This window comes from Ptychodera flava, chromosome 18, assembly GCF_041260155.1.
Source record: "Ptychodera flava strain L36383 chromosome 18, AS_Pfla_20210202, whole genome shotgun sequence".
Lineage (NCBI taxonomy): Eukaryota > Metazoa > Hemichordata > Enteropneusta > Ptychoderidae > Ptychodera > Ptychodera flava.
The window spans coordinates 19401678-19523573 of record NC_091945.1 but is presented as its reverse complement, the minus strand read 5'-3'; the positions used below and the strand labels follow the sequence as shown (position 1 = coordinate 19523573).

General features: G+C 36.9%; 4 protein-coding genes and 1 long non-coding RNA gene across 6 annotated transcripts; 4 read left to right on the top strand and 1 right to left on the bottom strand.

Annotated features, from left to right (window-relative positions):
- The first annotated feature begins 260 nt into the window (after nt 1-260).
- On the top strand, nt 261-17927 carry LOC139117088 (sodium-dependent multivitamin transporter-like). The gene is made up of 14 exons (XM_070679922.1): nt 261-794; nt 2086-2151; nt 4703-4754; nt 5168-5235; nt 6251-6405; nt 7190-7330; nt 7863-7992; nt 9025-9113; nt 9767-9879; nt 10323-10476; nt 11077-11294; nt 11696-11796; nt 12289-12389; nt 12897-17927. The coding sequence occupies exons 1-10, from the start codon at nt 462-464 to the stop codon at nt 10397-10399; spliced, it is 1224 nt and encodes a 407-aa protein (XP_070536023.1). The 5' UTR covers nt 261-461; the 3' UTR covers nt 10400-10476; nt 11077-11294; nt 11696-11796; nt 12289-12389; nt 12897-17927.
- A 432-nt stretch (nt 17928-18359) lies between these two features.
- On the top strand, nt 18360-23161 carry LOC139117087 (deoxyuridine 5'-triphosphate nucleotidohydrolase, mitochondrial-like). The gene is made up of 5 exons (XM_070679921.1): nt 18360-18584; nt 20148-20284; nt 20717-20791; nt 20951-21021; nt 22000-23161. The coding sequence occupies exons 1-5, from the start codon at nt 18448-18450 to the stop codon at nt 22054-22056; spliced, it is 477 nt and encodes a 158-aa protein (XP_070536022.1). The 5' UTR covers nt 18360-18447; the 3' UTR covers nt 22057-23161.
- Nucleotides 23162-26432: 3271 nt separating this feature from the next.
- LOC139117085 (unconventional myosin-Va-like) lies at nt 26433-107151 on the top strand. 2 transcript variants are annotated; one of them, XM_070679918.1, is made up of 38 exons: nt 26433-26607; nt 61181-61288; nt 61829-61997; nt 62686-62830; nt 68221-68383; nt 69175-69400; nt 69811-69918; nt 70537-70643; nt 70928-71059; nt 71726-71859; nt 74301-74523; nt 74985-75194; nt 76178-76345; nt 76825-76922; nt 77453-77539; nt 77749-77860; nt 78952-79163; nt 80004-80310; nt 80748-80837; nt 82177-82401; nt 82894-82975; nt 84082-84359; nt 85465-85656; nt 86950-87284; nt 88731-88851; nt 89798-89875; nt 90908-91010; nt 92702-92713; nt 94600-94752; nt 95758-95909; nt 96252-96341; nt 96804-96954; nt 98172-98276; nt 100075-100283; nt 100757-100842; nt 101472-101646; nt 103702-106332; nt 106481-107151. In XM_070679918.1, exons 1-37 carry the CDS (start codon nt 26581-26583, stop codon nt 103942-103944), a joined length of 5616 nt encoding a protein of 1871 aa, XP_070536019.1. In that variant the 5' UTR covers nt 26433-26580; the 3' UTR covers nt 103945-106332; nt 106481-107151. The 2 variants fall into 2 exon arrangements, with proteins under 2 accessions (XP_070536019.1, XP_070536020.1); XM_070679919.1 differs by lacking the exons at nt 85465-85656; nt 92702-92713; nt 98172-98276.
- Nucleotides 63633-66647, bottom strand: LOC139117084 (uncharacterized). The gene is made up of 2 exons (XR_011548453.1): nt 66562-66647; nt 63633-64895 (listed from the first exon to the last, which is right to left on the bottom strand). It is a non-coding gene; the product is annotated as an uncharacterized lncRNA (long non-coding RNA).
- A 4357-nt stretch (nt 107152-111508) lies between the features above and the next one.
- On the top strand, nt 111509-115078 carry LOC139117083 (zinc finger protein OZF-like). The gene is made up of 2 exons (XM_070679917.1): nt 111509-114275; nt 114630-115078. The coding sequence occupies exon 1, from the start codon at nt 112523-112525 to the stop codon at nt 113669-113671; it is 1149 nt and encodes a 382-aa protein (XP_070536018.1). The 5' UTR covers nt 111509-112522; the 3' UTR covers nt 113672-114275; nt 114630-115078.
- Nucleotides 115079-121896: the final 6818 nt, after the last annotated feature.

Sequence of the window (121896 nt, the reverse complement as noted above, 5' to 3'; positions counted from 1 at the left end):
AAAGTTGAAACAGATAAATACTCAAATCACCATAACTTTGCATCTGCATTTTACTCATGTGGCCGGTTAGGAAAATTGTCGCTTTGCTTGATGACAATTTACTGCATAACTGATTTTGAACGGTCGCGACGTTAAGGTGAGTTGTGATACCAAAAGGCGAGGAGTGTATGAACTACAACGCACAGTCACGTGGTTGAACTTCGTTTATCACGAGACCGCGCGACCGGCAGCGCGCTCTCGTTGGATCACTTTCTACGGGCATGCGCATTAGGCGTTCACCCCGCCGGCAGCATGTTGGGACTCAAGCCATGTCATTATCATAGTCCTCATTTTACGTAACCACCACTTTCACGTGTTCAGTAAGCCCATGCCACAGCACAGACGTAGTGGAGGAAGTTGACCGTCGTAGTCATTCGCTTCTAGCTGCGGTAAATCCATCAGGTTTCGAGGGTACATCGAACATGGCCACTTTTTCCATCGTGGACTATGTCATCTTCTCGCTGGTGCTGGCGTTTTCAGCCTTCATTGGTCTCTTCCACGCCTGCACCGGTGGTCGCCAAAAAACCACCAAGGAATTTCTCGTTGCTGACAAGAAAATGCGGTTCATCCCTGTAGGGTTATCGCTGCTAGCCAGCTTCATGTCGGCCATCGCTCTGCTCGGGACCTCCGCCGAAATCTACAGCTTCGGTACCATGTTTTGGATGATCGGTATATCGTATTTCATTATGACCCCGATATCAGCACACTTGTTTTTGCCGGTGTTTTACCGACTGAGTGTTACTAGTGTTTACGAGGTAAGGGTCGATGCATTTTTTCCTCTCCATTATCAAATAATCTTTATTGACAGCGTGACGATAGCAGCACTTTTTCTCTGTGTGCGTCTTTGTGATCGTAAATGTGTACTGTATATTATATTTGAATGAGATTATTCCTGGCCAGTGACGTCAAGCTTTGAAAACCCATGTTACTATAACTGTAAACGTGTGTATTTAAAATGCATTGAATAATAACACTTGTTACGTAATCGCCCAGAACGCTTACAGTTTGGGCTGTGCATAGACCTGTACCTAGGGTTTGTGACATTCAAACTATTACAGTGCCAAAATAATGCATCCGGAATTTTGAAAAAGACACATGGTCTCTCCCGTTGGTAGAGGAATATTGTATCAAATGATCAAATGTATGTATATTTGATACACATGACATGAGTATGTATGTTCATAGGTAGGAAACCAATGTTTAACCATAGACCCTCGAGAAAAACTCGAGGGTCTATGGTTTAATGGAGATAGCGTTTCTATTTTGTTCAAAAATATTCGAAAAGTGGTCCTTTTGAAAACATCTATGCAAAGTTTGACAACAACAATTACTATTGTTGAGGAAAAAAATTGGTCAAGGGCAGCCTTAAGAAAGTAGTTCAGAGTAACCTTGTAATTTTTGCAAGGTTCATGGGTCACTTTCAGGTCAAGTTGGTCATCAATAACCGGCCTTAAGATAATGTTCTATATCTTAAGACAGGACATTTGAGAAATGTGAAGAAACCGTAGGTAGTCAAGATTTTTCATTCATTTGTCTTGCTGAGACATATTTCCGAATTGTGAGTGTTTACCGAATATATAGTGGTAGTGCGCATCAGGATATGTCATGTTTCTGTTTACTGTGATTTTTATTACGCATATTTTGAGTGATTTGACTTGGAAACAGTTAATATTCATAACCTGCCCTCAAGCATTAATGCAGTAATAACTCAGGACGAGTACCTGCATGTCCAACTGTTTATGTAATTTCATGTTTCTTTATAGGCGGATGTGTAAAGTCTGAATGTTATCCTACATATTGTGTGTACATGGTTTGTCTTTGAACCATCAGATCTCCAGCATCACCAATGATATTATATCATCATCATTCTGATTAACCATCAGCATTATTATTTTCATCAGTCATCATCATTATTATTATTTTTATCATCATCATCATCATCATCATCACTACCACCATCATAATCATCATCATTACAGCCATATAACAATAAAAACCCCAATCTCATGGCCAATCTTATTTTCTCCTTTCTCAACAACATCTCAGTATCTCCAGTTAAGATTCTCATTGGCCGCAAGACTGATTGGCTGCTTGGCATACATTGCTTACATGGTAAGTATATTCCCTTTGTACACAATAACCAAAATCTTGTACATGCAACTTACTGTAAGGCTTTGCAGAGTATAGATCCCTCTGTCATTAGGCAAAGTCAAACTTATGCACACAGTTTCATTTTTCTGTTCCCACCCACCCCAAAAATATATTTGAAATTGATTTTTTGTGTACATCGTCAAATCCATGTTGACTGATTTTTGTGAAAAAATAAATCGAGAATCATGCTTCACCTCTGCATCTCTAAACTAAGGAATCAAGTTTTAATGTACCAATTTTTTATTACCGAACTCCACATGAATGATAAAACTTCATTCCCTTGTATTCCTTGATCTGGTGCTTGATCTGTCAGCTTAACTTGTCAACATGTACTCATATTTCCTCTACCTGGTGGCATATTTGTTTTGTGTTCTGAAAAACAGCTTATCTTTTAAGCCTTATGTAGTTTTGCCTTCGTAGAGGATTACCTAATCAGTTGTGTGATATGATATGGGTCAAATTTTCCTTGCTGTTTTTATAATTGGTCAGATTAACCCTTTCACCCCCATTTCCCTGTCTAGAGGTCCAACTTTACCATAGAAAACAATGGGATTGGTTCAAACCACACTGGTGAAAGGGTTAAAACGTATGTTGCTACCAAAATTTCTATCAAATATGGCATATTCCAAGCCAGGGTTTGCTTTTAAATCTGCAAATTTGTTTAAAAATAATTTGCATCAACTTCTTTTATATCTCCGTTGACATTATGCAAATGTCCTAAGGTCTAGACATACTTTATCATAATACCTGATGTCATTTTACTCATTTATCATATTCAATAATGCTATTATCAAAACTAGGCATATTCTAGAGATTAAATTAGATTTTGTTCATCGCAAACTTTGTATACTGGGATTGACAAAGGACAATTTTTTCTCATTTCGCCTTCTGAGTACCTTCTGTGGTAAAGCCGTAGATCCAGGTAAATTGTTTGATCAAATTTACCAGGGTGTTATCAATGGTCACATGTTCAATATCTGTATCGAAATCTGTGGTCCAAATATCTTATCAAAATCAGTGAAATAGAAATATCAATCAAATAGCTAATCTGCTAGCACATTTTAAGCAAACAAACTAGAAATGTTTACAATGTGATAACTAAAATGTCTGGCCTTGTGAACACATTCAGCTGATAAAGAGTAGTGTAGATACATTGCTCTATCTTTTTGCATTTTGTCTAATCTTTAAAGAGATGTTTTTGCTTCCCATTGAAATCTATATCATCTTCGAAAATATCACTATTTCAATCCTTGGCGATGGATTGAGTCAAATGTTCAGTGTTTTTGTGTGCTTGCTGGTGGAGGACACATAAGACTTGCCAATCGAATATTATTTGGTTGTTAAAATCCTAGGTGTACATTCAATACCAATGTTTGAAAATCATTCTGTGGTTACATTTCAGTAAGCATTTATGCATAACTAAGTTGCTTTTAATTTCAAACCATTTTATCGAAAAAAATGCCTGAAGATGACAGTAGATGTAGCTAATAGAATGGGGCTTTAAAATGACAAAGTAGACCATTTAGTTGTCATACATCACCGCTCACTTCAGTGGGCAGTTTTACCTTTCATCGGCCTATTATGGTGAATAAGGAAGAAAGAGACCTTGATGACAGGAATCGCATGAGTCTTGTGTTCTCTTCCTCTGACCTTGGAGTAAACAAGAATCTTGCATAATGAAGTCATTTCATCCCTAAAACTATCAACTGTATATTTTTCAATACCAGCTTCAGTGAACAAAGTGTTTAAAGTGGCAGTGCCGGTTTGTGACAATTTTAGACATCTTATCTGGATGCTCAAAATCAATATTTCACCTTGAAATTGTAGAGGGAACATCTGCAATATTGAAGGAGGATAAAAGGCTTGTTTTAGGACATGACCCTAAGGGTCAACATTTCATGATCATTTTCTGATTTTAAGCAAACATCACGCTCCAAAAAGCTTGTTGTTGTACTACCAGTAGAAGAAGCCAGGCATTTACCATCACACTGTTGCCATGGTAAATGCTCGCTAGTTCTAGAATTTGTCAGTTTTCCCCTACTTTGATTACTATAGCAATGATGAAAGATGTTTGATATTTGAAAACTAAGATTTACTGTGTTATGGAAATTTATGCAAACTTCTCCTAACCTGTGGATATATCATTGACATATTGGCGAGCATCAGCATTATCTCTGTGTTCAAACATAACCGTTTAATTGTTTTCATTCCAATATTTGGATCTTGGTATCTAAAAAAAAAATTGGTATAACTAAAAAGGACCATCATTTTTGTTAGAGACTTACTGGATGATAAACAAACATACCAGTATGATTTTGTTTGTTCACGACGTGCTTGTCATAGTGACTAGTTTCAGGACATGGGTAAAAAAATGTGCCAATTTTGGCCGCATAATGCATTACCAAAGATACAGAACAGTAGAAACCAATGTGCAGTTATATCAGTCGATACAACCTCACCATCTTTTCTGAATCAATTATGGTAATTCTCATGAACTTGCTCTTGTTTGCAGATAATGTACATGGCTGTGGTGATGTATGCTCCAGCTTTAGCCTTGAATGCTGGTAAGCTCTCCCTATCATGTCGTTCTGATAACGTGTATTGCTCAGATTTTGTATCTAAAAGCAATTTCAAAGTACCATTCAGTTACCGTCATGTATGAATTCCCGCACTGATAGAAATGTTCCTGGACACTGGCAAACATGAGTTCAGATGTTTTCCTCTGTTGGCATGTCTGTCCGAGTGATATCTGGGCGGATGAGAGTTTTGATTTTGAAATCCTTAAAACTGCCACTGTAGCAAGTTCACTGCTTCAGATTGAATTTACAAATGTTGTCCAACATCTGTTTTTCAATGGATATTGACTATTGACTGGTTTTGCCTCCAGCAATATCTTCTTCAAATACAACTAACATAAACAGCTTTTGTCTGTCAATGTATTAATTGAAATATTTATGTCATTTATTCCCTTTGACAGTGACTGGCTTGAATATTTGGGCATCTGTGTTGTCCGTTGGTGTTATTTGTACCTTCTATACCTCTCTGGTAAGTCACTTTAACCTTCTCATCCCCAAATCCCTGTAAACAGGTCCACTACCACCATTGATAACAATGGGATCGGGCCAAACCACGGTGGTGAAAGGGTTAAGTCCAAACTTAAAGCGACATCAGCAGCAACTTTCAGTGTGTTTTTCGTTATTTTTTAATAAAATTTTGTGTCGAAAGCACAGTATCTGTTTATAAAATACGTTTTCTTGTCCAACTTGCAAAACTGTATTGAGCTACTCGGTATTCAGCTTGTCAACATGGCCTGTATGTATATTATATTGAACGCCATCATTTCTCATTGAATTTTTATTGGTCAAGACCAGAATTCATTTGTCAATGATATCATAACTTAGTACAACACTTGTTATTGAGCAAGGCTAATAATTTATATGTCAACATCCTAGTAGTCTTGGTAGAGTAAGAAGGAAAGGTGCCTGTTTCATAGAAGAATAATGATGAAAATATTATCAAAAGTTGAAGCTCCCCCTAAAAAGAGAAATATGAAACATGTTTGATGGATTGCTGTTACAGGGACAATAGCTATAACTTTGATGACATTTTCATAATTTTTGTTTTGAATGTCAATCGCAAGGTCTAAGTTACAATTGATTTCTTGTCCAGACCAGAATGTACTTTTCAACAATAGCAATGGAGTTTTCACATATACAGGCCGAGTTGACAAGCTGAGAGCTGTCACAACAGGCTTTAGGGAGTAGAATTAGAAACTGTAGTTTACATATCAAAAACAAAAATAATGAGAAAATCCTCAAAAGTTTCAACTACTGGACCTTTGAGTGTAGCTGTGTGACTGGTTATTGCATGCAGATATGTACACTTGTAGATGCAACTTTTGCTTAGGAGAGGGCATGAAATGATACAATTTTAAATGAGACTGTTACTTTATGTCGTTCAGTTTGATAAGGGTTGTCTATGGTATTTATTATATAAACTTGATCATGCTTAAAATCCTTGTTATTTGTCCATTTAGGAATCATTTTCATTTTCTCCACAGGGTGGCATGAAAGCGGTGATCTGGACGGACGTCTTCCAGACTTTCATCATGTTTGCCGGACTTCTTGCCATCATCATCCAGGGCAGCATCGCTATGGGTGGTTTTGGTGAAATATGGAGAATAAACGAAGAAGGCGGCAGAGTACAGTTCTTCAAGTAGGGTTTGACTGTCAATTTATATAGTGCATTTTGCTATGAGTATAATTCTTCAAATATTTCCTTGAAAAACTAATCCTTTGCTCCGTTCTGTTGACAGCTTTTGATCATAATATGGCCGGAGAAAGTAAATTCTTAGTTTTGTGTCGGCGTGTATGTTTCAGAGTTTTAAAGAAAAAAACCAAAACTCTTCTTGCAGAATTTTCCATTGTTAATGATATTCTGTTGCAAAACCAATCCATGACTTGTACGTTGTGATGAAATACTTCCTTGCAGTAGTCATTTTACAACCATTGAACCATGTTGTGAAGTAAAATTGTGTTCTCTAGAAGCATATTATCACAGAAATGAGCAAACTGTATGAGAAATCTATCAAATAACGGCATATTCATTTTGTGTTATATTTTTAGTGCATTTTGTTAACCACTTACTGACCAACCTATTGCAATATTGAGTGGATGCAAAAAAAAAAAAGAATTTACTCACAACTTTTAAGCATTAGATACAATCAGGACAGCCTCAGATTCATCTTGTGTGTCTTGTTCTTGCATTATGAACTCTTTTTGTAGGTTGTATGATATGAACAATTACCCTAGCCTCATCAAATCCAGTTCTGATAGAACATCCTCTTGAGGAGCTCATCATGTGACATTGACTTTGATATTGACTTTGATATTGTCATGCATACTTTAAATGTGCTGAAGACATTCTAGGCTATCAAGATAATCGGTATTTCAAAGACAATATGGGTAATAAATAATTGATATTGTATTTTGTTTTGCAGTTTTGATCCAGATCCCACTGTCCGCCATACATTCTGGTCACTGAGCATAGGTGGTGCCATCACGTGGCTTGGTAACTATGGCTGCAATCAGCTGTCGGTTCAGCGCTACCTCAGTTGTCCAACAGAAAGAGATGCCAAATTGTGAGTACGCTCTATATTAATATATTTGAAATTAAAAACATGATTTGTTTTCTCACAAAAAATGCCATTTGTATGATGAATAAGATTGTACGATCGTGTTTCATCATGTTTATTCCAGAAGAAGATAACAAATTATATTTGCTTGAGCAGTTTTTATCACCAAAATAATTCATCATATGACAAATATCGATGGTACACGTTGAATCATGTCTAATGGACTATGAAACCTTGAACTTGCTATAAATATGGATATGTAAATATAACCAAAATATGCATGTATGGACACAAGTTCCCATATACTGTACATTGTATGCATGAGCAAATTAAGCTGTCGATCATGGCCTTGAAGCAAACAATTCATTGCGTTTATCACCTCTATTCCTGATTGAATATTTATCGTGATTCTTGTTTATCTAGAATAAAATAAAAGTGAATTTTATCACTCCACAGAAATGAGAATGTAGTATGTTTTCCTTGTACTTAGCAACTTACTTTCCGTATGTTTGAATTTCTGTTTATTTTCTCATTGCAGGGCCTTGTACTTGAACATGCCACTTTTGCTTTGCATTGTTAGTTTGATTATCTTATGCGGTATGGTGATATTTGCAGCCTTTGCCGGCTGTGACCCAATCAAGTTGGGTTTGGTCGCCAGAGCTGACCAGGTAAGCACTTCTCCTTGAGATGATGCAATTGAAATCTTTACAATACACATTTTCCCCTTTGTCCCTGCACAGGAAATCACATGTTTTATTCAACCTTACTTCTCTCTCAGTTGGAATATGAAAGGTTTTGACTCATTGTATAATTGTAAAAAGTAGCTTTTTCATCAGAATTCCAGACTTTCATTAATCGTTCAGACAATATATACTAGAGTCATACAATTGTGTATATTTCAAACAAGCTTACTCTGTACAATTACCTTGATAATGGCAAAATAATCTTTTTCGAAGCATCCAAGGTTATTTCAATATCTTTGTACTTTAATGCTGTTTAACAACGTAAGTGGCTTAAATTTATTAATTCATCAAAATCTGCTTATTGTAATGTTTATTATGCTTAATATCATGTACAAAAAACTGCTGATAGCTCGTTAGCTAAAATAATATGCAAAATGTCAAATTTCTTGTCTAACAACTCATATTCAATTACACGTACTAAAGATTTTCATGAAATTTGAAGGCCAATCAAAGTCGAAGAAGACTGTATTGACAAATTTGTGCTTTGTGCGGTAGCAATGTGTTCACTAGCTTTGTGGAGATTTCAATGACCATAGCACCAAAAGAAGTCCCTCCATGCATGGCTGCCATTGAGATCTTTTGTGTCATATTTTTAGTTGCTGTGCTATGAATAGCTCATTAAATGTACGGCATAATACATTGACTTGCCAGTGTGGTTTCATGGACTTACTGCGTCTGATAGGTGTATACAAAGTGGAACTTAGAGTGAATGAAACTGGCAAAGCTTGAGAGCAGCTTGTGTTAGATTCTTTCAAATTTCAATTTTATTCATGCTAAAGAGAAAATTTAAAATGACGCAAATGTTTTTAACATCTCCTTTGATTACAACAAAGGTAAAATTTATGCATTGTGGGTGCAGAATTCTGACATTGTTGAGCTGAAGAGTTGACCAGGATTTCATGAAAACCTGAATTATTCTCAGATCAAATAATGACGTGCTGATGTATTTCCTCACAGCTCCTTGCATATTATGTCATTGAAGAATTCGCCTTCCTACCAGGAGTAGCAGGATTGTTTGTGGCCGCCATCTTTAGTGGGTCGCTCAGGTACGATAAATTTCTTTCTAAAACTCCTTCAAAATGAGAACAGTCCAAATTCAGGAACTTGCACCGACTTATGTTTTACTGGCTTGACTCTTACATGCATAACTGCTATCTAACTAGAAGAATTTGAAGACAGCATTAAATTATATTTTATTTATCTTCAGGCAAATAAATCTGTGATAACAAGACTAGAATCAGCGAACTCTTATTTGCCAGTTGCTTTGAGGGGAATAAGGAATGTTCACCGCAGTGCATGTGTGTCTTTTTACTGAGAAACAGAATTCTCTCCAGTTTTTCTGCAAAAAGTATGATAATGCTAAGTCTGAGTTCATTGCAAAGTGTTTTCTTGCCAGTATTGATACTGTTGTGTTAATCTCTGTTTTGATGCTCGCCTTCCTTTGAGGCTGAGAAAAAGAATGTCATGATATTTTTCATCACTAGGGTGCAATCGAAAGCATTATGAATGAGATCTGAGCTGCGACTTAGAATGTGTAAAATGTGACTGATCAATGGTTGTAATATATATTGCACTATTCTGTGAACAAATTTTTTTTTGTGAAAACAGGTTTTCACAATATTGTCAAGTAAGGCTATGTCAAGATTAATTTCCATTGAGCAATATTCTACACTTTTTTGAATTTTTATATTTTGATCAGCACCTTGTCATCTGGACTCAACTGCTTAGCAGCAGTCACACTTGCAGACATTGTCCGTCCAGTTATCAAGGATTTGAGTGATCATCGCGCTGCCATGGTTGTAAAAATTATCGGTAAGCTGTGAAATGCTATTTACTTTTCCAACAGGCTTGTGATTTTCATTTATATATTTAGCTGGAATATTTGCTTTCAGATAAATATTTGCTTTCAACTGTTTTTCCATCCATGTAAAATCACATAAAGTTGCCATTTGATGCTGAGCTCTATATTATCAATGTTGAATGTTTAACTCTTTGATCACAGTAATTTTCCCCCAAAATATCAGGGCAACATTTTACCAATTTTTATGAATTTTCTGTATTTTTTTTCAAGATTTTGGACCAAATGGACATAAATTTTCATGGGCTACACTTTTTGACCAAAATTTTGGCAAAAATCAGAAAAAAATTGTCTAGATCTGAAAGAAATTGTTTGCGTTTTATTGTATAAAGGCAACAAATATCGACTTTGGCACTCAAAGGGTTAAGAACATTTGGAATTTATTTTCTTTACCCAGCATGTTCCTATGGTGGCATTACTATCGGCATGGCGTTTGCTGCCTCTGGTATGGCCCAATTTTACCCCTGGCCATAGGATTGATGGGTATGATAGGGGGTCCATTGCTGGGACTCTTCAGTATGGGTATTTTCCTACCCTGGACTAATAACAAGGTGAGTGTCAAAAAATTTGTTTTCTTGTAAAAAGAAATAACTAAGACTGTAAACGCCTTAAAAATGCATAACATGCCATTCATCAAGAACTATCTACAGTTGAACCAGAAAGAAACCCTTGTGTGGACCACCTGTGTTGGTAACATTTTGGCCACTTCCATCTCCCACAGTTCTCTATACTGAATGCAAGAAATGCAGCTATTTTATTCAGGTCCATTTGACAGGACATTGTGGCAGATTGCATTGAAGGAATCTGATTGGTTGAAAGTAACTGTAGCCAAACAGTCATTTCGTAAGATTAAATACAAAAAGTCTGGCCAAGTGAAGAGTTTGGTACATGTACATGGAAAGTCTTGCATGAAGTACAGAGATTCAGATAGAATTTAGACAAAAAGTATTAAGAACAGCATTTTTAGGGTATATGTTGTTATGAGGTACCCTAAGAAAAATATGTAAAGGATCACAAAGAAGATAAATTTTATAATCTTTAGTTAAACCACATCATTATAACCAACGTAATTTCTCAGATTAATAATAAGATGTCCCAGCTGTGTGGTTGAAGTGATAAACATTCGTGTTTGTATGATTTTCCGTTCCCAGGGTGCCCTGGTTGGTGTGTTGTCCGGCTTCTTAATCACCATCTGGATAGGCGTTGGCAAGTACTTCTATCCTCCGCCGATCGTTCCCTTGCCGACCAATACAGACAGTTGCTTAGTTGAAGCCACCATGGCCAATGTGACGTTGGCGTACTCGGGGATAATGACAACAGATATAAGTAACATTACAATGACAGTTAATGCGGCCGCAGCAGCGACAAGGTATTAAAATGCGTCATTGAATTCCTCTCTATTCCATGCCAGCATGGGAATATATTAAAATCTGACAGGTCATACCTTTTACATATAGTGTCAACTGGGGTAAGATCTTTCCCTTCTACCCTTGCTAAGTCAATTGCAACAGTTAATCCATTGTGAATACCGTGCCAGGGCAGTTTCGATTGCATTCTTAATTTATTGTCTTTATTACAATGTTCGTGCTTATAAATGCTTAATAACTGCTAAGTCCTGAAAACTTTCTATCAAGTTATCAAAGATTCAAAATTTTTATGCCCCCCCCCCAAAAAAAAAAATTACTCGTGGGTTGTACTGTTTCTTGTGTTATTTTTGGGGTTTTTACCCATATATGCATACTCCATTGCACCATTTTATTTTCGTTCCAGGCCAGCCTTTGCAAAATTTCACAGCATATCATATCTATGGTACAGCGCCACCACAGCCTCAATCACGATAGTGGTTGGTGTCATTGTTAGTCTCATCACAGGTGAGGGGCATTATTAAACACCAATAATTTTCCTGAGCATTACAAACCATTTCACCCCGTAAGATACCCATTCAACCACCTCCAGAACCCAATAATTTCATTGTGTACACTAAAATTCTGATATCCATGTTAAACTAAGTACTTTCAGTCAGGAATGCACTCATGAAATATATTTTGCGTGGTCCAAAAGAACAGAATATTACCAAGGCCTGTTTTATTATATTTTTACTTTCCTAATATAAAGACATTTCTTCTAAAATTGAGGCAACTTATAATTTAAAAAAATATCATGGGAAATATTTCTGTCTGTGATCTTGTTAAATTATTTTAGATTACGTGTTTATCTGTATGTTAATCAGAAAAGAAACGTAGCTATGAAATACATCTACTCATGGATACATATGTCACACGTTTTCACCAGCTCAGAGTAGAATCTTTAGATGTTTTAATTACAGTCTTTGACATTTTATTCTTTGTTTTTTTCCTTTCAAGGATTTAATCGTCTTGAAGACATGGATCCGAAACTCTTGTGTCCAATCTATCAGAAGGGATTCTTCAGAAAAATATGTGGAAGTCTGGGCAGCAATGTTACGGTATGTGTTTTAGGGCACATTGAATTCTGGATAAAAGAGCATGTATGACACTAGCTGAGTTCTGTATGGTTTAAATGGGATAGAGCAGACAAGTGTCAAGTTTATCTCCTATAAATTACCAGTCCTACTTAAATGGGGTAGACAAAACAAGTGTCAAGTTAATCTCCCTAAAATTACTAGTTCTGCAGTGGAGATATGCCCTCCAAATGAAAATGTCTTCACATATTTGATTGTCTTCAGATAGATACGTGGATTGCAGACTATTCTTAATGCATTACTAAAAAGTTTGTCTCCAAAGACTGTTGATGAAACTTCTGAAGAAAACAAAGTCAAGAGGAAAAGTAGTAAATGAGAGTAGAAAAGTATCATCTTGTGACAAAATGATTTCGAAATTACAGACTTACAAGGCATTTATTTTGAAATTTGAACACCACAAAAGTGTTGCACAGATATGAAATCTTCAAATCTGTGTTGTTTTGACATTGTGCAACTTTACTCTCTCCCTAGGATGACAACGAGTACAGTGACTATTGTCGGAAAAATCTGAATGGAGACTTGCCGGATCAGGAAAGCTTCCTGCCAAACTCAAGTAATGGAGTTGAAAGAAAAAGAGTTTTAATGAAACTTCAGTCTGACACACAGCAATGACCAGTGTTTGAATTTCTCTACAAACTTGCCATGGACTCTGAACTTTTGATATTTTGTATGATGGTGGTTGTCACCATGTCAAAAAATGACCTCTACATTGTATCCTCTAGCATGGAATATCCGGCATGGGTTGTGGATATCTTATGGATCCCTGAATGTCTTGTCTCTGCACTCATCCGGAGTTCAGAACTCCCTGTTTCATGTGTGTCATGAGTCCTTGACGAAATCAATGCAAATAAATCAAAAGGTGCAACAAAATGATATTTATAAGTTTGGAAAACTTAGTACTAGTCTGAGTGCATGACGTGGTGATTCGCAAAACTTTATAATACGCTGATAGTTTTATTCAAATGTCTGGCTCGCATTTATACAGGAGTGTTTACAAGGACAGCTACCAGGTGTCTAAGGAGGGTGACCTTTGACCTGGCCCCAATCTCTTATTCATTGCTCCAATGAAAACACAAGTTTCAAGACTGTTTGAGATGAACATTTATGTTTGTGGAACATGTTGTAGATGTGACGTAACTGTCTTTTCTTTTCTCTCAATGCCCTCAGGGGATACCAGCCCAATTTCTATTTACCTCTTTTAGTGCTATGGTTTGGCCCAACATTGTTATCAGTGGTATTTTGGACCTGTTTACAGGGCATTAGGGGTGGACAGGTTAATCCAGGTACTCTTCAAATGATGCGCACCGTAGATATGAATATTCATATCAGCTTCCATTGTGCAGTTAGTTACGGTCACTTGTGTCAAGTGCAACACAGGATGATCCCATGCTGGCGCAAGGCTAGAGATCCACCGTTGCTAGGCATAGGGACTGAGGAAAGCATGATAGGTTATTTACATCAGTGTCATAATCTCAAATCAACCATTCAGTCAAGTGTTTTGAACAGCAATGAACTACCACGTGTTGAGTTCAGCAAAAGTGTAAAGCAGTTTGGAAATCTCTGATAAGAGGAATTGAAACCTCACATATTGCATCATGAAATAACTGGTGAGGAACAAGATCATGAAGCTATCTTGCAAATTTGTATCCTGTATTGTGGTCAGTTTTTCAGTTCAACTGTTGCCAATAGAAGTTGGCAGATATTCGAGGTATTTTGTGAGAGAAATTAATGATAAAAAACAGAGAAAAGGAGGAAAAAATGTGCCAGTAAAAATTTTCAAAGCTGAGTGACACCTACAGCAAGATTTCACCAAGTTTGCAAAGATCATGATTCTGCCATCAAAATTTATTGAACCGACAGCATCTTCAAAGAGAAATCTCCATCTAATGCTGGAAGCATGACAGATTACGGTAGCATGAATTTGTGCAGATACTATGATGTGTACGACGAGTAACATAATGCCTTAGTGTGCATAGCTGGAGATAATGAATCCTTGTTATTGGAGACTATTTGTATGTACCTTGGTTTGCTAGCTGCATGGTTTTTCCTATGTATTAGAAAGCAATAGAATTCCAAAATTCCTGACTCAGCATGCTCAGGTTGACCTCTGGCACCAAAGGTCATCTGCAGTGTCATTCGAATTCTTGGCATCACCAACCTTACCATTCAAATTTTGGACATAAAGGTTCTCTTGCCTTCTTCTGTGCAAGAACCATAAATATTAGCTTTAGTCAAATGCAAATGTGCTACGTGTATGAAGTATGTATATGAATGCATCATACACATAGGTACTACTCTGTGCTATTTATTGGACATGATAATACCGGTATTTCCCCCAGTTTATAGATGTCAGGAGGTCAGAGCATCATGGACATACACAATAAATGAGTTATCTTTCTCATTATCATGTTAACAAATACAGTTCCCACTGACTTAGTAATTTTATGGAAAATTATAATGGAAGCAATACATTGAAAAAGCAATATAACAACACTGAATGTTGTCTTCGATTATGCATTGTATCATGAACATAAGTCTGCCTGTGAAAAAAGTACTGGAAAATTTCTCTAAAAATATCCACATTTAGGCAGACTGTGCTCACAGATTATACAATGCAAGATCGAGGCTCACAGATAGTTAAAAGTACCTGCCATACAGTTCGTGTATAACGATTCTACCTTTGAGTGTGTCAGAATTTCTGCCTGAATTTGTGTAAAAATTGCTTCTTATATTTTGTTTTGAAGGTGGCAAAGTTTTGATGATGCCACTAACTTTTATCACCTTGTATTTTAATATTTATTTTTGAAATTTTTATTCAACTGTCTCCACATTATGTTTTAAGAAAAGAGCACAGGGAATCTTTTCATTATATTGTGTACAGTAGTGTGACAAAACTTCAAACTTTACTTCATAACAAGTGTTTTTTTATGTTTTTTTGTTAAACAGGACACCTCGTCTTTCACCTTTCCAACGAGCGTGTTCACATAAGCTGACAAAATCTGAAATTGGTGAATTAAGTCATAAACGTGTTTACTCAATAGTTCCAAGTTTGTTTAAATTCACAGGAAAATGAATGGGCACATACCGATATGGGGTGACCTAGCGGACAAGGAAACATATATACTCTGAAAGAGTGGAGGATATCTTTGATATATGACAGTATTCACCTACCTCAGAATTCTGACTGAAATTTAAATTATCAAACAGCAGGCTTAAGGTTTACATAGAAACTGAAATCTGGTTTTTATATTGAAAAGCAAATGTTGTGTTAGTGACTTATTAATACAAGAAATGTTATAGTAAAAAACAAAAACCAAGATTTGGCAAACATCTGAGAAATGTTCACTCTCATCCTGCCTTTATTTCTGACAGAAAAAAATTGTCACAAGTAAAATAGTTATTTTGTCATACAGTTACATTAATAACAGGGTAATTTCAGCAGTATGGATATGACTGATAATGGTTGTCCTAATTTATGTACATTTTTCCAATCTTTGCATGAAACACAAGCCAAGGGAGCATCAATGAAAGAAACTCAGGAAAATAACAGTTATTAACCCTTTGAGTGCCAAAGTCAATTTCTCACCTTATGAAAATATAATCAACTTAATTTTTTTTCAAAATTTTGATAACAAACTGTAGCCAATGAAATGTGATGTTCATTTGGTCCAAAATTGTCAAAAAATTACAGAAAAATTCATAAAAGTTGGTAAAAGTGTTGCACTAAAATTTTGACGGGAAAAAATTACAGTGCTCAAAGGGTTAACAGATATAAACATTTTCAAAGACCATTAATTCTGTTGTAAATAAACATTACAAATTGTGTTACATGCAATAAATAGAAACTATTTATGTCATACATAGATATTTTCTCCACAAACAACCATATCATGAACTATTTGTTTTCAGCTGTTATGCACTCTGAATGTATACAAGTCATCTTCTCTGTGAGTTAAAAGAAAATTTTTGAGCAAATTTTAACATTCATTGTCTAACAGAGTTATATCAAAGCAATTACATTAAGGATATGACTCTGAAATTATTCTGGGTGCTATGAGCATGTCACAGGTAACATGAATTTGCTCATACTCTGTACAGGGTTTATTTAAAACGACACAGTTTTCCTGCATGAATTTACCTCCGTATGTCTGTAGGAAACTTGATACACTTTTTTCCAGAAAAAATACAGGAGCAGAATTACATTTCCCACAGTTGGTATGAATAACATTTTGAGTATATTTGTGTATTTCTGAAGGAATTGTTTTGTTTAGATCAAACCTGCTTTTGTGTTTGTAAAGTAGAATCTTATATACTTTTCAAAGCCAGTTTCAGCTTTGCCCTAAAAAAGTTGTAAGACATAGTCCAACTTGGGTCAAGATGTACTTTCTGTATGACAAAATATTTGTCATGCAAATTTTATATTGAGGGTTTATTAGTTTTTGAGAGTTTATGTATCATTTTACATTTGATGCTTCACTTTAAAACATTACCACATTCAATTGGGATGAGATTCTTGGGTAGTCAGAGCATTATTCTGCATTGTGTGCTTTTTAACCCTTTCACCATCATAGTTTAGCCCAAACCCATTGTTATCAATGGTGATTGTGGACCTGTTTACAGGGAATGGGGGTGAACAGCTTTATCTGCACTTGTGTCCTTTGATAACAAAAATTGTTGTGAAAGCGGGAAGATTTTGCAGATGCTCCCCTATGTACCAGTACATCGATCAACAACACATTACAGCTGGGGATAACAGCATTCTTACCTCACCAAATAAACTCAAGTACATGCCGGTGCTATGACAGTGACACCCCCTGAATGTGAACCCCACACATAGTTAAGCAATAATGTTTATTTTACACACTCCAAGCACATAATGGATGAAAGCAAACTTTGCACAACATAATGTACGAGGTGAAGCCAAGAACATAATGGAGTGCCAAGTTTGCTTGAGTCAATTATGGCTTGGGAGGCCCTGTACATGATTGCTATTATTTTACAGTTTTGGCATTGAATTTGTAGATGCGGGAAGTACACAGGGCCATAATACTGGATACGGTAACGTGATAACTTGGGCAGATGATGTCACAAAATTCACTTGTAAAATTCACTGATGTTAGTATTTTACTGTCAATCATGGGTAACACTTTGCATGAGTGACATTGGGCATCAAATAGTAAGGAATCTATTCCTAGAACTATGTGGCTTCCGAGATGTAAACTTCAGTGCTTGCAAAATGACCACAGTAGTGTTTGTGGTGCAAAGCAGACGTTATTTATAGGATTCAAAGCAGGAGAAAAATTTGGTCAACTTTAATGAGAAATAGAAGCAGATTCTGTCGCAAACTTTTGTCAGATGGATGTGAGTGGAGATTATCACTGCTATGAATACATCGGCTTCTGTTTTAAACTTCAAGTACAATATAAATGTAAAAAAGGTGTCCTTGGTTTATATTATTAGTGTATGTGGTGAAATAAAGTATATATTATAATAGAATCAAAAGTTTTCTCCATTTTTGTAAAAGCACTGTAATTGGGCAATAATTTCTACACTTTTAACTTACTGTTAATGTAGTCAATCCTTTTGTTATAGATATTCACATGGCATATGGTTTCGTAATTTCGAAAAGTACCCTTTGCATTAGATGTCACATGATAGACTTGCCGAGGATGCGCTCCGGGTACGGTATGTACCACAGACATTGTCCATATTGAGGCAAAGTGGCATGGCATGGGTTCAGTTAAATGATCATGGAAGATGTGAAAGGATATGTCACATTTTGTGTCTACCATTTTTGTGATTTTAAGTGTTTTCTGCTGTTTATACTAAGTTTTGCCCTTCGCCTGGTGTGTTCTTTGGAGCAAGATTGCACCCACCGGGCCGCTTGATAAAGCGCCACCTACGACAAGAACTTGTATCACCTTTATCAAACTTTGACCTCCATTGGGCAATCAAAATACTACACTCCCGCCAAGTACTGCTGTACTATCCCGCCAAATTTGAAGTGGCAGCATTGTTTCCGATGCCGTGTTCGTCTCCCAAGCGTCAAAAACTTGAAATGCCGAAGTCAACCAAAATCCTTAAGTTCGCTAAATTGACAGAAAATGCATTTACACCAACTCGAGGATCGAAGCTGGCAGCTGGCTACGATTTACGAAGGTGAGAGGCATGCGTATTTTTTCTCGGAGCACGGTGAAGGGACCGTGCGCGCTCGGAGTCGAAAGAGAGATCCACGTTGCTTTGGTAGCTCCATGGTAAGGTTGTACTAGACCACAGTCGTTTGGAGAGCTATTCAGCGCTGGGACTATTCGCCCCATAGACGAGTATACAGAAGCGAGAAATACCCCGGAGAGCTATTCAGCGCTGGGACTATTCGCCCCATAGACGAGTATACAGAAGCGAGAAATACCCCGGAGAGCTATTCAGCGCTGGGACTATTCGCCCCATAGACGAGTATACAGAAGCGAGGGGTATTTCTCGCTTCTGTATACTCGTCTATGGGGCTAGTCCCAGCGCTGAATAGCTCTCCAAACGACTGTGACTAGACTAGAGAGGGAGTGTGGTGTTTCATAGCAGAGTGTAATACAAAAGCACTCAGATGTCACGAGCTCGAAGATGAACACCGTTTTTTAGGGCACTGCACACCAAACTTTTCCGACCGCTTTGCTCTTGTCTAGGAGTAGCTGCAATAATTCATTGTAGCCCTCGGTGAGCTGGGGCGTCTTTCCAAGCACAGTCCCTCCAGTGTGGGTGGAAGAGGGACAAACTGCCATCACACCATGAACTCAAGGATAATCCATAGAAACAATGTGAGGGATAGAGGGCCTGGGCCATGTTGTTGCATAGACGTAAAAAGAGTCCACTGTCTGCCTGAGGAAAAAAAAAATTCTGTACCAGCTTTTTATTGAACAGTATTACATTCATTCTTATTGCTTGATTATGTACTTGGAGGTAAATCAAAATGCAGTGTTGCAGCCAAGAGTTTTTAACCAGGCAGGGGACACTGTCCCTGTACCATTTATTTTGGGGACGACATGCATCAGTTGTAAGTCAAATTTGTATTATGCTTTAACAAATTAGTTTCACAAAAAAATTAAAGCTAACAGAACCTTGAATTTCAGGCAATAATTGTAACAGCTAATATACTGTATCTGCCGTCAATCAGAGAGTTCACTAGAAGTGCAAGCAAGTTATAATATCAAGTGCAGTGTTTTATTATATGTAATTACAGCTCCGAAAGTACGAAAATATACTCAACATTATCATGCAAAACAGGTCATTGCCAGTATCGGGTATTACTTGCAGACTACATCCAAAACCATTGACCCGTGAGTGCACCCTAGGTGACCCGCGCAGTATGCGAGAATGCGGGACAACGGGTTCGATTTGGGGGACATTGTCGCAAGGGCGCGTTCCGGCTGCAACACTGAAAACGCGGTGCAAAATGAACCATAGTTTTGTGGAGCGCAGCAACTTAAATGACCAGGTGCACAGCTGCATTTTGGTTGCGGTGCCCTCCACATTTTTCATGCTCCCTTTGTCTGTTGATGTCAAAGCATGGAGGGAGAGGTGAGATCTCGGAGTGATAGCAGCACTTGGCAAGAAAGAGTACATGTGTAACGCTCACAAAAAGTAATCATACTTTCTTCATTTGAAGTACAACTTATCAAATAAAGTTTGTCATTCTGCTTCAGATACATTTGTTGGTTTTCTTTCTTTCAGTGCGTATGATTATGTCATACCACCCAAGGCAAAACTCCTCGCCAAAACAGACATACAGATAGCATTGCCTGATGGTTGCTATGGGAGAGTAGCACCGAGATCTGGACTGGCTGTCAAACACTTCATCGATGTCGGAGGTCAGATATCAGTTTAGATATATCCAATTTACTGAACTGTCCATAGAAGTGTAGTGTGTGTGTGTATATATATATATATATATATATATATATATATATATATATATATATATATATATATATATATATATAATTTGTCGAAAAATCATCAAAGTAAATGAAAATCTGTGTGGAGGCCCTGCTGTGTGTCAACTGAAATCAGCTATACTGAACAATATTGAAATCATGCTACACAGTATACCATATTACATTTTTATCCTATATGGTACATTTTCCAAGAAGATCTACGTGTGTATTGGAAGGTATCCTAGGCAGTCAATGAGGATGTTTACCAATGTTTGTCCTGAAGTTCTGTCAATCTCAAAAGTTTCTTCTTGTCTATGGTGCAATGTTTGTCAAGTAACATATTATCTCTTGTCCTTTTTTTTCCAGCTGGCGTGATTGACCAAGATTACCGAGGAAACGTTGGTGTTGTTATGTTTAATTTTGGGGACAAAGAGTTTGAAAGTGAGTGTATCTAAACTTTGTTCTCTCTTTAAGAAAGCTGCACTATTGCTATTGACTCCCAATCCAAATTAAAGAAGCTCAATTTAGAATTATGATAATCACATGATCATTGATGATATCCAACTATCTTAAACCATTGTTGATGATTTTGTTTTTCAGTTCAGAAAGGTGACAGAATAGCACAGCTCATATGTGAGAAGATTTACATGCCAGAGTTGGAAGAACTTGAGGTAAGAATTTTAGGTATTCGCTTTCACCCAGTCTTGTAATGTTACAACTGGTATAATTAGAGGTTATTACCCAATATCACCTGTTCCTGTGTTGTATCAGTGTGAATGTCATAGGTGATGTGTGAGACATTAGCCGAAGTCATAGTGACAGAGAAAAACAATGTCGCGTTAAAATTTTCACTTCATACTCTGAAATGTTTTCATATTTTAAAGTTAGGACCTACTTGGGTCCACAAGTTTTTTAACCAAATTTCGAGATTTATATCTAGCCAAGAATCTTCCTTTTCATTATTTTCTTTGATTTTAGACACAAATACTATCATCCTGTGCATTAAATTATCAATGAGTTTCTGGCATGTTGTCAGCTTGTCTTGTCGTGCCCCATCATAAAAACTAATGGTGGATCTGTGTGTTTCTGGAAAGCCCTTGAAGCCTCCTGGAAAGCGGAAAATCCTTAAAAAAAATAAATTGAATCCTGGAAAGTCTAGGAACATAGATAATCCATCCACAATTTCTGAAACTGACAAGACTTTTGGTCATGATATTATAAAATGACTTGGAAAATTATACAATAAAAAATGATGAATTTAAAAAATGTTACCTTGGAAATGAATGGTGTTTTGGACCTCAGCAAAGTCATTGAAAATTGCTGAAAAAGAAGTCCTTGAATTTGAAGTCAATATGAGTGTATGGACCCTGTTAATGAAATGGACCCGCCAGAGAAATTTGAATGTTTTGGGACCACTGCGACTCTTTATCAACACTTTGTGCCAATCTTGAGATAATCAGAAGAAATATGTTTATATGTAAAGATGTGAAGAAGTTGGACGACAAGATTTTTTTCATGAAATTTTGATTACTCTTCAAGTAAGAAATCTACATTTGATCATATATTCTACTACTTTTACAGGTAAATGATTAATACTAGTATCTTGACCATATTTGCGCATTTATTCATGCATTTTTATTAATTTACAGAAATTAGAAGATACTGAAAGAGGAAGTGGTGGTTTTGGTTCAACTGGTAAAAAATAACCATTCCGTCATTGCTGAAAAAATGCCGTACATCTGTGGAGGTTTTCATGAGCCAGGAACAGTACTTCTTTACCACATACAGACGGAAGATGTTCATTTGCACACACAGAGTTAGATAATGCAGTGTGTTGCATCTCCCTCTGAAGCCGTAGCAGCAACTGAAGTAAACAGCATAAAGATGTCCGCATGCCGAGTTAGATCAGCCGATGTTCCTGCATGACCCATTTTCAATAGCATGATTACAGCAAATTTTGACCATATTGCTTCTCAGGTGCTACAAGTTAACTTTTTCACCCTTCACACCCCCCAGTCGTATCAGCATATGAACCGGGCAACCTTTCAATTTGAACAATAGGGCTCAACCAAAACATGGAGAGGGGTTGAACGGTTAAATTCAGCCATCTTTGTGTAACTTACGGGTAGTCAATCTATCTCACTGTCATTCAAGAGTTATTCTGTTTTTGGTTCAGTCACACCAAAGATTAAGGAATTCTGTTTTCTTTTTATGTGTGAAATGTATTTTTTCACCGCGACTTACAAATAGTGAATTTGCTCTTTGATATTGTACAACAAGCTTAGACCAACCCGCTTTAAAGATACTTTGACTGACTCACCGTCCTAAATGTTACTTTCCCGATTAACTTTTTGAGCGCCAAAGTCAATTTTTGTCACCTTTATGAAATATACTCCAGTAAATTTTTTTCCGGATTTTTGCCAAAATTTTTATAACAAACTAGCAAATTAAATATGATGTCTATTTGGTCCAAAATTATCAAGAAAATTACAGAAAAATTTGCAAACCCTGGTAAAATGTACTAAAATTTTGGTAGGGAAACATTATGGCACTCGAAGGTTTAAGTAAGCTTGTCAAACAACCATAGAGTTGGCATTAGATTTCCTCCATGGTAGAGGGACTTGCAAACCTAATGCCTCAAAAATCATGAACTATGAAATTTCTGTCCAACCATGGACCCTCAAGGGTCTATGGTCCCTCAAGGGTTTAGGTTCAACTAATGTGGTCTTTGAATTACGAAACTTTAAATAGTACAAATGCTTTCTGTTATATCATTTGATTTCATTAAACGTTATTGCTGTGAAAAACAAACATTTGTCATTTTGTTATTTGATTATACTGGCATCTGTATTGGTTTTGTTGGAGGGAACAAATACGCATCTTGTTATTTTCCCTAAAATATATAGAAATGCAAATTATCAGCCTTTCCAACACACTGCATTTTGTACAGCTGCAATGTTGTTGCAAATCCACATACCTGGACAACAAGTTCAGGGCCTCTGCCATGGTAACTGGACGCAAACATTTTGATATGAACCATAAATAGGTTTCCTTTTTGGTATGGAAGGCTAGTAGTGTATCTCCAACCCAATGACTCCCTAAGTCACTCAGTGATTAATGAGAAACTTGCCGTGTGTCCTTATTTTCACTCTTGCCAAATTCAATTATCAACAAACATGCTGTCATGACAATTTGAAGAATATGCATTGCATCATGGTCTTTCGTGGAGAACAAACTTTTTAGCCTTGGTCACTCTACCTGACTTTCAGTAGAGTAACCATAGGGGGACACATTACGGGAAGGCTCCATTAACTTAGGAATACCCTACTTCCCTATGAGGATCAATTTCACAGACCTGCCTTTCCTACAATGGCACTACAATGGCACCAGCTGGATTAGATAAACATAACAATGGAACATTGACACCTTGAGGGATTAAAAGTCTTCTGTTTGTCACCCGAGTTGGTCAGGCAAGGACTTGGGTTTCAGGTACCATGCAAGTTAATGCAGTCTTCCCCTAATGAATAAAATCACTGAAAAATATGCCAATCGTTAGAACCAATACAGTATTAAAGGAATGAATCTTGGAAGTTCTTGAATCATATACCAGTAAGTAAAATCAGATATTTATTTTATTTTATTTTATTTTATTAATAATGACTTCCACAGCCGAGGCCATTTATGGAAGACTGTTAGTAAAAATTATATGCTTTGTCAAATAAGTTGTGTTGCATTTTCATTGACAGTGAACAGAAACTGGCAATGTGCAGCAGTTATAATCTTTCTATACTCCACAGAGAACTGTTTTGTAGTTGAAAATATCGCCCTCAGTGGCAGGGTAGAAATATTTACGGGACAACGTTTCTCCTTTCTGTTCACAAAAGTTGACTTGCCAGTATAGGCCTGCCGATTGTATTGGTGGTAGGTCTGAACAGAGCAGTCAAGGTTGTTATATTTATCAATAAAGTAAGTGTCTGCGTGCTCAGACATATACATAACTGGAAGTACACTCGTAGTAGATCATCTTCTGGCAACATGGACATGCATTTGTGTGACCCTCGGCTCGCTGTCTACAAGGTTGCCCTTCAACAAATTAGCACGCTTTATAAATGCATAAGTGCCACATCTAAGGGGGTTGTATTTCTCAAATTTGATGAACAGGATAGTACCGCATAAAGTATGAAAAGTATTGACGATTAACTGATCCTGTTGTTATGATGTTAAATGCGCCATTGAAATCTGGGGAAAAAAACTGATCCTCATCGGTTTGTCCACAGTGCGCATCCACAATTACTTTGTTCTTCGCATGCCAGTGGTTCACGTAAAATTGTTCATAAATAAATTATGCAAACTATTTACTTGTTACGACAATTTGATACAAAGAATGTTAAAGTTAATCATGGTTCGATAAGTGAGCCTGAGACCAGAATTCACAATTTTCAATATCACAAAAGGAAATTTCTGGGAAATTCTGTGGCGTAGAGTTACATGCCACAGAGCCAGTGTTGGTATTGAGTTTGGGAAATCGAGTACTACTAGTTTCCTTTCAAAATAATACTGATCTGTCTCAATTATTTATGGCAAAACTCAACCTCCTGGAAATCAACACTCTAAATTAAACACCACCTGATATGCCTATGCCGTGATTACACTATTCCTCATACAGGAAAATCCTGAATCTAAGTACGCAGAATCTTGCAATTAGGCATGTAATTTCATTAGGGTCTTCCTGTCGGGTAGCCAGTGCAGCCCAGGTGTTCTCTCTCTGAACAATTTTAACCTATCATTCACATGATCAGATGACACAGTCACAAGTTGAGGTCCAATGCATGTACATACTAGTAGGCCTATGCTACTAACAAAATCAACTGATACTCATCAAAGTGTAATATTAAAATTGCCCCTATGTTGTCTGGTTTAAAGGGATACAGTCGTCGGAACTGCGCTTTAAGGTCGAATGGGACCCATACGACCAATGAGGGCACTGTATCCGATGTACGATGGAGATTGAAGAAAGTTAAAACATGTCTGTCATAATCTACATCGTATAATTTAAATGTTGCAGCTATAAATGATGAGGTGCATCTAGATATAGTGCACGAAACACTAGTGCATTGTTTGTATTAAAATAAGAAACTCGCACAGGCGCAGTTCCGACGACCGTTTCCCTTTGAAAAACACTATTGATAGTTTGGATGGAAATCATGATGATTATGAATTATAAGTGATGGTGCTTCTAGTGATACTCGGATACTCAAGGGCGGCCAATCAACCATTTTTCAGAAATTGCAAGCATAGAGCACACTAGCCTATCTGCTTCCTTTGTTCCAACGAAAACCTCTGCCCTCTCCCCACTACCAATGTCCCATCTCTTTGCCAATTGTCTGACGGCAAACTCCTGAAAACAACACAATCATACCTTCTGCCACCCAGTATGCCCGTCCGCCCGTTCCCTGCCCCCTGATAGTGATACAGAAAAAATGGCCATCCGCTCGCCTCGCCTGCCTACCAACAAGAACGAGTTTCACAAATAGCTCTTTGCATGAACAGCTTTACTGGCTTCCCCTGTAAAACGTCTGAACAAATTGATGACGATGATCATCATCATGATCATCATCATCGTCGTCAAAATAAATGTATCCATGAGCTGATTGAAACGGTTAAGAAAGCCACTGCATATTGTTCGGATTCAGTTGCAAGTTGTGTAGTGCCTTTTTACTTTCAGAATAGTGGGTGTCTCCAGGATCGGTTTTATATGTCCACTCCCAGGGCACCACACCCAATTAAGTTTGTGCTAACTTCTGAGTCACTTCGACATCATTCCTGTTATTTTTTATTTCGCGTCATTCAGACACAAGTTGGATAGGAGACAACACATAACCGTACTTCTCGCCTTGTTCAGGAAACTAGGGACCACTATCAGGACACATTTTACAATACGCACCCTGAACACTCCTGGTCGCATGGTCTCAAGTCAGTGGCGAAAAACCTCAGAACCAGACCTTCCGAGTTCTCGCTTACCTGTCCCAACACACCTGCCCTCTCGCGAGATTAGTTCGGTGGGCGTTCATCTTCTCCGCGCAGTCGCAGGAAATATCGACATGGCGGCCGGCTTGAAGTGGTCCGACGTATACTCCCTCAAATAACGCACGCGAATCACTGTAGCACAGAGGAATATATGGCTTTGCCCCCATCATAGCATTGGATAATAGATACCTTACTGTGAAGCTATGACAACGAAAGAGCTTTATACCAAAGTAAGTGCATTTTTTCGCATTTTTACAGATTGGTTCAAAGGTAATACCGAAGGTCTCAACAGCTGAGAACCCGCAACGTTATGCAGTTGGTGTGTCTGTGAGCAGTGCGTCAGTCCCACTACACTGATTGTGCGAATCAACTGAAACCACCTAACACAGACGTCAGACCGAGTGCAACCTTTGCATAACGTGGCACTCCTTATGCCAACCGGACCTACACCAGGAAAGCCATTGACTTCCATCGTAACCGTCGAAGCCGGGCCGAAAGTCGCCTTTTATATATTCATCCACGACGACGCTGGGCGTTGAGGGATGAAACCACTCCGTGCTAGGTGGGCCCCTGATCAGTTGATGTGTCAATGTCGCTCGGCTCAGAAAGGTGGACGAGCGACACGCCCAGAGAGTACTGTGATTATGTCAAAAAAGTGACAGCGTTGTCTCATCAGTTGTTTCATCGTACACAGCTTAATTATTCATTGAATCGTCAAATTTCCTTCCGAATAATATTGCAAGACGGAATTCTGTTGGGGTCAACGCGCACGCTTATTTCTACTCCTGGTCGATGCCTCCACTTGGTTTGCAGCCAACTATCCCTATCCAGCCCATTGTGGTGTCCTCATTATACAACATGAGTCATCCCACTGACTGGCATCCAGTAAAGCCCCACATAAACACACAGGCGTCGCTTCACATTTTTGTGTACCCCTAGCTATCGCCTGAACCACCCGGCCTCGCCATAGACGTGCACCAATTACGGTGTGTAAAGTACACACACAAACAAATTAGTGAATTCTTTGAAGGATATACCCGCATTCTTCTGAAAGGAGTTTTCTGATGATGTTATTGGGTCGTGACTGCAGTCACTGTAATCCCCATTTTATGGTTTACTGTGGAGTAGTGTGTATGGCATTGTTGGAACGTACAACAAGGAAGTTTGAATTGTGTCATTCAGTTTGATATTTTCCTTAATAACTCTTCATTCAGGTATCATCTTCTAACTTCGGTACGTGACGACATGTGTGTCGGGAGTGTTCTGCGTAGTCAATAACTGAACACTCCTGACTTACAAATGGGGCTACGTAGGTATGCCACACAATTATCAAAAAAAGATGAGTATAGCATGCGTGCAGAATGTTTGACTATGGAAATCTTCTTTTTTTAACCTCCATGGTTTATTAATAACAATTACTGCAGACAACAAATAGAATCTGCGCTTGCAACCTTCAGGACAGGAGTTCTTCATAACAATCCATTTCCCAGTAATAGCTGAACAGTCTAGGCACGGTCTATTTTTGACATCCATGGTCTAGGCAGTGTCATTGAATATCCAATAGCAAGCTCCCAACTCGCTTGATTCGATGCCCTATCACCCAAGCACACGTTCAGGTCCGCCCCCTACCAGAACCAAGAATAAACTGATATGCCAGTAAACCTTCCATGCGTGACCTCTACTGCTCCATAAACCAGAGTAAGAGCATTATGCAATGAAAGTGATCGATTGTCATTATTAATATTTAACAGTATTCATGGGTGACTGTGGCCTTTGAGGTCAAGGTCAATTTTTAACATTTGACCCTCACATACACCAAAAGCTACTGTAATATGTAATGGAAATGTTATAGTGTTCCAATCGTTATTGTTATTTATGGTGTAACACCACTGGTTGTGTAATGTTCACTGAGTAGTTACCTGAGGTGTGTTTGTGGAAAATTCGAACGTAATTTTTTAGCTACAAAAGATTCACATTCTAGTGTTTCTATTATTACTTTTTGCCAATATGATGCAGTTTAAATTGGAACACTTTTTGTCGAGTCTAAAACATAATAACTGTTTATCAATATTTTATCAAACACCGCTGCCCAGCAAATTTTACGGTGAATTGTGAAATCAAAATGTACATATCTGTAGAGGAAAAGTGCAAAAATGAACTCCTGTATACCATTAGAATAGCTGCCTGTTGGTACGCTTATCATGATGATACTAGAACTATTTTAATTTGAATACTACTGTTATCTGTAGGTTGAATTTCTTTTTTTCTTTCCTCTCTGTGAATGCATATTAGCGTTGACAGGTCATGAGATCAGCTCTGACTCAGTCGCTGACAGATTATTATCACCTTGTTGTAGACAGAAAAAATGAACCCATTGTCATTGTTATAAACATGGACATTGGCTTATGTTACACTGTGAATGATGCTTCATGTTGTGTCTTTGTAACCAGGACTTTGACAAGCTCCGTCAATTTACTGGTATGCTGGTGATGTTGGAAGTGTGAATGCTGTAGTTGATGTACCTCATCTGACATATGGCAGTGAACACTTCGTCTTATTGTGTCATTCTGATGATATTGTTCAAAATATTGAAAAATTGGTGTTGTCAGACATCATTCCAGTGGTTGCTTCTTCTCAAGTGTCAGGAATAATTTGTTTCCAGTGCATTGTAGTCTTTTGCCGGAACCTTGGAAAATGCTATAGAAATTGATTCTTTCCAGAGGGAGTCTGTCAAAGATGATTTGAGCTGGAAATGATAGTTTTACAACATACTTGTATAGAGATCACAAACTTCTACCAAGGTGATTTTTGACTAAATGGATATCACATGTCATTGGCTATTGACATTATTTATCAAAGTATTGGTAAAAATCTGAAAAAAAAATTGACCAGGGTATATTTCATAAAGGCAACAAAATTGACTTTGGTGCTCAAAGGGTTAATAGTTGAACTTCTGTCAAGAACTTTGCCTTTCAACAAAGGCAGTGGGCAGTTACATGTAGATGCAGTCTGGGATGTAGTTATGAAGCATATCTTACTGCTCAGTTTCCATTCTTACAGCAGTGGAAATTTGCAAACTCAAGCATTTATATATTAACCCTTTACCTGCCAGACAGTATCACTTGCCCATCTGCCAGGTCAGTAAAAACGGCCAAAACCATATGTATTTTCACCCACTTGGCATGGTATATTATAGCAGCTTACGTCTGTAAAAATCAAGTTTATGGTGTATCTGTGTCTTCAGGGACCTTCAAATCTTCAACTTGTCTTTGTTAATTTTGCTTCACTGTTTCAACCAACTTAACCTGATGGTGAAATATGAACTTGGCAGGTAAAGGGTTAAAGGACAAATAAATGAAAACACAGTAAGCAAGAAACTGATAATACGAGAACACGGTGATATGGTTTCTCAGCAGATTCTGGATATTGTCATCATTTTGTTGCTATGCACTGTGGTCACGTTGAAGATTTACCGTTGAATTTTATTACCTTTCAATTTCTTGCTGCTTATTTTCCTCAACATTTTGCCAGGCCTCATTTTTGACCTGGATAATCAGTGATTTTACTAATTACATGCCCTTTGTCCAGTTTTTCAGATTAACTGTAAGTTGAATATTACTCTGATAATACCAGTATTTCCAGTTTCTGCAGTCAGTTTCATTGATACATAAAACTCAAAAGCAAGTAAAAACGGTCTTGGTAAATCTAAAATGATCTGCAAGTATTTTGAAAGTAAAATTGCAGTTCAGGGTCATCGATGCTCACCGCTCAGTTCTATAGAAAATACAATATGCTGTTCTCAATGAAAGGTGTAAAGACATTGATCATGAACACATAACAACAACTAATAAATAAAAATTTGTATATTAAAAGAATGAATCACTGACGTTGTTGTTATTGTTCATATCCAGCTGGTACAAAATAATAAAAAAAAATTAGAGACAGTGAAATACTGATAATATTTATGATGCATATGGAAGTTTAATGGGAAGTTGATGATGCGTGTAGTTGATCCCAGATAGGCTTTGATGATCCCATTGTCTTCAATGAGAAGATGGGGAAGTTGGGCAAATTGCATTTACAAATATTAAAAAGAGAAGTTTAGAAATCTTCAATATATATTAAAGGTAATGTATGCACTATTGAATGACTAGGGAAGACAGCAAAATTCATGCACCAATGAACTCTAGTATTTATTTCATAATGTACCTGTACTTTTTGTGATTGGTATATATTGTCAACACATAGATGATTAAATTTTGTTAGAGCTCATCATGCCATGAAAAGTTTATTTTATTTTTTTATTTATTTATTTATTTTTAGTAATTTATGAAAAATAAATTATACTTTTATGTAAAAACTGATAATTTAATATGTTGAAGGGTTTATTGTAAGCATTGAAATTCTATTACGAGCATTTTCTAATAAGTGACAAGCTTTATTTTGTTACCATGGTATTTATGTTCATTTAATACTTTATGCTATTCTGTGAATTAAAACCGAATGGAGCCAGGTTTTTAGTGGGCAGTAATTAACCATTGTACTGGAGAAAAAGTTGCACAGAAAGGTATTTCTGTTTGAAAATGGTTTTTTTAATGTGAATTACGTGTATTACCATGAGAGCATGTTGAATCTTTAGGTGTAAATTTGTACACTAGCTCTGCTGGTCAAAGTCTACTGTATACATTACTACTGCAGTATGTCACCGTTGGCACGCTCACATGACACAAGACATTATCCTCGGTAGCCAAATTCAAACGATTTGTAATATTAGCCAACCAGAAAGGTAAATTTGAGTCGAGCCGGCAGCTGGCAGACATCCAAGCTCTGTCACACCACAGTGATTGGTTCTACCAGCAATTCTGAGATCCGAACTATAATTAATTTTCAGTCTACGTATTTCCATCCACTAAGGGTAAATTATAACACAGATAAATAACAACCACATCTTGTCCAGTAAATTGAGGAAATTGATTTTTGCTTCCTGATATCGATAATTTCTCAATTCATTGTGAACTAAATATGAGGTCAACAACCCAGATTCAAATTTTTTTTTATTGAAAGTTTGAGATGTGAATTAAATATTTGTGCAGACATAATTCAAAGGATACAGAATACAGGAGATTGTTTGGGTCATGTTTTTGGTCAGTTCTTCTTAATGGCAATATTTGATATAAGAGAATATTTGTTGCATGTCAATAAGGTGATAGGTATAGTCTGTATGAAATAATTATGAGGCACATTTACGGTCTACTAATTCAGTCCAGAGATAAGGTACAAAAGTTAACTCAGAGTTATTAGGAAGGAAATTTTGAGAGAATAAAACAAGTCTACGATAAGAGGCTATCCCTTCAAGTTATACAGGGTGGAGAAAATCTGAAAGCATTCTGGGAATTTTTGTTATGTCGGCTGATAGACTGAATGTAAACCAATGGAGATCAAATTGGTGTGTGATGCAAAGAACCCTGGGACGTCTGATTGAAAATGCATCAACCAAATTATCAAAGATCATGCTTGTGTGTCTCTTGAGGCTTCTTCCAAAATAAAACCATTATGAAATTTTTGAAAATCGGTTGGTATTGGTGCCGTGTATTGCAACTAGCTGGTATTATGATGTCACTGTTTTGCGAATAATATACCAATTTTGAATAGTCACATGTGAATATACATGTAAGCTTGAAAATGTTAGTTTTAAGAAATATGGCAGAAAAAATGTCCTCATTGAGATTGCTGAGAAAAGTGAAGTACCACCATGTCTCATTCTGTTTTTAACCATTCCTTGAGGCCTTTTACATAACCAATGAAAACTCTCATTATGTAGGACAGACTTCCATATTCAGTCTTTTGAATGTATTTGTAGTTTCACAAATCTGGTTATTGATGCATTGTTTAATCAGGAATATTGCATTCAGCTACCGGAGCATGTTTCCTCCTGTTTAATATTTATTGAGGGATTCAACCAAAGCAGTATGATAAATGAATGCCAAGATTTATAAAGATAATCACCAAGCCATGATTTGCTATTGTTTTGATTGCATGTTTATTTAATATAACAAGCAGAATATGTTCAACTACAGGTTTTGAATCACACAGTAGTGTGCCTAATAAGGTAGAATGCGCCTCGGAGACAGACAGTCAGACTCTCAAACTTTCACAATTCCTTTCTGATCTATCACTTGTGGGGGCTGATTTTAAAACTCTTGGAGCAAAAAAGCTTTTCACTGTCTCAGTTCTTCGAAAATCGAACATTTTATATTTTCCATAGAGGTAACACAGGGTTGGCAGCCATTTCAAATTTCAAATATCGGTAAAATATTGGGTATTGCTTTTCTAGTACAAAAAATTGCATGGTGACCCAGACTTTTATTCTTGATTTTGAGAGAGAATTGTTGAAATATTCCTTGAGGAAAGTTTTAGCAAAAGTTTAAGTCTTTTACTTTCGAGGCACATACTACCTTAACCATGAAGTCAAACAAAAGCTGAATGTCATAAATTATGTAACTGTATAAGTACCGATAAGTTATTAAAAAAGAATGCACAGTTTGACAAAAATTTTGAGTCATAATATGATACACAACCTCGTATGTTTCTACAACATATAAAATAATATCCGTCCATCATTAACAATGCCTACTCTTTTATGTTAGCCATTCCTTTTTTGACCAGAATATTTATTGAAGATTACCACTTATGCACATGAGGATATTTACAGTGCTGTATTACCGTACTCGTCCGAGTATAAGCCCCCGGTTCGGCAACACTAAACAGCTGTAAAACTAGGGGAGGGGCTTATACTCGAGCAACCCCATGTTATCTGGCATAGACGCATAATTTATGCTAATTTTATGCACGATTTTTTTCAACACCACTCGATCTTTCTATTGCTTTCAAAATCGACTTACACATCCAAAGAAACTGATTGTACAATCTCTGAACACAGAAGTGACATTTTGGTGAAATTCAGCGTCAAAAAACCCCCAAACTTGAAACAAAGACGTCATGTATGCTGCTGATCAACAGTAATGTGAACAGGCATGCATTGCTTACACGGAAAGGCAACTCAATATTCCAGTATCAAACTGTCTACATCTTGTGAAAAACAACAACATAGCAGTGAAAATTGTAATAGTCACCAGGAAAAGTCTTCACAAATGAAAGGATAATTGCTTCAAACAAAAGAAACTGCATGTTTCAAGCATGAAAACATCCTGGCTGGGCACACAGTCCATGTAGCCGACAATTAGATGCAAATGATATGCAGTTAAGGTCTCCTCAACTAACTTTCAGCTGGTTGTTCACTTTCTACTATTTTTATAGTATTTTATACAAAGACACAGACTTATTCTACCTGCAACTTAAAACTGATAGTGATTTTGTAGCTCATTCTTTACTATTTTTCATAGTTTTCGGTAGCCGGTAACAGACACTTCGTGTTCGTGTCGGCTACATGGACGATCTGCCCGTGGCTGTGCATGAAAATGAACAATGGCCGACGTGAGTGAGACTATTCTATTTAGGCGACGGGGGTGAGTAGGGTCAAAGAATCAAGATAGTACTGGGAAAACGTGTCATTTTCCTTACGATGCTGTCAAGGGAACTCCAGTTTCCCATTGTTTTAACATCATTTAATGGTTTCTTTATTATCTAAAAGTAATTTTGCCAAGTTAAATGACCAAATATACTCTCCTAACCTTTCTGTATTTGAGTTACACTAGGGTAGGGGCTTATACACGGATGTAATGCATTTTCTAAAATCCTCTGAAATCAGTAGGGGGGCTTATACACGAGCAGGGGCTTATACTTGGACGAGTACGGTAAAGGTTTTAATCATTATTGACAATGGAAGTTTTGAGATGTCATGTACAGTGAGTGCTTTGCTAAACGGAGAAGCATTCCATTATTTGATAACTGCCCATCTAGACATCGTAAAAAAATTATCGTTGTATTTAAACAGTTGTTAATGGCTGCCAACAGTAAATCAAACCATAGACAGTTGAGTCTGTGATTAAACTCTACCCAGTTAGTGGTATCCCATCTGACATAACATCATTCCAAACAAATATGACATGTTAAATCATAATTTTATTATGGTTCCATAATGCTCTATGTACAAAGTACATGAGTCACACATGCATGCATATGTGTAATCCTGATCTTACCATTCTTACTTCTTGATATTGTCCAAGATCTGCAAAATTGTTAATTCGTAATTGATGCAATGAGAGTCTCTGACAGATCATAACGTTTCTCACGATTTTTGTGTTGTAAGTCTTTGTACAGCATATCGAACAAAGTGAGCTGTTGAAAATTCCAACCTCAAGACAGATTTTGCAAGTATTTTTGTTCAGAGAGGTAACCTGGTATATCCTACCCGGGCTCCCATATCATACATGTACTGTATATTTATTTCCAAGTTTCTCCACAGCATTGCATTTGAAGAAGCACGGTTAGCACACAACACAAATGTTACTTGGTTCCCCAACTCATCTCACTAATATTCCCCAAACCCAAAGCAAAAACACCATTCACTGTGTCACACAATCTTTTTGTCTTGTTAATACCGGGCCAATGCATACTGTTGTATGTATGTAGAATGGCCATGTTTTGTATAGGGCTTAGCTGTATTCTCCTGACCAAATATGAGGCATGTAGTTACCAATGCCGTGGTTGTATCAAATGTACTCTCACCATAGTGGAGGAATTTGTGGGTTTATGCTTATTTGGCAGTGTGTATACACAAGTTACAAAGGTCGAGCTTTCTCTTCAAAACATTCATTTGAGTGCCTTTTTTTTCTCGTCATACAATTTTGACTGATGATTGCCAAAGATTGATACAGACTTAGTTTACAACATTCACATATGTTGTATATTTACCATCATGTGACATTCATCAGTTTTCTACTTAAAATTTACCTTATCGTACATTTATACCAAAATTTCAAATACATTTTTATCAGCTAGAGCTGTTTGCATACCTCTATGATAGTGTAATTTGGCCCAGAAGAATGACTTTTGCTGAAAATAATCAAGGTGGAATTTTGATAAAACTTGAATAAGCTGGCAGTATGATATCTTTGATTATACAGAACGCCTTCTAACCTCATTGAAACAAGTCGTGATATTTTTTTTTTCAGATTTATGAGAAATGCTGATATGAGCTAATAGGCTCTTGTCATTTTGTTCATGCATGGTCAGAGAGCTATAAACATATGCTGTACCCACTCTTCTTATCCAAGGTTGCGGAACAATTACAAACCCAACTGTTGTAAAATAGTGGAAGTGAACTTGTTTTCTCTTGAAAGGATTTTGATTGCAATGATAAGCTGTATGATTTGTAATGGTATTTCCAAATTAGCATCAGAATTTGGTTCATTAGCATATGAATGGATCTAGAAAGTCGTGGTTGTCTGTGATAAAAATGCCTTATTTTGTATGGAGATGCAAGAATTTTGTTGAAAAAATAAACACAATGTTTTATTAAATGAAGCGTTAAGTGCACATGGTTGTTTGGTGAAAATTTGTATATCTTATAGCCTGTTGGTTGTGTGAGAATTTTTCAGGCCAAATTTCACTGTTGGCTATCAATGATTAATTCGTAACAGTCATTGATAAAAAGTCAGAAAAAGCAAACTCAATTCTGTTTGTTTGTGCACAAGGTTAGAATGAGACGCCCCTCCGAGAGAACAGAGGGTCGTAAATTGTTTGGTTTGTCATTTTGTAACCATGGTGATGTAAGCCTGAAATAGTGGTTTTGAAAAGTGACAAACACCCTGCCGCCACGAACATGTGCGCCTAGCGTGTCCTGTGTGCTGCTAGGGTGGAACAGCAATGTGGGTTAAATATTTGCTTGTTGTAAATTATGAGGGAGGTTTTTTACAGCAATCTGACGTAATCTAAGTACACTGAACACACCTGTGCTTAAACACCCTTTGAAATTTTATGAGCAGAAACTGTTGAATGGTTCATTTCTTGGGCTGTATATTATCAAGATAATTCAACCATAGGGGTTCGTTCCCTTTTTAGAATTTTCGGTTGATTATGCAATATTTGAGACAGTAGCTGCAACTGATTTTGTTTTAGATGCTATTATTCAGCTGTTTATTAAGTTATCAAGATCCAGCTCTGTTTCCAACACTGCTTGGTAATGTGCGGTATTCAGCATATCACTACGTCCAGTATAGTTAACCCCAATCCTGCCAGACTGAGACAGTATCACATCCTCCTTTTCCAAACAATTAAAGATGGTGAAATTGTAGGATATATTTATTATAGTCAGTTTCTTTGCAAAAATGTAATAGTTTGTTCACATTTGTAAAATACTGAGACATAATTCATCATGGTCAGCTGATCAGAATTATCATCAGAACAGCTTATCACACGCATAAATGACACGATTAACATATGAATTGAAATGAGAAATGGATTTCCTAAGGTCATCCAAAGGTCATTATTTCCCTCAAGTGTGGAAGTATTAAAGGCCACTTAAAATTACATACCATTATGTCCACAGATGCAAAATGTAGCAATTTTATAAGTTATCAGTAATTTTTGAAGATCAAATATAAAGATAAATATGAGGCTTTTGTGCGTGTGTATGAGTCATGGACGCAAGCTTTCGGAGCTGCATGAAAACATCCCCACTAGCAATCCTCTTTGCTGTAAGAGTTCTTCACCGCTTTCCCCATGCTTGAAAGCCAAAGATATTTCACTTGGACGAGATGAGTTCTCGCTAGTGTTTGCGTCTGGGGAATAACGCAGTCAATCAGTTTCTTTGCTTCTCAAATACATGTAGATGCATTAGTAACAGACACGACTCGATCAATGCACCGGGGCTTATTCATGAAATATCGCGTCTCTGATGTCAGTTTCCTAACTCTAGACGCGTGTTTGTGAATAGACCCACAGATGTCCGTATTTGCTGATACTGTCCTCATCGTCTAATGGAATCACATCATCACCATTCTTGCGAGCCAGAGCTTGATTTCCACTCTGCGGACCTACGCAAAAATCAAGCGCCAAGCTGTTGCCTTTAAAGGGGCTCATGGTTTACGACGATGCGTCATCACATGTTGCATCATCACATGAAGTCAGACAGTGAGGGGGGGGGGGGTGGGATGGGGGGGGGGAGACCCGAACAGAATACATGACTTGGAGGTCCTGTTTTCGTGAACATTCTATTTCTACTGAGTGTCAGTAGTTTCAAAGAATAGGCTACCACGTACCAATACCATGCATGTACCATTTGAAAGAGCAATCTCTACCACATCCCTCCAATCTTGCTCTCTTCCCAGAAAAGATGAATTGTGGGGTGATCGTATGATTATTCAGCTGTCGGCGATCCATTCATTGATGGATGACTTGTGTGCAACTTAAAACAAATGTATTGTATTTCATCATCATTCATATGACAACACTGCCATTTCCCTGTGGTCCACAGGATCAGGGGTCCCACTAGCGCTCGCCACATTCGCAAAATGCGACAAAAAGTGCTGGGTGGCGAATAAAATATCTTCTTGGTTCGCCACGCTTATGAAAGTGAAAGTGAAAATGGCGAACTGGCCTCAAACTCAAAGACCCGGTCAAATTCACGGTGGACGATGCGATACTATCAGGTGATGAAATCAATGTGACTATACTCTCGCTCTCAGCGCCACGTCAGTTTACGATACCCGACAGTGGTTGCGTACTATGCGTTCTGTCCAGCTTAGGTACGCATTGCCGAACTCGGCAAGCCATAAAGCTTTTTCTTTACCCTTTGAACCCAGTTTAGTACCATATAAGGACTAAAATAATGACATCATCCACCCTAACAAGAGAGAGTTCCAGTAATTTATGCGAACTTTCCGAGAAGGGGTCAGTGGTTTACGTGAATATTTAATCAGGTCGGCTGCCCCGCTGCCGTGCACTCAACGAGAGTTGAGAGACCTTATAGCTTTTCCGCAATTTAAACACAGAAGACGATTATATCATGTACAGCTATTGCTCTCTGAGTGATAGAAACGGTAGATTTTACCACTTTTTTGATAATATTCTATGGAAAAATGGAGCGATTTGCTAGCCAAGTTGATTGCGATTGTATGACTACGAGACATGATTAAATCAAGGCAAGTTATCGAAAGCATATGTTGTACGTACGTGAATCAAACTAATTTCAGTTGGTCCAAACACCAAATTTAATCAATAAAAAATTAGTTAACTGTTTTTTTCTTCAGCTCTTCATTCTATTATACTTGCAGTTCAAACGATGGGGAAAGGAAGCCCTGTAATTGTGTGTATGTGTTGCACAATAGTTTACCTCTATTGGTTGTACTAATTGAATCATATGGGTTGCTAGGATTCCTTATCACATCACAGAAAATGAACTGCACCAGTCTTTTTAAAGAAGTGTAACAAGCAGTTGCGTTCAAAAAGTCCTTGTCTGAGAAGAGGGGGGGGGGGGTAGGGGTGGATTGCATGTGAAGTCTATGGCACTTCAAACAAGATGAGACCTTAAAATATTTTTGTTTTGATTTTATTGTACTGTGGCTAAAGAAAGTTGTGTGTGGCTAACAAGATGTGTGACCAACTCACCACGCAAGGAATCTGTGGCTAACAACTTTGAAATCCTAGCGCTACCCCTAAAGATTCCAGTGTTCAGTGAAACCAGGTCACCAGCATCAAGCAGTGTAGAAGTCACACAAGGTCACATATTAAAACCATACATAATTCAACCACCAGCTGTGTGGCATGCAGCCTATAATATTTGATAGGTAAACGAGATGGTTTTTATAACAGTGCAGAAGTTAAATCAATCAGCAAAACATGGCTTCATCAACACTTTTGACATATTGCACACAGCCCCAGTAGTCATATTTCATCTTCAAACAATTATTTGAAAAAATTATCAAAATCAATAATGTTTATGAAATGCATACCTCATTGATAAAATGTTCTTTTAGTGTACAGTGCTTTCAGTTGACTATAGTGGTCCATATTCACATTGGTATTCATACATTGTGCCTCTCTGCACCATCTTTGGTTCTTTCAGCTTGATTTGCATCATGAATATTCATAACTTTTGTCTACTCTGTGGAGCAAATCAGTTCCAGTATAGATGTCATTCAGAATATCAGGTCATTGGAATTTGGGTTATATGAATCTCTACATGTTTTCGTAAGACTTGTGTGAAATACCCCCGGCATGAAATTCGTGAGATTTCCACCTGCTTTGTATTTCAATCGCTCAGCCCTTGAAGGTTTGATGTGATATTTTTATCATATCACACAAAATTTATATCTTTTTGCTGTTATCAGATATCATTAATGTCACACATTTGCCCAGCCAAGGTGTGTGTCAGACACGTCTGTCCTCGGACTGTCAAGGTGAGACATGCAGATGACGGCCAGCCTTGATTGTTGCTAACACCACTAAAGTGTTACCAGCCTAGACAGAGTGGGCGTACATGTATATTGTGTCTCAATCTTTGAAACTGCTCTGTGACTCTTCTGTATTGTTCATGTTCTCTCGTTTTCATGACACTTCAGTATCCTAACACTAGGCGTACTGTTTATCACCATTTTATATCACAGCTAGAGAGGTCATAACAAAAAGTGTCAATGACACCTTTCTACCTCACCAAACCTTGTCAACATTTGTACATTTGTACATGTATCTCTGCATGCGGGTTGAATAATAAAAGGAACTTCGTCTGCCTTTTAGAGCACATGTTAGTCTAGCAGATCATTATTTTCAAGAATTCGATCTTCAATCTTCTTCGATTTGATCTACACAACTCAAAAGCTGCCTCTTCAAGATGATATAGAGATCCAGTTGAATGCAATGTGTATTTACTTGTAGTTTTATATAGCCTAGATCCTTTCCGTCCGCTTGCCTCCGTACCTCCGTCCCCACTACCGTCTAGTCTCGTGAGCAGTAGTGGGACGGAGGTATGGAGGCAAGCGGACGGAAAGGATCTAGGCTAAGTTTTATAGATAGATCAGTTTCTCTGTACTTTATTCAACCGTTAAATGTGACCTGTGTTATGTCATTGTCACCCACAAACAAACTTGAGCATTTATATACATGTAGGAAGCAGAGAAGTTAGTTACAGATTTGTGTATTATGAGTCTGTCACCACAAGGATGTTACCAGTGTAAATAGATCAATATTGGCCAAATAAGAGGGGTGTTTTTTCTAGCTACTGGTTTGTATTTACACGGTCACCTAGCTGCTTTGTAGAGGTCAGTGACTTTCAGATTGTCAAGTGTGTTTTTAATTTGTGTGCAAACTTGTGAAAACAAACATGATTTGAAGAGTTCACTCCTATACGCCCTTGTCTCTAGTAGAGCTGCTACAGGCAAGGACATATCCCAGGGTGCATTTCACCATGGAAAGACTTTAGAAAAAATTTCATTCATGTTACACAAATGAACTGACTCTGACTCTGAGATGTTGTTTTTAAAGCTTGCTATTTGCTTATGTAAAGCTTGTCTCTGTTAGTCAGATCAAATTAGTTTTGATTCACTTCTACAATAATCCAAAATTTGTACCCATCGCTCGTGTTTTCAGCATGCTTATCAAAACATTTGTGCAGTCAGCTCTATTCATGTTGCTTGCTTCAGACAGCTGCGTTGTACATGCAAGTCACTGTCACCATCACAATCTGTCTAAAGCATGCTACCCTGGTAGGGCATGTCTCAATCATGGGAACCGGTTGCCGTGGCTACAAGTATGTTCTCAATGCTAGACAAGAACAACTGCAAGACACAACAACCACTCACTTAAATTTTGAAGCAAAGCAGTAGAACTACGCCTGTTTGTTAAAAGATGTGACAATTGACATTAAATTTGGTGATAAAATTTTTCAAAAGTAGTCCAGAATTCAAAAATATTGTGTGAGCCATGTTGTTCCACTTATTAATCAGATCAACCTTTTTTCCTCCTTGATGATGTCACAACACTTTCATGGTAACGTCAAAACTTGGGAGAAGTACGCAAAATGATTAGTGTTTCAATCAAATGCTGTTTGTCCAAGCAAATAAGATCTCAAGAAATAGATTGAAAGGAAAGAAATCTGATCAATTTCGCCGGGATCTTTGACAGTTGCCATGGTAATTCATCAATTAAATCAAGTCGCATGGATTATATTGTCGAAGAATATGTCTGAGTGATGAAAGTACGCAGTTCTCGGTTTATTGCCTGTCGTATACAAAGACCTGGTATCAATTCTGTCTCAGAGTCAAAGGCTTTTCTGTGTACATGTATCAGTCCTTTGAACTCCAAGGCTGTACTTTTCTGTTGGGAAATTGTTGAAATTTGAATACCAAATTTTTTGCTGTTTTCATTGCCAATAAATTCAAACTGAAATGAAATTTTCAAGAACGGACAAGGTATTTTGACATGATGCTGGTTTAAAAAATTCAACTGAATTTTGCTTTTTCCATGTAGTTTAAAATCTTTTACTGTCCACTAGATACCTTGGGAATGTACATCCATGCACGTACATTGTACCATAGACCTTTCTCGAGGGTCTATGATTGTATGTACTTTCTGAAGGGAAGTGTGCTGCATCATTTGGCACTCAGGATAAAAAACGTGGACACACATTCCTCTTCTTCTTTTCTAACTTGAAAAACAAAAAGAAAAGCACAATCCCATGTGAACCGCAGTTAACTTTCATAAATGCTTTAGGTACAAGTATGGCCGGCCCTGCTTGCATTGTGCAGATTGAAGTTCGCAAAGAAAACAAAACGCAATAATTCAGTAAATTTTCAATTGGATTTGCATTCACTATGTCTGGTACATACTGTAAAGCGAGACTTTACTCTGCAAACAGTTATTGAAGCTTTGATTCAGTGAGGAATTATGCAATATTCTGTAAAGTCTACATCATACAACCAGAAGCGTATATTATTTATCTGTTAGAATAATTGATTTGTATCTGTTGCTCTCATAAATACACTCCACGGTACTTAAAGAGAGTATAAGAGAACAAATTTTCATATGTGAAAAATATTTTCACAACATACAGTCACCTTTTGAACTAAATGAAACAACATTCCGCATCGGAGATGATTCATTGCTTTGTGAAAGCTTGGGTTAATCGAAAATTGGATTATCAGTATTGGCCGCTTCAAATCTAAAGTGACTGTTCTTGCTGCTACTGATTTCTATAAAGTGATTACCGTGTGTGGATTTTGTCCCAATCAGACAGCAGTGTCATCAAAACCTTTTTTCATTAGCACTCTATTGTCAATAAAATTTTCATTTCTTATATTTCTGTGGGTTTGAATAGATAGACACCAGGAGTTCATTTCTGTACGCTGTTTGCATTGTCTGTCTAGTTCTGCCGTGAATGTTTCAAGAATTGTACGCGACATTTGCTTACTAGTAATGTGACTCAGCATTTATAGATTCTATCTAAGAAATTTCTGAAGGACATCTATGCTGCATGCATACTAATGAGCTTAATTTTCATACCCACCGTTTGATGAGCTAATGAAATACTGTTTGAATAATGCATCTATCTTAGAAGTTTCTGAAGGACATTTGTGCATACTAATGAGTAAAATTTGCATATATCTACATTCCATATATGGTAAGCCAATGCAATGCAGTTGGAATGGTGCATTAGTGGGCTTCATATCCTGTGGCAAGAGCTTGAATACTGATCAAAAGCTTTGCAAGTGACATCTGTTTCAATCCAGCTGCTGTGTATTCATTTCCAACTTTTGTGAAACATCCAGATTGATTGTTCGCAATCTGGTATAAGTCTAAGAAGTTTCTGAAGGACATTTGTGCATACTAATGAGTCAAATTTGCATATTCTACATTCCATATATGGTAAGCCAATGCAATGCTGCTATCGATGTTAAGTGAACAGAGCTAGAGAACAATATAGGTTGCAGACAGTAGATTATTTGCATGCCTCATTAGAAAAACAAATTGAGCACTTTTCTGTTAATTCCGCAGCAAGTTTTTTCGCAAAGTAGTGTCTTTTATCTGTAGTTCATCAACCTGATACCACACCTTAGTGCTTCCCAGTGACCCAACTGAACCAATGTTATGAGAAGTGGGGTGAATCATACTTTGATCATTCCTGTCAAAGTGCACAGCCAATCATTTAATCTCTATAATACAAGCTGAAATGAATTGAAACAAAATACAGACACTGTCTTTACCCCAAAAAAACTAAAAATATAATTGTAGCAATGATAAAAAGCTAAAACATCATGAAACTAAATGAAGCTAAATTAGAATAAACATATTTTGAGAAGATAAAAATAATGATCAACTATTCATAGTTATCTATTTATAGAAAAAACTCTTTTGAGGCGTCTGTATTAATATTATGAAGTGCCTGGCACTCTCCTATTTGTTCTGTGTTTTCATACCTTATTACAAAAATAATAAATGCTATGGATGAATGCATCACTAATCTTTGCACGAGCTTGATTAAATTTATTTTGATATCATATGCAGTCATGCATTGGCTGCAATGATATGAAAGAGAGATCAGCTGGGGCAGATGGTCTGACTTGAGTGGAGGTAATAAAAAGCATTTCAGGGGCATAGTTACATGTTTTCATGCAAAAGAAAACCTTATGAGATTGCTTTCTACTAACCTTACTGCTGGTTATTTTAGTATCTGTACATGAGCTACAGTTTGCAGTTCGAAGTCTTGATTGAGAAAATCTATTAATCAAAAGAAAACTGATTTGTTTGCAGCTCTTGGAATCGCAGTAACTGGTCAGTGCAAGATAATACTGATACTCTCCAATTTGCATATATTTGCATATAACCTTGATGTTCTTGTTTTAAAACAAAAACAATTTGATTCGTCTTTGAAATGTTTGGACTAAAGTATGAACAATTTCTGAAAGCCTTTGATTTCGAGGTAAGTCTGTCCTGTAAGCAAATACCCAAGTCATGCCTGAAGGCTGTAAATCATATTTTACTGTTTGAAACTTGATATTTTAAAATTTACTTTCTCTAATGGAGTACAATCAAAATTGCAGCTGGTATTATAAACAGACTTGCAGTGGGCGTGACACAGACAGTATGGCATGCTGTGCTGTGTCTTCAGGCAATCGGTGAAAATTACAGTCTTTGCTGTGTACCAATTCATGCCTCATCAGTTTCCCAAACACAGCGTTCTCTGATGTAAGGTTGTCAAAGTTTGTGTGATGTCTGTTCCATTTTAATCGATCAGAAGATACATGTAGGTTTATTTTTCAGACGCATGTACATGTAAGTGTAAGAGTATTGCAATAAAACTGACACCTGGGGCATGGCTGTAATCAGTGAAGATTTATTAATTGACAGCCTAGTGCTATAAATTCAGTTGACGTTCTCATCTATGTGTATAGGCACCTGTAATATGTGGATGCTGAGAGCATTCACCTCCTTGACAGGTTCAAAATGTTAATAACAATCACAATAATGATGATATTTAGAAACTATATCTGAATCGCTGATATTTATTGTCATGTGAATCTGTGTACGCAGCCCTAGTCATGAAAACTCAATCACAGACACTGGTCAAATCCAAGTTGTGCTGAAGGAGTTACCGAAAGAATTGAGGTACACTGAAAGTGTTTAATCAATCCTGATGTCTGTGTTTGATTGTAAACATGTGTGTGTCCTTCCTGACTGTTTGGCCTTCGTCTTCAATTTTGCTGCAGGGATATAAAGTTATGGATTCATGTGATATTGACCTATGCAGACACCTTAGTACATACATGTACCATAGACCATTATAACAGTTTTTCTAGAGTCTACCGGTATGCTTCATGTAGTACAAATAATCATGGTCTTTCGGTCCCCATGCCCGGTACAGTGTCTCGTTGTCATTGGTGTTATTGGTATTAAGGTAGTATGCGCCTCTAAGACTTCAACTTTTCGTCAAACTTTCCCAAAGGAATCTTTCAATCATACTCTTACAAAATCAAGAATAAATATAAGAGTCACCTTGCACATTTTGGTACTAGAGAAACTAATTACCTGATATTTACCAATATTTGAAATTCAACATGGCTGCCCTCCCGACGTTATTAAACTGTATGGGGAAAATTTGTTTGTTTGTTTGTTTTCATGAAACTAAGACGGTGGAAACTTTCCTTATTCTAGAGCTTCAGAATGAGTCCCTACAAGCGGTAGATCAGAAAAGTATTGTAAAAATTTTAGAGTCTGGATGTCTATCCCAAAGGTGTATTCTATCTTGAGTTTCATCAACAGTGTAGTTTCAACTACTGTATTTTGCTCTCTCACTGTAACACGGAGTTTCTTGAATTATTAATTGTATTATTCAAAATTATGTAGAAATACCTGTAGGTGTACATATGTACAAGTCAAATATATTGTTAGCAGCTGAATTCCAGTCTGTACTACCTGTGGGATTTATTTGTCAACAAATAACAATTGTATATTATAATAAACAACATTAATAATTCTTTATGTTTCTGCATAATTTAGGGAGAAGGCGAAACTTTTGTAGAACAAAAGTAAAATAAACATCCAAAATTACAGCTGTAGCTGTGCAGTATTGGCTGTAGTACTACTACGACATACATTCTGTATGTATCTGTAGGCTACAATAATACCAGTAAATTGTTATGTCTGTCTTTAGTATGGTATGCTGTACTCAGAATCCCTCTGCTGGCCTCTGTCTCACTTATGCTTTGTGCATACATGTGTCTGGTAGAGACTACCGGTATGGTTGAAAAATTTCATGTATTTATGATTCTTTCATATCAGCGTGGAAGCTGAGGAAGTGCGTTGGTTGATGTAATAAATAATTGGTTTGTTTTGGAGGGAAATGCGTATGAGCTAAATAGGTGGTTAAATTTTATTTTACTGTTCTAATAAATAGAAGCATTTACGTTTGCCATTTTGAGTGAATATTATCGGCCGCCCGGTATTATTGTATCTTTTCAAACTGTAGGGTCAATGTTCTACATTACATTATACCTGCATGGTTTCATCCATACACATTAAAATGTGTGTGGGTAGTTGGTGTTGTGACAGCATGTAATACAAGTCCACAGGACTTGGATGGATTTGAATGTTTGATTTGCTTATTGCAATACTGACACTGGTATTCCAACTGCCAGGGGTATTGCGATGTTTGGACTTCGTGGTTGCATCTATACTGCAGCTCACTTTGTTGACCATGTAACTATCAGTATGCATCGTAAAGCTGTGAAGGGCCACTTTCAGTGTCTGCTCCCCAAAGCGTGTTGAGATACACAGTGTTGAGCTTGGTAACTCAGCGTGTACTCGTTTAATCAGCAATTTTGTTGTTGACAGGTGAATTCTGGTCCGGACTAGAATTCAAATGTCAACAATAGCAACTTGCAATTGATATGTACAGGCGCTATGTTGACAGACTGAATAGTTGGTGTTTGAACATATTTTGGGGAGTAAACCTACAACTTGCAAGTGTCTGAAAAAGTGACTTGTAAAAAGCAAAAATAGTGAAAAAAATCATCAAAGTTACTACTACTGGCCGTTTAAACTGAGAGGCACCTGACTTTGAATTTATCTCGTATCCAAAAATCAAAAATTATCAGCAAAAATCATTAACAAAATAGAAATAATAAGGAAATGTTTCAGTGTTTGACTACAATGGAAGGCCATATAAAGGTCTCAGTAAGCAGAATATCTGACTGTCTGCTCAGTGTGTGAATTGTAATCAAAATAAATACTGAAATTAAAAAACTCCTAGATTTAACAATAATTTAGCATACTTTTCAATAATGTTGAATTTACATTGTGAGTAAAATTTGACATCAATTTTAAAAAGATATTTTGATGAAATTTTTGCAACTTTCTTGATATTCAGAGCTGAAAAGTAATCTGTCAAATATACCAACCAGTACAGCAGAAGCCAACTCATTTGACCTTTCACCTTTTACATAGACCATATGTATTTATATAATCTTCTTTTGTGTGTATTCTGTAATTAAATTGTATGATGGGCCGAGGCCCTGTACCGAAATAAACTGAACATATAATATGTATTTCTATATATGTTAATATGGTTTTGTACATGTACGGTATAAATAAATGTTGAATGCTCTCTCCTGAACTTTGAAGTAAAGAGACCTTCTCAAGTTACACAGAATGTGGTCATCACTGAAATCTTAATATTTTATGAAACTGATGCACAATTTGTTCAACTTAATTTTAACAACAAATATGCAGAATATAGCTTTAATTTAAATTGATAAAATAGCTTATCTATTTTTTTGCGTGCCCTTTTAAATATTTGGTGTTTGGATTTTCAATGACAGAAAATTATGTGCATGTACACTAAGGTCAAGATCTATGCAGGTGTGACCAGTGAATGTACACTGATCTACTCAGTAAATTGATGAGTATGGCTTCTTACAGCTATGTTCAGTGTTCAGCTGCTGTTTTAATAAACTACCAGTCCACACATTGCACAACAGATGTTGCGATGGTGCAGTGACTGATGGACTGGAAACAAAGTTTTGTTAAAAATGACCATTTTATTTATAAAATATGTTTCCATGTCTTTGAAATGTAAATTTCCAAGTAGAGTCGTATCGTGACAAAGTTCTTGTTCTTGCCTTAGGATGTCTCAGTTCAACTTTCTTTCAGTGGATATTTTGAGATGGATCTGCATACAGGAAACATACATTGTCCTTCCTTCTGATAGACTTTAACCCATAGGACACTAGTAAATGTACACTTTCGGCCATATTTACATGTACCTTGTTTGAAAGTATTGCCTTGATTGTACAAAGTTTCAGCATCTACACCATAGAATTACCCAATGTAAATTTTTGTTACCTTTGTTGAATGTAACGGCAACAACTTTTTTTCAGATCTAGTCAAGTTTTTTCAAATTTTTTTCAGACTTTGGTCAGAAATTGAAGCCAATGAAAAATTATGTCCATTTGGTCCAAAACTATCAATCACATTACAGAAAAAATTGATAAAATATAACATTGAAATTTGATGGGAAAATTACTGCACTCAAAGGGTTAGTTCTATTCCTTTTCACAAAATCAGATGTTGTAGAAAATTAATGAGGAATTGAAGTTCAAAACAGCTGTTAATAATTCTATAATTTTCATATATTGAAAATAAAAAAATCAGACTGTAGCGGGAATCAGATAGATGACTTTAATCAAATTAAATGAAATTTGTGGATGGTAATGTCAGCTACATGTACAAGTTCATCAGAAACTGAGCCAAGCGTCAGGTAAAGTCAGTGTGATATAAAATGTGAACCACCCTGTAAGAATATAGTACTGAAATGTAAAAGTAAAAAAGTAACACAGTAACTGTGTCACAGATATTATATTGGCTGAAATGTTCTGGTATTCTCGTGTATCCTAAATCAGTGTACTGTAATGGTGTCACAAGGTTTTTAAAGCTAGGAAACACTGCATTAGTCAAGCCATCAGTTGAACTAGGCCTGCACACTTTGCGTAACTGTTTGTGCAAGACATCTATCTCAGCAAGACATTTATCTCTGAATGCATGGCAACATCAGATCGGAAGTGTCTCCCTGTGCAATGCCAAATTGGAAAGTGTTATTTATTGGTTTGATCTGGTGAGAATATTAGAACTTGAGTGGTTCGGATATCTTAATGGATGATAGCAGAATTTGCAAACAGCTGTACCTCAATAAATTTTTCCCCACACAATGAATCATGGAATAGCTTTTCTGCAGTGAATTGGTTTGTTTTACTGCCCTACTTGCTCAGGAGTTTCATTGCCATATTCTTATGTCAATTTTGTGGGTTTTTTTTGTTTTAATAAAACATAGCATAGATACAGTCATGTTCAAAAATAAACAATGGTTTCATATTTGTGTCATGAATTTATTAAATGTCAATTTGTCAAATAGCCATGATAAAAGCAGGCACAGCAATTCCTATGGTGTGATTTCACTTTTGGTCAAGTGCCAAGATTTCATAAAAGCTCCAGACACATAGATATATTCATGTCAAGGCAAGTTAATGACATTTAAAACTCATGGGCAACATCAAGTTTTCTTCCACCAAAGGTTATATCACTGGTTATAAACGTGAATGGTAGAAACTTTTGACTTTTGTAGCGCTGAATTAGAATGTTAGCCAATAGCAAGATGAAAAACACGACTCATTAAAAAATTCTCAGGAAGAAGTGGTCGGTAAAATTATTTGAATAATCAAACAATGTTTTGTTTATGTTTGTAATATAAACGTTCTCTGATATGACATCATTTTGTCAGTCAATTATGATTTAATTTATCGGGTTCAATTTTATGAAAGTCATGTTTGGGTAAATTGTGTGTGAGAGGACAGCATGTATGTGTGTTTGTTTGTTTGGACAGATGTTTTTGTACCTTTAAGTGGCTCTGCTATGGTGACTCTTCTTTGGTTCAAAATTACTTGTTGAGAACAGGCCAAACTTCCATTTTTGACGATTTTTTAAACATCAGCTATTCCTGATTTGAAAGAGGACAGTGATGGCTTTTGTCTTGTCAATGTGGAGTGTCCCAATCGTTAAATCGGTACATGTATGTATGGGTACGATTGTAGAGTCTATACATTTCACTTTATCTGCTTGGCAATGCCATCCACCCACCCACTCTTGCTTTCACAATTTATGGTTGTGCGTCATGCACTCATACCGGTTTGTGTTGCATGGTTAAACACCTGGGTACATGTACGTACTGATATTTTCAGATGACTTCACTGCTATTCACAGTGACAACCTCCTCCCCACCCAAAGAATTGATCAGATTTTTACATGCCACAAAAATAGAAGCACTAAAATACACAAGTATAAAAAAGATCAATCCATATTTATTACAGCTGTTAGGTATGCTATTGACGCACTTTGCTCATGAATATGCAGATGGTGTGTGCCTGGAAACAGAGGTCAATGTCCTTATCAGAACTGTCTGTTGGAAATAATAGAAAGCCAAAATTTAAACCAATACTTTTGAGTTTCCCCTTTATAACTGCCTCTGCTAAACAAGATTGTGTTGCAGATAGTGGGACTGTCATGAATTTTACTTTTTAGATGTACATGTGTAGGTTTCATATCATTTAAAATGCGAAGTGCAGCAGAAGCATGGTAGTGCAGTACATTTATGTTGTGCAAATATTGCCCTAATCTAAAACGGGACATGTACCGGTATTTGATATTTTACATTCTAGAAATGATTGGAATATTGTTCTTTCAGTCAAGATATTGGCATGGTTTGATTAATCAGCTGATGCATCGTTTTACGACGAATTTCAAAATATTGAATTAAAAAAATAACAAAAAGCATATTACACTATTGAGGTTGTTGTAGTGATGAGTTGAGAATTACAGTGACATTGGTGAGAGGAAATATTTGTGGACATTACAATGTACCGTAAATGCACTTAGTTCTTAATTGCACCTTGGAAAAATGGATAATATTACAGATTAGTGATAGCTTAATGGTGAAATACTGCCTGAAGGTACTGTATCATCAAAGTGATCATTGTGAAAATCTAAAATTAAAGCTGTATTTATTTTATGACATGGATCAAATTACATAGTTACCTGAATCGACAGAATGTTTTTTTCACTTGAGGAAATTTAAACAGTGGATTGTAAATTTTTATTTGCCACACATAAAATATACTCACATGTACCATTTATGACTGTGTATTGCTATATGGCCAAACTGTACAGTATTCATGCGTGGTGTGTTCCATAATTCTGTACTTATTCATTGAAGTTAAATGCACTCATAACATAATAGCGGTTTTGGTTAACAAAATACATTACAGCAGCCTTTGAATTTGAAAATTTGAGACCCAGGTAGGTTGTAGCTGGTATACCGATATATTTTAGATATTTACATAAAATATTAAAAGCCAGATGAATTTTAGTTAAAATCGTGCAGCATAAATCGTACTAGACTTGAGTCCACATTTGTACACAATTTTGACTATTATATCACAGATAACAAAGGTTGATGGAATTTCAAATGAGGAAATGTGTCCGCAGGTCGCAATCTTCAAAATATGCAGAAAATTCCACTTAAATTCTTCCTCAAGGTAATAATTATCACACCAACCTTTAGACTTAATGACTGCAGTTTTTTAATCGCTCTCATTTCTGTAAATGGCATTCTGATATTTTTAATCAAATAAGTGGAATAATGCGGCACTTTTGCCTCATTAAGGGGGAAGTGACCCAGAAATTTGGGTCACTATGGTCAGGCTGTTGTATTATTTTGAATTGTCAGATGAAAGGTAAACTATGTTCCGGCTTCATGGTGTTAAATTTAATGGTAATTAAAGCTGTGATCTCCCTCAACATAAAATAGTACATTCTCTTATCTAAAAAGGATTTTTTCCATCATTAGATATGTATGTATTTTTAATATTTCAAAGGTCCTGACAGGAATGCACAATGTCAATTCCATTATTTGTTCACATTTAGTCATGACTCAGAAATTTATGAACTATATCTTATTCATCAAACTTCCCTGTCGACTTGAATTTCAATATTTGCGAACAATAAATGGGGAATAATGCTAGAAGTGATCCCAAAGAGTAGGCTATGGTGTGAGATCAATTTTCTGCCCAAAAGGTGTTGACTTGCAATCATAATAAGTGATAACACAACTGATAAGTGATCACATGCACAGTGTGTATTGTACACTCATGATGTCAGAACATTCATAATAGATGGCTGTGATGAATTGCATACTTATCCCCCTCCACACAAAATCTAACCCTCCGAATCACTTCAAAGTAACTCTCATAACTCATGGACTTGAAGAGTGTCTTTGGAGTACAGTCAACTGCATCATTGAAATCCTGAGGATGTGTTCTATGAAAAGGATTTTTTTATTCAGATGTGGGCAAATCCACAAATTGTCGAGGGCATTTTAATTAGCATAATTCAACTGCAATTTTGAAATCAGCAATGAATGAATTGATCCAAGAACAGTCATGCTTTTTTATTCCTTGGTAATTTGAATCTTTTTTCAAACTATTCTGTATTTTCAATTTCTGAGTTTGGTGGATTTTTCAGCAGAAATTTCGAGTAACATCTTATTTAATGCTGTTACCATGATGAAAATAATTTCTGGTGTCTGTTTGGTCTTTTTAACCCAAACTTCATCAAATACATCAAAAAAGCAACTGAGAAATCTTATTAAAGTCAGCGTTAACAGTGTGGATGGATGTTTTTCATGGATCAGAGTGACAAGGCAATTTGCCATGTGAATAATGTATGGCGCAAAAAGTGAAGGACTATGCCTCCGCATTTTATTTTTAGCATCCATTTCAATTGATGTCGTCAATAGTGCTTACAGATTGAAACATTTCTAAATCGGGGTGAGTGATTACAGCAAACTCAAGCTCTTATAAATAAATATATCAACTGATATAAATATCTGTATGATATTTATGTCTTTCTCAGTTATCAAATACTGTATACAGTACAATTTGAATCAAAATCAACAGACTGAAAAAAGTACTATTTTTACATGAAAGGTGACTGAGTTTAATAGTTACATGTAACCAGTGATACTTTAAATTATTAAAAGGTACTGAAATCTGTATAAAAACTGGTTGTCTACCGGTACTAGGAAGTGGGCATCAGAACTTGGCATGTTACAAATAATTAATCATGAATGGTTTGATCCAATCCATGACCTTCAGAAGGGTATAAATCATGGTTGATACCACAAAGGTTGAATGACATTTGATAGTGTCAATGACTTAGATGATCTGAAAACCCTGGCAACACATTTATTCAGCTACAGCCGTATCATTGGGGTAATAGTGTTTGAAATTCAAGATGATGGTGTGGTCTCAATGTACATATATTTGGAAGATGTTTCTGTAAAAATAGATCGCTACCTTTCTCGGAATGCTGTATTTTGACAGTGACATTGACGTTGAAGTTTAGGGAGTGACAAGGGAAGAATAATATTACAGGAGTTTATCATATTATACCCTGCAAATTTTAGATTTGTGTGCAGTATCATATTTCTTTGAAGCAACACAACATATTTGACATGGCATTACTTATATGTATTTGTAGCTAACTGGTATCAAAGAAACAGAAAGAGCCTTAAACCCAGAATGTCTACACAAAAAGGTGTCTTTTGATACTATAAAATTGTGTGCATCTGGGACAGATATTGAGACTCCAATTTCTGCAATACTGTTTGGTCTCCCATTTGTGAGGGCTCATTTTGAATCACAGGGAGTAAATTTTCACTGGCTTTAATATCATAGTGGAAATCAAAAAAGTTATTTTTCTCCATAGATTACATAGGTGGTGGCCATTTTGAATTTCAAGTGATGGGAATTAAATGTTGGGCACTTAGTTTCTTTTGTTAAAATTTTGCATGGTAACTGCTGATTTTCATTTTTGATTGCAAAAGGGAATGGAAATGGTTTACAATTCCCTTTAATACGACATTCTTTCGAGAGCAAATTGGAATGCATACTACCGGTACCGTAACGACACTTGCAATGTATAGACCACACCTGTAGAGACAGACTATACCATCATAGCACCTCTTCACTTCAGCACAGTCCTAGTTGTGTGTATGTTATTAATTCACATAGCTGGTATCACATAGTGCAACACCCACAATGATCGGACATGTTACTTGTCAATTACTATAAGCGGCCTAGCAGACTGCAAAGTGAAGCAACCAGAACAAAGGAATTCCATTGCTGAATACAATAGTCACCCAGTACCATTCATACCTGGGCTCACTGAATAGAGACTTTTAAAGCTTTAATGTGGGTCAATGAGCATAAAGAAAGCGTCACTTAACTTTAAACATTTTTAGATGTGCCAGATTTTGTAGTGGACTGTAATTCCATTGTTTAGAAAGTGGGAGAAGAGATGCAATGCATAATTACATCTGTAAAATGATTGAGACCCTGTTCAAACCTGGAATTGCTGAAGATTTAGATTTGTTATGTGAGCGATTGGATGTTTTTTGGTCTTTGCTATTGACAGCTGATATGTTACATTCTTTCAGCAAGGGTTTGACTGATTGACTGAGATGTGTCTGTGAAATTTCATGGACAGATCTGTTGAATCTTGTTACAGTACAGTAGTGTGTTCAATTTCTTTGCGAGATTGTAATTGAGGGGCAGACATGGGGTGCACATAAGAAGTGAATCTGATTGAATAAAAGTATTAAATTGGTCAACATGTTATGAAGCTGGATACACACATTGTATGATTCGCTACAGTTACAACCAGTGAATGTTGTGCATACAGTATGGACAAGACTTTGAAGGCGTTTACTCACAACTCCAGTCAGTGACCACGCACTTTGCTAATGAATGGATAAAAATTGTCCTATACTGAGACTGTGGCAAAAGACATTAAAAGTTGGCTACCTTCCATAATTTCAATCATAATTTCCATTGCCACGTGTAAAATCTCTTTCACTTCAACATGCCCACTGCTTTGATTAGGCAAATGTAGCCAGTGACATTTCTTGATCAGAATTGATTGCTTCATGGCTTAGGGTTTACCTTCACACAGATATTAGATTTTTATCAACTCTACAGTAATCTGTTGAATTGCATTGGTAACCTCAATCTTGTAAATGGCTTTCTCTCATGAAAACTGTTGATTTTATGAATTTGCTCAGTACAGTAAGTTTCTCAAATAGTGATGACCTTTCAGCTCTGTGTGGACATTTCCTTGCGATAGAATTTTTATGTAGAATTTATTTGTTTCGTTGTATGGATATCAAAAAATTAACTTGAGTCTTAGAGCTTTGCAGTCATATTTTGTGGGCTGATTTCTTCTGAGAATATTTACAAATCATTTAATGTGAATAGTCTATCGGTTACTTTTCTGGCAATCACCTCAAGCCCAAGAACCATAATTCGGGTGTTGCACAGCTTTGTAGTAACCACAAGTTTTTACATGTAACTTGTTATGCTGACCAAATTTTAATAGCAAAATTGTAAAGCTAAATATGATGAAATGTTCTTGTGTTTTACCAGCATACTGTGTTTAACAGTGTTGCCCTTGGAACCTAGGTCGTATCTCTCTGTGGATTACACGGCACCTTGTTTCAAACATTGATCTTGGACTTGGATCAAAACAAATATATAGTGTGCTTTGAACCAAAAGTTGCAAAAAAATAAAAAAATAAATAATAAAAAAATTGGTTTAACCAAATGCACCCTTCCAGTATACCAGTGCACCTTTTGATTCCAGTTTATGAAAATCTTCACCATTTATGATTATGCCTACCGATACATGCAGGTGACACATATGATTAATATTTACATTAGATTTATGTTCGCCTGTCAAATAGCATTTTTGTATCATCTGTGAAACAGTGAAATTGGAACAAAAATTTTCAATAAAAAATCAAAATATCAATAAGGAAAACACACAACTGGTTAAGCATTTCCGGTTTTGAAAGAAATGCAGACAAATATTCATAATACCCTCCTCATGTACTGTACTGCATGAATGTGTCAGATATAAAAATATGACCTGTAAATCCTAGGATATAAAGGCATGTCAATTGATCCTCATGGACACATAATAATTCGTAGCAGTACATGTCAAATAAACACTCATACCAATATTTTATTGTGTCAACAGAAATAAAAATAAATAGTTTTCCCTGTCCATGTGGAAAATTTTCTACGAGGACTTTAACAGTCACTGAACAAAAGTAATAAATCTTCTTCTCTCTCTATTATATGAACTACCATGATAATAAATGTCAATTTGTTGTAAGTTTATGAGTGAGAAAACACACCGGGTTGTCTGTGTCATCCTGTGTTCTCAAGAATATCAATTTGGGATGAGTGTGTTCATCTGTATTAACAGGAAATGAGCTGATCTCTCGAGGCGTATAGTGTATTGAATTACTAAAACCAAGGTAAAGATGTACATGTACCAAGGATAATAACCATGGAGAAGGGAGTACCCTATTATGCAAATTGAGAAAGTCTCAAAAACAAGGGAAATTTTTCAATTTTTTTTTGCCTTTTCTTGGTTGTAGAGGCTACAAGATACTCAATATTTAAACACAGGTATCTGCTAACCTGGAATAACATATCTACAGACCCAATATGTGTGTGTATATATATATATATATATATATATATATATATATATATATATTTATCTATTTATTTATTTTTATTTATTTATACTTTATCATCCTAAAAAATATAATCACCTTACAGCTCAGAAGAGGATAAAAATATAAACAAACAGACATGATATATACACAGACTATGTCAAGCAAACATACGAAAAGTACACTTCAGAGATTGAGTCTCCCCGTGGCTGTTAGAATAAAGCTCTTGCTGCACCTTAACTTGTAATACTTCAAGCAGCGAAATCTCCTCCCTGAAAGCAATAATTCAAAAGAGGAATACAAAGGATGCTTTACGTCAGCAGTGATGATTGCTCCACATGTAAATTATCAGTGGGAACTAATAAAATGTAAATATATACTTTTTAAGGATCTGGGTATTCAACCTTCTCTTTTGTGATTAACAAAAGGAATGAAAATAGCGAGCACTTCCATACTAGTATTACGAATGAGTCATAAGAATAGCTGTATATGAGAATTAAATTTAACAAAATACTCGAAACTCTGGTTTGTCTTACGGGCTTGTAGCTTCAGTGACCCTTGCAAATTGAGAATAAGCTGAACTGTCCATGTGAGAACTATCATACAACTCTCTAATGGTTAGATAACAATTTACTATAAGTCTATGGATGATACACTGTCAGTCCCCAGCTGTAACAATGGCTTTTGTGTTGTGACTTATCCGTCATTGTCTCTGTGGTTGAAATCATAGTGAATAGTCATATTGTGTGGTCTCACAACATGACTGTGAACACAGCATTTATATATAACTCATAGAATAATGTATATGCTACATTGTTCTTTGTTTTTAAATGGGTGCAGATCCAGACAATAAATTTACGGATGTCACATCATAAAGTGACGGTGCACACATGTGTCATAGATGGGTTGATTCAGTTCACTGCTTGATTTTGGCAAATGGCAGAATGTTTTTGCTGATTAGAGGAAAATATCCGCAAAAGATCCAAAGTATGTCATGGTTATGGTCATGGTTACTCATGGTTAATCATGGTTAGCCTTGAGTAGGGATGTCATATTAGAAATATGTGTGTCCTGTCACTTTTCAGGAGAAATGCGATAACTATATTATAACATATTTCTCATTAGCAAAAGGCTACTTTAGCAATTAGTCTGGTTTCGCAGTACTTTTACACATGGAATGGCAAATACCAGAATTATTTGATGCAGCTACATGTAAATGTTTTCATTCATATTTGTACAAAACAAGATGTGATCTTTTAGGTTGATTACACAGTTGGAAATTGTTCGAAAGAGTCATAGCCTGTCAGGTATTGTACTACTGGTAGTGTTCGTTGCTTACCAGAATGTTCTGGGACTTGCCAGTACTTCCTCCATGCTCTGTTTTTAGACTTCTCAAGATGAATTTTATGGAAGTTTTGATCATAAACACGCCAAAGCAATACATACATGTACAGGAGGTTATTTATTCCGGAAAAAATATTGAAATAAATGCTTGGGAAAAAATTAGATTGTGTTTTAGTAGCAGTGGTGGCAATGGAAAGTGATTGCAATGTATATGTGACCTCTGACCCCTCTCCGCTGTGAGCTGTATTTCATACGGGCCTTTAAGGGATTTCTTTCTTTGAAAGTCAAACACAGTATATTACCATAATTATATAATTTATCACCAACAATTGGTTTTTAAACGCACATATGTACATGTACATATTTCTATAGTGTGTTATTGGTGATCATATTACACTGTCCACCTTCAAGTCCGATATTGTTGGTGATGATATTACACTACATGTATCCACCTTCAAGTCCAATGTTGTTGGTGGTGATATTACACTATTCACCTTCAAGTCCAATATTGATGGTGATGGTATTACACTATCCACCTTCAAGTCCAATATTGTTGGTGGTGATATTACACTATTCACCTTCAAGTCCGATATTGTTGGTGGTGATATTACACTATCCACCTTCAAGTCCGATATTGTTGGTGATCATCTTACACTCTCCACGTTCAAGTCCAATATTGTTGGTGGTGATATTACACTATTCACCTTTAAGTCCAATATTGTTGGTGATGGTATTACACTATCCACCTTCAAGTCCAATATTGTTGGTGATGGTATTACACTATCAACTTTAAGTCCAATATTGTTGGTGATGGTATTATACTATTCACCTTTAAGTCCAATATTGTCCAGACTGCCTTGTCAGCATAATGTGATACCTCAAATGAGATAATTTTCCAGTCTATGTACTGTTGGATTGTGTTACAAAGAGTAAAATTCATTCATTGGTATTTGTTTATTTGGACAGTTACTCATTTCAAATCGGTGTAAGAAATTGGTCATTTAATTTTGAAAAATTACATGTTGAGAAGGGTGTTTCCCGTATTAAATTTTAAAATTTAGTTCATGTTCATGAAAACAACAGCATATCATTTATCTGTGATACCTACAGGCAAAATTCAATTTTCTTGAAATTGACATTAAGCATGGGTTGATCATGTGTGTTTATGAAACACAAATGGACTGAAGCAAACACAAAAATAACATTGCAACTCTTAATTTGCATCAAGATGTTGATCACAATTCCAAACCTTAGTTGTCAGGATGAATAATTTCAGCTTTGTTTCATCAGAGTTAATGTGACATTTTGATAATCTTATGATGAAATTGAAGTGAAGTGTACTCTACTGACTCTACTGGTCAGGCACTTATTTACAGTCTCTAGAGGAAGGTTAGTCACGTTAATTTCAGTGATAGGAATGTCTGGAATTTGTAATATGCCCTCGTATGACCTACAGGTACAGACAGTGGGTACATGTACCTTGTCTGGCGCATGGAAATGTGCAACACCATGGCAAGGTATGATTCATGTAGTTCAGTTCTTTCAGTCAATGAAATACAAGGCTGTTGTTGCAATTTGTGGATCTTTAGTCTAATAGCCTGTGGCATGCCTTAAAAACAAGGATATCATTTTATTATTTGCTTGAAATTTCATTATCCAGCAGCAAAATCAAAGTGACTGTTAACACTTTCCGGCCAGCAGCTTGTCAGAAATTGTTCCTGTCTAATCACTCAAAGTTGTGCACAAGGACAAAGCTGTGATGATCCATCTCATGTTGCCAGTACAAAATGCACTGACTCGATAAATTCTCTGAAAACTACTTATCGTCTTGAGAGATTTCCAGTTTTGTTTTATTTTGTCAGCATACTGAAATTGTCTTGCCAGTTTTGTATAATCCCAAACTACAAAATGTTCAAGTGACAGACCGATCAGTTTCAAATTTGATTATATGCATACTACATCCTTATATGAATTTAAACCCTTTTCTGTCAGTTTGTATTTACTGAGGAAGCATAGCTATTACCTATGGAATTTTAATTATTCCCCCGTGGTTATTAAAGCGTGATGAATATTAATTAATTTAAAGTAATAATGATAGGATGGATCATAAGAGATCCATTGATGTATCCTGGCCTGCTAGAGCCGATGTGTTGGCTGTCTTCCTGGTATCATCGTCCAGTCTAGACAGCTGAATAGTTAATAGGTTATCAAAAGATAGACATCTATGATCTTTTCTAATAGTACTGGCAATGGGACCTTGGACTCCTGACATGTTGTTCGCTCAAATGTTTGATTAACCTGGCCCACACTGAGCTGTGCTCAGTACGTTAATTTCATGGCAAGTCGATCATTGATAAGGTTGTACCAACCACCTTGGAATAAACAGCGCCCTCTTCAGGGTATTGGAAATGCTGTCAGTCCACTAGAAATATATCTTCCTTGTACACCTTAGCTGCTGTATTACTGACCACATGCAGGCACATATACATGCAAGTGCAAACAGGAGTAGAGGAGGTAAAAGTTTGTCGTAGAAGTAAAAAATTCATCTCTTGATGAGATTCAGTGAAGATGTGCAAGAAGCTTGATGTAAAGAATGGAAGTTCTTGAAAGAGTTTAAAAACGTTTAAGATTTACACAATAACGACATTATATAAAGTATAAACATACAGCCGATGTTATGATCACTCCAGTATAACTATGAGTATATGCATATACAGTGCACCAGTGTACCATTAGTAACTGAGATATTTAGTGAAATGCAAATACCGCAAGTATAGGGATGCTGGTTTGCATTGCAAGCAAATCTCCTGGTTGTAGGAGTAACGGACGTAAAATATAAACAACAGCCATATGTACCTGGCATTTTGCAGGCAGACATGGTTCTGTAGACCGGAGCGAAGGACTGACTAACTATTTTTTTAAGTCATCAGCCCATAGTTTGAATAATCATTTAGTTTTCTCTGAATATCTGGCGTATCAGAATGCCTTGAAGTGAATGAGTAATGTATCGTATCAGCAGAAAGCTTGAACTGGTATGCAGTGGACTCGTGCCAGCTCCTAGCAAGCTAACCTCAACAGTGAGAATTTTACCTGATATTTTGCCCATCTACTGATACAAGGGTGTCTTTGGTGGTATGTCCTTGGTTGGCCGTTTTACATGTACTACAGTAGTTGATAGCAGTTCCAGATGCATCTATACCCGGTCTTATTGACACTTCAACACATGACTACAATCAAACCATATCACCATAGCCAGCAGATATACATCTCCTGGGAGCATTTCCACAATCATTTCACCACCGGCATATTCAATAATGAACTTGCAGAATAGATTGATAGAAATATTTTTAACAAGGTTTTTGTTTTGTTTTTCTCAGGGTGCCAGAGTATGGGTACGGGATCCAGAAGAGGTCTGGGTCGGTGCCGAGGTGGTGAAGAATTATGAAGGAAAACAAATCGTTGTGGCATTGGAAGAGGGTGGTGAGGTATGGAACATCTAGTTTGTAGAGTCTATGTTTACTTATCACAAAGTTCTGATACTTACTTTAATTTGTTGATATATGCAAATGGACATAATTTATAGTAATTTCAAATGATATCAGCTATATCATTGATATACAAAAATGAAAACTTGTCCGAAAATTGTAGACAACTTTCAGTAATAACAAGTACAGGCATAGTGAAATATTTTCTTTTATAGCAGTCGTGTTTTGAAAACAAAAAAATTCAAAGTTAAGGGCCAGGATGATGGTCCTCAGCCACAATCACTGTCACAGAATAAATGAAATTTGTCCAAAACTTTGTTGGAGAAAGCAAATGCAAGTCATGTGTCGCTGTATTTCAGTACAAGCCTGGATTGAATTCGAATGTCAGTGTCATAGAATTTTGTAAAAGCTGTCTTTGCGCTGGTAGTTATATTTTGTAAAGTATTTCTAAGCATGCTCTAGAAAACCTTTGATCATTGGATTCTCATCATTGATAAAATGATGAACCGCTAAAAAAAGCATAATTTTTCACAATTGCAGGAAAAGACACTCAAAGTGCCATCAGACAAGGATCTGCCACCGTTACGGAACCCAGACATTCTAGTCGGAGAGAATGATTTGACATCGCTAAGTTACCTTCATGAGCCAGCTGTTTTGTATAATTTGAAAGTAAGATTCCTGCAAAGTCAAGCCATCTATACATACTGTGGTAAGTTGACAAAAAACAAAATTGGTAAATTTGAGATAGTGTTGTCCACTTATTTCAAAGGGATGTCTTCACTGTGCTCAAAGGTTGAAAATGACTGTATGACCAATGCACATGAAGAGCAAGGTGTATGGGAAAAGATTGAAATAAAAGTAACAATACATTGTTTTCCCTTGTAATTCACAGAGACAGTAAAATTTTGTGGCTATGTTGATTTACTGCAGTGAAATTTTGTGTTAGAAATGAATTTTTCAAATAAAGATGAGAGTGTGACACATATTACAATGTGTAGACAGCATCCTTTTTGGCTTGTGAAAGTTTCACACACTCCTCTATTTTAACCCTTTCAGCACCATGGGTTGACCCAAACCCATTGTTATCTATGGCGTTTTGGACCTGTTGACCGGGATTTTAGGGGTAAACAGGTTGATGTATCAGCAAAGTTTCACCTCTGCATCATCATGATAAGTGTCTTTGACACTACAACTACATTGCCAACCAGTTTCAGAAGTTGACTTTACCGTACAACGATGATCTTTATATACCTATGATGTTTTCAGTTGTTTGGTTCCTGTTGGGTTATTTTGTTCTGAAAAGTGGCAATATTCTTAGGCGATTGTAGAAAGTCAATATTCCAATATCTTTCTGTGCATCTTTCTCACAATTGTTTGTTTTCCCCTTTCCATGACAGGAATTGTACTGGTAGCCATAAATCCTTACGAAGAGCTCCCCATTTACGGAAATGACATTATATATGCATACAGTGGGCAGAACATGGGGGATATGGACCCCCATGTGTACGCCATTGCAGAGGAAGCATACAGCAAAATGTGCAAGTAAGTTTGTAACAGAGTAGTTATCACAAACACAGAAATGTAAAGATGGTAGTTTAAATATGCAGTGTGACATGACACAGCTATGGAGATATCAGCTGAGTCAGACACATACACAGATGTCCATTGACAAATCTGTTGATACAATGATGTTGAAAGAAATTTTAGATGATTACACATAAACATGGATGCACATAAGCGAATTTAAACTATAATTATACTTTCTGGTGCAGGTATAGCAAATATGTTTAATTTTGGGCCATTATTAACCTGTCCTCTTTCAGACATCTATTGAGATTCTTCAAGAGTCCCTAGTGGGTAGATGTTTTGTAATATAAACGACAAAGCTTTCCTGATTAACAGCTGTCCCTACTTCCTGTAAACTTTCAATCAATTGTAAAATTTGCCATTAAAGTAAAGCTGGTTCGTACTAAGCTTGTGTCCCTTGCAAGGAGAGTGCTCATAATCCCCCAATTAAACGAGACTTACCTGAAGTCGAAGTTTGATGGGTATTCTATGTAGTCATCTATAACACGAAAGGGATCACATGAGAATGCACTGCGCATGCGTAACTTCAGATTTTAAAGGTTGAATGAACACGTCCAAATGTATTCCATGGGAGGGGTCCCAGAAAAAACCAGGGCGGGCATGTGATCCCTTTCGTGTTATAGATGACTACATAGAATACCATCAAACTTCGACTTCAGGTAAGTCTCGTTTAATTGGGGGATTCTATTACGTCATCAACACTCTAGGAATCACATGAGATTTTAAAGCAAAGACGTGTGAAATGAAACAATAAATGTTTGAAATACGAACAGTATTTAATACGGCAAGAACTTTGTCCGTACAACACAAAATACTTGGAACGAAAACACCAAAAAATATCTAAGCCTTCAATACACTATGAGCAAACAGATCACTGTCTGTTGCGGTGGGCTTATCATAAAATTTTGCAAAGGTACAAAGAGAAGACCAGCCTGCAGTGGCAAGTATATGTTCTATTGGAACAAAACTCTGTTTTGCCCTTGAAGTAGCAACTGCTCTCACACTATGAGCCTTAACTTGTCAGTGTCAATACCAGATCTAGTCATTACCTCACGAATCCAGCGACTTATGGATGCTTTAGAAACAGCCTTATGTGGTTTCACATAACTGATGAAAAGTTTAGTCTCATTGTCACGAAAATTCTCAGTACGAGACAAATATTCTTTAAGAGTATCACAGACACACAAGAGTTTATCAGGCGTGTAAGGCCGTAAAGTTACAACAGGATTCACATATCCTGGTCGACTCTGCTTAAGTAAACCGGTGAAAATAAATGTATATGAACTCTCTTCTGTAGTCATACTGGACAAGTCTAATAGATGTAAAGATTGACTACGAGCAGCTGTTACTAATGCTAACAGCATTACCAGTTTTAAGGTAAGAGTCTTTAGCGAAAGCTCTACAACTGGAGAACAAGTCTTCAGATAATTCAAAACTTTGCGAACATCCCAAACATGTCTATATCTGGAAACAGTAGGCCGCAGGTTGAAAACTCCTTTCATAAACCTCACAACCAAAGGATGTGCGCCAACAGTCATATGTTGCTTAGTTGAACATAAGGCAGACAAAGCAGATCTAGCTGTGTTCAGAGCACTATAACTGATACCAGAATGGAACAGTTCAGTCAAAAAATCAAGCACTTGTGTTATATCTGGATAAATTGGATCTGCCTTGATTTTACTACAATACTGAAACCATCTCCTGGTGTAAGTTCTGTATTGTCTCTTAGTACTCTGTCGCCATGATGCCATAATGATAGTGGCTGCTCCTGCAGAAATGTTTCGCTTTTCAAGGGATTGCCGGACACACGACAGGCCATAAGCTGTAGCTTCTTCGTAATGGATGAAGCTTCTGAACATTTGGAAGCCTCAACAAGTTGTCTGTCCTTGGTAGTAGCAATGGTAGATCCACTAACATCAGCATCAGTGGTGTGAACCATGACTGTGTCGGCCAAAGTGGTGCAATCAAAATGCCAGTTGCCTGATCTGTCGCAATTTTCTGTGCACACCTCCCCATGAGACTGAAAGGAGGAAAAGCATAAAAATGATAATATTTCCAGTTTAATGTAAATGCATCAACATGCATGGCATCGGATCTGGTCTCCATGATATAAAATTTGGCAGCTGAGTGTTAAGCCTAGAGGCAAAAAGATCAACATTTGGAGTTCCCCAAATATTAGCAAGCGTTTAAATAAAGATGGGTTTATTGCCACTCAGTCTGTTCATTAAACTGTCTTGATTCATAATCAGCTTCAACATTTCGAGAACCAGGCAAATGTGCAGCAGTAAGCCATATTCCCTCACTTTGCACCACAACCAAATTTTCCTGGCAATATCATTGCAGGCTACTGACTTCACTCCACCCATATTATTAATATAGGCTACTGCAGTGGTATTATCACAAAGTATCTTAACATGTTTGTTTATTACACTTTGCTCAAAAGATCTTAGAGCAAAATATATAGCCTGCATTTCTAAATAATTAATATGGTGTGTGGCTTCCTGTACAGTCCATCTGCCCCCACTCTTTTTCCTTCACAGCTGACTCCAGCCTAACGTGGAAGCATCACATGACATACATATTTGTGGATTACATCTACAAATTTGACGTTTTTCATGGGGTAAATTTTGAACCCACCAGTTCAAATCATTTTTCATTTCCAGAGAAATGACCATTGTGGCATCAAAGTTACCATTCTGTGACTGCAAAGCTCTTATTTTGGCCAACTCAGAGACCGATAAAACAGTGGGCCAAATTCAACTCCAGGGAAACTGGAAATCATCATGCCAATGACCTTGGCAACTGCACGTATTGTATGAAAGTCTCTAGCAAGCAACTTCGTGCATTGCTCAATCAAATTTTCAACCTGCTTGAGTTAAAGTGACAGTCATTGACACAGAGTCAATATCAAAACCTAAGAAGGTAATTCGTTGTGTTGGAACAAGAACAGATTTTTCTGAGTTACAAGTAATCCAAGCTCCCTTACAAGAGCAACTGTGTCAGACACATTGCGAGTACATAAAATGAAATCATGTCCAACAAGAAAAGAATCATCAATATAACCCATTATTACATGACCATTCGACGAAGGGTAGCATACACTGGTTTCAGAAGTTTAGTAAACATGCGGGGGGCAGATGCCAATCCATTTGGTAAGCAGGTATACTGAAACAACTGTCCTTTCCAAAGAAATTTCAGATACTTTTGGTGTTCCTCAGCTATAGGAACAGAATAATAAGCATCCTTAAGATCTACTGATGCCATATAACAACCAGGTGTAATAAGGCGTAATGCCGTTTCAAATGTGTCCATCTTGAAATGATGATACTGGACTTGTTCATTTAATTTCTTAAGATTTAGAATCATTCTAAATGAACCATCTTTCTTGGGTACAACAAAAAATGGTGAAACAAAATCATCACTAGAATGCTGTGATTCAGAAATCACACCCTTTGAAAGCAATTTCCTTATTTCTATCTCAATGTTTGCTTCTTCAATCGCACTGAAAGAAGATAATTTGGCCACTTAATTTGCACAGGTGGTTTATCATCGATAAACTCTATATGGGCGTGAAGAGCGATATCAATAATACGCTCATCAGAAGTAATATTACGCCACTTGCTTTCAAAATGTTTCAGTCTACCTGCTTGAAACGTGACATGATCAGAAATTAATTTCGTACTCACAGATAAAGCAGAAGATGCACTTCCGTTACCAGTCTCTATTTCATCTGTGACTTGACTTGGGGTTTCAAACCCCTTGGGTAGTTTTTGAAGCCTCATTCAATTGTCTGAAGTTGCCACGACCTCTACCTCTGAAACGGAAACCACGTCCCTCATTCTACCACGGTTATATCCACCTCGCTGTTGCCATGTGCTGATTTTATTACCAGCCCTATTCACTTCCTGTATGTCCTTTACTCTTTTGGTGATATCATCACCAAACAAATGCTCAGTGAAAGGTACTGTAGCAGAGCATAAATGTAGATAGTCGTGCTTGAGGTCTGCTTTCATGCAATCCCGTCTCCTAAGATTTAAAAGACGGTTCGTATTACCAAGAAGCGCTAGAGAGTCTGTACCCAAGTCCATCAGCTTTCCTAAATCGATCTTGTCTGACGGACTATCTTTCAACTTGGCTAATCACAAACAAGTTGAGTAATGCAAATGGCACCCTTGACAAGTGATGCTTGAACAGACTGGAATTTGGTGTCCAAACTTCTAGTTTCAGGACGTATGATGTCCCATATCAGTTGGTTTACTCTTACACTGGTGAGGCCATCACAATTTTCAGGTCGATTGAATTTCTTTATCAGGTCATTATATTTATCATCAGAGATTCCATCTCTGAAGAGAGCATTATGATCTTGGCAAAATCGTCATCAATAGGATCCTCACACTGCTCTTTCACAAGAAACTTGCTAGCTATGTCTTTGAACAAACTAGGCTTGTTGACGTCACTCTGCGAGGCGTCGGCAGCTGAAAGATTCCTCGGACGCGTCCGAAGTAGAGCGTTTCACTTTTACAGGTGGCTCGATAAGCTCAATTCCAGTGTCATCCAGCAAATTCATTGTCACCACCTTCATAATAACAATCATTCTCAAGTTTGTCCATACGAGCAGTGAGCTTACCCTGATTGTCCTTTATCTCCGTCAGTAAATTCAAAATGGCCGCCGTATCTCCACCAGTTCTGACGTCAGTTCCCATAGAGTCTCTAGTATGACTACTGCTTGTCGAGGCTATGGCATCGCCACTGCCCAGAGTAATAGTATCACGCTTACGTTTAGGACATTTGCCCTTATCTGGACTGGTTGCACAAGCTGCAACATTGCCTGAATCCTTAGAAGCCGAGTCCGTCATTGTCTTAGGTTTAGACGGCATTGTGAAAACACTAACTACTCACCAGTCGTAGTAGTAAGCAACAACGTTGCTAATAAAATAGAAATGTTCGAGTAATGTAACTGTAAACTATTACAACTCCTGGAACAAAACGCTGAATGCAACACACCACGTGTATCGCCAGCAAGCTACGCAAAGAGCTACGGAACGCTGCGTGTTTCGTAGCAAGGTCAGCAGCACAACTGAAGTTACGCATGCGCAGTGCATTCTCATGTGATTCCTAGAGTGTTGATGACGTAATAGAATTAAAATGGTTTCTTTGTAATCTCAAAGAATGATGAAAACAACAGTGATCCACACCAAATTTTAGCAGAATAAAAAAACTATGCTGTTTGAGTGAAGAATATGTTAAAATAGGGGAGAAAATATTGAAGATTTCCTGATGCAAAGTACCAGAAAAGCTGCAGAACTCAAAAATGTTTTTTTTTTCTGCCTTTTACCTGATGACAGGTTTGAACAGAACCAGTCGATTATTGTTACTGGAGAAAGTGGTGCTGGAAAGACAGTGTCAGCGAAATATGCAATGAGATACTTCGCCACTGTCGGCGGTGGATCCGGGGAGTCAGAAACTCACATGGAAAAGCGAGTGCTGGCATCCAACCCAATCATGGAAGTAAGTTCTCTGTACATCTTTGGCAATTTCCATCACAGGCTGTCAATATCTACTGACGTCCATATAAGGTTGTACCAACAGATTAATTAAATTTACTGTAAGAGAATATGGGCCTCAAAAATGAATGACTTAAAATGTTGCTCAAACTTTCCTCAAGCAAACTTTTGACCATTCACTTCCAAAATCAAGAATAAAAGTCAGTGGTCACTTTGCAAATTTTGGTGCTAAACAAATTACTCAATATTAGTTACACTAATATTCAAAATGGCTGCCATTGCTGTGCTAACTCAATGGGAAAAAAAATGAATTTTGAATAATTGGGGAAAAATTGAATTTGAGATTGTCACAAAAATAACCCAATGAAAACTTTATTTTCTCCAAAATTGTTTATCAGACCGACCAGTATCATTAAATTAATGCAACACCCCTAGTGAATTTACACATGTATGCATAGTCACACTGGAGGGACTGTTGTATACGTTATGTTTTAAAAAATGCATTTCTGTTGCTGGAACATGTACAAACTTCCTTGTCAATGCTGAACTTCTTTCAATATGTCTAAAGAGTTTTTCATGTCTTTGAATGGAATGAGAACATAGCTTCCTCATTTGCGTTTTTCAGCCTGACCCATGGTCTGATCTTAACTACAGCTACCAATTGTACTGATGGTATAATACCAGCAGTGTATTGCATACCACAATTCACTATTCAGGGCTTTCAACATTGATCAATTTTATATTGTCATCATACTTGGAGCAGAGAGCTAACCTATTTCCTGTCACTCTTTCCAGGCCATTGGAAATGCCAAAACCATCAGGAATGACAACAGCAGTCGGTTCGGGAAGTACATCCAGATCGGTTTCAACCGACAGAACACAATCATCGGCGCCAACATGAGGACGTACCTTCTAGAGAAATCCCGAGTCGTCTTCCAGGCATCGGAAGAAAGAAACTACCATATATTCTATCAGTTGTGTTCACAGCATGACCAGCCAGAGTACAAAGACTTGAAACTCAGTGAGTGTTATATATCATCAGTTAGATTGTGCCTGTGTACAGTTTACCAGTTTTGATGATCTTTTGCGGCCTAAGAAAAGACGTACCCTTCTGAGTCTAGTTATGATGACCATTATGTCAGTTTGTTGTTAATTTCAAATCCTGTCTCATTTGACAGGCATTTTGTTACATTTTCCCTGTCCATATATGTAGAAACAGTATACATGCATATTCCGTATGTATGTTGTGGTATAGAGTATTGAAGATATAGTGTACATTTATCATCCTAGTCGTTAGATTACATCATTGTGAATATATGTAAATTATACGGTCTTCATGCACAATGGGAGTTTGATTATCATGGCCTGCTTTTCCTGTCAGTATGCGTTTTCCCAGATTTTCACAAGCTGTCTGTATGTTCTTTTCCACAGATGATGCGGACTATTTCCTGTACACAAACCAAGGTGAGAGTCCCGTCATTGACGGTGTAGATGATGCTGATCAACTTGATGACACAAAGGAAGCATTTAGCCTACTAGGTAAGTCACCCATGATACTATCTAGTGTTATCAGAAGTAGCATTAGTGTTGATGCTGCAAGTTTCACTGGTCTCAGGAATAGTTACCATGGTAATTGCTGGTAATACTTTAACAGTAGTAATACTTCCAAAAGAGCTGTTAGCAGTGTTAATCCTCCTCATCAGCTGTCACAAATCATCATAGCATTTCACCAAGTCCCACCAGTGCTACTCATCGCTGGTTTTGCAGTAGCAATTGTATAAGTACTTCTCGGCTTCCTTAACGATGAAGTCATAGCCACAGTCATAACCATTCCTACCCATTTCTATGTAACATACTTCCAACAACACCATTGCTTGTAATAGGTTTGAACTAAGTATGGCTGTGAAAGAGGGACACAGGATCTTATGTTGTGTTTTATATTATGCAGCCTCACGTTATTTGTTTTATAACAAAATGTTATATCAGCTTTACAGCAAACTCTTTTCTGTTGATAGTACTACTACAAGTGTTTTAAAAATTAATGAGGTCTTACCAAATATTATTGGAGATGACGTAAACCTCAAGGTTTTGTTCAGAATGACAATCTCTCAATACAATAGGATATAAGGAATTTTGTTTGTTTGTTTTTTCTCACAGGCATTTCTGAAACCCATCAAACTATGATATTCCGTGTTTTAGCAGCCATTTTGCATTTTGGCAATGTGGACTTCATTGAAACTGAAAATGAAGGCAGTAAAGTGTCGGTAAGTGTCTGTCACTCAACAATTTACAGAATCTGGTGAAAAATAATGTTTCAAATTTTGGATTCAGAAAAAATGTGGCAGTCATAATTATTTCCCCCCCATTGACAGCTCCAAAGTGGCTGCGCGAGGTCATTATTTTACTCTAAGTTACCGGGCAGCTACTGTACGGAACACATAAACTGTCTTCAGTGTAGCAATGTAGAATTTTTCAGGGTAGGTGGTATGAAGTTACTAACTGTACTATTGCAATGGGTTTGAAACAAAATGTTGTTTGGTTTTCACAGCCTGAAGATGACAGCTTGCCGATAGTTGCTCAACTCCTTGGTATTGATGGCAGTCAGATGAAAAAATGGTTGTGCAACAGGAAAATTGCCACTGTCAATGAAGTCATGGTCAAACCCCTCACAAAACCACAGGTATGCTCACGTCTAGCATGGCCCTTTAGTCTGTAAGTTACTGTGAAAAGTTATGCAACCAACAGTGGTACATATGATATGCAAATTTAACTCTTAGAGTGCCAAACTCCATTTTTGTTGCCCTTATACAATAAAACGCCAACAATTCTTTCAGATCTAGACAAGTTTTTTCTGATATTTATCAAAATTTTGGTCAAAAAATGTAGCCTCTGAAAATTCATGTCCATTTTGTCCAAAATCTGGGAAAAAATTTGAGAAAAATTCATAAAAATTCGTAAAATGTTGCCCTGATATTTTTTTTGGAAAAATTACAGTGCGCAAAGGGTTAATGGTGAATCATATCATGTTTTTACATGTTCCATGAATAATCTGAAAATGTAAGCCTATATTACGGTAATAATATCAGTGAAGAATCCTGTACTGTGAAAATTTCAAATTTTTTATGCAATAATTATCCAAATTTCCAGTACTGATTGTGTCACTGCGTTCCATATGACTCATTTATATGAATGTTCTATCAGCTTGTGTGATGGACCATATGAAGAAAATAATTGAAATAAAGAGAAAAACATGACTCCTGGGTAGTTTTATGGCTTCTGAAACTTCCTATTCTTCTTGCTTTTGTCAGAGTTTTCACAGTGAAAAATGTTATGTTTTCCATTGTAGGCCTTCCACTCCAGAGATGCGTTAGTGAAGCACATTTATGCACAGATATTTGACTGGATTGTCGACAAAATCAACTTTGCCCTTCATACTACTCAGAAAGAAAACAGTTTCATCGGTGTTCTCGATATTTATGGGTATGTCTTCATCCTCTTTGGGATTTCACTGTTTTATCCTGCAGAGTGACTTTATGAACTTGATGTTCGATGTCTCTCTTTCAAGATAAAAAAAACACTGAATTCAAAATCATAAGTGTACAGTACATGGACATGTTGCAAAGTGCAAAGTAGTGCTGATCGCAAATGACGTCATTTTTCTTTCATTAATGTGCAAAAATAAATATTTGTCCACAAGAATGGTGAAAGTGAAACCAGCTAGTGTTACAATGGATACTCAAAAGTCACACTGATTTATGGCTCAGATTACAAGCTGCAACAACAGCCACGCATGCAACAATAAAATATGTCCAAATATCAAGCAGTACTGTCTGATATGGCGTGCATGCATCTATATTTAGTAACAAACCTGAAATTGCGATCAGCGCTATTTACAGTGTTTCCGATCTGATAACCTTGTTCACCTGCAAGGGAATTTTAGGATAGGAAGCCATAACTTTTTCAACACTTTCTCTGCAACTCAAATTCTTTATAAAACTTTAGACAACCACAGTCCCTCCACCAAACGGTCGGGAAACGCTATTGTCAAAACGTGCGAACGAGGGGATTAGCTGGTAGGATGCGCGTTGGGCTGGCGTTCGCTGTTGATGACGTCACACCAGCTGTAGCGTCCCCTCAAAGAGTGGGTACAGTTGTGTCGTCTTCAACGAAGAAACTAGCCTGAATCGGCCATAAAGTGTACAGCTACTTTGAAATGTCAGTATTTTCTCGATAAGCAGTATTTCATGATGAGGAAAGTGGGTGATCTTTTTATTCCTAATCGATTTTCAGCGCTAAATCGGCGTTTGATCACGCTATCGTGTGTAGGTCATTTTCATTGAATTGCGTCTTTCATAATGTGTCAGGAGAACATGAATTTTTGTTCGCTCTACACTGCAAAATTATGACGGTCTGTTTCATTCCGAAGTCTGTTCTTGTAATTAAAGTATACGTAAAATTAAAGTGACGAACCCAGTTTTTGAATAAAGGTTTATAATGAGACGCAAACTGATAGTTTATTGTGTAATGCTTTGCTCCGCAATTTAGAAAATGGCGTCCACTGACGATCTGTGCTCGCGTTGTGTGAAGTCGACATATTCATGGTTTTTCGTTTTGATGACTGGTCAAATAAGTTCGATTGGGACCTATTTATCTGATTGAAGCAATTTTCAACTTATTTTAACGATTCAATAACTGCAAATCAAAGTATAAAGTAAGGATAGAAAAGCAGATGAACCAAATTTGGCCGAACACCATTTTGTTTTTGCGACCCTCGCGGAGTCGATGTTCGATTCTTTGAAATCTTTTTTGATTGCTGTGCCTTGCGTACTACATTGTATTTTAATGTAGATTTTCTTGATTTGGTACTTGTAACACCATTTAAAATAAACTGACGACGCAATTTTTGTGATCAAACTTATCCATTGGGGGGAATTTTACGTGAAAAATATTGTTTTGATTCAAACCCCGTTGCGATTTTTCTGGCGTGTCATAAAGCCCTATCGAGGCATGTGCTTGATGTGTCACACAGGTCTCCCGTTAGCTGTAAAACAATGCCGCTACGAATAGGAAAATTTACATTTAAGAAAGGTCATTTTTGTTTCGATGTCATATGTCCTCGAAAACCGCTGGCTCCATGCACTTATACACTCGTTTTCAAGGACGGGGCATGTGAACTTCAATCGGAACACTGTAGACCTCTTCACTCTGTTCCTCTGAAATGGTGTTGAAATCGATGTCTTGTCATCAAGAGAAATGAAATCATGGCTGTAATGATTACATTGGTGTTGACTGCAAGTGTAGTCTAGTCAAACCAGCATGTGTAAATACGAAACACAGCCTATGTACGCATGCGAATTGTCCTTTAGTTCATTGCATGTCAGGTAAAAATGGTGTCATTCTTTATGCTAATGTTAGACCAAGCCGCGATAATCTCTTTACGCGAATAAACAGTGTAACGGAAGCGCAACGCGCATCAGGACAGTAGAAATACATTGCGTTTCCTGACCGTTTTGTGAGGGACCGTGAGACAACCAAATAACCTCAGATGACAGACATTGAAAGTTCAATTCAAAATGGGCAGAACGTCATTATCTTAACCCCATCCCCGCCAGACAGTATCACTTCCCCATCAGCCAACTTAGTAAAAAGCGGTATTGAGCCAAAACCATACATTTTCCCACCCATTTGGCTTGGTCAGTTCCAACAGCTTTAATCCATAAAAAATCATGTTTACAGTATCTGTGATTTCAGGGGCCTTTAAGTATTCAATTTTTTGGTTTTAAATGCACCAAATTGGACATATTCTGCTTTACTAGTTTTATCGAACTTGATTTGATGGGGAAAAGGGTTCATGGAGTTAAAAACACCTCTTTAGTAAAGATTGAAAAAATTCACAGTGCAATGCTTTTTACCTGTTACAGATTTGAAATGTTTGATTGGAACAGCTTTGAGCAGTTTTGCATAAATTATGCAAATGAGAAGTTACAACAGCAATTTACACAGCATGTATTCAAATTAGAGCAGGAAGAATACGTCAGGGAGCAAATTGAGTGGTCATTCATCGATTTCTATGACAACCAGCCATGCATTGACCTCATTGAGAGCAAACTAGGAATCCTGGACTTGTTGGATGAGGAATGTAAGGTAGGATGAAGTGAATTTTCCGTTGTTTTTGTATCATTTAGTTTTGAACTGAATATGTGTACCCTATTTCACTAAATTTTCAGTGTAGAATATAGCTTTGATTAATCTTTGTTGAATAAAAGATCGCAAATCTTCTCACACTGTCTTCTGACTTTGGTGAAGTTGTATATAATGTCCTTTGTGATAAGTCAGATCAATAGAAAAGTGCAAAATTTGAAGAATTTAAACATTATCCCAGTTCTGTGTGCCACCATTGTGGTTATGAAATTACCAAGTGTTGTCCAAAACATAATTTACTTCGCGTACAAGGCACAAAAGATTTCTGAACTCTGTGAGTCAGCTTCTTGAAATATATCTCTGTAAAGGTATCTTTGCGATTGTCGTCTGGGTCATAGGTGTCAAAACTTGTGTGAGATAACACGGTGTCAGCATTAACATCTAGAAAATCTGTTGATTGACAGATGCCAAAAGGCAATGATGCAAACTGGTGCCTGAAGCTGTACGATAAGCATCTGGAAAAATCCAACCATTTCGCGAAACCCAGGACATCGAGAACGGCGTTCATTGTCCTCCACTTTGCCGACAAAGTGGAATACCAAGTGCAGGGGTTCCTGGAAAAGAACAGAGATATGGTCATTGAAGATCATTTGAATATACTGAAAGCCAGTCAGGTGAGTTTGTAAGGAAGCCTCCTATTGGCCAAATATGTCAAATTGTAAGGAAGTCTCCCATTGGCTGCATATGTTATGTTGTACTTGTCAACAGAAAATCATTGACCTGAGCTTATGGCGTCTGTTTGAAGTTGTGTGTTGATTGGACTGACAGTCAATCAACCAATCTTCATCATTTTAAGTCAGGTACAATAGAATTACTATACTTTGAGTATCTGGCTCTCTCTGTGCAATTTTCATTAGGTATAAGTGTGTACCACTCAAGGCCCATGGATACAAGTAAATTTTGCACAAGATAACGTATGGGGCAAAGCCGAGTACATAATGGAGTGCAAACTTTGCTTTAGTCCATTATTGGCTGGGAGGGTACATAATATAGGGTTATTCACAAAATACGGCCCTGTATGGAAGAGGGCTCAGTGAGTGACGTATTGGACGAGCCGAAGGCGAGTCCAATACGTCACTCACTGAGCCCGAGTCCATACAGGGCCGTATTTTGTGTATAACCCTATTATTATACACCTCCCTCCATTAATCGTCCGTATAAACTAATTCTATGGTAAATTTTGAGGGATGCGGCACGCGGGATATGAGTGGAACGCGCGCGATTGTTGAAATAAAATTGCTACAAACCACTGAAAATTGCGCGTCGCGCGTCTCCCGTATTTGGGACTCCGCGTACTATACAAAATACGGAAAGTTATTGGACGGTCAAACTCCCATAGGTTACGGCAGTAGGTGTATAATAATTGCTATTATTTTATAGTTTTGGCAATGCCAAGTAATGTTAAGTGTAGAAAACATCTTTGGCCACAATACTAGACAATCAGATTCATTATCAGTAATACTCTGGGCGATGACATCACAAACTTCTCTGGTATTGACAAAGCTATGATATAATATAGAATACTGAAGTGAAAGGATGCCATAGTCTGGGTAATCAAGCACAATATTATGTCCTTTCTTTGTCCATTTGATTTCAGTTTGAGTTTGTTGCGGCATTGTTCAGAGAAAAGGAGCCGGCGTCACCAACGGGAAAGCACACCAAAGACTACAACAAAGCCAGATCAGGGAGGGGCTCCATACGATCCATGACTGGACCCCCTCTGAAAGGTGGCCTGAAGCAACACAAACAAACTGTGGGTTCACAGGTGAGTGTCGGTCCCCGTCTCAGACACCCAGATACATGATCAGATCAGGAGGTGGGGGGGGGGGGGTGTTCTGTAAGATCCATGAGACACTATGAAAGGTTGCTTGAAACGACATTGGTAACCTGTAAGTTCGCTAGTAAGGGACTGTCCGTCAATATACACCAAGACACACTGCCAAGCAGGGAGTGTAGTGCAGTGTTATCTGTTACATAATGTTTTTCACTTTCCATCCATTTCAATTATGGTACTCCTTCCTGTCGTATTAAAGGGCCTATTCTGGCCATATTGTGCTTTCATTTTGAAAAATATTTTTATTTTAAGTTCTTGTGTAGGAACAAGTCAAGTCGGAAATGCACTGTTCGGCTTGCACTTCAGAAAGAGCTATATGCTATTATTCCCTTGGTAGCAAGAAAAGGATTTTCAGCTTTACTGAAAAAAAAAAGATTATAAATTTTCAATCTTTTCTGACCTTTTATCAGTTCCGTGACTCACTGACAAGCCTGATGAAAACCCTGAATGCGACGAATCCCCACTACATCAGATGTATTAAACCTAACGATTCCAAGACAGCTTTTGAGTAAGTGCATATACACAGACGTTTGAGGAATGTAAATGGGGATGATTCACAATGATGTCAGACTTCCATCATTAATATGCGACAATGAATTTTTTCTCAAATGCGACAAGTTTTTCGGAAATAGGGCCTACAGGTTTAGCTTTTTTGTGACCACCAATGCAGTAACTGAAATTAACAAAAAATTCTTCAGGAAAGCATCTGTAAACAAACTGCAGTTGTAAACATAGTTTGCCAGAATTTCTGTTGGCAGCCCATTTTGTATATGTGTTGCTATATTTATTTTCAACAAACCTGATGATCTGGAATAAATGACCTATAAATATTCATTGTCATGAGTTTGCGGTAAATGTATGCAATATCTACCAAAGTTATGCCCGCATGGATGCCAAAATTATTCACCGCCATGTTTCAATAAAAAGATCACTGTCAAGGTCAGTAAATATTCCCCATGAAGATAGACAACTATTTGAACTGGTTGCCTTGTACATCATGAGATTGGCAGTATAGTAACACAGTGTCTTCCTTTCCAGATTTGAACCCAAGAGGGCAGTAGAGCAGCTGAGAGCCTGCGGTGTGCTTGAAACCATCAGAATTAGCTCAGCTGGATATCCATCAAGGTGGGCATTACAGTCGCACTGTGATGATTTTAACTTAGCTGAGAAGTCTTGTAGTTTCAAAAAAACTGATAAATGCTTGTGTCATGTGATATGTACAATTGTTCCGTCATATAGTGAAAATATGGATGTATATTTTACTTGAAAGCATTTTTGCCTTATTTCTTTACGGCAATAAAACAGGATGAGCATCTCAAATTTGTCTTTTGCAGGTGGTCATATCCTGAGTTTTTCACTCGCTATCGAGTGCTGATGAGACAGAAAGAGATTGACAAAAGTAACTTCAAGCACACCTGTGAGACTGTATTGAACAAATACATCAATGTAAGTGGTCTATAGTCAACCTTCCGTGGCCAGACACTGAAAACAAAAACAGTGTATGATAACTCCTACATGTCTGTTTTGATCTTAAAAAGTTACCACTCATTGAATTTTAAGCAGGAACTTACAGGACTGTTGGTGCACAATAGGGGAATTACTGATAACGCAGCGGTTTGCATACAGTGGGCGGGAGTTTTTGAATTCTCATAGCATCACTTTGACCGCATGATAAATTTGAATAATCATGATGAGCACTTTCGTGACACATGCAAAGAGGGGTCAAATGGTCGTACAGAGAACACATTTTGAAAGATATGCGTCCTCCGACAAAAAACGGAACATTTTTTTCAGTTTATTTTCGACTCAAGTTTAGCTGTTATATATTCTGATAGACATCATATGCAATGTTTAATGAAAATGAATGCCTGAAACATGGCAAAGTTATGGGATTCTGGGACCAAACACGGCAGGTCCTATCAGTAGCATGGCTTTTTACATTTGCATAGATTTATGATAATCCGGCTTTTATAGGGGAAGTTCCTGTTTAACAACTGATTGTACCTTGACCTTTAGAGGGTCCTTGTGCTCCTTGAAAGTCCTTGAATTTTGAATCCTCTTGGAAAGCCCTGGAAAAGTCCTTTGAAAATGAAATTGAGTCCCGGAAAGTCTGGGAAAATTGATCACCCACCCACAACATTCAAAAAAGGCAAGATGATCAGTCATGATATCTTAAAAATAATATATCAAATGATTTATAAAAATGATATCATAAAAATGGTATTTCGACCCAAAGAGTCATTCAAAATTCTGAGAAAGTCGTGGAAAGTCATTGAATTATAAGTGGCTTTGAGTATTGATAGAGCAAATGTTTGGCTACATTCAAATCATAAGATGGTGAGAGGTGCCATTCAACCATCAACCTTATCAGGCGTAACTTTCTGCAAGGCAAGAACTGTGGTCCCAGGTTTAAAATCAATATAAGGACTTCGAGTGTTTTGACCATCAGATCTGATTCCCGGGGCACAGCAGCACAAAATGCAATTTGAAACATTGTTATAATAGCATCTAATGTTTACTATCTGTGCTGTTACCAGGATGATGATAAATACCAATTTGGCAAAACCAAGATCTTCTTCCGCGCTGGTCAAGTCGCATACCTGGAGAAACTACGAGCCGATAAGCTCCGCGATTGCTGCATCCTCATGCAGAAGATCGTGAGAGGATGGGTAGCCAAGAGAAAATACCAGAAGATTAAGAAGTCAGCATTGCTTCTACAGTGCCAGATCAGAGGCATCCTTGCCAGAAGGTGTGTAAAATTTTCATTCAACCCTATCTCCAGAATGGTTTGTCCCAAACCCATTGTTATCATTGATCAGGCTGACTACCTGACAGTATTACTTTCTGATGCTCAATTTCATTAATGCAAAATTAACCACTTGGTGAAGTGCCACAGCTTACTAGATGCAGTATATGTCTTCAAATGATGCTGTGTCCGGGAAAGTGGCAGACATTAAATGTCTGAAAACTATCCTCGTCTTTCTCTGCCAACAATCAGAGTCTGGCTGGGCAAACTCAGACAACACGCAATATGCTTGTAACCTTTGACCTTGTGGCAAGATTCTTAACAATGCAACTGAATTCTGAAAAGACTGTAAAATGTAAAAATGTCTAGAATAACTTACTGTCATCTATGCTAACTGAAAGGGCAAGTTGCTGTCATTTATTATGATGATTTTTTCGCTATTTATATTTGTAAAGTTAACTACAGTTTCTTGTTCTACTCCCCAAAGCATGTTGAGATACCCAGTATTCAGCTTGTCAACTCAGCCTGTACATGTGTAGACTGCATTGTTATTGTTGACAAGTGAATTCTGGTTCAGAATTCAAATGTAAACAATAACAGTGCACTTAACAATTGTAGACGTTTTGACAAGCTAGATATTTGTGCTTCAACATGCTTGGGGTACCAGAACAAGAACTTGTTTACATAAAAAATTGATATAATGAAAATAATAAAGTTACAGCTTCTGGCCCTTAGTGGATCAGATGTTAAAATTGAACACACCTGTAATCAACTATTACTGTCCATAGTGAAAAATATAAGCTTCAACTTCTTTGCTGAAAATATCCTTTCATGTTTCCACAGGTTAGCCAATTTCTTGAAAAGAACCAAATGCGCCACCAAAATCCAGAAAATGTGGCGTGGATTCCGCCAGTGGAGGCGCTACCAGAGGCTGCGCGCCCTGGCCATCGTGGCCCAGTCTTACGCCAGGGGACAGAAGTCTCGCAAGATTTACCGCCAGCTGGTGCGCCAGGTCAAAGCGGTCATCATACAGAAACACATCCGTGGTTGGCTGGCTAGGAGATGGTACGCTGGCAAGAGGAAACAGATCATCCTAGTCCAGTGTTGCATCAGGAGAAGACGAGCCAGGAAGGAGCTGAAACAACTCAAGGTATCCGTGGAATTCATTCATATTCCGTATAACTTCCCGTGGAAGTCAAGATCATGATTTAAATGATCTCCTTTATAAAACACTGTCTACAAGTTTCAGTCATTACACACAATATAGTGAGTGTTAAACCATTGCAAACAAGCCACCGATCATTGACTTGGCTGAATATTGGAGCTATACCCAATCATTAAAGAAGTGGATCCTCTGCTGAAACTAGTCTTCAAAATCAATGTAGATTATCTGGAAATCAAATCTACTCTTAGTGAAATCCATTTCTTAATCAAATATTATGTTTGTTTGTTGTCAACCACACGGTTATGAACATTTTTTCAATTTATTAAGGCATACATGTCTTTATTTTACTCTGCCAGTTGAACATGTTCATTTCAGACTGTGTTATAATTTGATCTTTCAATTTTTGATTTTTATCACTGTAGATTGAAGCCAGGTCTGTTGAGCATTACAAGAAACTCACACGTGGTATGGAGAACAAAGTCATCAGTTTACAACAGAAGTTAGATGAATTGGTGAGTATGGCTGTGTCGGAGGTCATTTAAGGACAAAGGTCATGTAGTGTGATGCTGTGGTCTTTTCTCTGATTTCTTTGTGTGATAAATATGCATGGCAGGGGAAGGTTCAAAGTTCATTGACTGTATCACTCATGCATCTGAGAAGTCTTTTGTCTATGTGCAAAGCACACAGGTAGATGAAGGGTACAGCACTGAACCTTCCCTCCTGTAGACTTTCACTGGCGTAGTATACCATTTCACTGTACAGCGTCTATCATTGGTCATCTATTGTAATACCTCATAATGGAGCCAGAAGTTGCGTTGATGTGGTTGCAGTGGGATTTTAAACAGTGAGGGTTTAAATGCCACAGCTTACTAGATGCAGTATATGTCTTCAAATGATGCTGTATCCGGGAAAGTGGCAGACATTAAATGTCTGAAAACTATCCTCGTCTTTCTCTGCCAATTATCAGAGTCTGGCTGGGCAAACTCAGACGACACGCACATTCCACACTCACACTGTGTACTGACATTGTCTAAATACTCACACTTTCATTCTTCAGTTTGCTGTGTATGTCTTATAGTCAAACCTTTCCATGAAAAATGACTTCACTTTAACCCTTTGAGTGCTGTAATTTTTCCCACCAAATTTCAGCGCAACATTTTACGAATTTTATGAATTTTTCTGTAATTTGTTCGATAATTTTGAACCAAATGGACATCATATTCTTGCTACAATTTTTCCCCCCAAAATTTTGGCAAAAATCTGAAAAAATTTGACTGGGGCACATTTTATAAAGGTGACAAAAATTGACTTTGGCGCCCAAAGGATTAACCAACAAAGACTTAGAGCATGGATTCTCAGAATTTTTGACACCAAAACTATTGTTTAATACAAAATCTTATACAACGCTACAAATTTTGAGTTTCCACCGGTGATTCCAATAATCTTATGACATATTTTGTAACACGACTTGTTTGATGTGACTCTGAATGTTTAAGTATTTTTATCAGCATTGTATCATCTTTGTAAATGCTATATTTTTCATGTGTATGTCTGTATGTCCATTTACTTTAAAAACTTGAAAGCCGCAGAATATATCACCTTGGTATTTGATATAGAGAGATGCATTGTGGGTTGTTCACAAAGATTTATTCAAATTAGCATGTTTGGTTCGAAAATACAAGAGTGAAGAAAAAATATGTGAAGTAGGTCAAGCATACATGTAGGAACCCATTGAACTACAGTCACATATGCCACATGTACATATAATATGTGCTTTTTTGGGTATTATTACTCAATTTGATGACTATTTACTCATCTCATAATGATGTGTACGTGTTTTTTGTATTGCAGAATAAAGAGAACAAAAACTTCAAGGAGAAGGCACCAAAAATACAAGAATTGGAAGCCAAAGTGGCAACAATGAAAGTGTTAGAAACAGAAGCCAAGACCTCAACCAACAAGATCACAGATCTCGAGGAAGAGATAGCCAGACTCAGAAAAGAACTTGAAGATACCAGAAAAGAGAAAGCAAGTCTGGAGGAAGACACTGCAATTTACAAAGCAACACAAGAACAGGTTAGTCAGCCTCTACATGACAAAACATTATTCATGCATATTGCATTTGGCTCAAATTGGAATTTTTAACTCGTAATTTTAACTCATAATGAGTCTTATATCTTTCAGTTCTAGAATTACACCATTTTTAAAGGGACCCAATTTTTTTCACATTGAAAGGGTCCCAATGCTTACACAGACTTAGGTTGGAAGTTGTCTCTGTCAAAGTTGATGTTACTGGAATGCACTCTGAGCACTTGCAAGTGTAACCATTTTAGAAAATTCTATCATCAAGATCCATAAGGGGGCGCTGCACCCAACACAGCATATTTTGCTCAAAAATCACTTTTTTGCAAATATTCATTTAATTTAATTAATTTGTTAACCCAAGATTAAAATATTGGTTGGGTTCACCTTTTAGCTTGTCAAGCAGTCTTGTGCGTGATAAAGAAGTGTTAATTTATGTAAATGTATGGATGAACATCAAAATCTGTATTCTTTTATTACTGACAGGTTGTTGGGATGCTAAAAGCAGAAAATACTAAATTACAAGAATCATTGAAAGAGGCTGAAGAGAAAGTGTATCGTCTTGAAGGTAATACTGTCACTTTTTAAAATGTCAGTGTGAAAAAAATCTTTGTTCTCTACCAAGCTTTGGTGATAATGCCAAAAATAAATAAATTGTGCTGTTCCGATAACATGCTTTTCAAAAATAAGGTAGGTAAGTCGGCAGGGATTTTTTTTGCCAAAATATTTTTATTTTTAAATGTGCATTTTTCAGGGGTTCAGGGCGGTCAAACACTGGCCGCAGCATTTCCAGAAAAATGTATCGTAGATATAAAAGGAAAACAGCATAAAAGATCCTCGTTCAAGCAAAAATCAAGTGCAAAGTAATGAACGTGTGATTTTGCGGGTCATTTCTTTTTTTTTACTTCCATGTTTACATAGCTCTAAAAAGTTTAGGGTCGGCAAGTAAAATATAGGGTAGGTCAGGTTATCGCAACAGCACAATTTTTTATTTTCGGCCTAAGTACCCACTTTTACCATGCCAAGTCTGCAGAGTGACAATAACTTTGTCAGGGATGTTTCCAGTGCAGTTTGATCCATTCTCTTAAAATCTGAATTGTTTAGAATAATGCATTTCAAAATTTTGCTTCTAATATTCAGCTGTGATTCTCTGATTACTTGTTTAACCCAGTAACTGTTTTGCCCCGATTTCAAACTACACATGAAAACTAAGTTTGAAAAAATTTGAGGACGTTTCATTTATATTTTTGTGTGGTAAAGAGATACATGTATTAATAGCATTTATCCTAATCAGTGCAACAGAGAAATAATTTATTGTCTTAAAGGGGCAGTAGCTGTAACATGGGATGATTCTTTCACTATATTTGTTTTACAAGTCAGTTGCAAGTTCATGTTTGTACTCACCGAAGTTTTTTGAAACATTAACAGCTTAGCCTGACAACACAATATCTCTACTTGTAAAATGCACTGTCATTGTTTACCTTTGAATTCTAGTCCCGACCAGAATTCACTTGTCCAAAATAACAGTGCAGTTCACACATGTACGAGCTTGAGCTGACAAGCTTAATACTGTGTATCTCAACATGCTTTGGGAAGTAGGATGAGAAACTACATGTACTTGACATTGAAAATAAAATCAGTGAAGAAAATCACCCATATATTTTTCTGTTACAGAGTCCCAGAAGAACAAAGAACAGAAAGACATGGAGAATTCCCAGCTGGCGGTGGACTATGAAGAAGAACGCGCCCACCATCAGAAACTTCTGAATGACTACTCACGCCTCGAACAGCGGTACGAAAATTTACAAGAAGAGATGCGACTATTGTCCAGCCTCCCGGGAAACAAGGTTAAGCGGACGCCTTCGAACGTCAGTTACGACATGAAGTCTGACGATGGTCTCCATCCAAACAGTGCCCACAGGGATACAAACGAAATTGACCGAGACGTCTTGGTGAGTGTCAAAGGTCAAATCTAATCGTGTCATATCAAATCTCACACTGTCAATCATCATCAAGAAAAATGTAAGGCAAGTCACTCCAAATATGACAAGATCCCTTTGATTGGTGTAGGAAAGAGTCATTTCCAGTTCTTTATATGTCAACATTTTTTCTGCTTTTTTATCATTTATAGTGACTACACATACATCATGATTGTGTAGTCACTTCATATGATGTACGTTAAGCCTCCATCATAAGATTATTCACCTCTGTGAGCCAAATTGAACAGCCCCCCCCCCCCCCCCCCCACCCACAGAGGAAAAATAATAAGCTCATTCCATTCTTTCATCCAAGCCAGGAATACCATGTTGGAAGGTAAATCAAGGTAGGGCCGGTGGATTTAGATGAAGAAATTTAAGTTGCGGTGTCTCAGATTAAAGATAGTTCAACCAATAAATGTCAAAGGCATATGCCTGTTTTTAATGCTAACCTGTGTTTTCTGCTGCAAGCGCAAATGAAGACGAAAAACGGCAAAACCGGCTTATTGAATCATTAATACTGGAATTGCAAACATAGCAGTTTAAATCAATGGTATTCCAATACCTGTGGTCAGAGCTGAAAAGTGTTCCAAATTATTTTGGAAAAAACGACGGAAAGAAATACTTATAGATACAGCTGGATATAGATTCTTGACCGGCAATATGACTTCCCTAAACCTTTGCTTCTTCTCTGTATGACATTAAAAAAAAATGTTTATGCGATGTAGATTTCATCTTTACCATCGAAAGGATGGCTGATGTAATACGCATGAATCTGTTCTTTTAACTTTCCATCGTAGATAGGTTTGTACTACTGTTACAACTGCCCGATTTCTTTCGCTGAACTAACAACTTTACAAGCACTTTAGGAATGTAAGACTACGCTGAATACCTGCTTTGCACATTCTAACGGATAATTGGTCGACAAGGAGGAGATTTGCATATTAATGATTACCAGGTGACTTATTGATCATCGATTTAGCATAAACCTTTTTCCATGCTATGTGTTAATGGTTGCGGGCATATCCTCAGCTTTGCTTTCATCCTTCATTCTGTCATTCTCACACCATTGCTCCACCAGGAACAAGGCGACGACAAGGCTGGCGTGGAGGTCTCCGCCTTCGCCAAGCTGCAGAAGCGCGTGCGAGAGCTTGAGCAGGAAAACAAACGCTTGTACCACGATTTAGAGGGGCTAGAGACCCCGCTCAGTAGTCGCTCTCGATCCAGCTCTCTGACCGAAATCACTGATTCTGAAATGACCTCTGTGTCAAAGGTGAGGGGTTTTAATGGAAATGTGAGTTTGTTGTTTGTTGTCACTTTACTCCACCAGTAACATCAGGTGACTAACAGAGATATTAATTTAATTTGTAAATGAGCACCAGTTTCACGCTGCACAGGGCTTTCATTGGATCTTGATATCCAGCAGAGTACAAGATATGGATTCTCCTGCCCCCATAAACAGCCATATCGCAATTGATACTTGCTAAAACTAAACAATATTGCATAATAGTTTCAGCACAGACTGTTGTAAACAGAGACAAAAGAAAGCAGTTTTTCCCAATAAGTTTGATAGTCTTATTCTAATGCAATCTTATAGTCTTGATGTGAAAACCTTACTCACTCGGATGTTCACTTGCAGTTACACTTCACATCAAGTGTAAGACATGAAAACAAAAAAGTTTCTCTCAATTTCTATGTATTTCATTCGGTGCTGAGGTAAAAAGTTATCCAAAATTACAAAGAGATTTTTGGATTTCATGCAAGTAGCTGATATTTATTCTATACTACCATAATCCATCTGCTAACTAACTTTGCTGTGTGTTTGTATTTTGCACAGCGTTCATAACAATTGATTTGCCACATTGAGAAACTTGTCAAAGTATCTGACTTTTATTGAGCATTATGCAAATTTGATAACATGTAGTTTTCAAACTGTTATTAGAACAGGCAAAAATTAAGACAAGGTAGTATTTTCTCAGTTTACCAAACATAAGTTGTCTTTACATCAGGGAAATATTTCAAACCTTTAGTAATTTAACTGTGTAAAACATTCAGTTCCTGCTAGGACTTCAAATAACCTTTGAACCCCTATCATGAAAGAGAGTAGCCTAATATAAGAAGTAGGTCAGTCTGTCTGAAATATTTCATGCCCCCCCTTGCAAACTTGTAAAATCAATACCAAATATCTTTGGGTTAAAAGCAAATGACATTTTCAATAAAAAAATGAAATATTTTGAGATTTTGATAGTTTAAAAAGTCTGTAGAGTTTGTGAATATTTTACAAAACTGAATTCATTAGCAGAGAGAAATTTTCTCAATATGTGATGCCAAAAATTGAAGTTTTTGAAATAAAAATGTGAAAGACTTGATATAATGAACATACATCAGATTAAATATGCATGGTGAGGACAGCTGTACAAATTTGAAAGTGAAAAGTTTTGCTGACACTGGTAGCCAAATGTCTGAGTAACAAGTACTGTTTTATTGTAAAAATGTTTAAAAATGCATTCTTTATAGATGTAGTGTTGTAGTCTACATTGATGATTCATTTTCAATTTTTCATCAGTTGAAGAGCTACGAAGATGAGAACCAGAAATTACGAGCTGAGGTGCTGTCGCTCAAAGAAGCGTTTTTGCACTTTGAAGAAACCAAAGACGAAAATGCACCAATCAGAGCCCTCCTGAATCAAGTCAACGTTCTGAACGAGGAAAACGAGAAACACCGTCACGAGGTCATCAACTTGAAGAGTAAGTTAGCCAATACTAAGAGAGACCGACAGACAGGTGGGGTCAGCATCGGCGTCAGTACGGATTTTGAACTCTTTAAGAAGAAGGACCCTGAACTTTTGAACGAAGATGGAGAATTGCAGATTGCGTATCTCTCACAGAAACAAACCATTCAGTATGTATTCAAGATTATTTTATCAAACAAGCGGTGAGAGAGTGAGATGGTGTGTATGAAAAGCCTGTATGCCAGAAATTTAAATTCCAAAAGTCAAGTCTAATACATGTCAAAATTCAAACGACACACACTGTAAACTTGGTTATTTGCAAACAGTTAGGTAGTATGAAACCTGACAACTAAGAAAATTAACAAACCTAGGTGGTCTCAATTCTCTTTCTCACAATTTAATTGGTTGCCAACAATTGGATGGTATTTTTAAGCACTCCATTAACATGTCCAATGCACTTTGTTGGAGCCCATCAGAGTGCATCGAGTGACAGTACCATGGAAACAGACTTTTCAGAAAACCGCTATTTAAATCAATTACTGAAAACATTCCATTTCTGTTGTGTTGTTCACACATGCCATTGTAAGCCCTGAGTGTGTTATATAGGCTAACTCAATTATCCAATTAATAATTTTGTGCAGTCAGTGTGAGGTAAACAGCAATTCTGTAGGTTAGAGTGCGGAGTCACCGTGTTACACTCATTACCAAGGCATGAGATATGTGTGCTCAGTTTTTGCTAGACCATGATACTCACTGAGCAGTTGTCAGAAATCACACTGGGTTGATTTCATTTTCAAGGTAGTGTATTTTTACACATATTTCTCACATATGTAAATTTGATTAGTTTCTGGCAACAACTCAAAGGTTTTATCCACAGCATATAATCAATATCAATATATTCATGCAGTGACAGGGCTGAAAATTCTCACGTTACTCCATAGTACTTAGTCAGTAATAAGCAGCAAAAAAAACTGATTTTAGATTTTGTTTTCTGGAAAAGATTAGCTAGCGTACAAATACGTGTGATTTTTCAAATAATGGTGTTGGTATTAGCTAATATTACTTTTTATGTGTCTTTACGCTGATATGGTGCTATATGTACATTTTACTTGATAAGCTTTTTGCTGTGTGTGTTTATGTCTGCTTGAGTTTATATATACAGTATGTCCTCTTGAATATATGGCCATCTATTATTGAGCCATTTTGTGTATTTCCTGAACAATATTATTTCTTACCATCTCATGTATACAGTAGAGGGTTGCTATTTTCACTGATGAAGTCTTCTTAATAGTTATCAAACATGAAAATCACTGAAAAAACATGATCGTTTCTTTAGTTTTACATTTTGCGTTCTGCATCATTATAGATCTAGAGTTATGAACCCACCTATATAGTATCCGTTTGACTTTTACAATCAACCTCACATTGTTACTGGTAGGTGGTTAAAATTACTGAAATACTTGAACAGTCAACGTTCTTAACATCCCAACCTTCGTAAATGCAGCACTACAGGAAAATGGTTGAATTTTAAATTTGGTTAAGGAAACAGGAATGAATCATAACATTATCATTTCAAGTCCATTCATTTTGAATATCTGTCTCTTCTTTACCCCAAGATTACTTGAGAAGCAGCTTCAAGCTGAGAGAAAGAATTTTTCACTTCAAGAGAATGAACTGAAAGAGGAATTGGAAAGACTTCAGAAGGATAACCATCGGCAGCAGAAAATAATAGCACAGGTATGAGATTTTCAAGTGAACTAGAAAGTTGTAATTTTGTAGATTAATTATTGTACCCAGTTTTCTCTACAATGAATGTTGAACTTTGATAATTATACAGGTAGGACTGTGCATATTAATCGGGTCTTTCCAGGCCTGGTCTTTGAAATTATTCACCTTGTACCGCACAAATTATGTCATATTTCTATTTATACATTTCTGATTAACTTCACTTCTCATGCTTCCACTGTTTAGGGTCAGGTGAGTGAGTTTTATGGTGCACCACATCTGTGTTAGAGCAGTTATAATCAACAAAATTTTGCCATCAAGACCAAACGGAGCCAGTGTTTGTTTGACGTTTGCATTTAGTTTATTATTCAAAATAAGTGTGGAAAAATACTGAAGGGAAAATATAAAAAGTTGATATGCAGTGATTCAATATGGTACATGGATGTTTTGTTGGGTGGCTGTTGACAGCATTGCAATAAGGCTTTATAACTACTGTAGACTGAGTCTTTCAGTCTCAGCCAACTGAATTTTCTTATGGAAAGATTACATGTTTGTGACAATCTTAGAATTATATACCAGGGCCATTATACCTTTTACCTAAATTCTCATTTTACGTAAAATTTACGATTTATTATGTTATGCTTTGAATTCTGTCACTAGCAATACTTTCACAAAATGTTAATAAGTGCCGTATTTCTACTGTATATGCTTCTGAGTAACTGATTCATTTAACATGTGTGAAGTGTGCGACCAGGGTTTTAGGAATGAAAATGTCATAAGGTCATAAGGTGACTGATTCGTAAAGCGTTACTTGTGCAATTTTGTATAATTATGTGTAGACTAACCCAAATTTCTACAGTGAAATACCTGTTCAAGTTGTAGACTGTGTGTCGGTGTTTGACTTTTTTGAAAAGGGAAACAGTTGGTCATTTTGTGATCTTGGGTGTTTGTTTTGTAGAATCTACAAGCCACGCCAGAAACCAGGACTTCAGCCAACCTGCAACATGAAATCAACAGGCTTACCAATGAAAACTTGGTGAGTACATAAGTGAAGAAAGAGATAGATAGACACAATAGACTGTGAGAGATATGCAGAAAAGATAGACCAACAGATAGGCCAGGGAAGAGGGATAAAGAGAGACATAGATGTAACTAGATGGACAGACATGAGATAAACATGGAGTTAAAAAAAGGAACCCAATCAGACCTGCCTGAAGACAAATAGACTAATTGAGAAAAATTATTTTAAAATTTTTTACAAACACTGGTTTTCGACTCGTATTATCAAACAGAAATGTACAAAAATGTCAATCTTTTCAAAAAAAAAGGACGTTCTGTAATCGTAAAGTTGACCTATATATTTACAAAAGAAATTTTTGAGAGGGTTAGATGAAAGAAGACTGACGTTTGCATTACAATGATGATGTTTGACGTTTTGACCCCTGGAAAAGGAAGATGACAAAGGTTGAATGAATCTGTTGCCGGGAGACAGTGAATTCAGCCTTTCACTGCATGGATTGATAGATTTTATTCAATAGTGTACAACAATATATAGTCTGTAGCATAGAATTTGTAGGAACGAACATGCTTTGGAAAATAATTCCTTTACCCTCTGAGTGCTGTAATGTTTTCCCGCCAAAATTTTAGTGCAGCATTTTACCAATTTTTATGAATTTTTCTGTAATTTTTTTGATAATTTTGGACCAAATGGAGATCATATTTCATTGGCTACAGTTTTTTCTCAAAATTTTGGCAAAAATCTGAGAAAAATTGACTGGGGTATATTTTATAAAGGGGACAAAAATAGACTTTGGTGCTCAAAGGGTCAACAGAAAATCACTTAAAATGACTTGTTACTTCAGGTAAATTCAAAGGAAGCAAATCTTTGCTTTCAAAGAAGTAAAACCTATTTGTTAATATTCTATGGCACATATTTCTGTACACTTATAGGGAATGCAATTTCAAAATCAAGTTTTTCTGGCATAACTGTGAAATGCATAAGTTTGCTGTTACAAAGTTTTGCAAACCCTTCAGTAATATTTGTTTTTAATTTTCTTTACTTTTCCAGGAATTGAAAGAGCAGATGGAGACATATGAGAAAGAGAATAGAAAATTGAAAAAACAACTCAAACTTGCTGCAAAGAGGTTACAAAGTAGAGGTGTTGAACTTGGTAAGGCAGTTTCAAAAATCCAGTGTGTACTTTTTTGTTCATGTTCAAATCTGACCTACAATCAGTATAGGATATCTGTATGTGTTAAAAGTTAGTGTTATGATTCCATGGAATAGTATGGATGTGAAATCAGGAATATGTTTGGAGGCTAGAGATTTTAACAAACGGAATAATTGTTTCGTGACAATGTGATGAGTGGATATTAAAGTGGTTGTGAAATTCTTGAGTTACCTTATGTGACCCTTTAACCTGATGTGAAATTTGTGTTTTGCATCCAGTTTTTATTTCAACAAGCAAGACATACTAACTACAATCTACATGTGTATTAGATGAATTTCCCACCCATTTCCAAATAACTTTTAGAAAGGTTTATGCCAAAATTCTTTGGTACAGGCAGAATCATCAGTCCACAACTATGAATTGTAGTAATTTAAAAACAGATTGACAAGAAAGTATTCTTTTTGATTGTTTTGAATGTACGATATTGTGAATGAAAATCTGCAAGAAAATTGTGTCTGTGATGCACTGTTGAGGGCCACCTAGACATGTGTAGACAAGTGAGAAGGGACCCCCTAAGTTATCAGTGAATCTCAAAAGTTGACAATAAGACAAATTAGTAGAGTCACAACAGCAGAAGTCATGAATAGGACATCTAACGCTCTGCTGGTACCGACCACTGATATTGAAATTGGTACATATATTTTGCTTTGACACATTTGCCATGCCAAACTGTGATACCTTATCAAGATATATTTTCATGTAAGCAACGTCTTTTTTTGATAATTTGTGTTTTGCTGGTTTTCAGAAAGTAAGTGCGTGTTAGATAAGGTTCAAAGGTGTGTTTTTGGTGCTACGGAGGTTTTGTTTGCCAAGGGTCTTTCACAGAATGCAGGTTTTTTTGTGTCAATGGGAACAATTGACTTGGGTTGAGTGGCTTTTGTGTGTATCAAGTGTGCTTTCAAAGTGCCTGGTACGCCATGACATAGTGCTACACTGACAGCCTGTAAGGCAGATAGATTGTGACCAGTTTGTTTAAAAATTTTGTGCCTGGATCAAACAAACACACTGAAATCTCAAACTTACTGTTGAATTAATAGAATGAACTGTGACAGAGTATTAAAATGGCACTAAAGAAAGTTCAGCATTGAGATGTTTGTGAGGATCATAAATTTTCTGTCACAATATAAAATGTATTGTATGTGTAAAGTTTTTTCCATTCACATAATATAACTACCGGTACTAATGTTTAGCGTTGCAGCTCTGAAAAGTTTACTAATAGCCTTTGCTAAAATTACAGAACAATGAGAATTACTCACTGTATTTTTTATGTAATGAAACATTAGCTTGCCAAAACAAACTATACAAATCTATTTGGAAGTTTTCCAAGCTAGGTGAAAGTAAATTACAGACATTGTAGAAAACAGTTAAAAAAACACAAATTTTCAACAGTGTCTCAGAAATATTGAGATTTATGAGATGTCACCGTCCACCACTTTATCATAAATGGTTTCATCCAGGGGATATATTTGTTCCTATAAACATTAATTGTTGATGTGTAGAATTGTGTGTTTCATTCCAGTCAGTCAAAGTATCAAGATTTCATTTAGTGTTTTTGAAAAGTGTTTTTTATTCCCATAATGTATTTCAAACATCGTCTCATTTTTCTCCACTGTTAATGCTTTACATCAAAGGGTTAGCACGCAGTAAGTATATCAATTTCCTATGCATGCCAAATGGTCATTCAATGTCATTGCCGCGTAGTCAGCTAGAAGTATCACATGAACACAATCGCCCAGTCTCCCTACACCAAAATCACTCAGCATATTCCATGACACGCCCCTCCATCATCCAGACAACCATATTTGTTGTACACCATTTCCACATCTGTTGTTGCAGTACAGTTTATCAATATCTTTTTTTTACCAGCTTACTCTACCCTTTGTATCACGTTTATGTTTTTTTCAACATTCAACATTGGACCATCTTCTCATCATGCGCCACTATGCGATATACAACTGAAACCGAGCAAGGGGCAACAGAGATACTTAATTACTTCAAAACTACACACTGTACCTTGTTTCAAATTTAAAATGACATGATGAGTGCTTGCATTTAGAACCGATTGTCTTTCTCTTTCATTTTCCAATTATGTTGTTACTTTTACACATCGTCACAATGAAAATCTTAGATATTCAAATTTACATCCTATCCTACCAAATGATTGGATTTTCTCAAAAGCTTTTTTTAGCAAGGGGGAAATTTGGTTTTCAGAAAAGTATTTCTAAATCGTTACACAGTTGTAAGAGGAGAAACTTGCAAACATTGCCGATTGCATTGTTTCAGTTGTACCATTTTCAGTTTGGTGACTCACCCATACAGGCTGCTGCTTTGTTCTTTGGAATGCTGCTGTCGATAACCTAGTGCAAAACGACAGCGTTTTGGTTTCAAACATTCATAAAATCCTATCATGGCAAGTTGAATTTGGTTGAACTCCTATTTCCCCCGGTAAACGTCTCCAAAAATATTATATATATAGGATAAAAACTGCTGACATAACTGTCAGTCATATGTTTGGAAAGTGAAGCGTTCACATTTGACAATCGATGAGCCTTCAATGAACAAATTTATCAAATTGATTTGAATATGTAGGACATTGTTCAAGCTGTAAAATTCATTGAATATTGGCACTGTTTCTGCTAAATTCAACTTGGCAAATTTGAGCTGTAACCCTTTGGGGAAACAGAGGATTAATCTGTGCTGTCGTCTGCTGATATGCAACATCATCATCACTCTTTCAGAAACAAGATGATCATCCTTGTATTCTTATGTTAGGGCAGTAGTAGCAGCAGTTGTCTTGTAGTTGGCTATGTATGTGTTTCAAACCAGAGGGTGCAATACATTTCTTTACTTCTTTAAATTATTTTGCAGTGCTCAGCAAATTTAATGGAACAAGCTCAAGTTGTTAACATTTTCTAAATATGCAGATGTTGTGGTTGTGATTTTGACAACGTTAAATGGCCAGTAATGCTAATTTTTGATGATTTTTTCATTATTTTTATTTTGTATGTCAACGGCAATTTCATATTCTACTCCCAAAAGAATGTTGAAACACCCACATTTAAGTTTGTCAACTTAGCGTCTATATGTGTGAAATGCACTGTTACTGTTTACATTGGAACTTTTTATAGTCTGGACCAGAATTCACCTGTCAACAATATTAACAGTGCCAGTTTACACATGTACAGGCTGAATACTGTGTATGACAACATGCCTTGGGCCGTAGAACAAGTAACTATGGTTGACATTCAAAACAGAAATGGTGAAAAAATTACCAAAAGTTAGCATTACTGGCCCTGTAAGGAATGGTGCATATGTAAATCTTGCAAATTTATTGATTGAACAGTAGATTATCAAAACTTAAAAAGTGTTAGAAAAACTGTGATTCTGAACTTCAGACCTGAAGTTCACTGCAAGAGTTGTGAATCAGGGTTTGCTGTTTCATGAAACAAAAAGTTTTACACTCTTCAAAAAGTTTTTTTTAACCGTGAATTTTGCTTCAATGGTTTCCCTGTATTTTCTCCTCCCACAGGTGATATCAGTAGTAGCGGTATGGGAACACCAGAATCCTACTCAACAACCAGTGCGTTTTCAGGGGCTGTTCCTCGCAAAGACCATGTCTTCATGGGAATGTTTGCCTATAAACAAGAGGATGAACCCAAACTAGTCAGGAATCTTGTGATGGGTATGTGATAATTGTCATTTTCAAAACAAAAACAAAAAACAAAAAAGAATCCACTTGTGACCTAAAAATGATTTCAAACAAAATACTCTGAGAGTACACTTGTATTTCAGTCAAATCGTGTCATTTTGTCCTTTATCATTCAATTATTGACAAATTAACCCTTGAGTGCCACACATAAAATACACCCAGTCAAATTTTTCAGAGTTTTGCCAAAATTTTGACTAAAAACTGTAGCCAATGAAATGTGATGTCCATTTAATCCAAAATCATCAACAAATTACAGAAAAATTCATAAAAATTGGTGAAGTGTTGCATTAAATTTCAGTGGGAAAAAAATACAGCACTCAAAGGTTAGTGAGCCTGAGCTGCATACTGTTCCTGCATTTTTAAGTTTTAAGCTCTGCTGTTTGCAGATTTACAGTTCATAGAGAATTCACTGATAAATGCATATTGGTTGATGAAAGATGTGTCAAGGAATTTAATTCTTTTCTGTACTCTGAAGACTAATTCTGGCGAATGACCAGGAAATTGAAATTTTTATATTTGATAATTTACAGTTCTTGGTCGTAGATGAACTGGACATTAGATGACCTTTATGTCTATGAATATTAGAAAGCCTAATTGACAAGATGAAAGTGAATTATATTTAGTGTTTCATCTAGAGAGAGGGATGGGGGATTGCCTCTCTGTTGACATGTTGGCTCGCCCAAGTAATTTGTCAAGCCCCCCCCCCCCCCATGAAATGGTGCCAGTCACATTTTGGAGATACAAGTTTAACACATGAACTGGTAAAATCACCCCCCTAAATTTTCTGGTAAAGGGGAAAAATCACCCTTGTTGATGCCACCCTGGATAAAACACTGTAAATTATATGGTCTCTTGTCCTTTGAACTGTCTCTTAGATATCTGGGAGGAAAATGGTATCTGTTCTCAGTTTTCATGTAAAACTTTCCAAGAATCTTCAGCCAAGTATTTCTAACAATGTGTTGTTTTTATTGCCTATAGATTTCAAGCCACAAATGGCTGAAGGCTATCTTCCTGGTCTACCTGCGTATATTATATTCATGTGTTTACGACACGCTGATTACACCAACGATGACATGAAGGTGAAGTCACTGTTGTCTGGCGTTGTCAATGGAATCAAGAAGACTGCCAAGGTACGTGTGTACGGTTAAACACAAATGCACAATTGCAAAATGCAAGAAGATGTACAATTGGTTGAATTAGCTCTTCAAGGGATAATTTCTTAAGCAATCAGAAATAGGTTTGAATTGTGAATTCACATCTAGCTGAGTTTAATAGCATCTGAAATATGTGAGTAGAGGATGAATTTGAATTATTAATATATAAATTAATATCACAAGAAAATCAGTCGAAAGTAAATGAGTCACTTTGCCAGATAGGTCGACTGAAAGCTATGTATACTGTATCTTCACCACATTCTACTTGACAATACTTTGTGTTTGCATTTCATTATCCCCTGCATCTCTGTCTTACAGAAAAGAAATGATGATTTTGAGAGCATTGCTTTCTTCCTGGTCAACACTTGCAGGGTAATGCACAACCTGAAACAGTACAGTGGCGAGGAGGTGAGAATCATATGTGTGATGTATAGCGCCCTCTATCTTTCCCCTTCTGATTCTGCTGGCCCCCAAGTTTCACCTTTGAACTTATCAAAGATTTCTGTACACGTGATATTCCTTTGAAGTAATATACGTTTCTCTCTCCTGCTCAGAAAAAAGACCTATTTCTTTGAATTTTTCAATCTTAAAGAGATGTGTATCATCCTAGTGGAAGTATTTACCTGTGTATCAACTTAAGAAATGAAACTCTTCGAAAAATCAAACATTTCAGAAACCAAATTTTCTACAAAGTTGTGCATGACAAAATTTGAAATTCTATCGATTACATGGAAAATTGTGGTCAGTCACATAAAAAAAATGCTGCTATTGAATAGCATATGTGCAATGATTGAGAAAGGTTTGCTTTTCTTGAAACAAGATGGCATGGTAGACATTTACCTAAGCTTGAACTTTTTGCCTTCTTCATAGATATTTTCAAGTCAGAACACAAACAAACAAAACGGATACTGCCTCAGAAACTTTGACCTGTCGGAGTATCGGCAAGTCACCAATGACTTGGCCGTACACATTTACCAGGGAATGATCAGAGCCATGGAAAAGAGACTACAGACAATGATAGGTGAGATTTGTGATCGACAGCTGTCAATTTTGGTCTTCAACCAATCAGAGATACCATGAATTTGATCGCTGATTTATTTGAAATTTACACAATCCATCAAAGTATCGCATTTTTAGAGATTTTTTGGATAACAGGTTCCTAAGGGAGTTACTGTGTCATTGGAATCAATCATGTCAGATTATACATTTATTCTTCACACCTCTACAATAAGCTATACTTGAAAATGATAAAAGTGTTAGAGGGCCATTAGTAGCTGGAAGCTTGGGTGATTTTTTCATTATTTTTATTTTTTAATGTCAACTACAGTTTCTTGCTCTACTGCCAGAAGCATATTGAGATATGAAGTATTCAGCTTGTCAACTCAACCTGTATGTGTGTAGATTTTATCATGTCATTATTGACAAGTGAATTCTTCTTCAGACTAGAATTCAAATGTAAACAATAACAGTGCATTGTACATGTATTGATGCTGTGTTGGCATGCTAGATACTTGGTCTCTTAACATGCTTTTAGGAGTTGCACAAGAATTATTTTGACACACAAAACAAAATATTGTGAAAAAAATAATCAGAAGTTACAGCTACACTGACCCTTAAGAAGCTCAGTATGTACATAATCCTTATTCGTAAGTTCCTTAAATGTTGCATTGGTGTCTGTTGTGTTATCAGCACTCCATATCATATCATTTCAACAATGCTAGCTTAGAAAATAGATTTGATGCTTTGCCTAACATAATTACAAGCTATACAGTATCCAATCCAAGTATTCCTCTGTACAGTTATCATATTTGAATCAACTTGTATTAACTTTTTTCTGTCATGAACTTTGTCATTGTTGAAAAAATTCCCAAATTTCCACATGCATAATGCACCTCTTTTCTTAAAGTTTTCCTTCACTTCAAGAAAAATCCATCTTTTTTATGGTGTTTGTGTTCAAAGGTCCACTCTCTTGAAAGAGTTTGGTTATATGTATGAAAGACTATCAAAATAGAAAATACCAAAGATTTAATCCATTGTAACATCAGTACTTGTTGTGAAAAAAAATATCAACATGCACACATATCATTTCATAAGTACCCCTCTTCTCCTATACCAATAATCATCATTAATTTCACATTTTTTTATAAATCATGTAAAGCCATCAACGATCATGTCATTTTGTGTTTTGTTTTGTTTTTCCCCCCTTCATTTTGTTTTTCCACCATCACCACGCTGCAGTGTCGGGAATGTTGTACTATGCAGGCCCCATTGTAGGCATTTCCAAAAACTCACGCAGTAAAATTGCAAAGTCTCGAAACAAACTTGATGTTGATCAACCAAATGGTATTGTCACTCGATTGAACTTTGAACTTTTGCATGCTCTGAGCGGCTGTTCTCAACCCAAGGTGATTTTTTTTGGGTATACGATTACTTGGTATTTTGTCCTTTCTGTCGGGTAGTTGGGAAGATAATGATTCCACTTCAGTCGGCTTTTCAAATGATAAAATAATATTTCACAGAGAATAATGCTTGATGCAAAACAACTGTGTTAATGGGCGCCTTCTTTGCTGAGGTGTTTTTAGATATGAATTGAAATCACTGTGAAAATCCTTGAACACAAGTTTTACTCTGCCAGCTGTTTTGCATGTTGATCATGATATTTAGAGATCAAAATATAGTGATTCAAATCTTGAAACTGCTTTTCCTTGTGTTTACAAGAGCATAAGGCGGTACACCTACTTTTTATTTTTAATTTGTCTGTTATATTTGTATTGAAATACATAAATCTCAGCAATGGAAGAGATTTCTAAGACGTCTATTCAGTTTTCTTAGTGTATATAACATCCTTACTTTATAAGCATCCCAGTATTGCATGAGAGCTGTTTGCCCTTTGACCTGTCCCCATTCTACCCATCATGGAGTCAAGGTCAGGCAATATTACGGTGAACAAAAAAGAACGTAGAATGCACCAATAGTGCATTTTTGAATCGACATCACAAAAAACCTGTGCATCTACAAATGAAATATTGACTGACAAAGTCCAATAGTTTCAAAAGTAAGCAAATCTTCTAAGGGACTGTGTGCCATCTAAGTAACCACCAGTAGTTGCTCCATGATCCAGGCAAGTGCTTGGAAGGGGAAACAGCTCTGTGATAGCATATTAAAGGGCCTGTAAGCCTACTTCAAGCTCTTGTGAACATAAGTGTTGATGATTTTTTTCTCGATTTTGTTTTATATGTCAATTGCAAGCTCTTGTTCTACTCCCCAAGCATGTTGAAACACCCAACATCCAGAATGTCAACACAGTGTCTGTACATGTACAATGCACTGTTATTGTTTACATTTGAATTCTGGTCTGGACCAGAATTCGCTTGTCACCAATAACAGTGCAGCCTACACATGTACCGGTGCAGGCTGAGTTGACAAGCTGAACACTGTGTATCTCAACATGCTTTGGGGAGTGGAACAAGAAACTATTTGACACTGAAAACTAAAACAGTGACGAAAAATCACCAAAAGTTGCGGCAGCTGGCCCTTTAACCCAGAATGCTTAGAAGTTAGATAATTCTACCTGTCTCCATATTTTCAAAGTACAAACATCCGGCATGTGTTGAATGGGAGCCCTCTCTTGCATGTCAATATGAACTTCATCCCTGGGTATGAATGTTGTACTGGGGCAAGCTCTCAAAGTAAAGCAAAGACACTTTCTGTACATATTTAATTTGAGATGCAGTTTGAAAGTCAACAGTACTGGTTTTAATAATGCCCTGGGCCATATGAAAGCTATGAGTGTATGATTCTTGTCTTGAGTAGCAAAAAGGCTGGATAACTGTTGTTGACAAATACACTGCTATTCAAAAGTTAGCTCCAAATCCCAGAAAGTACAGAATGAAGGTGATAAGATTGATGGATAAGTATTGGTTGTGTTAAAAAACACTCCAAAAAGCATGTTTGAGCAGTAAATATTATATCGTGCAGCTGAATGTGACAGGGCCCTCTGTTGCAAAATAAATAGTTTTCTTTCAATTTAATTTATAGTGCATGCTTATATTGTTTCCTTTATTTCCCTGTTTCTTAAATGCTCTGTCACTGAACTGTGAAAATAACTCCCAACCAACAGAATAATTTGTTTATACCACAGTTCCTGGCATGTTAGAGCACGAGGGCATTGCTGGAGTTATGTCCAGCAAACCGATGGGCATGCGTGGTAGGACGTCCAGCGTGTCCGCAGACGATGACGGGCAGAGGAGGATCACCATAGATACCATCACAAAACAGTTGAGCATCTACCTGGCTGTTCTTCACAACCAGGGTCTGGATCCACAGATAGTCATGCAAGTTTTTAAGCAGGTATACTTTATCGTAGCATGAGTTCTTTCACCTTTCACCTTTGACCTGGTCAAACTGAATATTTACTTTGAACTTTGTAACAGACAAATGGGTCACCAAAGTGGGCCAATCATAAACCTGTGTGTAATCTAACATCATGGTACTTTCAGTGCTATGTGATGCTTGGATTTTGCCATACTGCTGCATAAAAAGTGTAAATATTAGCTTGCAAAATTGTTGAAATGGCAGGTAACTACAGAATACAGTGGAAATTGTATGCAGTTACAAAATGTCCATCAAACTTGTAGATCCATACCAACAAAAATGCCAGGATGTAAGGTCATTTAGAGGTCACAGAAAGGCCAATTGTTTATCACAGAATTTAACTTTGAGTGAAGAAGCAACGATATTGTTTATGGAAACGCACCGACGCAAAGTCTATATTGCTATTCAGCCATGATTCTGATAGTATGCATTCCGATTCTCTTTTTCAGCTCTTCTATCTGATCACAGCCTCAACCCTTAATAATCTAGTACTTAGGAAAGAGATGTGCCATTGGTCAAAGGGTATGCAAATTAGGTAGGTGCATACATGAGTTATTGAGTCTTTAAATATTTAGAGTAGATTTTCACACCTGCGTATGCGCTGATCACTGTAGACATAGGTAATGAAGTAGGTGTTTGGTAGTCAGTGAAATGTGAAGTTTATTTTTTGCAGTATACATAACCAAACCTGGTTATGGTATCTTCAGTGGAAATCAGTCTCAGATCAGGTGTAGCGTGGTTGCTCTTTCATTTTGTAATTTGTGAATTCTATCAAAACACTTGATTTACCCGTACTTTGGTCTAAAGGTTAGAAAGCTTGCCAAGAAAACCCAGCCCATATCGGCAAGTTGTTTTTGGAATGCCAGATGACAGCCAGGCTTTTTTAGAACATTTGTTTAACCCTTTGAGCGCAGTAATTTTTCGCGCTAAAAATTTTAGTGCAACATTTTGCCAATTTTCATGAATTTTTCTGTATTTTTTGATAATTTTTCTACAATTTTTTCTCAAAATTTTGGCAAAAATCTGGGAAAAATTGGCTGGTGTTTATTTTATAAAGGGGACAAAAATATACTTTGGCGCTCAAATGTTTAAATTCGATACATGCATGTTTTGCTGACTGTAAAGATACTCTAATCACAAATTTGATCGATTCTCACAACACAGGTATAACTTGAGCGAGTTGGAGGAGTGGTTGCGTAGCAACCGACTGATGGAGAGTGGGGCTGTTGAAACCCTGGAGCCGCTGGTTCAAGTGTCACAGCTACTACAGGTCAACAAGAAATCAGATCAAGACATAGAAAGTATATGTGAACTTTGTACAAAGCTTTCAACTCAGCAGGTATGCTCAGATTTCTGGCAAAGTTTACTAGTCATTTCAAATTAGCATGCATGTTTACTGTTATATTCCAATTCACATCATACTTAGTGGAAAGAGCTGTAAATCTTGCTATTTCACAGTCATGGATTACAAAGAAGTTTACTGTGAAGGAGAGTGTTATCAAGACACATCAGACTATGCATTTCCTTTGTGATATTCTCAATAAATGTGCTTCAATTTTCCAATGCATTGTCGTCAAATTGCTCTTTACAAGAAGATGTAATACAGGGGCTGTTAACTTCCAAACACCAACAATATAAAATGACCCATTTCCAGGCACAGCCAAGAATTGACATTGAACTTTCAGACATTGCAGATTGTGTTGCATAAGCTTGCCATGTAATTCACAAAAACAAAAGTAGTCTGTTCTGTATGTTGCCATGGTTAAAACAAAGAATGTCCAGGCATTATTCAAAACTTCTGCCAACAATGCTTTTTAAAATTTTCATACATACTATATATGCCACATTGCTTTCAAACATTTCACACATGGCAGTCTCATCTGATCATTTTCCAACATCAACACTTTCTCCTCATACCCATCCTTGTATGACCTTTGACATGCCACTGCCATCACCCTTGACATTACCACCCTCTATGCCCTGAACTATGGGGTCATGACCTCATTTCGCATCATTCCCATCTCATTGCTCCTTTTCATCCTGACCTATCTCTCTATCTTGTCGTACAGATAGTCAAAATTCTGTACAATGGTGCTCTCTCTGTGCAAGAAGATTACTATGTAGATTCTAGTATGGTGAATAAGGTACACTGAGCATGTCCTTTGAGAGTGCTGCCAAAATAATATCAAATTTCACCCAGGCTGAGCCAAACTAATTTTTTCAAGCGAAACTAATAATGCATTTTTCCCACTAATCAAAGCTCATTGTGTCGTGAACTGAACTCGATTCCACAACTTTGAAGTACTTTTGTATTTCTTACTGCATTGATGGTTCACTGGCCAGTTGTTTGCTAATGCTAAGGCCAAAGAAAAATAATTGTGCTGTTCCGATAACCCGACCTACCCTATTTATTGCCTGCCGACCCTAAACTTTTTAGAGCAACGCAAACATGGAAGTGAAAAAAAGAAAGAAAATCCCGTAAAATCACGTGTTCGTTACCTGGCATTTGATTTTTGCTTGAACAAGGACGTCTTATTTTCTTATTCCTTTTATATGTATGATAAGTTTTTCTAAAAATGTTTTGGCCAGTGTTTGATCACACTGAACCCCTGAAAAATGCATATTTAAAAATTAAAAAAAAATTTCTGCCGACCTACCTACCCCTATTCTTGAAAACCATGTTATCGGAACAGCACAATTTTTTTTTTGGCCTAATTCTGATGTGATCATTTACAATGGATAAGCCACCGGATCTCCATGCAAGGACATGATTGGAATGTGACCTGTGTGAACCAAACAGCTCTGGAAGTTTCCCAGCCCTCTCAGTGTACTGCACTTGGCAGGTTTAATTAAGCTTAGAATCATGCATCTATAGTGTACATTTCCAAATTTTAGAAATGTAAGTGTCATGCTTGATGACATGGTTTACTAATCTCATGTAGCAAATGTAGATTTCGTGTTTAATTGCATCTTGTCAAGGTGTATGACTGTGCAGACAACTAGATGATGTCTAATATGAATGGTTGTCTCGACTTTCACATGACCCTGTCAATGCTGTGATTTATGAATTTTTCCAATGTTTGTCATAGACATAGTTGGACCTTTTTACAGTTCATTGGCTGGAAGGTTTACTTGGGTGTGAATTGCTGAAATTTATGGCTTGTACTTGCTGAAAAAGTGTTCTGAATCATAGACCATAGTCACAGAAGTATCAAAGTGACAACCATGTATGCATGCCAAGTTTGGTCCAGCAATATTCAACCTATATTCATCCATATAGTAAAGTGATTAGCTTCCATTTGCATGTGCCAGTGGGAGCCTATGCATTGGCACGTAAGTCTGTATGTATAGGTGTTTGTATACGTTGTTGATTTTCTCTTTTTCTCAATCACAGATTGTCAAGATCCTGAATCTGTACACGCCTGTGAATGAATTTGAAAGTCGAGTTGAGGCATCGTTTGTAAGGAAAGTCCAAGAAACTCTGAGGAAGGCCAGAGGCGACAACGAAACCCAGAAACTGCTGATGGACACCAAGTTCTCGTTCCCGGTCACGTTTCCGTACAATCCATCCTCAGTTGAACTGGACACCATTACGATACCGGAACACTGGAATCTCGGCTTCCTTGAAAAAGTGTAAAAACTTGGCTCATGATTGGGATAAAACAATACAATTTTGTGCAATACACCCTATTTCCCCAGTCTCCATGGTGATAGTATTATATATTTTCTGAAGTTAAAATGATCTGAGTGAATTTTTGGTCTTCCACGAAGGAATCCCTATTCTAAAATTTGAACAAAAAAGAAACACCGGGTCTTAAATGAAATTCAGTGAAATTGTACACCATGTTAGCAGTACTCAATGATTGGCTATAAATGATCAAACTAGTTTGAAGAGCGCCACCTAGAGATCCAAATGTCGGTGTGTCCAGCTTTTGACACCATTAGAACCTCATAGTGTATCCATTTCATATTTCAAGGAGTGCTATTTGTTATCAATTGTTGCTGATGTAATGAGCATTGCATAGAATCAAGACAGTATCGTTAAATGTTTGCAACTTTTAATGTGGAAAATTTGAACTTGATGTCAAAAAGGAACATCTTCAAGTAATAAGGTAAATTCTCAGCATTGCCCTATTATGGGGTCTGCGTAAAATTCTGTCATTGTGTGCTACAAATGCAAAAACCCATTGAAACTCATCAAAACCCATCACAGCTGTCCTCCAGGATCTGTTGACCTACTTGCTGAGCGACATTTTAATACAGATCCGGAGCATTGAGAAAGAAATTTTTTTTTTCTTCTGTAATTAATTCTCTGCCAAAAATTGGTAAGGTAACCAATGGCATACAAAGATTTTTCCCTTTACTATTTGCAACTTTATGGAGATCTTATAAGGTTTTTTGAAAATTTCCTTATAATATATGTATACTGTCAAGATGTGACAGAGCTGGTCAATTTGCTAAGATGCACCAAGACAGAGCCCAATATCATATGAAGGACCTCTTGAAAAGACTGACAGCAAACTGAACTACACTGGACCCAAGCTTGCTTAAATTAAAAAAAAATCGATTTTCTCAGGGGGCCTTTCCACAGTAAATGCAAAAAGAGACCCCTTAGTGTTATGCTGATTTGTAATATTTGCTAGGTATGCTTCAGTCTTATCAAACTTACTCCCAATAAAGTGGTATAGAATTATGAAAATTTGCGAACTGCCAGTGCAGTATGTTTGCAGCCATGAAGTTGAGATAGTCTATCATTTGACCATGCGAAAAATAATGTAATATAATTAATACAGGCGCTACGCTTTCATGGTCAACAGGAGTTGAACATGCCATAATCTGTGTGTAAAATTATATCAAAGAAAAAGCAATTGTGATGACACTTTTAAACGGAGTGAAAATCTGACATCGGGTGTTGAAGTCATTTTACAGTTTTAGTCAGTGGTCGTTTGAGAGGAGAGATTGTTTGTAAATTTTTGTTGCGTGGTAAATTCAAACCCACACCTTTTGAAAGCTTCCCACAGCTCTGAGTATCAGAGAGTTTTCTCGTCAGGCGTAGTCCTTCCCCATTCATTTTGGTAAAATGTCTGATCATCCAGAAGGGCGCCACCTCTTGCGGTACTGTAGTAAACTTTTGTTTATGAAAGTCTGAGTTTTATAATATGTAAGTCCTTAGTAAAGGGTAGAGTGGACACAATAATTTTCTGGGGAGAAGAACAAGTTCTTGTCAAAGAGATGTCATTGAGAATGGGCAAACATGTTTTACAACTAATTTTCAAGAATCTCACGTAGAATTTGTCTTTTATTTCAAGAAATAACTTATGGATTATAGGTATATAGTGTACTTATTTATTTGAAAATTTTATCATTCAAAACTCTTGAGTTGCTTAATTTACCTAAGCTCCAACAATTTACCGTAAATTTTGTCAAAGTAGCAACACTGGCATTTAGAGCTTTACGAAATTTCAAAGAAAAGATTGATTGCAGAAATTGCAGAAACATTGGAATTTCTGTCTGAGTTTTCTTTCATTATTCCATAGTAATCTTGGAGGCAGTTTTGTATTTTTTACCATTTTCATCACAAAAAAGGCTGTAAATATTTTTTTTCTGCTGCATTCGTGTTTTTCACAGGTCATTTGCTTGAAGGGTATATTTTCGTTCATCATAAATTCTTTTATGCTGATTTTTTGGCAAATGCAAGTGATTGCACAATGTATATTAAAATTATCGTGGCATATTCTTGAATCTTTTTGAAAGGACAACCGATGGTAATACTGTTCATTAATTTGTATATATATGAATATTTACCAGTAGTATGATATGTGTTATACCAGTATTGTGATCCGACTATGTAATATTTTCAATTTTTTTGGCCATCGATTTGTATATTTTGCTATGGTTGTGGTATTATAGATTTCAGATGTAGGAATCTGAGAGTTTTGCGATTTTTTCAGACTTGTAGATTTGAAAGAAGACAGAATCTGGCCCTTGACATAGCAGTGTTTTGTGGGTTTAAACAATGTGTTAGGTTTTCATGTAGAACGTGATTTTGCTCAAACCAGCCCTGAACAGCAGTGTTTTGTGGGTTTACACGATGTGTTAGGTTTTCATGTAGAACGTTTTTGCTCAAACCAGCCCTGAACAGCAGTGTTTTGTGGGTTTAAACAATGTGTTAGGTTTTCATGTAGAACGTGATTTTGCTCAAACCAGCCCTGAACAAAATGAGGAGTAAGTTATTTTACTGTCTTGTCAAAGGTTATCTTTGTAAGAATGGAAAGCTAAAAAAATCAGGCAAATTTGAATAGTTGTAATACACCTACACAATAGTTAGTTAGACAGTGCTCACAGAATATGTCTAAAGTGGGAAAGTGTCTGTGTGGTTCTTGTGTGGTCATGCCCCATCTGTGAAAGTGGTCACTTGTGTAGTTCGCCCTCTATGTCGAATCAGTGAATACTTTTGTTTAATTGCTTTACAAGTGAAAAGCTTGCATTGTCCAGAGGATACCTTGGTTTTACTTGAGGTGCCTTCAATTTTAGCGACAGAATGCAAACAAAATCGCAAAAAAAAGATTTCAGACTGTAAATGACTCTTTCAAGCGCCACAATAGAAAATCTTTTGAATCAACCTATATAGAATTGCAAAGTTTCTGTTGTCTGAAGTTTTGCTACACTGTTAATGGAGTAGCAATTCACATGTAACTGAACTTGAACTTTTCATCAAGTTGAAAGAGAAATCGTAAATTTGCAGTTTCTGTCGACTTGATGAGAGAATATTTGTGAATGAAAGAAATTGTGCAAAGTGATGTCAGAAATGAATAAAACAATGTAATATATATATTGAAAATGACGTTGTTGTTGTTATCGTTTTTTGTTTGCTTTCATGAAAATAAATAGGATGAGTTGTTCAGAGCAGATCAACTCAAACCCACCAAGCTATCAGTGCTAAGGTAGTATGCCTTGAAGCTGAAATTTATGTTTTTCACAAACTTTCCTAAAGAAAACTTTCAAGGAAGTGTGTCAAAATCAATTAAAATAGAGAGTCACCGACCAAATACTGCTTCTAAAAAGATCATGTAGAATTTACTGATATTCAAAATGACCGCTAGCCCTGTTTGAAAATTTTCACAAAAAGGAAGACACTGGAAACTCAATTTACTCCTGAAGGGACACAATGGATCCTCCCAAGCAGAGGAACAGCGCTAGCAAAGTGTAGGTATTATAAAAACTTGTGTCCAAAAGCACACTCTCCTATAAAAGATGTTTCAAACAGGATAATCTCAACCCTTTCAGCCATGTTCTTCTGTTGCACATTACTACAAATGGTCAATGTGAGCTTTTTACAGGGAATCTGGTGTGAACAGGCAAAGTTCTACCACTGTATTGAAAGTAAGTGGTGCATGTATGAAAGTTTTGGTGGTTAAAGGGTAAACGCATGAAGCATCCGTATTTAGACTTGGAGAATTTTTTTTTATCAATCACTAATTGACGAAGTCTATGGTGCATACTAAGCATCCTTCAACAACCTGGAAAAGATGTGTAGGTAAGATGTGTTGATCAGACTGATAATGACTGCAATATGTCATTATATCTGCCAACAGCCTGAGACTCTTCCATTCAAGAACCCATGCCATTAAGAATAGAACATTTTAATATCACTCTATGTATTCATATTTCTACAGTTTATGATTGAATTTCATGCATTTCATTTCGTTGAGAAATTCACGACAAAATTCTCAAGCAACTTTAAATTTGTGTTTTGATGAACTTTACAGTGCTCTGAGGTGTGATGTTTGGGCAAATCTGTGTGATTGAACAAAAGTGACTCTAATGACCAGTAGCTGTAACTTTTGATGATTTGTTCATATTTTTGTTTTTCATGTCAACTTTAGTTTCTTGTTCTACTCCTTACAGCATGTTGAGATACACTGCATTGTCAACTCTAATCCAGACTAGAATTCAAATGTAAACAATAATAGTGCAATTCACATGTATAGACGTCGTGTTCAAAAGCTAACAAAAATTTTCGGAGCAGAACATTATCTTTTAATTGATTTAAAAAATAAAACCCGTGAAAAACCCAGTTGTAGCTCCAACTACTGACAACAGCGCAATATATAAGCAGGAAATTTGACAAGCGCCCTCTGCACTTGACTGGCTTGAGGTTCACGGGGTCAAAGGTGCACGCACGGTGGATGATCTTTGGCAATCTCAGCGAGTTACAGACGACCCTGGATCCCATATTAGGATCACAAGTCCGCCTCAGCTCAACTCAGCGGAGCTCATAGAATCCACTGTCAGTTGCGCTAAGATTTGCTGCAAGTCGTAGATTCTGATCGTCCGAATAGGTGAATTTCCTTCCGTGGAAGTTCTACGATGGAAGCAAACGTAAGTTTCACCCTCCAGCCTTGGAGTGACGTCAGACTAACTCTTTCGACAGGTCCACCGAACTCATTGTCGAAAGATAAAATGCAGTCTGTGCTACTTGAAGACTCTGAAGATGCCGAAATAGAACTCGTGGTCAACATGACAAGAAGAGGTAAGACATTATGGATATAGTTTTTCTACCAGAAGTATTAGCGATTTGAACTTAATCCCAGTGTAAACGAGCCTGAGTGATGCGTAGCACACGACTTAACTTTTCCCGATGATTCTGCGTAGTGCCGAAATCATCGGAGAATTGTGGGCTCCGGAACCGCAGCAACTGATGATGCAGTTGTCATGAATATTTTCAGTCAGATACTTGAGTACAGTCCGTTGTCCGCGTTCAGAACGCAAAACTACCGCAGCATCAATCTCTTGCGTTCTGTAATTTGAGAAGTTGTTAAATTTGCATATACGGAAGAACATAAACAGAGTATTCAGCGGAAAATAAATCAATTGTGGAAAAGAAATCAATCGTAATTTCAAGTTAATCTTTTCATGATTAGTTGTTAATTGTAAAGAACTTTGTCAGCTTTCATTTTACCGTACCTAGCCATTGGAAATTTCAATGTAAAGCATGAGAGAAGATGACGTAACGGACACGTCTTCTATGAGCCCCCAGATGTATAATGTATCTGTCGGTCATCAGAGGAAGAGACATTATGTTTCTTGTTATTTACTTGTGGAGAAAGTGATGCGGCGATGCATTTTTTCCCAAAGTTGATGTGAGATTAAAACAAGTTTGGTTTTTTTTTAATTTTCGACTGACTCCAACAAACGAAACTTCTCACAAAGAGTCTGTTCAACTCTGTTACTAGTACTTTTTCTAAGGTAGTATACATTGTGCCTCCAAATTGAAAGACTTTTGCTCAAACTTTAAAACTTTCCCTATGAAACCATCAATAAAAACCAGGGTTTATGCAAAATTTGGTACTAGACAAACAAGTCATGCAATATTTATCGACACTTATAATTCAAAATGGCCACCATCCGTGTGTTAATTTCATTGGAAAAACTTCATTTTCGATCTTCACAAAATTAATCCAGTATAAAGTTAGCTACTTCATGGCCTTCACAATGAGCCCCTAGCAATTTGTAGACCAAAAAAGTATTGTAAAAGTTTGAGAGTCCAAATATCTGGCCTCAGGATTTATTCTACCATAAAAAGTCAGGTAGATAGTGTATAATTTATTGGAAAACTGTGGTGATGATTTTGTTGAATGAACACACCAAAAGAGAGAGAGAGAGAGAGAGAGAGAGAGAGAGAGAGAGAGAGAGAGAGAGAGAGAGAGGGGAGGAGGATTTGACCAGGAACAAAACTAATCTCTTTTTTTCACCATTGAGTGGAATTTTTTTCTTCTGTCTTATGAAATTGAACTCTGCCTAACAGTAGTCTGTCAGTTTGAAGTTTGTGGATTTCAAGTGGACTGTCAGATCTTCAGTTTAAGAGCTGGTCAATGATATGGGAATTTTAGCTCATATTTGGTATTTATATAAATACCAAAAAGAGCTCATATGGTGAGTCAATGGCGTCTGTATGTATGTGGGTATGTATGTGTGGATGTATGTCCGTCACATGCAAAGGCTCCCATACCGCCAAAGCTACCATCTCAGTATTTGGTGTACAGGTAGATGCAGGGGTTGAGATGTGACATTGTTCAAATGAACATGTCAGTGTCAAAAATATGCAAATGAGGAAAGAAAAGGGGGAAATCCTGCAAATGTGCAGGAGTGGTGGCAGTAACTGAAACAGCCCACACATCTGAGTAAGAGATTTTTGACCTTTAACCTATTTGTATGCAGGGTACCTATTATGTGTGGGAGTGGTGGCAGTAACTGAAACAGCTAATTAGTCATTTCCTGTCATTGTGAATGAAATGTGACATATTAACAGACCTGCTCAAACCATAGACAGTAGAGGGGGGAAGACTGTCTATGCTCAAACAACATGTAAGAGGGACTATCTGTTTCTGCTATGCATGTTGCTAAAGTTGACCTCCAGTACCTAAAGTTTCAGACCTTATTAACTTTTGTCATTCTTGTTTTTCTGGTTTAAATATTTTTTGTTGTTTTTCTGGTTGTACTGTGCAGAAATCATTTCATAACATCAACGTAGAATTTCCCTACACTGAACAGATAGAAACAACACTTATAGTTGATCTTTGGTATGTATCAATTCTGATCAAATTTGAGCAACACCGTATAATTGCGGTATTTTTTTAGTCTTTTATTAATCTTTTTTAATAACTGTGTCACATACTTATCACTGAATGCAATATTTTTTCAATCAGACTGCTGGGATGCATGGAATGAAGTGAGAAGAACCAACAACATCAACAAAATGACTCATCTCTTTAAGCTGTGCTGTCAGAACATGTTGAGTAAGCTCCATGCTGATACCAAAACACAAAAGGTACTGCTCTACATACCTCAACAGTTAATTAACAAAAACCTGTTACAAGTAGCAATTTAAAAAAATAACCTGTTACAAGTAGCAATTTATAACAAATAACCTGTTACAGGTTGCACTTTACAAATATTACAGTTACTAAACAATAAATAGTCTGCAGTCACTTTACAGGATGGCTTTCGTTCCCATGGTGGGCTATATCTGTATAGCAACGAAACTCATCGTCTTCCAACCCATGTTCAAAAGAGTGGTTGTGCTGCCCCTCTACACATTCCTCAGCCATTCCTGTCACCCCTGCAGCAAACTCACCCCTCCATATCAATACGTGGTGGCATCAAACGTCTTTTCTTACTGCAGTAATCTTGTGTTAACTTTATTCAAGTTATTGCCATAAAATTTTCCATCACAAATGTACATATAAACTGGTCAAGTACCGTAGTTATATTTTCAGTAACATCCATCAGAGGAAAGCATCCACTTGCATTTTAGGCAGAAACACAGATCAAATGTAGTTGTGATTCCAGTCATATCAAGGGTAAATGGGTACTTGTCACTTGCCACATAGGGGTGTCAAACATTATGTGGTTGTTTCTGCTGCAATGGCTGACATACTGCTGCCTTCAGTTGCTGGTGGTATTACCTTTGCAGCTCCCCTCTGTTTGCAGTAGCAATATCACTGTTCCCATTACAAAGTAACCAGATCTCACAGCTTTGTCCTCTAAATTTTTAAACCTCAGAAACATCTCACTAATATCTTTAGGTGATGATTTTTTTTAATCAACAGATGCCACCACTCTTCTTAACTTCCTGTGTTGCAATGAAGTCATCAAGAAACAGAGAATCTCCCAGGATTCAATGCCAGACAGCTCTACAGAAAGTCAAGAGACTGCCCTCAGCGTGTTTGACAGAGAATCAAATTTGCAAGGAAGTGAAGACAGTAATTCTCATGAGTTTGCTTCCAGTGATAGCAGTTCCTGTGATCCTGCTTCCATAGCAACAGATGGTTATGATAATGATGATGATGATGATGTGGAAGATGCAGATAAGAGAGAGAAAGTACCCACTGATGCTGTGCAGTATCCACTTGCAAGTGACAATACCAGGGAAACGTTGGAGGATTCAAGTGGCAGGAATTTAGAGAATTGTGATATTGAAAGCAGAGGACAGTTCTTGACACAAACTGAAGAGCAAGAGGCAGCAAACCAGAAACAAAGCGGAATTACTGCAATAATTCCACTAGAATCTCCACCGACAGTTGAAACTGAGCTTCAAGACAGAGTACGTAAGAACAGAAATGCTGTGGGTTTTCCAAGGCATGCTGTCCCTGAGAGAGACAAAAAAAATTATGCCGTACGAGTGGGGAAAGGGATAGAAGAGAGACAAAGCAATGAATCGTGGGATTCAGTACAATCCTCAGGAATATTTTACAAAACTGTGGAAAGCTCTGACCTTAGTGAGGAACAAGAAAGTGAGGTTAGAGGAAACACTGTGGAAAGTCAGGGCGAGGTATATTGCAAAGTACCGAACCAAGAAACCCAAACTGAAGGTGTCGGACTTACTGAAGATGGCAAAAACATTGAAAAGGGAGAAACTTGCAATCAAAGTAGAGGATGAGGATTCTTTCTCTTCCGGCAAAAGTAAAGTGTTTACCTGTGTAACATGCAAGGGGACTTTCATGACAAAAACAAAGCTACTTAACCATGAGAAAGTTCACAGGGCACAAAAAACACAAGTTGGCAAAAACAGAAAGAGTTTGCAAAGTGATAATGGCCGAGTAGAGACACAACAGAATGTTAATAATGGAAAAGGGAAAGTTTGTGAAGAAGAAGTTCGCAAGAAACTTGACCATGATACATGCCACAGTGGTTTTGATCCTGCGAGCAAACCTGCACGCCATGTGAAGCAGCGTGCCAAAAAGCTGCATTGTGACCAGTGTGATAAGACTTTTGATGCCAAGCACAGATTGAGGGATCACCAGAGGACTCACACCGGTGAGAGGCCATACTGTTGTGACAAATGCGGAAAAGCCTTCCATAGCAAGGCCAGCCTACGGGAGCATGGACCCACGCATTCGGACAAAATCTTTCCGTGTGAAATCTGTGGAAGGAAATTCAACCGTAAGGCTAGCGTTCGACTGCACATGAGAAGACATACAGGAGGAAACATTGATAAGAGAAAGAAACCTTTCTGCTGCAAACAGTGCGGGAAGTCTTTCCACAGAAACAGGTTGTTGACTTGGCATATGAACACCCACACGGGTGACAAACCGTACCAGTGCGATATATGTAGACGGTGTTTCCACTATGAAACCTCCCTGAAGTTTCACATACAGCGACACAGCCAAGGCAAGGCCTTCAAATGCAGTGTGTGCAGCAAGAGCTTCTTTGCCAGAAGTGATCTTGTGTGCCACGTCAGGATGCACACCGGAGAGAAACCTTTCCAATGTGAACACTGCGGCAAATGCTTCAGTAGATCCTACGGTCTCTACTCCCACATGAGAAGACACAAAAATACACTGCCAGCGGCAGTCCATTAACTTCATTTCTGAAAAATATTGTACACACCCTTTTCAACCATCTGGCAAGCTTAACTCACATATAGCGAGCCACAGAAAATACCACCTGCTCTCTTCTGACCATATCTGTATCTGCCCTTCATAAAGAACTGACATCCATACCTCTTCATGAGGAAGTCTTCCATCTTCCACACATGCTGTGAAAATTCAGAGTAGTTACTACACTGTAAAGCCAGACGCACTTTTCTTAAAGACCTATGCATGTGATTTTGTAACCACAATGTCTTCATCACATGTTAAGCCCTTTTGTATACTTTTACATTTATTAAGGTAATAAAACCAGTGTCTGCATACGACACAAAAAATATAATTTTGCTGAAGAGGTCATCTATTTCTACTTCAATCGTGATAGGTATCTTCACCCTTTTGCCAGTGTTTTATTAGAAGCTGGCAGCCAGTGAAATTGGATGGTTGTAACACCATTTTGGCCATCTTTAATAGAGGGGAAATATAATTGAACTGCTTGGAAATTGATAACAACTTCACACATTATCACAGATTATCAGTTGGTAAACATAAACAGCTGGATATATGGGTTCAAGAAAAACTGGAATCTTGTATTAAGGTAGAACGCACCTCGGGGACAGACATTCGGACTCTCAAACTTTTACAGTTCTCTTCTGATATACCACATGTGGGGGTTCATTTAGAGCTCTTGGTGAAAGAAAACTTTTCACTGGCTTAGTTTTTCGAAATTCGAAAATTTTTATTTTTCTCCATTGAGTTAACACAGGGATGGCGGCCATTTTGAATTTCTAATATCGGTAAATCTTTGGTAATTTATTTCTCTAGTACAAAAATTTGCACGGTGACCCCCTATTTTTATTCTTGATTTTGAAAGAGTATGATTAAAATATTCCTTGGGAAAGTTAGAGCAAAAGTTTAAGTCTTTCACTTCCGAGGTGCATACAACCTTAAGTCGTCAACAACTTCACTCAATGCAAGTTCATTGTAGTGCTCTGGCCACATGCATTGTATTTTGTGAGCAACTATATCATTAGACATATTTTGCCAGACCCAAATACTTTTTAACACGTTTGTTACAACAGATGGACATCAAAAAACAACCGTGATGTCAGCAATTGCTTTCTGGTGTTGAGATGCTCCAAGTACAGTTTGCCCATGGCAGTAAATATCACTCTGTTTGCCATCTTCAGATGTTCACAATTCCTACCTATACCCTTCCTCCCCGTATTACAGGAATAAAACTAAATTTATATATGTACAGGTTTTCCGCTTGATTCTTGGTCAGGATATAGAACGAGTGATTTCGTCTTGGTAAGGGGTCTTTGCCTTAAAGGGGGAGGGTCGTCGGAAATGTGCCAGTGTTACTTTTTTTGTTTACAAACGATGTATTTCATGCACTGTAGCCAGCATACGTCATGCACTTAAATTTTAATATACATCATGACAATCATGTTTTTAACTTTCATTAATTGTCAACGTACCTCGGATGTAGTGTTGACCTTGGTCGCATGGGTCTAATACAACCTTTTTGCGACTCCCTTAATACAATTTATTTCAAAACCTACCCGCCAGCATACTGCAGAGGCATTTTGAAACTGATATAAAATAATGTGTTACGATATATTTTCTACAGTCATGTGATCGGCTGATGTACCCGGAGATAAGTACTTTTTCTTTATTTAAAAGGAGGGATTGGTCGGGACAGGTTCAGGGGTCGTATGGGATCCACCATATGACCAATGTAAACACTGTATCCAAGGTACGTTGGCGATTGATGAAAGTTAAAGCATGTTTGTAATAATTTACATCGTAAAATTAAAATGTTGTAGCTTTGGGTCCAATATGTGGTGGTTACAGACGGGATTCCTACCTTTTACAGGCTGGTTTTGACTTTTACGACTTTAAACCCCGCCACCACAGCTATGGACCCACAGATAAAATGTTGCACCTGTGTTGACGTTCTGTATCGAGACATCGTGCGTGAAATACACTGTTTGTAAAACAAGATGAAGTTCTACAGGCGCCATTCCGACGACACCCCCTCCCTTTTAATAGCTTGACCTTTAAGACTACGCAAAAAAATAAATAAGTAAAACGGTTACCGAAAATGCATATCATGAGAGGGCGCTGCAAGTATTCTTTCAGCATTCAGGGTTAATTTATGAGCGTTAGCACAGATGAGTTCTGTTTTCATGGATAATTTAGACTCAATGAGTACAAGTAAACTTTGACATAGTTTTGTTGTGGTTGGTAAAAGTTTAAAGTTCCTTGTTTTTGTCGGTTGACATGATGACAGTGTAAAGTTACATCTCGCTTCAGGCAAACACCCGTGAGAAAAACTTGTGAGATCTTACGGGACTCTTAATTGAACAAAAATCGCCGCCGACGTCACGGTCTGGCCTAAACTTCCGAAAGGGAGTTCGCCGGGACTTGTCTTGTTTGCCATGAACGACAGAGTTTTGTGTTGGTTAACGTTGGCATGCTCGACTTTGTGGACAGACTTTCGAGTCATTGCCAAGTCCTTGGTTTGAATTTATGGTTAATAAACGTATAAATGGACATAAAGGTTGGTTTAGCATGTTAAATGAAGGAATGAAAGCAAGGCCCCGGGACTGAAGCGATGCTCGCTCGGCCACTTGGCTGTAGCATGGAGGTAGTCTCTGCTACCTCCATGGCTGTAGTATCACTCATAGTTCATTGTCGATTGTTAGGTCCATGGTTCTATTACATTGATAATCAAGAAATGGAAATACTATAAGGTCGATTTGTAATGTCAAATGAAAGGGGCAGGCATGCCCATGGTGAGCCAGCTATCCCATCGTTCTATAACTAGAGAGCTAGACTACATCTATGTTCGTTCGGATCATGAGCCAACTAGCCAGCAACTCGATTCACAAGAAGGAAGTTTTTCTCGAGGGTCTATGATTATACTGACCCACAAATACACAGGATAATAAAACAGAAGTTTACAAGTGAATATTGGATAGTTGGAAGAAGAATTAATTGATTATCAAAGACATGGTTGTGGTAACAAATTTGCGTACTTGCAGAATCTTCAAATCTCACTCTTTTTTTTTAAAATTTCTAAAGAGACATAAAAATTTTCTCTACGTACAAAGTAGTAGATATGTATATGAAAGTTTAGACTGAGTGATCATAAGCTAGGTTGGAAAATTAAGTAAATCTATGTTACCCAGGCATTTGAATGAAAAGATGTGTTTAAGGTATGAAAGCATTAAAATAGATGATGAGTTACCGTCGTTTATTTTCTTGTATGAAATGCATTTCCGAAAGAACCGCTACTTAATAGAAGTGACATTGGTCTACAGATTCCCTCCAGTATCTCACAAGAAGAGGTAGGGAAAATGAAAAAGGTGATAGGTTGTAAAACGTGCTCTCTTCTTGAAGAGCAGTTTTTCTGAGTCGGAGCAGTCAAGTAGCTCCTACCAACCAAAATGGCTATAACCTATTTTTGTTTGGAATAGGAGAGTGTTTATTATTTTCTCCTCTTGTGCATGTATTATTTGCGATGTAACTTGATGTACATACGCCCTCCTACGAACAGTGATTGAGTTAGCAGCCAGCTCACCATTGTATGCCCGCCGCTTCAATTTCTCATTTAACGTGGCAAACCGACCCTAGAATTTCGTTTTGAACGTGTATCGGGTAGTATAAGTATAAAACTGTGGACTTGGCATTCAACCGTGTGTGATCCGGACTAACGACCGAACACAAGCATCGCTTTAGCCCAGGCCCTCATATTATATAGCCCTCGTTCTTTATTTAACATGGCAAACTTACTTTTATGATTTCCATTTTCATCTTTATTGAATGTCTTCAAACCATGGACTCAGCAGTGACTTGATGGCCTATGTTTTGCGGTCATACGGTTTCAAGGTTTGCCAGTTTGTTATTCGTTGAATGGTTTAATTTCATTACTTCAGTAACTAGACTAATAACATGGTTGGAACTAATTTGGGATAATTGGATAGTGAAGTAATGTTGATTTAATCTGCAAATGTAAGCTCGTCTGCTGTTCTTTTTTTTGCAACACACCTGTTTCCATGGGTAGTTTGATATATTGCAACTTACAGCTATATGGCATGTCACATGTTTGCTAAATTAATTTGAAAAATTAAGAGATCCAATTATCCCATATTAGTTAATTCCAATCGTATTACTTGTATTAGGGTTGTTCAAAGACAAATGCATTTTTTATTTATTTGTTTTCTTCTTGTTCTTTTTTATTCTTTTTTGCACCACAAGTTTTGGATGAGCAACGAATAGAAGCTTAGAAAAATCGTCTCATTGCTTTAGTGTATCTCTCTCTCTCTCTCTCTCTCTCCTCTCTCTCTCTCTCTCTCTCTCTCTCTCTCTCTATATATATATATATATATATATATATATATATAATATATATATATATATATATATATATATATATATATATATATATATATATATATATATATATATATATATATATATATATATATATATAACTGCACATCACTGATACCCCTCTTACTTCAGCAATTCTGAATTTTTTTATTTTCACATACAGTAAGTTATGGAAAAACTGGTGTAACTTGATTTGCTATATACTTTTCTATTGTTTATTCATTTTATTTATCTGTTTCCTCTATATGGATAATTATATCTGAATGAAACATTAATTATATATATGTATATATATATATATATATATATATATATATATATATATATATATATATAATATATATATATATATATATATATATATATATCCTCAACTTTAATCTAAAACCGAAAGACATCATATATAACATAAGACTCAGAATAACTTAAGGTTTGGTGGTACCTGATCAGTACTGCTTGGGGAGCCAAGGCATTGACTGTATTGTTTTCAAATCCCCGAAACAGTCGCCTTGGTAAATAACTGATGAACACCTAGGAGATTTTTATGATGTTATTTCTTTGCTGTATATTAATTGTTATAAACTAATCCTGCTGATGTCATATCTTCATCATTCATATGACGCAATTATAGAGAACCCATAATGGTCTATTGCTTGCACTTGCATGACGTTACTTTACATCATTGCTGTATTTCTTTCCATCGGAGTGAATTTAAGTGTTTAACTACTTTGACTATATATATATATATATATATATATATATATATATATATATATATATATATATATATAATATATATATATATATATATATATTAGCGTAAGTAACTCACTGTGCAAGTTGTTCTCCTTCCCACATGATTCGACAGAAGTGCAGGTGTATGTTGTTCAAAGTTAAAACTACTTTGTGGTTTTCAAATTCCAGGATATTTCAGTGAAGTTTGGCAATTTTCACCTTTTCTTCGAAAGCAATCTTGGTGCTACCAATCAAAATTACTGTAGAAAAGGCATTTTTACAGACCATAGTTTCCATGATAAAGAAATAAATTAAGATGTATAAACATCAGAATATGGCTTATGTATGTCAATTGTCATCTGACCATTATTAGCATAGCATGGTTACTGTTGAATATTTTCCCTGACAAAACTTACTATATGTCTCTAATATTTAAATATATATACAGGAATTGTTCATTGTCCTCAGTGAGCTCGATTTATATATGAGACAAGCCTCAGAGTTGCCAAGGCAAGATATCATGTGACAGATAATTATACTTTTATTCAGATTTACAGATAAATTACTTCAGAGAATGAAATCATGCAGCGAATCATTTGTTTCTCCCAGAATATTTTTGAACACTAAAACTGCTATTTGACGGGACGGATAAGCTTACTTAGGGACGATTCAGAATTTACTTCCAGGGGGGGGGTGGTGGAGGATTTTCAGGGGGGCCACCCATTTTTCCCAAGAAAATTTAGGGGGGGGGGGCCAGACAAAAATACCACAATCTTTAAGGGGGGGGGCCCAAGGAAAAAAAACATCAATTCAATATTTGCCCAGAATTTCTGATCTCTACAAAAGAGCACCATAGACGCTACCTGGGTGACAGATAAACTCAACATGTTTAGTTAAACTCCTTTAGCTGCCAAATTCGGTAATATTCACAGTGGTTTGTTTTATGCATCTACTGCAGTATCTTGTTCTCCTCCCTGAAGCGTTATGAAATGTCCAGTATTTAGCGTGTCAATACAAACCATACAGTGAACAGTCAGGGTTGTTTTTGTTGAAAAGAGATCTCAGATCAAGTCAAGACTAGAATTCATTTATCAACAATAACAATGGTCATTTATGTTCACACTGGTATGTTGCTAAATACAGCTTTGGGTGTTCTATGTAGTGATAGAATAACAAACAAATGCTGATACACAGAGATGAACATTGAACAAATGCTAAAAATTACAGCAAATGTCTTTTTAAGGTTGGGTTTACCTTGTAGCTTGTAAAGCAGTTGAAAGTTGCATGATAAAGAAGTGTTAATTTATGCAAATGTATGCAAATCACCTGATTTCTTGGCTTCTTTTGCCTCCCAATTTCAAAATTTCCAACGAATTTAACTCCACTCCGGCTGGGTCAAATTTTCTGAAATTTCACATTATGTTTTTTAAATGCTATATAACACAACAACTATCAATTGGTTTTGTTTGGCAATAAAGCTCTTACATTTTTAATAAGAGGCATTTTGAATAAGAGGCATTTTAATTTTGCTGATCATGATTTTAATCAATTATTAGAGTGTCAGTCTTTAAACCCCTACAATTTTAAAATGAAGATGGATAATGCCAAGTAAAATAGTTGTTTTTTCTACATGAATACTATCCTTTCAAGTGAAATATTACATTTCAGAAAATACTGTCTAGTTTTCGACTTAAATTAATTTTTATCATTGATACAAAAATTGATGTTTTTACCCCAAATATACACCCACTTCATCCTTTGAGCAAACTACTGCTACTGCTACTCTTCTTTTCTGCTCCTTTTTTCTATGTTTCATTCTCATCAATTTTACCCTTTCTAAATTTTTTAAATGTTCTACATAACTTTTTACAGTGCTTACATCTACTATAAACTTTTTCGAAAATAAATTTATGGCCGTCTCATCTTCAAGGTGCTTTTCAACGAATAGGTTTTAATGTTGAAAATAAAAATATTATGTATTACTGTCAAAAATATATGGTGAAAAATTCACAAAAGGGTTGATTTTCCAATAATCCTGTATGTGCATCCAGAAGATCATGTGGCACTGCACCAATGCTATGGTGTCGGATTGTTGAAATATTGTGTACACATGAAATTTGCTGTAGTCCAAGAAGTGATCTCAGTGTGTATGAGGCTAGGAAAAATGTGGATAGGCTTACACATTGTGTATTGATGCTAATACTTTTGTGTCCCATTCGTTCTGATATGTATAATCAAAGATTTCACAGTGGCGGCTGGCAGAAAAGGCAAAAAAACAAATTAACATGTATTGTTTCGTGTCATCTGAAAACATCCGCATCATGACTATTTGAAAATTAAAGTTTGTTAAGAAAATTTGAAATATGAATGCTCTGTCATTTTTGAAAAATACTGCTGACAAAATGTGAACTTTGACTTACACAGGGTTATCTGCATTTTAATATGAACATTGGATTGTGAATGGAATGAGCAGAATAACATGTGAATTCATGTTTGGATAAGGCGTTTTGTTCAAGAAATGTTCTAAAATATTCCTCAGCATTGTTGCTTTCAGTGGCAGCTACTTGGTTTTATGACAACCAAATTAGAAAAAAAGAGAAAATTAAAAACAAGTTGGCTTTCACCAATTTTAATTCCTAATGTTTAAAACTTTCACCGTGAGTCTGCAAATATTCAGCATCATCAAATGAAAATGTATGCTGAACGTGTGCATGTACATGTACATCTCACTTTCCAGAAATATCTGGATATCTGCAAATGAGATGTACCATTAAACTTCAAGATATATATCACTTTGCCAATTATCTGCTCCTCTGATTTTCTGTTCACCATTTCTAACTGACATCTTTGCTTGTCTTTGTGTGCATCATATGTATCAGTGAGACATAACGAAAAAAGTATTCATATTTAGTAATTAACTTTTCTTCAGAAATTTACAACCAGATATGTTTATTGCTACCCTTTCCAAAAGTGTGCCACTTGCAGTCCCTGCAAATCATTCTTTTTATGGTCATATAACCCTGAAATGATTTGTTATATCATCGATTAAATGTCCACTACAGTTCCTGCAACTTGTTAGACTG

Coding starts and splice junctions, on each gene's coding strand:
- LOC139117088 (XM_070679922.1), top strand. CDS start 462: ATGGCCACTTTTTCCATCGTGGACTATGTCATCTTCTCGCTGGTGCTG. Junction 6,406..7,189: donor GGCAGAGTACAGTTCTTCAA/GTAGGGTTTGAC, acceptor TTTGTTTTGCAG/TTTTGATCCAGATCCCACTG. Junction 9,114..9,766: donor ATCTTTAGTGGGTCGCTCAG/GTACGATAAATT, acceptor TATTTTGATCAG/CACCTTGTCATCTGGACTCA.
- LOC139117085 (XM_070679918.1), top strand. CDS start 26,581: ATGACAACGAAAGAGCTTTATACCAAA. Junction 70,644..70,927: donor ATGAAGGCAGTAAAGTGTCG/GTAAGTGTCTGT, acceptor TGGTTTTCACAG/CCTGAAGATGACAGCTTGCC. Junction 82,976..84,081: donor GAAAGTGTATCGTCTTGAAG/GTAATACTGTCA, acceptor TTTCTGTTACAG/AGTCCCAGAAGAACAAAGAA.
- LOC139117087 (XM_070679921.1), top strand. CDS start 18,448: ATGCCGTGTTCGTCTCCCAAGCGTCAAAAACTTGAAATGCCGAAGTCA. Junction 20,792..20,950: donor TGGGGACAAAGAGTTTGAAA/GTGAGTGTATCT, acceptor TTTGTTTTTCAG/TTCAGAAAGGTGACAGAATA. Junction 21,022..21,999: donor CAGAGTTGGAAGAACTTGAG/GTAAGAATTTTA, acceptor ATTAATTTACAG/AAATTAGAAGATACTGAAAG.
- LOC139117083 (XM_070679917.1), top strand. CDS start 112,523: ATGAATCGTGGGATTCAGTACAATCCTCAGGAATATTTTACAAAACTG.